This window comes from Dipodomys merriami, unplaced genomic scaffold (assembly GCF_024711535.1).
Source record: "Dipodomys merriami isolate MVZ:Mamm:240054 unplaced genomic scaffold, mDipMer1.0.p SCAF_665, whole genome shotgun sequence".
Taxonomy (NCBI): Eukaryota; Metazoa; Chordata; class Mammalia; order Rodentia; family Heteromyidae; genus Dipodomys; species Dipodomys merriami.
In genome coordinates this window covers 5,626-141,372 of record NW_027206252.1, presented here as the reverse complement: position 1 = coordinate 141,372, position 135,747 = coordinate 5,626, and the positions used below count along the sequence as shown (strand labels likewise).

At 56.8% G+C, this 135,747-nt stretch overlaps 6 protein-coding genes across 15 annotated transcripts; 4 read left to right on the top strand and 2 right to left on the bottom strand.

The window, feature by feature from the left end:
• Nucleotides 1-10,195: 10,195 nt before the first annotated feature.
• Nucleotides 10,196-23,152, top strand: LOC138815751 (protein LSM14 homolog B). Of its 4 annotated transcripts, XM_070005124.1 has the most exons (10): nt 10,198-10,496; nt 12,027-12,190; nt 13,275-13,410; nt 14,172-14,288; nt 17,108-17,275; nt 17,495-17,572; nt 17,785-17,946; nt 18,814-18,964; nt 21,317-21,501; nt 21,995-23,152. In XM_070005124.1, exons 1-9 carry the CDS (start codon nt 10,370-10,372, stop codon nt 21,486-21,488), a joined length of 1,275 nt encoding a protein of 424 aa, XP_069861225.1. In that variant the 5' UTR covers nt 10,198-10,369; the 3' UTR covers nt 21,489-21,501; nt 21,995-23,152. The 4 variants fall into 4 exon arrangements, with proteins under 4 accessions (XP_069861226.1, XP_069861228.1, XP_069861225.1 ...); XM_070005125.1 differs by lacking the exon at nt 17,495-17,572 and having other exon boundaries at nt 10,196-10,496; XM_070005126.1 differs by lacking the exon at nt 14,172-14,288.
• Nucleotides 23,153-24,917: 1,765 nt separating this feature from the next.
• LOC138815750 (proteasome subunit alpha type-7) lies at nt 24,918-30,461 on the bottom strand. Its single transcript, XM_070005123.1, has 7 exons — nt 30,296-30,461; nt 28,353-28,479; nt 27,612-27,736; nt 26,790-26,912; nt 26,305-26,424; nt 25,688-25,750; nt 24,918-25,132 (listed from the first exon to the last, which is right to left on the bottom strand). The coding sequence occupies exons 1-7, from the start codon at nt 30,389-30,391 to the stop codon at nt 25,040-25,042; spliced, it is 747 nt and encodes a 248-aa protein (XP_069861224.1). The 5' UTR covers nt 30,392-30,461; the 3' UTR covers nt 24,918-25,039.
• Nucleotides 30,462-30,927: 466 nt separating this feature from the next.
• LOC138815749 (calcium-responsive transactivator) lies at nt 30,928-58,171 on the top strand. Of its 3 annotated transcripts, none has more exons than XM_070005120.1 (11): nt 30,928-31,193; nt 36,221-36,297; nt 36,776-36,860; nt 38,844-38,988; nt 39,443-39,643; nt 41,040-41,204; nt 41,412-41,513; nt 42,220-42,312; nt 48,321-48,440; nt 52,714-52,841; nt 55,242-58,171. In XM_070005120.1, exons 1-11 carry the CDS (start codon nt 31,125-31,127, stop codon nt 55,266-55,268), a joined length of 1,212 nt encoding a protein of 403 aa, XP_069861221.1. In that variant the 5' UTR covers nt 30,928-31,124; the 3' UTR covers nt 55,269-58,171. The 3 variants fall into 3 exon arrangements, with proteins under 3 accessions (XP_069861221.1, XP_069861222.1, XP_069861223.1); XM_070005121.1 differs by having other exon boundaries at nt 30,929-31,193; nt 39,446-39,643; XM_070005122.1 differs by lacking the exon at nt 30,928-31,193 and adding an exon at nt 35,936-36,012.
• A 112-nt stretch (nt 58,172-58,283) lies between these two features.
• On the top strand, nt 58,284-70,494 carry LOC138815748 (mitochondrial ribosome-associated GTPase 2-like). The gene is made up of 7 exons (XM_070005119.1): nt 58,284-58,319; nt 62,276-62,484; nt 66,209-66,356; nt 68,230-68,345; nt 68,772-68,990; nt 69,138-69,276; nt 69,999-70,494. The coding sequence occupies exons 2-7, from the start codon at nt 62,281-62,283 to the stop codon at nt 70,391-70,393; spliced, it is 1,221 nt and encodes a 406-aa protein (XP_069861220.1). The 5' UTR covers nt 58,284-58,319; nt 62,276-62,280; the 3' UTR covers nt 70,394-70,494.
• Nucleotides 70,495-82,930: 12,436 nt separating this feature from the next.
• Nucleotides 82,931-87,251, bottom strand: LOC138815745 (histamine H3 receptor). 3 transcript variants are annotated; one of them, XM_070005113.1, is made up of 3 exons: nt 86,988-87,251; nt 85,939-86,105; nt 82,931-84,654 (listed from the first exon to the last, which is right to left on the bottom strand). In XM_070005113.1, exons 1-3 carry the CDS (start codon nt 87,235-87,237, stop codon nt 83,734-83,736), a joined length of 1,338 nt encoding a protein of 445 aa, XP_069861214.1. In that variant the 5' UTR covers nt 87,238-87,251; the 3' UTR covers nt 82,931-83,733. The 3 variants fall into 3 exon arrangements, with proteins under 3 accessions (XP_069861214.1, XP_069861215.1, XP_069861216.1); XM_070005114.1 differs by having other exon boundaries at nt 86,992-87,251; XM_070005115.1 differs by lacking the exon at nt 86,988-87,251 and adding an exon at nt 86,212-86,229.
• A 13,877-nt stretch (nt 87,252-101,128) lies between these two features.
• On the top strand, nt 101,129-134,644 carry LOC138815746 (oxysterol-binding protein-related protein 2). 3 transcript variants are annotated; one of them, XM_070005116.1, is made up of 14 exons: nt 101,129-101,216; nt 113,798-113,956; nt 116,195-116,312; nt 117,593-117,668; nt 118,817-118,951; nt 119,523-119,620; nt 122,859-123,041; nt 125,342-125,449; nt 126,497-126,586; nt 127,421-127,544; nt 128,761-128,901; nt 131,809-131,932; nt 132,808-132,898; nt 134,442-134,644. In XM_070005116.1, exons 2-14 carry the CDS (start codon nt 113,920-113,922, stop codon nt 134,542-134,544), a joined length of 1,428 nt encoding a protein of 475 aa, XP_069861217.1. In that variant the 5' UTR covers nt 101,129-101,216; nt 113,798-113,919; the 3' UTR covers nt 134,545-134,644. The 3 variants fall into 3 exon arrangements, with proteins under 3 accessions (XP_069861217.1, XP_069861218.1, XP_069861219.1); XM_070005117.1 differs by lacking the exon at nt 101,129-101,216 and adding an exon at nt 102,413-102,431; XM_070005118.1 differs by lacking the exon at nt 101,129-101,216 and adding an exon at nt 108,139-108,158.
• Nucleotides 134,645-135,747: the final 1,103 nt, after the last annotated feature.

The window sequence follows — 135,747 nt, the reverse complement described above, 5'->3', positions numbered from 1 at the left end:
TGCAGCCTGTGCACAAAGAGTGTAGTCACACATGGGGTCTCAGAGGCCTACAGCTGTCCAGCGCCGTCCACACGTCCACGAGGATGGCTATCATGAAAAAGAGACATTACCAAAAAAAAGCATTAGTGAGGATGCTGAAAAACTGGACCGTCATTCTTCCAGTAAGAGTATAACGGAGTGGGAACTAGGTGGGTAGTTCTTCCATATGACTGAAAGCCCACTCTTAAGTATATACTCAAGAGAAATGAAAACATAGGTCCACACAGAAAACTTGTATACCAAGTTCATAGCAGCATTGTCTCAAAAGGAAAACATCCCAAATGTCCAGCAACCAATGAATGGATAAATAAAATGTGGTAGAATATTAGCCCACAATAAAACAGAATGGTTTCTGATACATGTTCCATTGTGGAATAACTGGGAAAACATCGTGCCTCATGAAAGGTGCCAAATACTAAGATCACAGCTTACATGATTCTCTTTTTGTTGGTTGTGGGGCTTGAACTCTGGGCCTGGGTGCTGTCCCTCAGCTCTTCAGCTCAAGGCTAGCACTCTACCACTTGAGCCAAGCACCACTTATGGCTTTTACTGTTTATGTGGTGCTGAGAATCAAACCCAGGGCCTCTTGCATGCGAGGCAGGCACTCGACCACTGAGCCACCTTCCCAGCCCTTACATGATTCTTTTCTTATGAATATCCAGAGGGAGCAAATCATAGAAACAGGAAATAGGTTAGTGGAGCTAACGGAAGGGGAAACTTGAGTGGGTGCTGGGTATTTTGGATGGGAAAAGGATGTGGCAGACATGTTCTAAACTTGATTGCAGGCATGGTTTACAATTCTGAACATGGCCTAAAAAACACTGGACTGTATTTTTTTTAAATAGGCGAATGATAAGAGCATTCAAGTTAATTACTAACAAAGCTGTCATTTTTTTTCTTTTCTTTTTTTCCTGCCAGTCCTGGGGCTTGAACTCAGGGCCTGGGCACTGTCTTTCAGCTTCTTTTGCTCAAGGCTAGCACTCTACCATTGGAGTCAGAGCACCACTTCTGGCATTTTCTGTTTCTGTGATACTGAGGAATTGAACCCAGAGCCTCATGCATGTGAGGCAAGCACTCTACCACTGAGCCACCTTCCCAACCCCTAAAGCTGTTGATTTTAAGGCACAAAAGTAGACACACTACTTACCTCTGGGCAGAGGTGGTGGCATCAAGCCCCTCTCCTCAGGTTCCATAGAGGCAGAGGCTGTGTCTGACTTGCCACCTCCCAGGCCAGCCAACCAGGCCTGCTCCCATCCAAAGGAGCTGGGGATGCTGTGACAGAACGTGCTGTTCTGGCAGCGCTGAGGCTGGGGCAACCGAGTGCCACAGAGGGCTGAAAGCCAAGGGGAGGGTCTCCAGGCAGCTTGGGGCTGCTCCAGTCTGCCTGCCCTCAGGGCTGGGCAGGGTCCTTGGGTAATACCTGTCTCAGAGTTGGTAGGGGCTACAGGAGACTCCAGAGAGGGGTGGGGAGGGAGGGAGAGAAGGAAGGAGAGGGGGAGGAGAGAGAGAGAGAGAGAGAGAGAGAGAGAGAGAGAGAGAGAGAGAGAGAGAGAGAGAGAGAGAATTAGTTTTTACGGGGGGGGGAGGTTGAACTCAAGACCTCATGCTTACCTAGAACTCAACCTATAGAGTTATCCCTTGAGCCTTTTTGGTTCTTCAGTACATTCTTCTGATAGGGTTTTCACTAACTTTGCTTGGGCTGGTAGTCACTCTCTAAGCCAGGGCAGCCTGTCTGAAGAAACAAAGCTGGCTCAGGCCCCAACAGGCAAAGAACTAGTGGGGGCCATGTCAGAGCCACCTGACCTACAGGTTACTGAGCTGAGGAGTCCCCAAAAGTGGAAAGAGAGGGGGCTGGGATGGTGGTTCAGTGGTAGAGTGCTTGCCTTGCATGCCTGAGGCCCTGGATTCGATTCCCCAGCACCACATAAACAAAAAGAAAAAAGCTGGAAGTGGCGCAGTGGCTCAAGTGGTGGAGCGCTAGCCTTGAGCTGAAGAGCTGAGGGACAGCGCCCAGGCCCAGAGTTCAGGCCCCATGACCGGACCCAAAAAGAAAAGTGGAAAGAGAGCTGGGCACCAGGGCTCACACCTGTAATCCTAGCTACTCAAGAGGCTGAGGTCTGAGTATTGTGGCTCAAAGCCAGCCAGGGGAGGAAAGTTCAAAAGAGTTTCATCTCCAGTAAACTACTCAGAAAAAGCCAGAAGTGGCTCTGTGGCTCAAATGATAGAGTGTTAGCCTTGAACACCTACAAGCATCGCCCAGACCCAAAGTCCAAGCTCCAGGACTGGCAAAAAAAAAAAAGTAGAGCTAAGCAACATGATAAGCTCTGTCTCCTAAGAGGCAGGGGCGACAGGTGTGGTGGCCAAACCAGCCATCTTTTTTGGGGTCAATTGTGGGGCTTGAACTCAGGGCCTGGGCACTGTCCCTGAGTCTTTTGCTCAAGACCAGTGCTCTACCACTCTGAGCTACAGCGCCACTTCCAGTTTTCTGGTGGTTACTTTGCTGCCCTGGCTGGCTTCAAACTGTGATCCTCAGATCTCATCCTCCCGAGTGTCTTGGATTGCAGGTGTGAGCCCCCGGTGCCAGGCTAACCCCACCTTCTTAAGCTCTTCATTACCAAGGCAGCCACATGGCCTCTGATAGGCCACCTGTGCCTGTTTGGTGGCTGTATCCAGGTAGGCATAGCTCCCACCAACAGTGCTGCCTTCACCTGTGCCGGCCCCTGAGGAGGAGACAAACTGTATTCAAACAGGAAAGCAATTGTCTTGTCTTGGGCCCTTCTCTCATTAGCTATCCAGGATCACATGGCCACACCTGAGCAAATGGCTTGACTTGGTATCAGGTGGATTCCAGTCCTACTTCTTTCCTCTCTCCCTCCATCTCCAGCAGAACTGCAGTCCAGTCTCTGGGTCTAGGTTAACAGGAGACAGGAAACCTGAAGAAAACCTGATATTTCCTGTGGGGATGCTTTAGGTCTGGAGAGTTGTCCCTGACACAGACAAACAGACAGCCCCTCAAGCTGACTCCAGAAGAAGACTGTCATAAAGAACCAGACCACCGTTTGAAGGCTGAAGCAGACCAAGAGCTGCCCACTAACTGGCAGATGGCCCCACATTTTTTTTTTTTGGTTGGTTGTGGGGCTTGAACTCTGGGCCTGGGCGCTGTCCCTCAGCTCTTCAGCTCAAGGCTAGCTCTCTACCACTTGAGCTACAGCACCACTTCCGGTTTTCTGGTGGTTTATTGGAGATAAGAGTTTCATGGACTTTCCTACTCGAGCTGGCTTTGAACTGTGATCCTCAGATCTCAGCCTCCTGAGTAGCTAGGATTACAGGCGTGAGCCACCGGTGCCCAGCAGCCCCACCTTTTTTTTTTTTTTTTTTTGGTGCCAGTCCAGGTGCTTGAACTCAGGGGCTAGGCACTGTTCCTGCGCGACTTTTGCTCAAGGCTAGTACTCTACCATTTGAGCCATAAGTCCACTTCCAGCTTTTTGGTAGTTTATTGGAGATAAGAGTCTCTCAGACTGCTGCCTGGGCTGGCTTCAAACTACCATCCTCAGGTCTCAGTCTCCTGCGTTGCTAGGATTACAGGCGTGAGCCACTGGCGCCCAGCTTTCCCTCCACTTTTGAGGACTCCTCACCAGATTTCTCCCTATTTGAGCCGCTGAGCCAGTCTCATTTCTCCACACTGACTCCCAGCAGGGCACCATCCTGCCCAACCAAGGGCCGCCAAGGAGAAGGCAGCCAGATTCCTCAGGGCACTCTGCCCCATCTCCCAGGGGGGACTCACTGGGGTTCCCCCTGGTGGAGGTAGTGTTCTCCACCAGAAGCAGAAAGGGGTTGCTGATTCCTTCAAGAAGGGGCTGCTGCCCAGCTGGGAGAAGTGGTGCGGGCTGGCAGCCCGGCGGTCAGCATCAGGTCAGGTGACTTCAGCTGCTGCTGAGCAAGACTTCATGGGCAGCTCTTTCAGCCCGGTATGGAGCTCCACCCTGGACTCTGTCCTCAGAGCTCCCCATTAGCCTGGCAGGGGTTTTGCACCCCAGTGGCTCAGATATCTTCGGGTCCACATCATGGTCCAGGGCTCCCCTTGCCTGGTCCTGTTCCCTGCTTACTCCTCTCAAAAGTCTGAATTCCCAAAGGTCTTTGGCCACCCCTGCCTCTGCTTCCTGGAATCCCCAACACCCTGAGGCCAGAGACAGAGTGGGCCAAGAAAGTTGGCCTGACCCGACCACTCACATCATCCCCACCCCTGGTTCCAGGAGGTGCCCAGACAGCCTTACTTTGGCCTGTGGTTGAGTTTTCCCCAGGAATGATCTAGAGTGAACGAGCTGGTGCAGAGGGGCCGGTGGAGGGGACCATACCAGCTAGAGGCCAGTTGTGTCAAACTGTCTCAGATACTTCAATCCATGATGGCATTGGAGAGCTGTTAACTGAGTCGCATTTAGAGATGGATAATAATGAGCTACAGGCAATTAACAATTGAAAACAGAGTATGAGGGTCAGCTTGAAAGCCCTCATTTCAGGTAGAAAGCACAGGAAAAGCTCAAGCCCAGATTTGATAGCCAGAGTGGCTGGATTTCAAAGATGAATTAACATCCAACTCAATCAGACCACAGGCCCCTCCATAGTGGGGTAAGGGGTGGGGGGGCGGGGGGAGGCTGAGTCTGGAGTTGGACCCCTCACCTGCCTCTAAATCACGAGCCACAGAAAAAGCCCACCTCTCTCCCAAAGGGAACAATTGCCTGCCTGCATCCTGTCGCAGGAGAGAGACTTGTCCAAGTGTGACCCAGCCTCGGGTGGCAAGGCTGACACAGAGGATAGAGGTTGTTAACCCAGCCACGGGCATGTGAGGCCCACCATGGCGGGTGGAGGCTGTTTCCCTGGGGCTCCAGCAGTATACATGGCCAACACTGGGAAGGTACCTGTGGCACTGGAGGCTGAGGGGGCTTGGGCACCACGCTATGCTCTCGCCTGGTTGTCTCTGTGAGTGGATGGGTTTGACTGTTCCAGGACAGGCTCAGGAACAGCTCTGACCTCTGAGGTCTGCCACCAACAGAGGTGACAGTGGGGTAGAGTGGAGCAGGCAGGGAGAATGTATACATGGTCAGGCCTGAGGCCATGGGGTCTCTGAGTCTCCTCTCAGGTAAGGGATTGGGGATCCATGGGTGAGTGGCCCAGCACACATACACCGGGATAAGGCCCTGGGGCATGAGGGCTACTGACAGATCTTCCTTCAAAAAGAGACTCATGAGCTAGGTGCTAGTGGCTCATGCCAGTAAACCTAGTTACTCAGGAGGCTGAGATCTGAGGATTGCAATTCGAAGCCAGACCAGACCAGGCAGGAAAGTTGGTGAGACTTTTTTTTTGGGGGGGGGGGGGGTTCGGTCATGGGGCCTGAACTCTGGGCCTGGGCGCTGTCCCTCAGCTCTTCAGCTCAAGGCTAGCACTCTACCACTTGAGCCACAGCGCCACTTCTGGCTTTTTTCTTTTTGCTTATGTGGTACTGAGGAATGGAACCCAGGGCCTCATACATGCAAGGCAAGCGCTCTACCACTGAGCCACCTTCCCAGCCCCTCGGCGAGACTCATCTCCAGTTAACCACCAGAAAACTCTTCAGCCTTGAGCTGAAGAGCTCAGGGTCAGTACCAAACCCCAGAGTGCAAGCCCCATGAACGTTCCCCCCGCCCCCACCAATGTGAAACATGCTCCCGAGGGTTGCTTGGAAGGTTGTACATGGCTTAGCCTAATGTCCAGTACACACACAATAATAAATTCCACCTCTGACTCTCTCTGTCTAACCCAGCAGCAGGACTCTCAGGTAAATGGAATTTCACATTTTGGTACATATGTGTGTGTGTGTCTTTAAAAACATGAGCCACTGGGAATGGGTTGAGATGTCAGGTTCCCCATCTAGTGCCTCACATCTGCCCGCCTGCCTCTGCTGGGGCAGCACAGCCACGGTCTGCTTTTGTGGCTCCTGGTGCACAGCAGTTCTTGTCAGGGGGGCTGTAATGCAGCTTCTGCTTTCCGAGTAGCTCAGGCAGACACAGAAGGAAAGAATTATGGTGTTAACAAGTCAGACTTGCACAAGAGTAGAAACAGCCGTGCCCCTAGTAGCACCCTTCCTAGCTTTAGTCTACCACTTGGGCCAGGGGGTGGGTCTCAGAACAGGGTGAGAGTCCTTGGTCAGCTAATGGAGCAGTGTGGCTGAGGGCAGGTTTGAGGAAGCTTGGACTTGCTTTCTGTTAAACATGACCTCATTCGGAGAAGAGGGGGCCCTGCCCTGCAGGCACTCTGCAAAAAGAAGTGCCCAGGTAGGCTTCCCGGTTACTATAGCAACCCCCTAGGCATCCCAGGAGTCAAAAGAGGATGAAATGCCAGTGAAGATAGCCTTGGAGATTCTGAGCTGTCTGGAGCTTCCCAAGAGTCCCACATCGTTTCCATCCTGTGGCTCACTGGCTGGTGATCCCGAGTGGGCCTGTCAGATTTGCACACTGACGTTGTGTTTTGAAAGGATAAAAAAAATGACACCAGTGGACTCAAATTTTAGTTGAGCACATCTGCTTCTCTTCTGAGGCATTTCTCAAGCACACTCCATTCCTGCTCTGGGCATGACACCAGAAATGAACAGCAGGGCCTGCATTCCTGGACCTGGGCACTGTGTGTATTTTTAGCTTCTGCCCTTTGTGGGCACCTTGCATTGTGACTAATGTCCTCAGCTGCTGATTAGGAGCCTGGTGGACACTTGGAAATCTCTGCAAACAGCACCCTCTCCCCTCTCCTGATCTTAAGTCCTCAATCTGAGCTGGGGCTCAGGATCCAGTGTTTCTCTCTCTCTCTCTCTCTCTCTCTCTCTCTCTCTCTCACACACACACACACACACACACACACACACACACACACACACACACACATCCTGGGGCTTGAAGTCAGGGTGCCTAGGCACTGTCCTTGAGCTTTTTTGCTCAAAGCTAGTGCTTTACCACTTGAGCCAGTTTCCATTTCTGGCTTTTTGGTGGTTAATTGGAGGTAAGGGTCTCATAAACTTTTCTTCCAGGACTGGCTTCAAATCAGGATCCTCAGATCTCTGCCTCCTAAGCAACTAGGATTATAGGGGCAAGCCATGGGTGCCCAGCCCAGCTCTCTCATGTAAGAATGGATCAGGTATCTGTGAGTGGAGAATTCATCTCCTGTCCCAACATATGGAGGCTCAAGGTTCAGCAACGGGAGCCACGCCTTGGATTCCAATCAATTAAAAGCTAAGTAACCCGAACTACTCAGGAGGCTGCGATTGAGGCTCACTGTCCAAAGCCAGCTGGGGCAGGAAAACCCGTGAGACTCATCTCCAATTATCACCAAAGAAGCTGGAATTGGAGCTGTGGCTCAAGAGATAAAGTGCCAACCTTGAGCAAAAAATCAAAACAAAACAAACACTAAGGGACGGTGGCTAGGCTCTGACTTCAGGTCCTAGCACTGGCACCGTGTGCGCATGAACACATACCACAATTAATTGTGGGGATTGAATCAGGGCCTGTGTATGCCAGGTAAGCGCTCTATGACTGAGCGGCATCCCCAGCCACGATCTTGGGTTCCTAAACTGGACAGGAAAGGGGAGGAGAAAGAACATGCCAGAAGGTCACTGAGGCGCTCACACAAATTCCCAGCAGGTGTTGTTCCAGGAGTTTGGAGTGTTTCTCTTTCCCCATCCGGCAAGGTTAAGTATGTGCTTTGCAGTCTAAGTATGACAGCAATCTTTCAGGAGACAAGAAGCAATTCTGGAAAGTTAGCGGTGTTTCCTAACAGAAGGACCTGTGACGACTTTTCTGCCTTCCCTTCTGCTCGGGCCCTCCCCTTACCCTTCCCGGTGGGCTGGGCCGGGGCCGGGCTCGTTGGGTGGAGTGAGTGGTGGTGCTCAGGACACCCCCCACCCCCCACCAGCTCACTGGCCGGAACCCCCCCTACCCCCTGACCCACTCGTCAGCAGGGAATCCCCCCACGAAGCCCACTCCGCCAGCCAGGACCCCTCCACCAGGCCCACTCACCGGCAGGAACCCCCCCCCCAGGCCTGCTGGCCGGCCCGGACACCTCCCCCAGGCCCGCTGGCCAGCCAGGACCCCTCCCTCCCCAGCCCACTCGCCGGCCGGGACCCCCCCCAGGCCCACTCGCCGGCCGGCAGGAACCCCCCCCCCCAGGCCCACTGGCCGGCCGGGACACCCCTCCCCGGAGGCCCACTCGCCGGCTGGGACCCCCCCACCCCAGGCCCGCTGGCTGGCAGGCAGGAACCCCCTCCCCCCAGGCCACTCGCCGGCCGGGACCCCCCAGGCCCGCTGGCCGGCCGGGACCCCCCCACCCCAGGCCCGCTGGCCGGCCAGGACACCCCCCACCCCAGGCCCGCTGGCCGGCCGGGACACCCCCCCCCCAGGCCCGCTGGCTGGCCGGGACCCTCCCCCCCGCAGGCCCACTGGCCGGCCAGGACACACCCCCCCAGGCCCGCTGGCTCGCCGGCCGGGACACCCCCCCCCAGGCCCACTGGCCGGCCGGGACACCCCCCCAGGCCCGCTGGCCAGCCGGGACACCCCCCAGGCCCGCTGGCTCGCCGGCCGGGACACCCCCCCCAGGCCCACTGGCCGGCCGGGACACCCCCCCAGGCCCGCTGGCCAGCCGGGACACCCCCCAGGCCCACTGGCCAGCCGGGACACCTCCCCAGGCCCGCTGGCCAGCCGGGACACCCCCCAGGCCCACTGGCCAGCCGGGACACCTCCCCAGGCCCGCTGGCTCGCCGGCCGGGACCCCCCCCCCCCAGGCCCGCTGGCTCGCCGGCCGGGACACCCCCCCCAGGCCCGCTGGCCGGCCGGGACACCCCCACACCCCCCCGCCGCCTGCTCGCCGGCCGGGACCCTACCCCCCCAGGCCCGCTGGCCGGCCGGGACACCCCCCCCCCCAGGCCCGCTGGCCGGCCGGGACACCCCCCCCAGGCCCGCTGGCCGGCCGGGACACCCCCGCACCCCCCCGCCGCCTGCTCGCCGGCCGGGACCCTACCCCCCCAGGCCCGCTGGCCGGCCGGGACACCCCCCCCCCAGGCCCGCTGGCCGGCCGGGACACCCCCGCACCCCCCGCCGCCTGCTCGCCGGCCGGGACACCCCCTCCAGGCCCGCTGGCCGGCCGGGACACCCCCGCACCCCCCGCCGCCTGCTCGCCGGCCGGGACCCTACCCCCCCAGGCCCGCTGGCCGGCCGGTGCGCGGTGGAGCCGCACCAAGCCAAGTCCCCAGGGCGGCGGTGAGGGAAGCGCCGCGCCCTCGGGGGCGCCCAGGGTTAAGCGCGGTGCTGGCGGCTCCCCACCTCACCCTCGCAAAGCGCCGCTCGCTACCCGCACGTCTTTCCGCAGCTCGGGTGCGGGTCCTGCGCCGGGGACCGCGGTTCGAAGGCGGCCCGGGCAGCAGAGCCCGTGAGCCTCCGCACGCTAACTCGCGCGCAGGTAACGGCGAGTCCGGCGGGCCCCGCGCGGCCGAGCGGCGGCCTGCGGCCCCGGGCCGCCAGGGTCTGCTCTAGGGGCACGGCCGCCGCGGGGTGGGGGGGACCCCGGGCAGCGCTCGGGAACGCGGGCGCGGCGCGTCCAGACCCGGCTGCGCGGTCCTCCTCGGCCCCTGCCCTCGGGAGCGGGCGTGGGTGAGGGTCGGGGGTGACCCCCTGTACCCCACTACTGCAGGAAAGCAAACCCGGACCTGGACCCGAGGCCCTGAAGTTCGGCGGGGGCGGGGCGAGGGCGGGGCCGACACGCGCGGAGGCGGAGCCTCGCTCCCTAGTTTGCAAACAGCGACTACCCGCTCTTCCTGCGCACGCGCGCTCTGCCGCCCGTCTCTTGCCCCCCCGCCACGCGCGGGGCCCGCCGGGAGCCAACCGTGGAGGTGGGGGGCGGGGAGCAGAGAGCCTGAGAAGCCAATCCTCCCGGCCGGCGGCGCCCTGCTGCGCAAGCGCGATCCCACCTCCAGCCCGGCGGCACGGCCATATTTAAAGGGCGGTGGGCGAAGCGAACCAATCAGCGGGGAGCGTGTGGGGGCGGTGCGTAGCGACGCGAGGCCCCGGATGTGGCTGTGGCGCCGCTCCTCCCCCTCGCTCGCCACAGAGCCCCGCGTCGCGCTCCGCTCGGCTCGCTCTCTCGCTCGCTCGCGGACCGCAGGCCCCTCGGGCGCAGCGGGAGGCGCCCGGGCGGCGGCGGCGGCGGCGGCGGCGGCGCCGCGGAGTAGCCGGGAGCGGGCGGCCAGCCGACCGCGCGGTGGCGGAGCGGGCCGAGTCCGGCGCTCGTACCCCGAGCCCGGCGCGCCCCGGCCGCCGCCATGAGCGGCTCCTCGGGCACCCCGTATCTGGGCAGCAAGATCAGCCTCATCTCCAAGGCGCAGATCCGCTACGAGGGCATCCTCTACACCATCGACACCGACAATTCCACCGTGGCGCTCGCCAAAGGTAGCGGCCGCCGCGCGCCCAACCGCCGCCCCAACAGCCCGGCCGCCCCCGCCGCGGGGCGGTCCCCGCTCCGGGCGCCGGGACCCCCGTCCTGCGCCCCCGCGGGCACAATGGGCTTCCCCGCGGCGGCGGCGGCGGCGGCGGCGGGGCGCGGGGCGCGCGGGCCCCAGCCGGGCTCGGGAGGGGCGGGCTGCCCGGCGCGGCCGCCTTCCGCCGCGCGGACCACCGGACAGGTGCCGGAGGCGGGGCGCTCCCGGACGCGGCCGCGGCGCCCGGAGGCCCGGGGTGCCCCGAGGGGCTAATCCCTTGGGATGGGGGTGACCCTGGGGGCCCGGCCCGCGGCCTCCGGGGGCGGGCGGAGCCCGGGCCCCGCGCGCGCTCGCGGAACCCACCGGCAGCTGGGGCCCGCCGCGTCCGGACGGAGCCCCGGCGGTTGGAGGTCGGGCGCCCAGCCCCGACCTCCGAAGCGGGCTGCCCTTGGGTGACAGACGCCCGTGGGCGCCGCCGACGTCGAGGGGTTCGTGCGTGCCTGGAGAAGGCTTGAGTCAGTGAGGTGGTGCAGGCAGCGCGAGGCCTCGACGCCTCTTTGTCTTCGTTCTCCGGAGAAGATGGGGAGCCCGCTCCGCGGCAGCCGGGGCGCTGTGCGGAGCCCCCAGGGCCCTCAGGCGTCGGGGCGCGTGTGGAGCCCGCCGCCCCGGGGCCGGGCGAGCCCTCCGAAACCGGAGCTTGGTGCTCAGACTTGGGTAGACTCGAAGGCTTTGTGTCCACTTGAACTCTCCGGGCTGTACTACTTTTGATGTGAAGCCCCATTTGGAGAAATAGAGGCACAGAGCAGGCCTCCATCCGCTCATTGTGTGCCTGCTAGGTACAACCTGCGGCCAGACCTAGATGAACCCAGGATCCTTAGGGCAGAGCAGTGAGGTAGGACGCCTGGACCCCGGACAGTAGGATTCATACTCCAAGAGGGTCAGTTGGGTTCCCATTTCCGCATAGACAAGGGAGGCTGGTGTGTTGGGGGGGGGTCCCATTTCTAGGACCCCCCTTCTTTGTTCCTGTGACCTACTCAAAGCTAATGGTGTGTAGAAGAGTGAGGTTCTTGTCTAACTACGGCCTTACTAGCCTGGGCTTGTGCGATGGTTGAGGCCCAGAACCACGGGTGGTGCCCCTGCAAAGTCAGCTGTGAGTAGGTAGGTTTGGCAAAGCAAACCTTGTTTTCTCTGAGCTCTGCACACTGCTGTGTTTGCCCTGGAGAATATGGAGCTTCGTGAAAATTTTCATGAAATGTTCTTTGTTATCCTCTTTACCTACAGTCTCCCAAGCATCACTGACTGAACCTTGTAGGTTTTGTCCTCCAGAAATTGGGACTGTATAGTTGTTGAATTGTGACCAGTGTTTTGTGCCCATCAAGGCAGAGTCCTCCCCCCACACCCCCAGACTTCCAGAAATCTGGGCAACTGTAGTGTCAGAGGACTGGTGGAATGGCCTTGGCCTAGGATGACAACTTAACCCTTCTTTTTCTCAACCCCTAAGTGAGGTCCTTTGGTACTGAAGATCGTCCCACAGATAGGCCTGCTCCCCCAAGAGAGGAAATTTATGAGTACATCATTTTCCGGGGCAGTGATATCAAAGATATTACTGTGTGTGAACCTCCAAAAGCTCAGCACACACTCCCTCAGGATCCTGCTATCGTTCAGGTAAGCGTGTTGCTGCTGTTCCGTGTGTTCACTGTTTCCACATAGAACTTAGTGTCATCTGTTTGGCCAGCATGTTCAGAGTGCTTGAGGAATAGCCCCTTAATGGAAAGTGGCCTATTATTCATTTAGGTGGTTGGTATGGAAGGTGTTAGTTGATACAACATAGAGGAGATAGCATTTTCTACATGCTATGGCCCCTCAGGAAAAAGGGCTACAGGTTAGTGTAGGTGGTGTGCTGGAGTCTCTGCTTCGTGTCTGGCTTGGAGCTGGGATACCTGGGATGTCTTAAGTGGAGAAGTCAAGTCTGGAATGGCATGAGACGCCTGCAGAAGTGACAGGATTTGCTATCTAATCGTGTTCTGTTTTTACAGTGCAATGCTGGGGGGCATGAAAGTTGCAGGTCTTAAGCCACGTGCCCAGGAAAACTGGGGCCAGATTAATACTGTCTTCATTTGTATATTTAAACATTCCTTGGCTTCTTTGGGGTTCATGTTGCACTGGGTTGTGAGATGGGAATGACAACTGAAGGTAGGCACAGGAGGATGGACTCTGTTTGGAGCAGCCCAGGCCAACTTCTGCAGGCTTTTGAGGGCGGGCACCCAGTGCTCCAGAAGAGACTAGGGACAGGAACCACTCCAGGCCTGCGGGGAGGGCCGCATGGTAAAGTCCCTATATGGGAGCAATGCTCCTGGAGGCTTGGCAGTAAGACAGCAGGTGGACATTTGGGGGAGTGTAAGTAGTTTCTGGCCACACAGCTACACTTCTGCTGTGGTGGGAGTCGGTCACGTCTCCAGTACAGCATAGTGTCTCTTCCTTTTGAGGAGTCCAGAAATCTCATGGCAGAAGGGAGCTGTTAAAGGTTTCAGTAGAGGTAGAAGTTCATGTTGGAACACAGACAGGTACAACTAGGAATGAAATGTTGGGAAAGGGCCACTTTGGCCATACTGAGAACTCCCCAGGAGTCCCCAGCACGTCAGTCTTACAGAACTGGCACTTTCTTCCCATCCGAGCAATGCTGTATATGCAGACTCTTGGGGTGACAGGATGGCCATGCACTGCTCTTACCCTGTGTCTTGTTGTTTAGTCTTCCCTGGGCTCTGCTTCTGCCTCGCCCTTCCAGCCACATGTGCCTTACAGCCCCTTCAGAGGGATGCCGTCCTACGGCCAGCTGGCAGCCAGCTCCCTGCTCAGCCAGCAGTATGCTGCCACTTTAGGTCTAGGTGAGTGACTGACTGTTCTGTCTGCTCAGCTACCCCTGCCTGCATCCAGCAGGAAGTGGGAACAACAGATCCTGAGGGTGGGGACATGTCTGTGTCTCATGTTCAGCTCCTACACTGTTTGTCATGTCATACCATAGGCTTAATAAATTACCCAGTGCAGCTTCAACTTATTAGCGTGTTTAGTAACTGTCAGCTGAGAGTAAGAGGCAGCAGTTTTATGTTTTGCACCAGATGACCCAAATCCAAATCAAAATTATCCGAAATGTCAGACTGGGTCTGAGTGGAAGTGTTGCTGCATCTGCCTCACAAAAGAAATGCTGACGCATGTACTTACAGATGAGTTCTAGCTGTAGGCATGACTATAAGCCTATACTGCCCCATCATCCTTTTACATCCTGTATCACTAAATCCTTTGCTCAAAATGGCTTCAATCAAGTTGACCAGTCTCAGTGTAAGAGTGAGATCAACCCTGTGCTTGATCTGGACTCAGCCCTTTAGCCATGTTTAGAGTATAGTGGTTCATGCAACCTTGCTGAGGCTTCAGCATGAGGCAGCCAAGACAAAGGGCATCAATTGGGTCCTGAACCAGTTCTTTTGTCTTGATTGCCATTCCTAGTGTGACAGGTGGCCTGTCAGCCTGGCTCACTGTCTCTAAAATAAGTTTGAATGACCAGAGTGGCCTATAAGAGGTTGCTTGGCTCTTTCCAAGCTTATTAAACATAAGACAAGTATGTCCTGACTGTGTGCTTTCTCTTCTTTAGAGAAGTTGGTAAGCCCTCCAGCCTCAGCCGCTGCCTCCAGCCCTAGTTCTTCTCCATCTCCACAGCCCGTTTCAGAGCTTGACATGTCCTCAGAGCCACCTCAGCTTGCTTCCAAGGGTAACAGCAGTTTGGAGAATGCATGCTGTCTTGCAGATCAGTCTGAGAGCAGAGGGTAAACTGAGAACCAGAATGACAGGAGCCGTAGCAGATTGTTCGCTAGGCCCAGGGATCAGTGACACGGCTTCATTTGGTTCAGCACATAGCCTGAGTTGATAAATGTTCACAGTTTTAAAGAAGGGTTAGAAAGAGTCATTGGAGCGTTTGTTCACTCTGCCTGAATCTAGGGTCTGTTTTGACCTATTCATGCCCACTATGCAGGGGAAATCACTTTGAACAGAGATGATTCTCTGGGGTTTGTTGGGTGTTAAACATCTTTTGTATTGGTGCAGAGAAACTAAACAATGTGTAGTTCACTGGGTCAGGACTAAACACCCATAGTTCACTGTGTGGGGACATTCAAAATTGGGAACTTGAATGAAAATTCCCTGCTCCTTGGGGTGAACAGCATGAAGGCCAGCTGGTCAGTGCCATTGTCTTACTACCTATCTGCTGAGAGAGCAGCCCCTGTAGGATTTCTTTCCTTTTTTTTTTGGTTGGTCATGGGACTTGAACTCAGTCTGGGCATTGTCCCTCAGCTCTTCAGCTCAAGGCGAGCATCTACCACTTGGGCCACAATGCCATTTCTGGTTTTCTGGTGGTTAATTGGAGATAAGAGTGTCACGGCCTTTCCTGCCCTGGCTGGCTTTGAACCGAGATCCTCAGATCTCAACCTCCAGAGTCGTTAGGATGACAGTAGTGAGCCACCGTCGCCCAGCCCCTGTGGGATTTCTTGACCTTCACATTCTCATTTACTTTCAAGTTCTGGTACTTACACTGCCAACTGTGCACATCTGTTCTACATATGGCACTATGGTTGTTGACACAACTCAAGCCTTTATCATTACTAGACTTCGTCTAGGCAGTTGCCTGGGACTCTTGGCACATTAGCACTGTTGGACTGTGCACATGTTGCATCCTAAGTCCTACTGGACTCCACTGTTTGAGTTAGAGCAGTTGTAACCACATAATCCTAATTACTGAGGCAGAGATTGAGAGGATTGTGCTTGAGGCCAACTGAGGTAAAAAGCCCCCAACAAGCTGGGTGTGCCCAGCTGTAATGGGAATTTGGTGTGAGGATTGTAGTCTGAAGCTGTCCTTAGGCAAAAACATAAGGCCCTATTTGAAAAAGAGCTAAAGCAAAAAAGGCTGAGGGTGGCTCAAGTGGTAGTGGCAGGTGTGAGCCCTTAAGTTCGGTTTCTCGGTCGTGGGGCCTGAACACTGGGCCTGGGCGCTGTCCCTCAGCTCTTCAGCTCAAGGCTAGCGCTCTACCACTTGAGCCACAGCGCCACTTCCAGCTTTTTTCTTTTTGCTTATGTGGTGCTGAGGAATCAAACCCAGGGCCTCATGCATGCAAGACAAGCGCTCTACCACTGAGCCATCTTCCCAGCCCCAAGTTCAGTTTCTAGTACCACCAAAAAAAAAAAAAAAAAGAAAAAGGAATATAATAATAAATTCATTGTTCTTAGGACTATTTACATAAATGTGCCATAGGGCAAGATTGTTTTAACTGGTTTGGATTCATAAAAAGCACATGAACCAGCCAGGTGCCAGTGGCTCATGGCTGTAATCCTAACTACTCAGGAGGCTGAATCTGAGGATCACATTTCAAAGCCAGCCCAGGCAGGAAAGTTCCTGAGACTTTAGCTCTAACCACCAAAAAGTTGGAAATAGAACTGTGGTTCAAGTTGTAGAATCTCAGCATTGAGCAGAAAAGCTCAGGGACAGCTCCCAGGCCCTGAGTTTAAGTCCCAGTACTGACACACACCTGTATGCATGCACACAACACACCCGAGATTCTTGATCTGTACATTCCTTTGAAGTCATGTCTGTCTGAGAAGGTGGTCCAGGTTAGTTCCCATCAGAACTCTTCAAGGATAACTATACTGGCAGTGCTTGTCTTGTTTTCATCCTAAGGAGTTTCTCTAATTTCTGTCTAGTGTACAAGATAACACTACAAGTGTATCATTTATTTGCATTGGGCTGGTATGAGTTGCCTCATGGTTACGACTCACTTTGTCTCCTGTCTCTAGCTACTTCCACCCATTTCCTAAGTAAATTCCCTCAACACTTCCCATGGATCTTGGGAACTGGGAGACAGGGAGGCAGTGGAAGGCCTGGTGGCCTGTGTACTCTCGCAGGTGCAGAGGTCCATCCCTGTGTTGGCCAAACATTGGGGTTGTATCTCACAGTACTGTAGGTTTAACCCCTTATCAAGGTCACCTGGGAGCTCTACTTGCTTTATGAGGAGCCTTTATTTACTCGAGAGGCTGAGGGTTATTTACTGCAGTCAATTCTTACCACTTGGTCCTATTTTTCATAAAACTGTTCTAGAATTTAACTTCAAAGTCTAGCCACTCAGCTTCCTAGAAGCTCTCAGATTACGCTGGTTCTTTTCCAGCATGGACCAGAATGATAGAGTCTCTGATTCTGAATTGATCTCCAAACTCTTAAGCCTCTTCGGAGGAAAGTCGTTTGTAAACCTCTGGGGAGGAGGTGCCTGTTGGTAGGCATTGTGTTTCTTCCCTTTCTTGGCATTCCCCTAGCTTGGAGCTCAGGGTTGGGATTCCCAAGATAAACTGGCCTTGGTGCACCCTGATACCTGGCCGTCTGCTGCCTGGGCTGGCTCGGAGGGAAAGGGCTGGTCTAGGGAAGCATGCCCTGGATTTAGGGTGTGCTTAGAGGGCATGAGGCAGGTGCTCTCTGCCTGAAGAGAAGTGGTTAGATATGGAAGCCTTTCTTCTATTGTCTGTTTTTAAACCTTCTTCCCCTCAATTCAGGAGCTGGTTTTCCATCCACCCCAGTCGGCAAGAGTCCTATGGTGGAGCAGGCTGTCCAGACTGGTTCTGTTGATAACCTGAATGCCAAAAAGCTGTTACCCAGCAAGAACACCTCAGGGACACAGCTCAGCGGGCGCCAGGTGCAGCCAAGCAGCAAGACCTCCAGTGGTATTTGAATACTTACTCTTAATCCTGCAGTTTTCTCTGGCACACCGATCACTGGGTTACTTTTTTTTAAGTATTAACACTCCCCTCCACTCCCCAGGGCAGGCCCATGTGGCAGCCTCCCTCCAGTGGTGCCCTGTGTGATGTTGGTGCCCTGCTTTGGTGGCTGAGTTCTGGCTTCTGCAGGAGCTTTCCTTACTTCCTCTTCCCTTTGCACCTTAGATATAGTCCAGCCAGCAGCTGTGCACACTCCAGGTCAGGTGAATGACGAGAATCGAAGGCCTCAAAGGCGGCGGTCAGGTAACACCTGTTACCACTTGATTTCTGGGCGCCACGAGTAGCAGACAGTGCTTTGCTTTCTTCCCTTTCTAGGATGCTGGGTGAAGGTGCTGCTTCAATGTGCTGTCCCCCCTCTTTGTTGTCTGTTGTAAACAGCCTATAAGGTGCTTTCAAAGTTAGGCTTAAAGCATCAGGTTGGTAGCTTATCTCAGCCATGGTTGTCTTCCTCGTAGGGCATCGGCGGACAAGGAATCGCTCCAGAGGACAAAACCGTCCAGCGAATGTCAAGGAAAACACAATCAAGTTTGAAGGAGACTTTGATTTTGAGAGTGCAAATGCCCAGTTCAACAGAGAGGAGCTTGATAAAGAATTTAAGAAGAAGCTTAATTTTAAAGGTTTGATTCATATGAAAGTTATCCCCCAAGAGTTACCTTTCACAATGTGTTAAAATGACTGAGGGTGCTCATACCTGTAATCCCAATTACTAGGGAGGTAGAGATCAGAATTTTAGTTCAAGGCCAGCCAAGGCAAAAAGCTAGACTCCCCATCTCAAATAATAGGCTGGTTGTGGTGGTATACAGATATCATCCCAAGTAGACCAGAGGTATAAATAAGATTGTGGTCCAGGCTTGGCAGGGCAAAAGTGGGAGCCCCTATTTTTTTAAAAGGAGCTAGGCTGGCACTGGTGGCTCACGCCTGTACTCCTAGCTCCTCAGAAGGCTGAGATCTGAGGATCACCGTTCAAAGTCAGCCTAGGCAGAAAGTCCACGAGACTTATCCATTTAACCACCAAAAAAACTGGACGTGGTGCTATAACTCAAGAAGTAGAGTACTAGCCCTGAGCTGGAGCTCAGGGACAGTGCCCAGGCCCAGAGTTCAAGCCTCTTGACCAACAAAAAGAAAAAAAAAATAAGCAAAAAGAGTTAAGGGTATGGCTCAAGTGATAGAACACCTATCTAGAAAGTGTGAGATCCTGAGTTCAATCCCCAGTGCTGTCAAAAGAAAAAGATAACTGGAGCAGCCTTTCCTGGGAAGCCAGTTGAAGTGCTGACCCATCCGGAAACTGGAATAATCAACTGAGCAACTAATGAGATGAGGTATTTGGGGTGTGTGCAACTCTTGCAGCCTCCAGTGAGGATAAAGATCTCTGTGTGAGGCACTTGGGTACCAAGCACAACTGCTGAATAGATCCCTGGAAGGAAGCCACCTGGGGGATGGGTTATGATGTTTGCTTCTGCTCCTTGTGCTCTGTTTCCATGTAGATAACAAAGCTGAGAAGGGGGAAGAGAAGGATCCGACTGTGGTGACCCAGAGTGATGAAACTCCTGCAGAAGAGGACCTTCTCGGACCCAACTGCTACTATGACAAGTCCAAGTCGTTCTTTGACAACATCTCTTCAGAACTCAAGACCAGGTGAGAGTTTCAGTGGTCTGACAGGAAAGGTAGTTATTCTGTGAGCCTAAAGTGCTCTTGCTTGAAGACCAGCCTTGGAACCTCTTATTCTCATGTTTGAGGGTGTTTGTGTGTGTGTGTATCAGTATGGGGACTTGGACTTCATTCTGCTTTCTTGCTCATTGCTGGTGTTTTACTACTTGAACCACACCTCCACCTCTGCATTTTGTTGGCGATTTGGACATGGGAGTCTCACTGACTTTTCTGCCTGGGCTGGCTTTGAAACAGGATCCTCCAGGTTTCAGTCTCATGAGTAGACAGAATTACAGGCCTGAGCCATTGGTGCCTGGCTGTGTTTTAGGATCCTACCTTTTTGTGTAATAGATAGAAGAGTTCTGCCTTGTAAGATGCATGTAGCATGGGAAGCCTCTGGCAGTCACCAACAAAGACTTGCTGTCCCTGCACTCCCTGCCCGGCCTCCCATGCGGTGTTCTTGCCCAGCTTTCCTGCCAATCCTGCTGGCTTGTGTGGCCTGAGAACCTTGCCACTTGAGGTACCTGATCATATTCCTTCTGTTTCTCTTCAATATTTTGTGTAAGCACCCTGGATTCCACATACAGTCTGTAGAGCAGATGTGGTGTGCAAGCCCAGACCCCCATGTCCTGCAGGGTACCACCAGGCATGCTGACCCTATACAAGCCCAGCAGCCCAACACGTGCTTTGCTCTGCAGGGGAGCATGCCTAGGGAAGAACATAAGCAGAGAAGGGCTGCTGAGGCAGACCCAGCAGTAGGGTGGCTGTGTGGGCTTGCCTGCAAGTGGGGCTGAGTAGAGGTGGGGAGGCTGGAGTAGGACTTTTTAAGTCATGGTGATAGTGGTGGTTCCCTGTGTTCTGATCGAGTGGACAGCCATTGAGAAGTTAACACGTTGTATGGTATCTTGGTGGAAGTAGAGTAGGGCTGGAGGGCAGGTGGAGGCTGGATCACTAGGCAAGAGGGGTCTTAAGAGTAGGGTGAGCCGGGCGCCCAGTGGCTCACACTTGTAATCCTAGCTACTCAGGAGGCTGAGATCTGAGCATTGCGGTTTGAAGCCAGCCTGGGCAAGAAAGTCCATGACACTATCTCCAAGGGACTACCAGAAAATCGAAGTGGTGCTGTGGCTCAAGTGGTAGAGTGCTCGCCTTGAGCTGAAGAGCTCAGGGACAGCACCCAGGCTCAGAGTTCAAGCCCCAAAACTGCCAAAAAAAAAAGTTGAACATGTGGTAGAGGGAACTGCGAAATACTTCTGCCTTAGCCTCCCGAGTTGCTGGGGTTAAAGGTACCCATCACCTATCTTTTTTTTTGGTCAGTCGTGAGGCTTGAACTCTGGGCCTGGGCGCTGTCCCTGCGCTCTTCAACTCAAGGTGGGCACTCTACTGTTTGAGCCACAGTGCCACTTCCGGTTTTCTAGTGGTTTATTGGAGATAAGAGTCTCACGGAGGGCTGGGGAGGTGGCTCAGTGGTAGAGTGCTTGCCTTGCATGCGTGAGGCCCTGGGTTCGATTCCTCAGCACCACATAAGCAAAAAAAAAAAAGAAAAGAAAAAAGCCGGAAGTGGTGCTGTGGCTCAAGTGGTAGAGCGCTAGCCTTGAGCTGAAGAGCTGAGGGACAGTGCCCAAGCCCAGAGTTCAGGCCCCATGACCGGACCAAAAAAAAAAAAAAAAGAGTCTCACGGACTTTCCTGTCAGGGATGGCTTTGAACTGCGATCCTCAGATCTCAGCCTCCTGCATAGCTAGGATGACAGGCGGAGCCACTGGCGCTCTTATATCAGCCTGGGCAGTTGAAGGACGGAAGTCAACGAAGCCCGAGTACAGAAAGCTCTGCACCAGGGCAGGGGCTGCCTGTGAGCATCCTGTGGAGTTGCTGGGCACACAGCTGAACACAGGATCATGTCTGCAGCATGTGTGGATAGCTACAGTGCAGGGGCTGTGGTGCCATCTTCCCCCAAAGCAGATGCATATTCTTGTGGGCCTTGCTCCATCTGGCTGTGGCCCTCCATCTAGAACTTGAGTCTGGAAGGGTTCTGTGTCCTGCTCCAGTTTCAGGCCTGCTTGGGATCTGGGCTTCCCAGCACCCATCTTCCCTGCCACCTAGTAAAGCTTCCTTTGTCCCCCATTAGTCCTGTCCTTGCCACTGGTGGTATGGATGCATCTTAAGTAGCCCACACAGGGAAAAACAGGCCTATCTGAAAAGTGGCTTGCACCCCTGCATGTAGTCTGGAGCTTCAGACCCCTTAGCAACTGCTCATTTTTTCCCAGAGCGGAGGATGAATCCCGTTTGAGAAACTTGAGTTAGTGCCCACTGCATTCAAAACCTCATACACCTCTTTGATTTAGTTCCAGGCGGACAACGTGGGCTGAAGAGAGGAAGCTCAACACAGAGACCTTTGGAGTGTCAGGGAGGTTCCTTCGTGGCCGCAGTTCCCGAGGTGGATTCCGAGGAGGCAGGGGCAGTGGGACAACCCGGCGCACCCCAGCTTCTCACAGAGCTGGGACTGGCAGGGTGTGAGGGTACAGCCTAAGTGAGTGGTGACTGACTGGACCCTTTGGCGGGAAGTGTTGGGCCTGGCGTACCTAGAGCGTAGTTGCTGGAGAGGTGCCAAGACCGGAAGAGTCTTGCTCTTCAGAATCACCCCAGGGGCTTCTAGGAACATCCAGCCAGACTCTGACCTGGGTCTCTTGGGTTGGGGTGAGCACCTGTGCTTGCTGTTTAGTACCATTCTTGAAGAGTGTTCAGCTCACTCTGGCTCTGAGTCACCCAGGTATTAGAAAGGTTCCAGGTGACTTGTATACAGCCTGGGTCTGGGCATTGTCCCTTTGCAGCGCAGGGAAGACCTGGAGGGGCCAGGGCCTCCTGCCAGTAGCTGCCTTCCAGTCCCTAGTGTGAGCGAAATGGGTGGCACAGCTTGATGGAGGGTGGAGCTCCCCACTACCTCCTGGCAGCAGTGCTGGTGATCCTGGGCTATTGCTTTAACAAAAGGTACGGCAGATATGCTTCCTTTCCTCTCTTTGCAGGCTGCTGCTGAAGAGGCACAGGAGTGGCACTGTGTATTTAAGGACATAAGGAAATGATGCACTTAACGGAGAAGTGGGTCCCGTTGTTTACTCAGTTGGAAAATCCCACACTGCTACTTATGTTTTGGACTTCACTTAGACATGGTCTGATTGGAGCCATTTGTTTTTGGGAAGTATTCATGGGTAACCTCTCTGAGGTGTCTTGACCTAATTTCCTTTTTGGTTGTGTATAGCCTCATTTTATGGTTTTGGTATTTGCAAAAGGTTTCTATAGTGAAGGCGTGATCCTCACTTTGTGACTGTTTCTTTTTTTTTTTTTTTAAGCAACAGCTTTGACTTTTAAAACAGAACCAAATCTCACTTGGCACTTGTGGCCAAGTGCATCTCTATAACCCATCTGGCCCCTGGTGCTGCTGGCCTGGCATCCCCATTGCCAAAAGTGGGGTCTCAGGAGACAGGCAGGGCTAGCACAGGGTGAGCTGGGCATGTGGGGCGGGTGGGCAGGGAAAGGGGGTGTCCCATGGATCATGTTGTGTAATGAACCAGTAACGTCAGGGTTGGGGCTGGCAGAAAGGGGTGGACTTGGTTATGAGAAGACCCCTGAATGTTAGCTACGTAGTGTTGTGTGGAACCTGGTTTGCCCAGGCATGGAGGCGTAGGGTTGAAGCCCAGGACAAGCCATGTGGGTGAGCACCCTGTGGCCCTCCTGTCCTATCCCTGCCAGGCTCTGGCCCAGTCAGCCAGCGTTAGGCTCTGGCTGAACACTTGAGTGTTCTTGTCCTCTTGGAAATGAGCCAGTCTTTTTTGCAAGGTCAGCTGACCTTATTTTCTCTTGATTGTAAATAGTTCTTGTGTGTTTGTTTTAAAGGTGGGTGGAGGGAGGGTGGGAGTATAAATTTGTTGCATGAGTAAATGGGTCAGATCTTCAGCATAAGCATGCGTCCTTTTGACTGACAGGGCATTTTGTTGAAAATAAGCACCTTGGTAACTCCTTCAAAATAGCTATAAAGGCTTTAGTTCTGTGTTAAGTTACTGTAAAAACTTGGGTTTATTTTTGTAGGACTTCATGGCTAAGAATTAGAAAACAGCATTGGGGCTGCTCTGTTGGAGTAATGTAAATTATAACTATAAATAAACAAGCAAAGCTTTCAAACTTTCTCTTCTGCTGTCCAAAACTACCAAATCATATCCAAGGCCTACCCAGAGGCAGGTACAATGTGTGTGTGCAAGACCGTGGTGATGGTGGGGGGATTGGGGGCTCTGGATGGTGCTCAGGCAAGGTGTGACCCAGTGGGGCACTGGTGGCCGGTGCCTATAATCCTAGCTTCTTAGGAGGCTGAGATCAGAGGATTGAGGTCCAACGCCAGCCTGGGCAGGAAAGAGTCCATTAATGAACCACCAGAAAGTTGGAAGTAGAAGTGGTAGAGTGCTAGCCTTGAGGAAAAAAGCTCAGGGATAGCGCCCAGGTCCCAAGTTCAAGCCCCATGACCTACCAAAAAAAAAAAAAATCACCCAACTGGCATGGGTGAAGACAGACAAGTCCTAGTTTTTGCCTTGATTTCCCCTAGTACCAGCCTGTGGCTATCCAGCTCCAGAACAGAGCCCTTAGTGGGGGAGGAGGGGAGTGTGTGTGCGTTCGTTCGTGTTCAGGTGGGAGCATACTAAGGAGGGTTCCTTAGTGTTGCAGCTGCCTATATTTACTTTACATACTATTTGTATACTCTGGAAACTACTGGTGACTAACCTACTGTTGGCTCAAGCTAACAATCATTTTGATGATTACACATTTTGGGGACTGGGAAGGTGGCTCAGTGGTAGAGCGCTTGCCTTGCATGCTCGAGGCCCTGGGTTCGATTCCTCAGCACCACATAAGCAAAAAAAAAAAAAAAAAAAAAAGAAAAAAGCCAGAAGTGGCGCTGTGGCTCAAGTGGTAGAGCGCTAGCCTTGAGCTGAAGAGCTGAGGGACAGCGCCCAGGCCCAGAGTTCAGACCCCATGACCGGACCCAAAAAAAAAAAGATAATTACACATTTTGGAAGCCCAAGACTGGGGAAACTAAGCTGAGGCTTAGTGTAGCAGGGTAGATGCAAAGAGCAACCCAAGAATCCAAAAGGCTGAGAGACTAAAACAAATACCGCAGAACTAAGCCTAAGAGGGACTTTTTCTGGCCAGAGAGAACAAAGTATAGCCAGGCCCATAGGATTTAGAGTAAAAAATAGAACTGTCAAAATGGCCGGGCGCTGGGGGCTCACGTCCGCAATCCTACTCAGGAGGCTGAGATCTGAGGATCGAGGTTCAAAGCCAGCCCGGGCAGGAAAGTCTGGGAGACTAATCTTGCAATTCACCACCAGAAAATCAGAAGTGGAGCTGTGACTCAAGGGGTAGAACACTCACCTTGAGCTGAAGAGCTCAGGGATGGCACCCAGGCCCAGAGTTCAAGCCCCATGACAAACAAAAAAGAATTATCAAGATGCCCAAAAAAGAAAACTAGTTTTCTTTGACTTAAAATTTTGTGTGGCCTAGGCAGGCCTCAAGCTCAGTCCTATTGCCCCAGCCTCCAGAGTGCAGAGGTTACAGGCTTGTGACACCACGTCTGGGTCAAAACTAGTTTTGAGCATAGTAGTGACTCTGCAGCAGCATTCTGAGTCAAGTCTTACACCAAGTGCTGTTTGTGCTTCTGCCCTCGCATTTTGCAGTCACTAGGGGACTTGAATGAAAGGTAGTTACTATATTGATAAGCCCCAAAGAACCTCCAGTCCACTGGATGCCAGGAGTCTCTGGCATCAGTCACTTAAGAGTCTAGTACAGAGACAAAAAGGAACACAAGCATTCAGATTTGAGAAGTGAGAGGAGGCGGGGAGGGGATTATCATTCCCAAAAAGCTACCATAATTATACTTACAAGATACATGTTCTCTTCACATGAAAAAGTTAAAAAATATGGACGTTTATTGGGTACTCAGTAAGGGCAGTTGGATGGACATGCCCACTTGTCACTGAGACTCATCCATGATTGAATTTAAAGGCTGCCCAAGTGAGGATGTCTTATCATGATGCTTTCTTCTGTTTCTTCTTTTCATTTTCTTCTTTTTCTTTTTCAATTTCAGCAACATATTTTTCAATTTCCTCAGGATTTAGAATCTGTCCACCAAAAAAAATCCAAAACACATTCATGGTTAACACTATACTCCCCCAAAGGGCAGGCACTGTGCACTTGGGCAGGGCGGCCAGGTAATGAGTTTTCAACCATAGTTGCTAATTCAGCACCTTGGAGAGACTTCAAGGAAAGGAGGCAATGTTACCAAGCCAGGCTGCAGCTGGTAGCCTTGGGACACCAAGTGAACACTGCAAGCTCCATAGCGGTCCACAGAAAGGAAAGTGGGAATTTTTGCAGGTATTTGCAGGGAGCTAAAATCACAGGATAGCCTTACAAGGAAGGAGCTTACCCCTTCAGAAGACCATGTCACAGGGCCATTCTATGGTTTTGGCACCAGGGAAGGGTCTTTGCCAAGGCCCCCTGTGGATTATGGACTGAGAGCTGAGAAAATTCCTTAAGTAAAGCGAAAGCCAGACTTGGTGGTCCATGCCCATGATCCTTACATTTAGGGTGCAAATTCAGGACAGTATGAGTTTAGACCTCTGTGGAATGTCTCCTCCCAATGCTGCCCACCCCCTTAAAAAAAGCTTAACAATTACCTTGAGGGGCTGATCTCGCCTCATGACAGCAAGTTCAATATTTTTCCCACCTGACTGGACCACCTTTAAAGGGAAAACAGCTTTAGATAAACGCACTCCACTCTCAAGATCCAAGTTCCTTCTTTTGGTTGTTGGTATTAGAGGTTGAACCTCAGTGTCTACACCCAAAGCTGTTCTTGAAATGACCTGTACAGACTTGCCTGAACTCTGGGCCTGGGCACTGTTCCTCAACTCTTCAGCTCAAAGCTAGCACTCTACCATTTGAGCCACAGTGCCACTTCCGGCTTTTTTTCCCTGCTTATGTGGTGCTGAGGAATCGAACCCAGGGCCTCATGCATGCAAGGCAAGCGCTCTACCACTGAACCACCTTCCTAGCCCCTGTACAGACTTTTTAATCCAGGACCCAAAGTCTCCATCCCAGACATGTCTGTGTGAGTGAGGCCTATGGCTTCAGTGGCCTGTAACCCCAGGTTTTCTAGTTCCTTGATTTATTAGTACAAGCTGCTGGAAGGCCGGGTGACTAGGGCAGCAGATTTCACAGCTTGATGGAAGAGTTCATGTTCTACCTGTTTAATCCCCAGAACATGCCCACCTTGTAGGGTTTCACTCGCACTTACTTCTAGGAGTGCCTTGATCACCAGCTTGATGGTCAGGTCATCTGTCTCAATGGCTTCATCAGTGTAGTTCTTCTCCAGGAACTCACGCACTGACTTGGCACCCCGGCCTATGGCATTGGCCTAAAAATGACCCAGGTATGTTCACTGGGCAAGACAACCCAGAGCCAGTGTCTGCGGGCTAGCCAGACACTGCCCTCCTTGAGTCTGCTGTTCCTTCTCTAGCAGATGAAAAGATGTCCCAGACCCCACTGCCCACTGCAGAGAGCTCTTTTGGACTTGGTGCTTCAACAAGAGACACTTTGGGAGATGTAAACATATCTGTATCCTCTATTTCTTTATGCCTTTAATATTCCAAACAGCAATGTTGAACCAATTTTTTGCTCTTACATCAGTTAATGTGATGGAACACACAAACTGTCATTTCCCAAGTCACCTCCACAAGCAGCCCAAACACCTGAATCTCCTGGTCTTGGCCATACACTCACCTTCCAGGCGTGGTATGTGCCTGAGGGGTCAGTCTGATAGAGTCTAGGGGTGCCGTCAAAATCAAAACCCACAATGAGTGCAGAGATGCCAAATGGCCTGCGCCCGTTGCTCTGTGTGTAACGCTGGAAGGAAAAATAAAGACAGTGCTGTCAACCATAAGAAATTATGTGACATTTCAACCACTAAGGCCACCAGCAAGTAAACCACAATTCAAGTGAATGAAATTTATAAATAGCTTTCAACACCCCTCCTCTCTGCACTTTCACTTTCAGGATCCACTTGGGGCTGGAATAGCACCAAGGAGCTTAGCTATGGCTAGTGGAAATAATTTTGACAAGCACACACATTTCTTTTTTTGGGGGTCCAGTTGTGGGGCCTGAACTCTGGGCCTGGGCGCTGTCCCTCAGCTCTTCAGCTTAAGGCTAGCGCTCTACCACTTGAGCCACAGCGCCACTTCCAGCTTTTTTCTTTTTGCTTACGTGGTGCTGAGGAATCGAACCCAGGGCCTCATACATGGAAGGCAAGCGCTCTACCACTGAGCCACCTTCCCAGCCCCAAGCACACACATTTTAAAGATGAACATATCATCAGAGTGTAGTTCTTAGCCTCCTGCTTGGCAAAAGGTCATTCAGGATGACAAAATGAACACTATTTCCCTCCAGAATAAAAGAACTAGGATTGCTCCAGACAAAGGAATGACATTAGAACAGTGCCACTGAACTGGAGAAACTAGATTACAAGTTAGTTTACCCATCTGCCCATAAGCCATATGACAGTGCATACTCCACATCAGGTGAGACGGCAGGAGGTCGTATGCCCACCTGCTTCAGACTGGCGATGTAGCGGGTGATGTACTCCACAGTGACGGGGTCCTCCACAGTCAGCCGGTGGCTCTGGCATTCCACCCGAGCCCTGTTGATGACGATCCTTGCGTCAGCGGTGAGGCCTGCAGTGAGTAGAGGCTTCTGCCGGAGCTGCTCATAGCTCCAACCAAGGACAGGAATTACACAAGTAATTCTTTGGCCTCTGGCTGATCCTCAGGCCCATCTTCCAACAGGACAGAGGCCACTGAGTGAGGTGCAGTGGAACTAAATGGCCTCCAGAAACTACTCTGAGAATACCATGTGTAAAACTTTCAGAACCTCAACACATGAACCCAGTCTTTTAGATAATTTCATGAGTAAGTCCAGCCTCTCCCTACTTTCGTCTAAGTGAACTAAGTCCTGGATTGGATCTACCAAGGGCAAAAGGGAGTGAGTGTGGTAATGTGTTGGCTGCTGTCCTGTACCTGGTGCCCCCAACAGCTGGGGAAGGCAAGGAACTGCCTGTGGTCTCCATGCCCCAGGCACAGGCTTGGGTGTAGCACACCACTGAGGAGGTTACTGTTCTACAGCAGCCCAGCCAGAAGGAGCCTGGATTTGTTCACCCAGGCAGGTGGAGAAGCCATCAGCCCCCCCCCCTCCATCCAAACACATTTCTTTGAAACAATTTATCTAATTTATACTGTCTCATAACTGGCCATCTAGTCTCAAGTTCAGCTCACCAAGACTGCAGACCCATACCTGCAAAAGCCATGCAGACGTTGTCATCCAAAGCACAGATCTTCCGCACCGTTCGTTCATCTTGTAGTTTAGCCACAGATTTCTTTTCCACACCAAGTACAACAATGTCCCGTCCTCGAACACCAACCTTCAATAAGTCCACAAGCCATGTAAGTGTGGTACGGTGCCACCAGGCACAGAGGACGCCAGCCCTGTGCGAAGGTGTGCACACCCACACCTGGCTTTCCACTTGTCTCCCCTGGTTATACCATACACCCTCAAAAACAAGGCTATGGAGCTGAGGGCCAGTGTCTCATGTCTGTAATCCTACTCAGGAGGCTGAGATCTAAGGATTGAGGTTCAAAGCCAGCCCAGGCAGGAAGTGAGATCCTCATCTCCACTTGAGCTGTGGCTCAAGTGGTAGAACTCTTGATAGTCCTGAACAAAAAGAAGGTTAGGGAGAGAGCCTAGACCCCGAGTTCAAGCCAACACGTGCAACCAACACACGTGCACACAAACACACAAAGGTATGGATCCATTTCTGGTGGAGCTAGTGCAGGGTATGTCACAGGTACTCAATCTTTACTCGGGGTTGGGTACAGGTGGCTCGTGTCTGTAATCTAGTGATCTACTAGTAGTGATCTACTAGTAATCTACTCAGGAGGCTGAGAGATAAGAAAAGTCCACGAGATTCTTCTTCAATTAACCACTAAAAAACCAAAAGTGGAACTGTAGCTCAAGTGGTAGAGGCTAGCCTTCACCAAAAAAAAAAAAAAAAAAAAGCTCAAGGACAACACCAAGACTTTTGAGTTCAAGCCCTAGTACTGGCAAAAAGAGAAAGAAGGAAGAGAACATCACAAGAGAGACCTACAGAGCTGCACTAACAGGTAAGCATTAACAATGCGGTGTCGAACTGTCCCATGTCCCATGAAAGACTGGGAAGTCTGAGCGCTGTGCATTCCACCCCGTGCTGTCAGCCCCACTCTGCACTGTCTGGAGAAGGCCTGAGCGTTCTCCAGGTGGACTTGTTTAAAGTCGCCCTCTACGGCTGACACCACAAAGGGGAGGAAAAGCAACGGACAGCCCCTGAGTTTAACCTGTAATCCTAGCTACTCAGGAACGGGGATCTGAGGATCGCACTCAAGTCCGTGAGATGACCTCCCATCACCCACTAGAAAACCGGAAGTGGCCCTGTGGCTGAGGGCGAGATCGCCAGCCTTGTGTGGAAAAGCTCAGGGTCAGCGCCCAGGCCCTGAGTTCAAGCCTCCCGACCGAGGGCGAGACACACCGGGAACGACCGTCCAGACAGGCCGGCGTGGCGGGCCCCGCACCTCGGCACCCTCGGGACGCGCGGACGGCCCCGCAGCGCTCCCAGAGCCGCCCGGCGCGCCCGGGGCCGAGACAGCGGGGCCGCGGGCCGCACGAGCACCGGAGGGGAGAGCGGGCGGACGCGTGGGCCCTCGCTGACCCGCGTGCGCGGAGGCGACGTCCACCGGGAGCCCGCGCCGGGGCCGGCCGTCGGGAAGACGTCACTGCGCCTTCCCCACAGCGCCGCCCAGGCCCGGAACCGGGGCCGGCCGGGCGACGGGCGGACCGGGGCCCGCGTCGGCGGCTCAGCCTCACCCGGAGGCAGCCGGCCGCCGGCGCCCTTTGTTCTGAACGCCCACCCGGGCCGGCGGGGCCCGGCGTCCGCGCCCAGCTAGCCGCCGCCGCCGCCGGGGCCAAGATGGCCCCGGCCGCCGGGATCCGCTCAGCGGCGGGGCAGCGGGCTCGGCCCAGCCGCCCGGTGGAAGCGCCTCCCCGAGCCCTCCGACTCGGCCCCGGAATCCCGCGGAGCGCCGCGCCGCCCGCCGCCGCCCTGGCCCTGGCCCCGGGCCGCGCGCCCCGCGCACGAGGCGGCGCTCCCGCCGCAGACGCCCGGCCGCACAGGCCCCGCGCTCCCGCGCAGGCCCCGCCCGGCTCACCGCAGTCGAGCCCTTCTTGACGGCCTCCTGCGCGTACTCCACTTGGAAGAGGTGGCCGTCCGGGGAGAAGACGGTGATGGCGCGGTCGTAGCTCATGCCGGCGGCGGGGAGCTCTGGCCACAGCGGCTCAAAAGCGCACACTCACCGGCGGCGCCGCGCCCGACGCCCCGCCCCGCCCCGCCCCGCCCCGCTCCGCTCCCGCGGGCCACGCTGCCGCCGTTGGCGGCGTCCGGCGTCAGGGGGACGTGCGGCGCGCCGGGCGGGGCGGGGCGGGGCGGGGCGGGGCGCCGGGCGGTGCACAGGACGCGGCGGTGCACAGGACGAGGCGGGGTGAGGCGCGGGGTGGGGCGGTGCACAGGACGAGGCGGGGCGCAGGGCGGGATGGGGCGGGGACGAGGCGGGCGGTGCGCGGGACGGGGCGGTGCGAGGGGTGGGGGAACGAGGGGAGCGGTGCGCGGGACGGGGCGGGGCGATGGGCGGGACGCGGGACGAGGCGGGGCGCGGGGCGGGGCGGGCCGGCGCGCTAGGCGGCGCGGACAGAACCACCGGCGCCCAGCGCGGGGGGCGGCACAGCGGCGGCGGGCCGGGCCCGGAGCGCGGGCCGGACGCCAGGGGGCCGCACGCGGGGCCTGGCCTGCGGCGGCGGCGGCGCACGGGGCGGACGCCCGGCGGGGCTGGGCTCAGAGCTCCGGCTCGGGAGCGGGCGAGCCCACGACGCGGCGCCCCCCGCGCCCCCGCCCCCGCTCTGCGGAGAATGGGCGCCGCGGGCCGCGGGGCGCCGCCGGAGCACGGACCCCGATGATTACGGGCTGAGCCCCGCGCCGCCACCATGTCCGTGGCCTTCGCGTCCGCGCGGCCGAGGGGCAAAGGGGAAGTCACGCAGCAGACCATCCAGAAGGTGGGCCGGGCCCGGGGCGCGGGGGCGCGGGCGTGCGCGGGGCCGGGCGCCGGGTGCGAACAAAGCCGCGGCGCGGCGTGGCGGCCCGAGCCTCGGCGGAGCCCCGCGCCGGGCCCCGGGCGCCCGGCCGGGAGCTGCGCCAGCTTCGCCGGGCGCGACGCGACCCCGAGCGCGCACCGCCGGGCGGTGCGAGGCGCACCGGACCCGCCGCCGCTCGGGGCCGGACGGGGGGGCGTCGCGCGCCGCTGACAGCGCCGGGGGCGGAGGCGGCGGCCGCGGGTCGCCGCCGGCGATGGAAGGGGGGCGCGGGCCGCCGCTCCGCAGGCACAAAGGCCCGCCCCGGAGTGCGGGGGCCCGGGCCGCCCGAGCGCGGGTCCGGGCGGAGCCGCAGGCGGCGCGTCCCCGCCCCCTCGGGTCGCGGGGCTTCGTCCCGGGCCGGAGCGGGCCTAACGGCGCCCGGCCTGGCTGTGAGGCTCACCGGCGGCTGCACGGGCTTGGGGACATCGGTAGCCAAACCCTCGTTGTGGTGTCCAGGCCGCACTTTCTGCCCGTTTTCTCGCTGCCCGCGCGGCTTCTCGGCGGCCGTGCGCTTGGGTGTGCGCCCCGGAGCGCCCGCGGCCTTGGTGACCTTGGGGACCCCCCCCCACCCCTGCCGCGGTGGCGCGGCTTGGAGCCCGAGCGGTGCTTGGTTGTAGCTGGCTTGGCATTGCCCGGGGAGGTGGAGAGGCGCCCGCCGGCCCCCAGACCTCGCTGAACTCCGGGCATCTCCCCGACTTCCTGCCGCGGGGAGCTGAAGCACCGGCCGGCTAAGCGGGAGAGCCCGGCCCGGGGTCGGGCGTCGGGCGTGGGCTCCGGGGGTGCGGTCGCCTCGGCCCGGAGAGGCTCTGTCAGCCAGGCTGACAGGCGCGGGAGCCAAAGCCTACTTTGGCTCCAACATGTATGGAGAAAGGCGGGCTTTGCACCACTTTCCGTGAACACTTCCCAGGTTCTCCGGCAAGAGCAAGTGCCAGAGGGCCTTCCTGAGCAGATCGGAGAGGGGGACCTGCTCAGCGCCAGCCCCGGGCTCAGATGTGGGTCCTCAGCCCCTCACCCGCGGGCCGCCTGCCAGCAGGCAGCAGTGACTCTGTGTACCCAGGCAGCCTGGCTGGGGGGGGGGGTCTGCCCTACACGTAAAATACGTTCTCCAACTGGCTCTGGAGGCATACACCTTCGATCCCAGCAGGTGGGAGACCGAGGAGGAGTGGTTATGAATTTCAGGCCAACATGGCCTGCATAGCAAGTTCAAGATCAGCCTGAGCTATGTAGCAGGACCTGTCTCAAAGAATAAAATAAGAGCTAGAGATGTAGCTCAGTAGTAGAACTCTTGTAGAGTACTTACAAGGCCCTGGATTTGATTTCCAGAACTATAAAAACAAGAGTGTACTCTTCCCATAATGTGTGCTAACAGGTCCGTGCTAAGAGCAGTAGAGAAAGCAGCGGACCCCTCAGAAGCCTGTTTGGACATGAAGGCCAAGGAAATACTCAGCTTATCTTCTGATTGTATCTGGGTAGCATTCAGACATGCCAACTCCTACTCAACCATCAAAACCCCCCTCAAGTGTCCCCTCCCTCCTACTCCTTGGCAATCATGTGAACAGTGCAGTACTTTAAGGTATGGCTTGGGCTCCTGAGTCAGCGCGTGGCTACTTCATTCCTTACTGATCCCTGTCCTGGCCTGGGTCCCAGACGCAGCAAATGCTCCAAGCATACCGTGGCATCTCTGACCCTGTTTGTGGAGGCATTCTGGAACAGACAGCCATGTCAGTGTCATTACCACAGCTCAGATGGCATCAAGCGGCACACTCGGCCCACAAGGTGTCCAGGTCAGCTCCTCCCTGGGGTTCCAAGGAGGAGCGTGCAGCCTGCCTTCCTGCAGCAGCTGTCCACATTCTTCCTGTTCACATGTGTTTTCGTGTCCATCCTTCCCTCTTCCAAGGCACCGGCTAGGTGCAGAACACGCCCTAATCCAGATGATCCTCCTCCTGGATCTGTTTGCAATGGGTCTCATTTCAGCAGCAGTGGCGTCTAATGAGAGTATTCCAGAAAGGACAGCCAGCAAGCGAGGGCCCGAGGTTCGGGAGCTGCAGTCACAAGTGGGCTTGTGGATGGCCTGCATGGGGCTGTATGGGGCAGGGCACCCTGCACAGAAGTGGGGAGTACCAGCCTGGTCTGGAGCCCGTTTCTTATAGTGACAAAGCATGGCACATGGGGACACAGTCAAAATCAGGCTTTGGCCCCAACACAAGAGTGTGACTGTGCCTGGGAGCCTGAGCTGGAGCCCAGAGGTGTCCCCCAGACCTGCCCTGCTCCCTGGTGGCTGGGGATGGCAGGGTGCCCGCCCCACATCCCAGCAGGAGCCACCAGACTCCATGTTACTTTTATGTAGAATCTTGTTATTTCAAGTGTAGAGTAACTTTTCTTGATTGGTCTCTTGGTTATCGGTAACTGTTTCCTTCACTTCTTTTCTTCATAATCCTTTTTTCCTATGTCTGGTGTTGCTCTGTGTGTGTGTGTGTGTGTGTGTGTGTGTGTGTGTGTGTGTGTGTGTGTGTGGTGCTGGGTGTGTGTGTGTGTGTGTTGCTGGGGATTGAACGAGAGCTCTGCCCTTGCTGGGCAGGTGCTCAACCGTTGAGTAGCATCCCAGCCCTTCAGCGTTGGCTTCTGACTCTCGAAGGCAGGTTTTATCCACAGACCAGTGCTGTCAGCGTGGGTTAGTGCTGTCGAGTCGAATCAGGCAGTGGTGTTCATGGAGTGCTCTCTCCTTCAAGATCTAGTGTCTTTCCTCCCAGACCTGCCACTTTCCAAAGAGACATACCAGCAACCTGTTCCCCTTCTCCTACCTGGGGAGAGGTCCTGGCTGTGAGCCAGCTTGGGGTTCACAGCATGGCTCCATGGTCTTCTGGCTTCAGGCCCAGCCCTGGCATCAGCTCTGCAGTTCACACCCGTCCTTTTGCTTTTCATACGAAGGAAGACCTTGCGGCTGCTTGGGCCCTGTGCTTCTGGTCCTTAGGAGGTTCTGCCTTGCTTGTTCCTCACTCAGCAGCCAGGTGAGGGTTTGTTTACAGCTTGCATCCCCTCCTCTGGCCTATGGCTTTAATCGAAGTGAGATAGCATCCTAGGTGCGGCTTGTATAAAAATACAGTTATAGTAAACATTTCCTTAATACTTGTCAAAGCTCCAAAGCGTCTTAATTACTGGGACCCTTTCTCTTGGTATGCCATAGTGTGTGGTGGGCTCATGGTATCCTCTTCCTTGGCAATCTACTGTCCTGTATGCAGAGCACATGGGGCCTGCCTTGTGTCTTGGAAAGAACACATTCATGGGGCAAGCAGGGGCAGGAGCCGGGACATCTTGAAGGATAGCACTGGCTCTTGAGGGAGTAAAGAAGCCCTTGAGGTGTTTCTCTCCAGCCAGCCTGGAAGGGGAGCTGGGTGCCCTGTTTTACCCCCAGCCTGCTCTAAGCCCCCAGGCAGCTCCTGGCTGCTCACGCCCCCTGGTGGTTGGCCGTGTCAGACGGCTCCTCTGCGGAGCTGGGCACCTCTGGCAGGAGTCTTGTCACAGTAAAGAGAAAGACCATAATGAGTATAGGAGAAGCCTTGCAACTTTCAAAAGAACACAGCAAGAGGAGCTCCCTGGAGCTCGTGTCTGCTGAGGGGTCGCGGGCAGCAGGAAGATGAGGTAGGGCAGGCCTTGGAGCCCTGGGGCTGCGTGCCCTGTGGGGCTGGGCCCGGGACCCCGTGGGAGCTGGAGTCCTGGGGCGGATGGCAGTACAAGGTCTGTGTAGCAGGAGGGGATGGGCAGGCAGGTGCCCTTCCCCTGTCACTCCCACCTGCTCCAAGGTGACTGCCTGCGGCCACTCCTACGGGCGCCTCCCGGGCAGAGATCAGGTGTGTGCTTTGAAGGAGATGGCAGGCCTTGTCCTTTGTGAGCGCGTGAACGGGTGAGCAGAGGCCGTGGTGGAAACGGAGAGCTTGTTCCCCTGGGGACTCATTGTGCCTGCCACACTTCCTCTCCGTCCCCTCCCTCCTTCCCCGGGGTCTCCCAGACACCCCAGTGCCGCCCCCAGTGGCCATTCTGGAGGAAGAACTTCCAGTGTGTGTCTTTACCCGCACACTGCCGACCTTCTCCACCAGCTCGCAGCCAACACTTGCCAGAGTATGTGCGGGCAGCAGCCCCAGGGGGGGGGGGGGGCACCAAGGGGGCTGCAGAAAAGGGCCTCATATGTCGCAAGAAGTCCCAGGCCCCTGACAGAACCGGGTGGCTTTTGAGCCCAGCCTAGGGCTTTCTGAGAGAAACTCTGGGTTCGTCCACCACCTGGGCAGGGACAGACCCGGAAGCACCGTTTCTGGCAAGAGTCCAGCAGTACTGATTCCGCTGGAGTGGTGAAGGCACGTGTGCCTGCCTCCAGACCCGTGCCTCTGCATCGTGGGAAGGTCTGGGAGCCGGTGGCAGCCCTCAGAGCAGCGTCCACAGGCTCACCTGTGCTTCTCAGCAAGACCAGTGTCTGGTCGGGGTTCAAGGCCATGACTTGGTACTTAAGCAGTAAAGGTTCACAACAGGTACTGACCTCTGCAGAGTACAGCGTGATCCTGTCCCGCCTCAGTTCCTGTCCAACTCAAGGCTGGGGGCAGACTTACAGGTGAAACAGTGGGTGTGCGGCCGCAGGCCCCGGGCTGAGATGGTTTCCAGTCTCACCAGAGCAGTCTGCTATTCTTTGCTGGCCTCACAGGCCCAGGCTGAGCACAGCCCCATGGGAAGCCTTCCCCGTGCTAGCACGATGGTGAGCAGCTCGCATCCACCAGTGTCTTTGTGATTTGAGAGTCTGTCCCCCAGTCCAGGGAGGATGTGGAGCCTGGCTTGGTGTCCTTAGCACTCCTCAGCGTCTTGTCCTTTGCTACAGACTTGGACGGATCTTTCCGGCCACGCACTCTGGCCGTGCAGAGGAAGCTGCCGTGATGGCTGACGTGTCCTCTTCACCTCTCCCGCAGATGCTGGACGAAAACCACCACCTGATCCAGTGTATCCTGGACCACCAGAGCAAGGGCAAAACAGCCGAGTGTGCCCAGTAAGTTGCTTGCTACCCGGGTTGGGCCTCCCACCTCTCTGTCGAAGTGCAGACTCTTCCTTCTCCAAACACTGGGGAGGCCTTGTGCACTCCGAGGAAAGCGTCTCAGTCCGAGGGCTGAGGTTAGACCTGGCCCTGGGGGCAGCTGGAGAGAAAGGGGTCAGGGAGGAGCGCTAGGGAGGCCGGGCTGGCTGTGGTGACCGCTGGGGCTGGGCACAGAGCAGCTGGCCACAGGCTTACCTGGAGGCGTGGGAAGGGCCTCAGGAAACCCGGGTAGGCATGTGAGCCCCCATGATGTTATGTGGGAGTCCCGGGCCCCATCTGCTGTGGCGTGTGTGAACTACTGTCTCGGAATGAGCTGGATCTGTTCTCCGCCCTCTGGAAGTCCAGATCTCTTGGTTAAATGGCTTCTGCCTCTGTCCGTCTGGGGGCACCATGTGGTGACCCCTGCCACTCATGCCGTGTCCCTCTCCTGCAGGTACCAGCAGCTCCTGCATCGAAACCTGGTGTACCTGGCCACCATCGCGGACTCCAGCCAGAACATGCAGTCTCTGCTTCCCGCGGTGCGTACCCAGGCGCCGGGCGTGGCGCCTCACCTAGCGCGGGGGTCCAGCCAGGCCCGCTACCCCGGGAAGGGATGTGTTCCTTGCTTCCGGTCTTGCAGGGGTGAGGAGATGTGACAGAGGTGGGATTGGGTTCGGCCTATTTAGCAGTAGCCATGGACTCAGCGCAGACCCTGAGGGGCAGGGAGGGGATTCTCGCTCCAGTTGTGAGCTGACTTGTTAAAATGATGTAATTTTGGGCTGGGAAGGTGGCTCAGTGGTAGAGCACTTGCCTTGCATGCACAAGGTCCTGGGTTTGATTCCTCAGCACCACAGAAGCGGAAAAAGCCATAAGTGGCACTGCGGCTGAAGTGGTAGAGCACTAGCCTTGAGCTGAAGAGCTGAGGGACAGCGCCCAGGCCCAGAGTTCAAGCCCCACTACCAAAAAAAAAAAAAAAAGTAATTATTTTGTGATACTGGGTCTTGAGTCAAGGTCCTCATGCTGCGAGCCCTTCTGGAACTGTGAGCAGTTCTAGCCCATGCCCTTTAATATGAGGATTCCTGTCAGGTATGCTGGTGGCTCACACCTGTCTCAGGAGGCTGAGATCTGAGGATCACAGTCCAAGGCTACTCTAGGCAGGAAAGTCCATGAGATTCTTATCTCCAATTAACCACCAAAAAGCCAAGAGTGGAGTTGCGTCTCAAGTGGTAGAACACTACCCAGGTACTACATTTAAGGCCCAGGAACAGCGAGCACATGCACATGTGCATGCATGCACACAAGTTCCCAAGCCATCCTTATAATCCTGGGAAGTAGGATCAGGAGGATTGTAATCAAGGCAGCCTGGGTAGAAAGTGTAAGACTCCATTTCCAGTTAACCACCAAAAATCTGGGTTGAAGGCAAGGCTTAAGTAGTAGAGTGCCAGTCCTGAGCAAGTAAACTGAGTGAGGATGGGACCTTAAGTTCAAGCCCCAGTACTGGCAAAATAAATGAACAAACCCAGAGCTAAAAGGGGTGGAGGTGTGGCTTAAGTGGTAGAGCCCTCAAACCCTTAATTCAAATTCCAAGTACAGCCTAAAGGGAAAAAATTTCCAGCACAGTAAATATTGCAGATGTTAGCATACATATTTTATTGTCTTCTGTTTGATTTGCTATAAATACAATCTCCTCCAGGTAAGTTTTTGCTGCGAAGCGGGATCCTTTGCCGGTAGCCTTGGAGCCACGGGGGAGTGCGCCCAGAGAGTGCCGGGTGCAGCTGCCTCCAGGTGTCAGGCTCACACGGCACCAGTAGTGCCCGCCCCACTCTTCCGGCCCCTGGAAGTGGCAACATAGATGCCTGGATCAGTTCCCCAAGTACAAAGTGGCAATCAGCTCTGATGGGCTACCCAACCCATCATCTCCCTGGAGAGACTCGGGGTCCTCCGGGGGCTCCGTCTGAGCACAATAGGAGCCACTGATGGAGGACCTGGGGGGTGGGGTCCTGGGGGAATGTGGACTGGGGATATGGACCTGGGGTAGGGTCCTGGGGGGGGGCTTCTGGGAGGATGTAGAACCCGGGGGGTGGGGTTCTGGGGGGCAGGGCTGTGGGCATGGAACGCTGTGGAGGTGAAGTGAATGCACGGCCCAGGCCGTGGCAGGAACGTGGACCCTGAGATACTTGGCCCACTGAGCTGAAGAGGAATGGGGTGGTATTGGGTGGTATTGGAGTCTGAGGGCCAGCAGAGGGAGAAGGGATGCTTCTAACCTGTGGTGGGCTTCTCACCTCCAGGTGTGGGAAGATAAACAGTTCCCATGACGCTGTCTTTGTGTCGGCTCATCTTGGCCTGAGCCATTCGGGCCTCAGGAGCCCCATCTTGCTAGTCCACGGGTGCTGTAGGCTGTAAGCATTCAGTGGCTGGTGGTGAATGGGGTGCAGATATGGAGAGGGGGAACTGCATCTCCATGGGGGGGCGCGTGCGATCCCCAAGTGTCAGCGCCCCCCCAACCTTCCTGTGCCCCACAGCCTCCGACCCAGAACATGAACCTGGGCCCCGGCGCCCTGAGTCAGAGCGGATCCAGCCAGAGCCTGCACTCGCAGGGCAGCCTCAGTGATGCCATCAGCACGGGCCTGCCCCCAGCCTCGCTCATGCAGGGCCAGATGGGCAACGGTGAGCAGGTTTGCAGCCATGGGTGGCTGGTGGGGGGGGGCAATCCTGACTTCATCGGGCTGGGCACTGTGACCCCCATCCTCCTGCATCCTGGTCACAGAGCCACTGTGAACACTTGGGCCCCGTGTGCACGCAGTGGGGTGAGCCGCGGAGGCTGCAGCTCTGGCCCCGGGCCCCCTGCTCCTCTTGCTCGGTCGCGCTGGGCTGCTTCGGTTCGCTGGGGACTTTCTGCTGAGGGTGAGGCTGCCACATTTGCCTGAGAACACTGTGTAACGAGTACACGGCTCAACTTGTTCTTCCTTAGTGTCTATGTTTCTCTTCTAGCCATTCATGGTGTTGACCCTGCTAGCCGCCCTCCTCAAGGCCAGCTGAGGGAGGGAGGGAGGGAGCTCAGCACTTCCTTCAGAGATGCGTCCTAGCCCCAGCAGCTGACCTGCCTCCTCCACCCTCCCAGCAGGCCCGAACCACGTGTCCATGCAGCAGACCGCGCAGAGCACGCTGCCTACCACTTCTGTGAGCATGTCAGGCAGCAGCCACGGAACCGGGCCCGGCTACAGCCACTCGGGCCCCGCCTCGCAGAGCGTCCCCATGCAGGGCCAGGGTGCCATTGGCAACTACGTGTCTCGGACCAACATCAACATGCAGTCCAACCCAGGTACTCGCCGCTTCACGCTCAGGTTGGGTGGTCCCTGAGAGGGGCTGCCCATCTGCGATCCCCGAGGGCAGGGCCGGGCAGGCTGGAACCTCTGAGGCTTCTGGAGAGGTCCTGAGGTGCGGCGGTGCTGGCTGCGTGTCTGGATGGACACCTATACGCTGGGGTGTAGGGCGTAAGTCACTCCTGGTGCGGGGAACGCCCTGCCAGCTGCCCAAAGCAGAAGGGAAGGAGAGCCACAGGTGTCCAGCCAGAGACTGGGCTTCGTCCAGCGCAGGGGCAGCCCCTGGGCCCGGGCCCCCACGGCAGAGGCCACAGGCCTGGGGATTGTGAGCGCTGGGGAGTAGCAGGGCCCAGTTTGGAAGTTCCCTGAGTGATAGGCGATTCAGAGCTTATTACATAAATGCGTTTTTATAGTAATTACAAGCTAAAACTTATTTTGGAAATACTGACTGATCAATGTATCATTAAAATTGACTTCCGCTGATTTCTTTTGCTCTGGCAATGTGGTTACTGGAAACCTGATCACAGGTGGCCCCTGTTCTCTTTCTGTGGCCGGTGCTGCTCCCGGGGTTCTGAGCAGACTGTGTGGTCAGGCCAGGCCAGCAGGCCCAGCCCCTCCCAGGCTAAGGGAACACAGGACGTGAGTTTCTGTGGGAGCTGCAGGACCACTTTCATATATATATGTGTGTGTGTGTATACGTATATGTGTGTGTGTGTATATATATATATATATATATATATATGTTATTGTAAAGATGCCGTACAGAGGGGTTACAGTTACATGAAGAAGGTAATGAGTACATTTCTTATTGAGCATTGTTACCCCCTCCTTTGTTTTCCCCTACCATCCCTTCCCTCCCCACCTCCCTAACCCCCCTCCCCCACCAAGTTGTAAAGTTCCTTTTCCACACAGTGTCTTGTATGTCTCATTGTTGCAGTGGGTCAGCCTATGTCTTTGTCGCAGTATTGCAGGGCCGCTTTCTGTGCCGTGTTTGCAGGGCCCCTCTCTATGTTGGCTGACTTGTTGGCACATTTTAAATAGCGGCACCAGCTGGGTGGATGCCTGTGAGCCCCCCGTTGAGGCTGAAGCGGGGCATCATGAACTTGAGGCTAGCCAGGGCTACTCAGCAGGGTCTTGCTTCAGAATTATCATCACCACCATCATCATAATCATAATAAAACAGTTGATACCAAGGCTGGAGTTTTGACCACATGGCAGGCATATGTGCAGCTGTTATTGGGGAGTTACAGGTAATGGTCTCGTGGGGAACCCCAGGAAATCATAAAGGGCCAGCCCAAGGAGGGAGTCAGTTGGCACATGAGGGTCGGGGGGGGGGAGGGGGCTGCTGTCCTGAGCTTCCTGTGGCTGATTTGGAATCTCTGTGCTGTCGTACAGTGCCCATGATGCACCAGCAGGCTGCCACGTCCCACTACAACTCGGCGCAGGGCAGTAGCCAGCACTACCAGGGCCAGTCCTCCATCGCCATGATGGGTCAGGGTGGCCAGGGGAGCAGCATGATGGGGCAGCGGCCCATGGCGCCCTACCGGCCTTCCCAGCAAGGTGAGGTCGTGGGCATTCCCAGCCGGGGTGGGCGCTGCAGACCCAGGCTTGTGGCGAAGGCCCAGAGCTCGCAGACGTGCGCAGGCGGAGGACCAAGGGGGTCTGAGAGGATGGGGAGGGGCTTGGTCTGTCCCTGTTCTCACAGCAGCGGGGCTGCTCTGCCAGGAGAGTGTGCCCCGGTCCTGAGCGCTGTGTTGATGCTTGCAGGCTCTTCCCAGCAGTACCTGGGCCAGGAAGAGTACTACAGCGAGCAGTACAGCCACGGCCAGGGCGCCGCTGAGCCCATGACCCAGCAGTACTACCCTGATGGTGAGCCCTGCGCCCCGGCGCTGCCCCAGCTCCTCCCAGACCCGTGCCCCTCTGACCCTCACCAGCCATGCTCTTCTGCTGCTCGCATCCCTCCTAGATCATCGTTAAGTCATCCTGGGTTTGTGGAGAAGGCATTTAAAGCGTGAGGTGGGGGTGCACAGCCCAGCAGGGAAATGGGTGGCGTGTGGTATCAAAACAGCCAGCCGGGGCTGGGAAGATGGCTCAGTGGTAGAGCGCTTGCCTTGCATGCCTGAGGCCCTGGGTTCGATTCCTCAGCACCACATAAGCAAAAAGAAAAAAGCTGGAAGTGGCTCAAGTGGTAGAGCGCTAGCCTTGAGCTGAAGAGCTGAGGGACAGCGCCCAGGTGCAGAGTTCAGGCCCCACGACCGGACCCCCCCCCCCCAAAAAAAAAAGAACAGCCAGCTGCGGGCCAAGCCCTGGTGCCGGGGACAAGGTGGTGGTGTGCAGCCCCTCTGCTGTCCTGATGCCCTGGGCCTGGACACGCCAAGGAGCTGGCTGGGACATGCAGGGAGGCACGGGCAGATTTGACCATCACCACAGACTGGCTGCAGCCAGTGAAGTGGGATCGATGTCAGCATGTTACAGCGAGAGCCGCGGCTTGGCCCTGGGTCTCCTGGGCCTTACCCTGCCACCTTGCCCCAGGGCCTGGGCAGGGAGAGGCCCCAGCCCTTGCCTTGTCTTACAGGCCACGGCGACTACGCCTACCAGCAATCATCTTACACGGAGCAGAGCTACGACCGCGCCTTCGAGGAGTCCACGCAGCACTACTACGAGGGCGGTAAGAAGACGAGGCCTCGCAACGATGCTGAGGCCTCCACTCCGGCTAGGACACCGGGCGTGTAGAAACATGAGGCCTGGAGATGGCACTAAGGCCTCCCACACCAGCTAGTGCCTGCCCGCACTGAGAGTCCCTAAGCCCCCAGCAGGTCACGTCCAGAGCAGTTGGTGTCGCCCGGTAAAATCAGGTTTACCTCAGAAGTCAGGTTGGATTTTGTGAGTTTGGAAAACAGGTGTGGCTGGGTATGGAGGGGGTTGTTGGGCACAGTCTGCCGTCGGGTCCAGCCGAGCGGCCTGGGGCCTGAGCCTCTATCAGCCTCCTCGTCAGAGCCTCACAGACGTGGTTGTTCAGCGGGAACGGAGGCACTCAGAGTCCTGAGCCGGGGGGCATGTTCGTGTGTGACGTGGCCCCAATAGGCCTGACTACCTGCAGGTCAGATCAGCGTGGCCCTTGGTCGGGGCTCGCAGGCCACGTGTCTGCCCCTGCGTGCCCCTGCACGGAGGCAGTGGCTGCTGGCGAGCTTGCTTCCACGTACCACTGCTATGGTGAAAGTGTGCCCCCTCCCCGCCCCCGGCTGCCTCAGAGCCAGCTCACAGGACGGGGAGCAGGGGCAGGGCACACGGTCGGGTCCCGGGCTAGTGGCAGCCGGGGCAGGACACGTCAGGTCCTGAGTGGGTGGGCTTCCTGGGGAGAGGGGGCAACGAGGGCAGTCCCCACACAGAAGACCAATTCACAAGACGTGCAATCTCAGCGCCTCAAATCCGGGCCTCCTGGTCTAGATGTCAGTGGAGGGGAGGTGTGGGGGGAAAGATACTAAACATTAAAGGCAACATTTTTGATAGCTTTTTAAAAATGTTACTACTTGTGGTTATAAGGCCTCTATTATGAAAGTGTAACCAGCCTAACCTTTGTTTTTTTCTTTTGTGGTTGGTACTGGAGTTTGAACTCATGGTCTCATGCTTGCTCAGCAGTGCTCTGCCACTTGAGCCACTTCCAGCTTTGCTTTTTGCTGGTTAATTGGAGATGGAGTTTTGTGGACTTTTTTCCCTGGGCTGGCTTTGAACTGTGATCCTCCAGCTCTCTCCAGTCTTCTGAATATCTAGGATTCAGGAGTGAGCCAGCATGCCTGGGTCTGGTCTCATCTTCCCCATTGTCAGTGGACAGTCTGATGGTAGGGAGTAGTTCCACATTGTCTGTACCCATTGCCCTGGCTATCTTCAGAACTCTGCCTTACAGAACTGAACTGCTCCCATTGTACCCCAGCTCCCAGCCCCCACCATCCCGGCACCCAGCTCCCAGCCCCCACCATCCCGGCTCCCAGCCCCCACCATCCTGGCACCCAGCTCCCAGCCCCCACCATCCCGGCACCCAGCTCCCAGGCCCCCACCACCCCGGCACCCAGCTCCCAGCCCCCCACCACCCCGGCCCCCAGCTCCCAGCCCCCACCACCCCGGCCCCCAGCTCCCAGCCCCCCACCACCCCGGCCCCCAGCTCCCAGCCCCCACCACCCCGGCACCCAGCCCCAGCCCCCCACCACCCCGGCACCCAGCTCCCAGCCCCCCACCACCCCGGCACCCAGCCCCCACCACCCCGGCACCCAGCCCCCAGCCCCCCACCACCCCGGCACCCAGCTCCCAGCCCCCACCACCCCGGCACCCAGCTCCCAGCCCCCCACCACCCCGGCCCCCAGCCCCCCACCACCCCGGCACCCAGCCCCCACCATCCTGGCACCCAGCCCCCACCATCCTGGCACCCAGCCCCTACCACCCCGGCACCCAGCCCCCACCATCCCGGCACCCAGCCCCCACCATCCTGGCACCCAGCCCCCAGCCCCCACCACCCCGGCACCCAGCCCCCGCCATCCTGGCACCCAGCTCCCAGCCCCCACCACCCCGGCACCCAGCTCCCAGCCCCCACCACCCCGGCACCCAGCTCCCAGCCCCCACCATCCTGGCACCCAGCTCCCAGCCCCCACCATCCCGGCACCCAGCTCCCAGCCCCCCACCACCCCGGCACCCAGCTCCCAGGCCCCACCACCCCAGCACCCAGCTCCCAGCCCCCCACCATCCCGGCACCCAGCCCCCAGCCCCCACCATCCCGGCACCCAGCCCCCAGCCCCCCACCACCCCGGCACCCAGCCCCCAGCCCCCCACCACCCCGGCACCCAGCCCCCAGCCCCCACCACCCCGGCACCCAGCCCCAGCCCCCCACCACCCCGGCACCCAGCTCCCAGCCCCCCACCACCCCGGCACCCAGCCCCCAGCCCCCCACCACCCCGGCACCCAGCCCCCCAGCCCCCACCACCCCGGCACCCAGCTCCCAGCCCCCACCACCCCGGGCCCCACTCTCGTGCTCCCCATCACTGATTTTGTGTGCTCTGAGGACCCTGGGAGCGGGGTTAGCATTTACCCTTCTGTACCTGGCTTGCTCCACGTGGTGCAGTGGAGCCTCATCCAAGGTGTGGTGTGTGGCGGACCCTCCTTGGGAAGGCTGGCTGACAAGCGTCCGCTGGGTATAGTACAGTCTGCTTTTCCTTTTGTCTGTCTGTGGGTAGCTAGATACCCGGCCTGTGGTTGTTTCTGCACTGTGGCTGTAGTAGACACCAAGGTGTGGCCCATAGGTTCAATTGGCAGTTCTGCTTAATGGTTTTTTTTGTTTTTGTTTTTCTTTTTGGGTCCGGTCATGGGGCCTGAACTCTGGGCCTGGGCGCTGTCCCTTAGCTCTTCAGTTCAAGGCTAACGCTCTACCACTTGAACAGCGCCACTTCCGGCTTTTTTCTTTTTGCTTATGTGGTGCTGAGGAATAGAACCTAGGGCCTCATGCATGCAAGGCAAGTGCTCTACCACTGAGCCACCTTCCCAGCCCCTGCTTAATGTTTTTTGTATGTGAATACCAGGGCTTGAAATCAGGGTTCTCACATTTCTTTTCTTTTCTTTTCTTTTTTTTTTTGGTTGGTCATGTGGCTTGAACTCTGGGCCTGGGCGCTGTCCCTCAGCTCTTTAGCTCAAGGCGAGCACTCTACCACTTGAGCCAAAGCGCCACTTCCGGTTTTCTCACTAGAAATAAGAGTCTCACTAGAAATAAGAGATAATAGTCTCACTGGACTTTCCTGCCCGTGCTGGCTTTGAGCTGTGATCCTCAGATCTCAGCCTCCTGAGTATCTAGGATAACAGGCGTGAGCCACCAGTGCCCAGCTAAGGACCTCACATTTCTTAGCTTACTTGCTCAGCCGTTGTTCTACCACTTCACTCATGCCTCCAGCCCTGCTTTTTGCTGCTAGTTTGGAGATGGAGATTAGGACTTTCCTACCTGGGCTACTTTGTAATCTTCTGATCTCCGCCTCCTGAGTAGCTACGAATACAGGTGTGAATGACTGGTGCCCAGCTTTATTTGAACTTTTTTTTTTTTTTTTTTGTCGGTCATGGGGCTTGAACTCTGGGCCTGGGCACTGTCCCTCAGCTCTTCAGCTCAAGGCGAGCGCTCTACCACTTGAGCTACAGCACCATTTCTGGTTTTCTGGTGGTTTATTGGAGATAGGAGTCTCACGGTCTCTCCTGCCCGGGCTGGCTTTGAACCGCGATCCTCAGATCTCAGGCTCCTGAGTAGCTAGGATTACAGGCGTGAGCCACCAGCGCCCGGCTTTATTTGAACTTTCTGAGGAACTGTCACATTGTCCTCCACATAGCAATCTTGGTTTCCAGTAGCAGAAGTCAGAAGTAGATGGAGAACCACCCAGGAAGCTAAGCCACCCATGAGCTGTGGTAACTCCTAGCTGTTTCTCCTGTTCTACACACACACACACACACACACACACACACACACACACACACACACACACACACACACACACACACACACACAGCTGTCTCCTCCTGTTCTCTAAACACACACACACACACATAGCTGTCTCCTCCTGTTCTCTAAACACACACACACACACACACACACACACACAGCTGTCTCCTGTTCTCTAAACACACACACACACACACACACACACACACAGCTGTCTCCTCCTGTTCTCTAAACACACACACATACACACACACAGCTGTCTCCTCCTGTTCTCTAAACACACACACATACACACACACAGCTGTCTCCTCCTGTTCTCTAAACACACACACACACACACACACACAGCTGTCTTCTGTTCTCTAACCACACACACAGCTGTCTCCTCCTGTTCTCGCCTCACACACACTCACAGCTGTCTCCTGTTCTCTCCTCTCACACACACACACACACACACACACACACACACAGCTGTCTCCTCTGACCACACACACACACACACACACACTCACAGCTGTCTCCTCACACACACACACACACACACACACACACAGCTGTCTCCTCACACACACACACAGCTGTCTCCTGTTCTCTCCTCACACACACACACAGCTGTCTCCTGTTCTCACACACACTCACAGCTGTCTCCTCACACACACACACACACACACACACACAGCTGTCTCCTGTTCTCCTCACACACACTCACAGCTGTCTCCTCACACACACACACATACACACACAGCTGTCTCCTCACACACACACACAGCTGTCTCCTGTTCTCTGACCACACACACACACACACACACACACACACTCACAGCTGTCTCCTGTTCTCTCCTCACACACACACACACACACACACACAAGCTGTCTCCTCACACACACACACACACACACAGCTGTCTCCTGTTCTCTGACCACACACACACACACACACACACACACACACACACACACACACACACACACACACACACACAGAGCTGTCTCCTGTTCTCTCCCTACCTTATGCTCAGCTGTCTTCCTGTCCTGTCAGTTGGGGTCTGGTTCTTCCTGCTCCCTGCCTGGTGCAGGCGCCTACCCCGCCTTCTGGGTAGGCTGGGTAGCCTTGTGAAGCAGGTCCTTCAGGGTTACCCTGTCCCTGCCCCCAAAGCAGGTGTAGTGGCCGGGCTGTTACCCCTGGCTGGGTCAAGGACTTAAGAATGAACATAGCATAAGAGAACCAGGCCAGGCCAGGCGTTGGTAGCACAGTGGCGTGTGGGCTCCGTGGTCCCTGCCGCTTGCCAGCACACTCCTCAGTGCTGGCTCACCTTCGTGAGCAGGTGGTGTTCTCATCACTTCACCAGAGGCAAGTCTGCACCTCTGCCCCGTGCCGTCTACAACCCGATGGACCAGCTGCGCTCCTGCCACTGAGCAGGCAGACACCTGGGCCCACAACATGGCCACCACAGCTCACTCTGCGCTGGTCCTGTTGGCTTCCAGTGGAAGCAGATGCCCGGCAGCGTTCCAGGCCTGGTGTCTGTGGGGAGCATGAGGAGACTCAAGGACAAGAGGCCGGATGTGGCTGTATCGGGCAGTCACCTTTGCACACCATCCCTTGGTAGTAGTTGTCCATACAGAGGCCCCCGGGGGGCCCCTGAAGAGCAGTGGCCTCCAGAGAGGGGGCTCAGGGTTGGCTGGGATGCCCGATGCCACCGTGTTTCCTAGCCCACTTGCTTTATGCCAGCTCGGGGCCGCGGTGACAGGGCTGGCCGTGGGGTGGCTCGCGTCACGCAGGTTCATTGCCTTGAAGTTGTAGAGGCCGTGGCGGCGGCGGCGGTGGGTGCACCCCCCCCCCCCCAGCGGGATTGTGCCGGCGCCTCTGGTTTCTGGTGACCGCCAGCCATCCTCCGGGCGGATGCGTGCTTGGAGCAGCGTGCTCCGGGCTCTGCCCACTGTGGTCACATGGCTTCTGTATTGTCACATTCCCTCCCCTTGCAGGGACACAGCTATCCTGCTGTGGTCACGGTCCGTTTCAGACTCAGGTTGTCTTTTGGGGGGACACAGATCCACCGTGCTCGTCTTACCCTTTCTTAGGACTATCAGCCGTTTCGCCGTCCCTGGCTTTCTGTTCCACCGCAGTGCTTGGTGGGGGCGCCCCGGCCGCCCGCTCCCGAGGGTGCTGGGGGCGGCGGCGCAGGCTGACGTGAGCGGTGTCTTTCTCTCTGCAGGGAACTCGCAGTACAGCCAGCAGCAGGCCGGCTACCAGCAGGGCTCGGCGCAGCCGCAGACATACCCCCAGCAGCAGTACGCCAACCAGCAGAGCTACCCCGGGCAGCAGCAAGGCTATGGTGAGAAGAGGGGAACAGGTCACAGCACACTGCTCTCCCAGGGCCACCACGCGGTACTGCCGTCCGCTTCCCGCCTCAGAGGTTGTGAGGTCTGTGCAAGGGCGTCACACAGTCATGGGGCACAGAACTCCACTGGCTTTCCCCGTCCTTGGAGTGTCCTTGAGCCCCAGCTAGGACCCCTCATGACTTCTTCTTGGGGTGGCTCTTGACTGGAAGCTTCTCGCCTTGCCCGTCATTTATGGCCTGGACAGCTTTGGAGTGGGCTGGCCGCCCCTGAGGAGCCCTCCGGGGGGTTTGCTGGCAGCTTTCCCGCAGGGGAGACCAGGTCACCTGGGAGAAAGCACCAGGGCGGGGCCCTTCCAGGCACTGTGACCCGCAGGGCTCACCTGTGGTGTGGCCCTCTTCACCTGGCCTGCGCTGTGTCTGCCGGGTGCGTCCCTGTCGCGTTCCTGTCTCCTGGTTATCTGCCCTTCAGAAGTGAGTCCCCAGTCCCATCCAGACAGTCATTAGGTGGGGTTGCCCTCCTGTCCCGATGCTCCCCTTCCTCCCCTCCCCCGCCCCTGGTTGCTCAGTGACTTGTCCATCTCGGTATGAGTGCATGGATGTTAACTCCACCTGTTGGTTCAGCTAGAACACCTCTGCTCTGCGCAGCTTTCATCTTCTGCCAGCTGCTCCTGCGTCTCTGGCATGCCTTGTCCTTGTGGTTTGTGTCCTTGTGTTTTCAGTGTCTTCCCTGCACCTCCTGGTGCTTCTTTGGGGAGCCCGGCTCCCCCTGGTGGAGAGGAGCAGGAAGGCTGGGTGGGTGCAGGTGGGTGTTTAGCATGATTGCCTCTCCCTCACCTGGCTCAGCTGGGGTGTGCAGTCGGGCTCCATGTCTGAAGTGCCCTCCTTCCAGAGTGTCTTCCCCTCTGAGCGTGCTGATGCCACACCCGGCCAGCAAGTTTGCCACAGACACTGCTGTCAGGAACCCAGGGAGGCAGGTGAGTGGGCAGGGGGAGAGCATCAGGCAGAGGAAGCCCTCTGGCATCTGTAGGCAGGAAGCAGAAATCCACTTACCAAAAGAGCCACAGGCATGGAAGCTCGTCCCTGGGGAGGCCTCCTCCCTGGGGAGGCTGGGCCTCAGGGTCTGCCCCAGCTCTGCCTCAGCTCTGGTGTGCCCTGCCCACCAGTCCCGCTGGACTCCTCCAGGGTGTCGGCCCCTTCTCTGCAGGTCTTGGCTGTCTGCTGGCACTCTCCAGAAGCCCCAGCATTCTGGGACACGCCCAGAGCCCAGGGTGCACTGCATGCAGTCTGGGAGGGCACTTCGGTGAGGGCAGTGCAGTCAGGTCCAGAGCAAACAGGAGTCAGGAGTTGTCACAAAGCGCCACACCGACTGGCCAGAACACACGGATTGGTTGATTCATTGTGCTGGAGGTTAAACCTTAGAGATCTTTCCCAGAGCCTCACCTATGCAAAGAACCCAGCCAGAACAGCTTTTAAAAATAAGGAGCTGGGGGCTGGGAAGGTGGCTCAGTGGTAGAACACTTGCCTTGCATGCAAAAAGAAAAAAGCCAGAAGTGGCGCTGTGGCTCAAGTGGTAGAGCGCTAGCCTTGAGCTGAAGAGCTGAAGGACAGCGCCCAGGCCCAGAGTTCAGGCCCTACAACCAGACCCCCCCCCAAAAAAAAAAAAAATAAGGAGCTGGTGCCAGGGGCCAGGGCTCATGCCTGTAATCCTAGCTACTCAGGAGGCTGAAATCTGCGGATCATGGTTCAAAGCCAGCCCAGGCAGGAAACTCCATGAGACTTTTTTGTTGTTGTTGTTGGTCATGGGGCTTGAACTCTGGGCCTGGGCGCTGTCCCTCAGCTCTTCAGCTCAAGGCGAGCACTCTACCACTTGAGCTACAGCGCCACTTCCAGTTTTCTAGTGGTTTATTGGAGATAGGAGTCTCACGGTCTTTCCTGCCCGGGCTGGCTTTGAACCGAGATTCTCAGATCTCAGCCTCCTGAGTAGCTGACAAGCATGAGACACCGGTGCCCGGCTATAGATTTTTTTTTTTGCTCTATCTTTCTTTTTTTTTTTTTTTTTAGGGGGAGGGTCCAGTCATGGGGCCTGAACTCTGGGCCTGGGCGCTGTCCCTCAGCTCTTCAGCTCAAGGCTAGCACACTACCACTTGAGCCACAGCGCCACTTCCGGCTTTTTTCTTTTTTGCTTATGTGGTGCTGAGGAATCGAACCCAGGGCCTCAGGCATGCAAGGCAAGCGCTCTACCACTGAGCCACCTTCCCAGCCCCTCTCCATGAGACTCTTATCTCCAATAAAACACTAGAAAACCAAAAGTGGTGCTGTGGCTCAAGTGGTAGAGCACTCACCTTGAGCTGAAGAGCTGAGAGACAGCGCCCAAGCCCAGAGTTCAAGCCCCACAACTAAAAATAAATAAATAAGGAGCTGGGTATCAGCTTATGCCTGTAATCCTAGCTATTCAGGAAGCTGAGATCTAAGGATCATGATTGGAAGCCAACATGGGTAGGGAAATCTATGAGACTTTACCTGCAGTAAAACTGCTCAGAAGTGGCACAGTGGCTCAAGTAGTAGAACACTAGCCTTGAGCACAGAGGCTCAGGACAGCACGCAGGCCCCGAGTTAAAGCCCCAGGACTGGCAAAAATAAATTTTTTTAATAAAAAAATATATTTTGACCTTTATGACCTTGACCAATTAACACTTTATAAGCTGTTGGTATTAAATTATAAGAGTAGAGCAGATGAAGGGACCCTCCTTAAGATACTAAGAAACTGCAGACTTTACCAGTGGACAGGAACAGAAAGCTGGGCCCCAAACCACTGAATTACTGCCACCCTGTTTTAGGCGGCTTTGGTCACATCTCCATGTTTAGGAATAGCCATCTTAGCCATTAAAAAAAACTAAAAACACTAAGGGTCTGGGATGTGGCTCAGTGCCTTGCTTGCACATGGCCCTGGGTTCCATCCCCATCACCACAAAAATTAATTAACTAAAAACTTAAGGGCTGGGAAGGTGGCTCAGTGGTAGAGCGCTTGCCTTGCATGCATGAAGCCCTGGGTTCGATTCCTCAGCACCACATAAGCAAAAAAAGCCGGAAGTGGTGCTGTGACTCAAGTGGTAGAGCGCTAGCCTTGAGCTGAAGAGCTGAGGGACAGCGCCCAGGCCCAGAGTTCAGGCCCCACGACCAACAAAACAAAAACTTAAGAAGAGCTGGGAGCCGGGCGCTGGTGGCTCACGCCTGTAATCCTAGCTACTCAGGAGCCTGAGATCTGAGGATCTCGGTTCAAAGCCAGCCCGGGCAGGAGAGACCGTGAGACTCCTATCTCCAATAAACCACCAGAAAACCGGAAGTGGCGCTGTAGCTCAAGTGGTAGAGCGCTCGCCTTGAGCTGAAGAGCTGAGGGACAGCGCCCAGGCCCAGAGTTCAAGCCCCAGGACCGACAAAAAAAAAAAAAAAAAAGAAGAGCTGGGAAGGTGGCTTAGTTATAGAGTGCTTGCCTAGCATGCATGAAGCCCTGGGTTCGATTCCTTAGTACCATATAAACAGAAAAGCCAGAAGTAGTGTCTGTAGCTCAAGTGGTAGAGTGCTAGCATTGAGCAAAAGATGCTCAGGGACAGTGCCCAGGCCCTGAGTTCAAGCTCCGGGACTGGCAAAAAAACTAAAAAAAAAAAATTTAGCCGGGTGCCATTGGCTCATACCTGTAATCCTAGCTACTTAGGAGGCTGAGATCTGAGGATCATGGTTCAAAGCCATCCTGGGCAGGAAAGTCCCTGAGACTCTTATCTCTAATAAACCACCAGAAAACTGGAAGTGGTACTGTCGCTCAAGTGGTAGAGCACTTGCCTTGAGCTGAAGAGCTGAGGGCTAGCGCCCAGGGCCAGAGTTCAAGTCCCATGACAACAACAACAAAAAGCTTGAGACTTCTGCCCTGTATCAGTTTAGCTTAGTTTTCATCAGAGCGCTGGTGTGTTTCTTTGTGTGCAGCTCTCTCCAGCTCCTGTCCTAGTTCAGATGTGAGTTCACAGCATCCACTCCCTTCAGAGTAACCCGACCGAAGCAGCAGGCAGGCTGGGCTGAGGGCCTGTCTGGTAGGGCACAGTTTTGGGCTTTGCGGGCCTGGCCAGCCAGTTGCGTGGCTCCCTTGCCATACAGCTGCTCATTACAACCGGTGTGGGTGTTAGGAGCCCTCCAGGAATGTGGGGTGGTGTTCCTGCTGGGGAGTGCTGGCTGGCCTCAGCCCCCTCCCCTTCTCCCCCCCTCCCCGTCCCCGCAGGGCCTGCTCAGGGCGCCCCCTCGCAGTACTCCAGCTACCAGCAAGGACAAGGCCAGCAGTATGGGAGCTACAGAGCCTCACAGACGGGACCCTCTGCCCAGCAGCAGCGGCCTTACGGCTATGAACAGGCAAGCTTTCTGGATGTTTCCAGGCATCCCGGACCACTGTGTCTGTGGAGGCAGAGGAACGTTGCTCTGTGGTCACGAGGAATAATGGGATGGAACTAATTGGCTTCCAGGGCCCTTCCAGCATCGGTTCTCCAGTCCTGTGAGGTCTTTAAGTCAGCTCTTACTTGCTTATCCCACGCAGCCAGCTTCTCCCTGCTAGACCTGCATGCACAGTTCTTCATCCATTCAGCTGCATATGTTTATTGTGCACCTGGCAGGAGTCGGTCACTGCTGGATACCGGGACAGGGCTGGGGCAGGGCTCTGCCTGTTAGCCATCAAAGTGGCCACTCCTCTACAGGAGCCACACTGCTCCGGAGCCGAGGGTCAGTAGGGGCCCAGCAGAGGAAGCTTGGGCAAGAGGCTTACGGGTTAGGGGTTGTCTGCAAGTGATGTCCTTCAGTGCTGATAGTTACAAGAAGACGCCAGAGAGGGCTTGAGCCATCCAACTCCAGCCTACCATTCCCTTAACAGCATTCCTCTCCCTCCCCCCTCCTCCCTCCCCTCCTCTACCCCCCTCCTCTCTCCCTTCTCTCTCTGTCTCACACACACACACACACACACACAAACTCCTTGCTTTGCCACTTAAAAAATAAGACGCAGCTGGACAGAGCTAGTGGGAAGGACTGGGCTGACTAGGCAGCTGGAGGCTGCTGTGTGTGTAGGAGGCGGGGAGTGGCCCGGGTGTGCAGGAGGGTGGGGGGAGGTGGTGGGGACGGGCAGGGGATGAGAACCTGCTCCTTGCTCTGAGCAGGGCAGGGCCCTGGAGGAGGCAGGTCTGCAGGCCGGGACTGCGGGTGGCTTAGGAAGGGGATATGCCAAGGTCCTGGGGTTAGATCACCTGCTCCGCTCAAGACATGGAGAGGAAGGATTGGTGGGGGGGCAGGAGGCAGAGGGTGGTCTTGGGCGTTGTCTGCAGCCTCCTTTGAGGAATTCTTGGTGTCCGTGACATTTATACAGCCAACCAACGTCCAAAGCACTGTGTGCCTTCTGATGGTTTTCTATGAAAGCCAAGTCGATGTTGCTCCTCACCCTGCTGTGTGGCACATGCCAAGAATCAATGAGGATGATGAGGCAGGAGGATCACAAGTTCGAGACCAGCCTGGGCTAAAGAGAACAGAGGGTGTGAACAGATCGGAAGCCTGGCAGCAGCACAGTATGAATCCAGGCCGCTCTAGAGCAAACCATCCGCAGTGCCCTGTGAGCGGCCATGCTGCACAGGCTGGCACGGAGACCCATTGGGTCCACCTGGTGTTCTGCCCTGGGGCAGCACGGGGCATCCAGGAGCTCAAGGGAGATTCTGGTGAGCCGGCCTCCAGCCAGGCCCGGAAAGGATGCCTTTGGGACTTAGGGAAAGATGGGCTGACGTTTGCCAAATTACAGACAGGATGGAGGGTGTGCAGATTGGCAGCAGCACAGGGAGGGAGGTGCCCGCCTGGAGCGCCTGCCCCTGCCCGAGAAGCAGGGTTAGCCGTGGGGGGGGGGATCTTCCTGGGCAGCTGGTCAGGTGAGTCCGGCAGGTCCACCAGGCACTGTGCGCGGACAGTGCACGGCACTCCGCCCTCACGCTGAGCCCCTTCCACCATCTTGAGCAGGACAGAGGCGCCTGGCCTCGGGGCCCTCTCGCAGCCCCGCCGTCCCGGGCACACCTCACCCCTGCCCTGCCAGACCCGGCCAGACCTCATCCACTGAGAGCTTCTGCACAGAACGCAGCACCCTGGGCTGCAGAGCTCCGGCTGGAGGCGCTGCTCCCCTCCAGAGCCATGGCTGGTGCTGCGGCCTGTTCCCCGAGCAGTGCCAGCTCTGAGCGTGAGGACACAGGTCACAGATCTTACCAGCAGCACACCAGATGCTCACCTCCCAGCGGACCCCCAAGCCTTCTCCTCCCGGCCTCCTCGCAAAGCGAGCGGCAGTGTCCTTATGCCAGCATCTTCAGTGCACCTTTCCCTTGGCCAGTGGCTCACGTGGCCTCTGTCTGCGGCCCTGCCAGATGCAGGTGCGGCTGCACGTCCGCCCTCCTCAGATGTCATGCTGACTGACCGTATCCTACGTGGGCGCGCTGAGTGGTGGCGCGCTGGCCTTGCTGCCTGTCACGTGCAAGAGCTCAGCGCCTAAGAACTTGACTCCTAGGCAGGCCCCACGCTCAGGGAGCCAGCAAGACTGAGGGAAGGAGCCCCATGACCCTCTCTGATTTAAATGAGTGACATGGGGGTGGCCCCTCCCTGGTGGGTTGGAGCGAAGGCTGCCTGCCTCCTTCCTACCTCAGCCCTCTTATCCTGTGACTTGGGAGGAGTCTGCCTTCGCAGCGGATAGCGCGTTTACTGGGACCGGGAAGGTGTAACCTGTGTCTCCATCTCTTTTAGGGCCAGTATGGAAACTACCAGCAATAAGGGACAAGTGTTCTTGTTGGAGCCTTTGTGCGATGCATTCTTCGGGAGATGGACAGGCCGGTGGCAGTTTTCAGAACTGTGGCATGCCGGCCACCCCTCACCCAGTGCCACCTCTGCATGTGAAGCGTGCTCAATTCACGCTGGGTGTGGTGCGTGCGTGCGTGCGTGCTGCCGGCTGAGCTGGCTGTGACGGCACAGTGCCCGGCGCTGTGTGTGGTATTGTCTGTCGATGCGGTGGAGAAGTTCCTTTCTTGTCCCCACCCGTCCTCTATGTTTCTAGCTAGCTTTGGGGATCATTTTGTCATCAATGTTCTGTGCCTGGTAATGGGACGTTATCTAAGAGACTTTCTAGTGTGCACATTCACACCAGCACCTGGCCTGGCCCCTTCTCCTCTTATGATTGTTGCCACATGGGTTGGTTTTTTTTTTTTTTTTTTTTGTCTTTTTTGCCTGGAGCTCCAACTCCAGGCTTGGGCGCTATCCCTGAGCTCCTTTTGCTCAAGGCTAACACCCTACCACTTGAGCCACAGTGCCACTTCCAGCTTTTTCTGTGATTAATTGAAGCCTGGGCTGGCTTCAATTAATTAATCTGAAGATCAAACCATGATCTTCAGATCTCAGCCACTGAGGAGGATTACAGATGTGACCCACCAGCACCTAGTTTTTTTCCTTTTCTTTTTTGCCAGTGCTGGGGCTTGAACTCTGGGCCTGTGCGCTGTCCCTGAGATTTTTCACTCAAGGTTAGTGCTCAGCCACTTTGAGCCACAGTGCCACTTCCAGTTTTCTGGTGGCTAGTTGGAGATTCTCACAGAATTAACTGCCCAGGCTGGCGTTGAACTGCAGTCCTCAGATCTCAGCCTCCTGAGTAGCTAGGATGACAGAGGCGAGCCACTGGGGCCTAGCTGGGGAGTTTCTTTGGCTGTGTGTAGCTGGACACGGCCCTGAGGGCCTCCTCTTCCCGAGCCTCCGTGCAGGCTGGGAAAACCTGTGTCTCACACCAGGTTTTGTTCTGCGGTGACAAGGATAACATGCTTCACCTGGAGACGCTGTGATCCATCCTTTCTAGAGCGTGCCTGTGTCTCTTGCCAGTTCCTGTTACCCCAAAAAGTCTGTCTTTGTATGAGAGAGCAATGAGGCATTGGTGAGTTCTGAGTCAGCGTGTTCGTGAGGGTGGAGCACGTGAGGTGCCACCCAGTGTGTCCGGGCCGTGCGCACGGGACCGGCCACCCCAGTGGGGCCTTGGAAGGCAAGGGGCATCTCCCACTAGGCTGTCAAGAGCTGTACTTGTGTGCTGTCATTTCTAGGATTTGAGTCTTTAATATGCCCAAACCTAGTCTATACATAGTTTAAATTACTCATACCAATTTCCAAACAGTGGCAAGGTGTTTGTTTTTTATGTTATTTCTCCTAGGACCTGTTTGTTCAGATTTCCAAGCAATTGTTCCTTTACTTTCAGTAGCTATTTGAATTCCACATCCCAGTTTTAAAACAATCCCAATAATTTTACTGTGTTCTTAGAAACAAGAAGGTTTTATATAGTGAAATCTGAGTAACTTTTACATCCTAGAACATTTAATTTCAATTCTGTACAAACTTGGAAAATTATGGTCAAAGGAAAAATCCTCCATTTTTACTAATATAGCAGCATAGGGGTATGTGGTCAACTCTTAGGTAATAACCACCTTACTATGAGTCCTTTTTTAAAATCTTAGGACAAATGATGCTTTCCAAACTTGACATATGAGGCCTGTGGAAGCTGGTGTTTTTCTTAAATTCATGTTTTATGTTGAACAGATTAGTTATCTATCCAGACTTGAATGCTTTACGATTTAAAAGACCTTCTCTGGTTTTCTTGTTTGGATGAATCCAGACGGCTTCTGCTGCGCATTGGAGCAGCACTGTTTCCCTTGCAGATGAAGAATTGAGGTCAGGTGCAGACTTGGTGGCTGATGGCTAGTCTGCACTTTCTGTGAGAATGTTCTAAAACATTCTCCCCCCTGCTGTTGAACGTATCAGCACACATGGGCACATAAGCATTTATTTTGTAGGCAGAGGGTTTAAAAACCCTTAACACTGATAAGGGCTTGAAAATGTGTATGTCCATATTTACTAAGTTACAGAAATGAGAGTTCTTAATTGCTAAATGACAGAAACACTAGCAGTTTCATTTAGGAAGTGATCTATCCCTTCCAACTTGCGTCTTTTTTTTTTTTTTTTCTGGAAGTGTCTACACAGCTAATTTGCAAACTCAGTCAGAGACTGAAATTGCCCACCGAAGATGTTAAGTATTATAGAGAACTGTGAAAATGGTTTTTCTTCTTCCTTGCCAGTCTGGGAATATGCTGTGGGGTGTGTGCGTGTGCGTGTGTGTGTTAATTTTAAGCACTGTATGAATACTTTTTGCAAGAAAAGGTCACTTAAAAAAGAATCACCCAAACTTCAATCTGAATTGTCTTACATTAAGAATGTCTTGAATGTTGTGTATATATTTTAAAGAGCACTTTGTGAAATAGTTTGTACATGTTTCTTAATTTATACCTGATTTCGGCGTTGCTGTATTTAATGATGACTGACAGATGTCCTTTCATGTTTCCTCCGTTTTATGTACCCTGTGGGAAGGTGACGTTGCTGGACGGTCCTGGACGGCCGGCGAGCGGCGGGGACGGACGGGAGTCGCGGCCCCCCCGGAGAGCGGCGATGGACGCGGCCGGCGGCCCGCGGCGGGCACCTCCGGGCCTCGGCCTCCGACCCTCCCCGGGCCTCGGCCTCCGACCCTCCGGGCCTCCTCCCCCCCGTCAGGCGGCCCCTGGCTGGAAGGCCAGGCGGTCCTCGACGCTGTCCGTCTCATTAAACCGTTCTTAGCCGTTGCTTCTGTTTCCTGAGCCGGTCGCGTCCTCCCGGTGAGCGCCGCGGGGAGAGCGGTGCAGTCCCCGCGCGGGCGGCAGGGGGCGCTCCCGCCGCGCGGCCCCCGGGCTCTGCGCAGGCGCGGTCAGGTCCGCCCCGGAAGCAGTCGGCCGCGGCGGGCGTCCCGGAAGTCGTGGCTCGGAGCTGGTGGGTGCGGGCGCGCGGGGCGCGGGCGGTGGGGCGCGGACGGCGGGCAGGGCCCGGCGGGTTAGGGCGGGGATGCGGCGCCCGGCAGGGTCGCTGTCGATCGTGGTCTCAGCCCCGAGGACGCCCCGGGAGTTGCGTTCCCTGCGCCTGCCGTGCAGGGACGGCCGCGCACGGAGGAGCCCGGGGCCCAGCTCTGCCCGCGGTGGGGCGGGACGGAGGAGCCCGGGCCCAGACCAGCCCGCGGTAGGGCGGAACGGCCGAGCCCGGGGCCCAGCCCAGCCCGCGGTGGGGCGGGACGGCCGAGCCCGGGGCCCAGCCCAGCCCGCGGTGGGGCGGGACGGCCGAGCCCGGGGCCCAGCCCAGCCCAGCCCGCGGTGGGGCGGGACGGAGGAGCCCGGGGCCCAGCCCAGCCCAGCCCGCGGTGGGGCGGGACGGAGGAGCCCGGGCCCAGACCAGCCCAGCCCGCGGTGGGGCGGGCTTCGGGCCGGTGCCAGTGCCGGGGCCTGAGCTCGACCCAGTGTCCCGATTGCTTTTCCTGTTCCCAGCCCTGGGTTCTTGGATGCCGAGTCTCACTGCAAGGCGCGCTTGCGTGTCCTTCCGCCTGCTCCAAGGAACCGACAGCCCCGGCTGGCCTCGGCTCCAGACCCGCAAGGGCCCCGCTTAGCCTGTGCACCTCCACGACCCCTCCGAGGAAGGCATCCTCAGCTACAGGAGCCATGCAGATGAGGTTCCTGGCATTATCCTGTGGGCCAGCACACAGGAACTTAACGTTTTCTAGAACCGCAGTGGCAGGGTCTGGTGTGGAGCCCTTACCACGCACGAGTGCTGTTCCTGACTGGACTTTGCAAAAGCTCTGTCAAAAGTTCAAGAGACTCTCATCTTAACCAATGAGGGCTGGGCATGGGGGCATGTGTCCGTCATCCCGGCTCCATAAGAAAGTGTAAATAGGAGGATCATAGTCCGGGCTAGTCTCTGCATAAACAATAGATCCTTTTTTTTTTTTTTTTTTGTCGGTCGTGGGGCTTGAACTCTGGGCCTGGGAGCTGTCCCTCAGCTCTTCAGCTCAAGGCGAGCGCTCTACCACTTGAGCTACAGCGCCACTTCCGGTTTTCTGGTGGTTTATTGGAGATAGGAGTCTCACGGTCTCTCCTGCCCAGGCTGGCTTTGAACCGCGATCCTCAGATCTCAGCCTCCTGAGTAGCTAGGATTACAGGCGTGAGCCACCAGCACCCGGCAATAGATCCTATTTTTAAAAAGAAAAATTAGCTAGGCTAGGCCCTGTGGCTCACACCTGTCATTCCTAGCTGCGCAGGAGGCTGAGATCTGAGGATCACAGTTCGAAGCCAGCCTGGGCAGGAAAGTCCATGAGTCTCTTATCTCCAGTTAACCACCAGAAAACTGGAAGTGACACTGTGACTCAAGTGGTAGACCACTAGCCTTGAGCTGAAGAGCTCAGGGACGGCACCCAGGCTAAGATCAAGACCCACGACTGACTAAAAATAAGAAAGTCTGTGAGGCTCTTTAGTTAACCACCAGAAAGCCAGAAGTGCCGCTGTGGCTCAAAGTGGTAGAGCATTAGCCTTGAGTGAAAGAGCTCAGGGACAGCACCCAGGCCCTGAGTTCAAATCCCATGACTACCACCACCCCAAAAAAAGAAAATTAGGAGAGAGGAAGGGAGTGACATTGTCTCAAAAGAAATGTACTCTTGAGGCTGGGAAGATGGCTCAGTGGTAGAACGCTTGCCTTGCATGCATGAGGCCCTGGGTTCAATTCCTCAGCACCACATAAGCAAAAAAAAAGCCAGAAGTGGTGCTGTGGCTCAAGTGGTAGCATGCTAGCCTTGAGCTGAAGAGCTGAGGGACAGCGCCCAGGCCCAGAGTTCAGGCCCCATGACCGGACCCAAAATAAAAGAAAGAAAGAAATGTACTCTTGGCTGGGAATGTGGCTTAGTGGTAGACTGCTTGCCTAGATGCATGAATGCCTGGGTGTGATTTCTCAGTACCACATAAACAGAAAAGGTCAGAAGTGGCAGTGTGGTTCAAGCAGTACAGTTCTAACCTTGAGCACAGAGAGGCTCAGGGACAGTGCCCAGTCCCTGAGTTCAAGCTCCAGGACTGGCAAAAAAAAAAAAAGAAGGGCTGGGAAGGTGGCTTAGTGGTAGAGCGCTTGCCTTGCATGCCCAAGGCCCTGGGTTCAATTCCTCAGCACCACATAAGCAAAAAGAAAAAAGCTGGAAGTGGCGCTGTGGCTTAAGTGGTAGAGTGCTAGCCTTGAGCTGAAGAGCTGAGGGACAGCGCCCAGACCCAGAATTCAGGCCCCACGACTGGACCAAAAAAAAAAAGAAAGAAATGTACTTTTTACCTGACATGTAACTGTCACCCCTCTGTACATCACCTTTAAAATAACAATTAAAAATTGCAAAAATAGCTAGAGCAAAAGGGGCAAAGGTTGTGACTCACTTGGTAAAATGCCTGCTTTGTAAGCACCAGGTCCTACATTCAACCCCCCAGTACTTCCTAAAAGAAAAGAACGATAATAGTTCATCGACTACACCAAGAAGCCATGAGCACATGAATGAACAAACTGGTGGTTCATGCAGAACGAGGTCCCACATGACTTGAGAAGGTTCCCTGGAGACAGGCTGACAGCTGGAGATGCCTGTCTGCTACAGGCTAGTGCTCAGAGGGCACACGGGCCACCCAAGAGGAGCCACCTGCAGGGGTGGCTTGATGGAGCCCTGTCACAGGTCTGGCAGGAAGGAGGAGGTTCCTTTGGAGTGCACTGTAACCTGCCAAGCGTCAGGGTCAAAGGATCAAGGAAAGGGACATTCAGTGGAGGAAGGAAGTGTGCGTGCGTGGTTGGCATGTGGACTTTCCTGCTGGGAAAGACCCTCTTGGTGGCTCCCCGTTTGTTGGACAGGCACCGGCAGGGCTGGACGGGCGAGCAGGCTTGGGGCCCCATCAGGAGCTCAGGCCTGCAGGACCTTCAGTGTGTCCCATCTTCGCTCACCAGCCTGAGAGCTTTCCAGGCTCTGTGGTAAAGGATTCCGTGCCAGCTTTACCACATGGGCATGACTGGGTACTGTGGCCTCTAGCATCCTCTGCTGGAGGCTGTCACCAGGGGGAAGGCCTGGCCTCTGTAGACCCATCCTCACCCAATGCCAGCGGGAAGTCTCTTTCGGGAAATTCCAAGGGACTGGAAGTTAGCAGACCCTGCACTAAACATCGCAGTGCAGCGCCCCAGGTGTCAGCCTCAGCCAGCGTGTCCACTTCCCGGTGAGTCGGGAGGCGGCATGTGCAGCTGCTCCGGGTCCAAAGTCTGGGTGCTCAGGCGCCCTTGCTTAGTACTCCCATACTCCAGGGTGGCAGCCTTGGACTGCACAAACAAAACAGAACTTGGTAATACTAAGCAAATGGTGTTTTCATCTCGTGTTAAAGAGATGGTACTTGGGGCTGGGAAAGTGGCTCAGTGGTAGAGCACTTGCCTTGCATGCATGAGGCCCTGGGTTCGATTCCTCAGCAACACATAAGCAGAAAGAAAAAAAAAGCCGGAAGTGGTGCTGTGGCTCAAGTGGTAGAGCGCTAGCCTTGAGCTGAAGAGCTGAGGGACAGCGCCCAGGCCCATGACCGGACCCAAAAAGAAAAAAAAAAAAGAGATGGTACTTGAGGTTCAGATTCCTTCTGAAGATTTTCCTGGGAAGTTACTTGACATTTCCCAGGGCAATCCATCCAATGTTATGAAAGACTTAATAACGTAAATCTACTATAAGAGACATTACCCCAACTCAAAAATAGTTTAATAGGCTCCAGGGGGCGCTTCGTTCTCAGGTCAGCAGGGTTGATCCATGCACTCCTTTGTTTCTGACTCACACCCAGCCTCTGCTGTGGACTGGGCACTTGGCTCTGGTTTTGGTCTCTGTGAGTTGGTGTCTCACCATGCCATGTGACTTTTCCTAGGAGCCATGATACCTGCCAGGCTCTCCTCAGCCAGCCTTTGCCCCCTGCTGGAGGGCGTGGCCCAGTGGGCTTCATGCCCCTGGGCTGGTCTTAAGCCTGGCCAACTCCTTCCAAAGCAGGCCTTGTCCAGGCCACTCTCGGTGGGCTCTGTGGACCACGCCAAGCAGCCGGAGCCTCCTGGGAAGAAGCCACTCTCTGAGAAGAAACTGGTGAGTGGAAGCCTAGGGCCACCACTGGCTCTCCTGTTGTGGGTTCTAGCTCTCCATCCTGTGTCCTCACTGCTGCCAAGAGCTGCCTGGAGCTTCTTGAGCCAGGGCCTGTGTTCAGAGTCATGCTGGTGCAAGGAGCAGCAGGCCAAGGCCTCCGAAGCCCGGCATTGCGCGACCCTTAGGCGGCAGTCATTTGTCACTAGCTGAGCACCTGGCATACCAGTATTTCTCTTTTGTCAGCCCTGTGGCTTGAACTCAGGTCCTGGATACTGTCCCCAAGCTTTTGTTCAAGACTAGCCCTCTACCACTTGAGACACAGCTGAACTGCTGGCCTTTTTTGGTAATTTATTCAAGTCTTAGGGACTTTCCTGCCCGGGGTCAGCTTTGAACCGCAATCCTCATATCTCAGCCTCCTGAGTAGCTGGGATTACAAGCATGAGCCACTGGAGCCTGGCTAGGTATTTCTTTAGTATGTATGAATAGTTCCAGTTTCAGACCTCTGGAAAGGAGGCCTTTGGTTGTACAGATTTTACAGCCTTTACAGTAAGTTTCTCTTCTGTTGATGAGAACCTATTGAAAACATGGTGCTCTTTGACCAATTCCAGAAGCTCCATGTGAAGGCTCCCCTTGTTTTTTGTTCAGATGAGCATTGTCAGGGCTGAGAGCTAGCTGAGGCTTCCATAGGCTCCTCATCCCCCGGCTAGCCTCGAACCTAAGTTCTGTCTCCCTGCAGTCACTCCGCTTGTCTCCTGTTACACATTGAGCTTTGAGCCAGCAGTTCAAGGTTTGTGCAAGTGTAGAAGACTCTTAAAACACAGGTTATTTTGCTCGTGTGTGTGTGTGTGTGTGTGTGTGTGTGTGTGTGTGTGTGTGTGTGTTTTAATGGTACTGGGGATTAAATCCAGGGCCTTGTATGTGTTGGATAAATGCTGTACCACTGAATATGCTCCTAGACTGTATCTTCTTAAGAAAAGAATAAATCAGAGTCCTTTTCCCCTGTTGGATGGAAATACAGATGCCAAGAGTTTCAGCGAGGGATACGGTGGCCACCAGGGCCTAGATGCTTGTCTCCTGTACCAATCTATAAGAAGCAGGTGCTGGGGCTGGGAAGGTGGCTCAGTGGTAGAGCGCTTGCCTTGCATGCCTGAGGCCCTGGGTTCGATTCCTCAGCACCACATAAGAAAAAATTTTAAAAAAGCCAGAAGTGGTGCTATGGCTCAAGTGGTAGAGCACTAGCCTTGAGCTGAAGAGCTGAGGGACAGCGCCCAAGCCCAGAGTTCAGGCCCCACAACTGGACCAAAAAAAAAAGAAGCAGGTGCTTTTCTGGGTGCCCCAGTGGCTTATGCCTATAATCCTAGCTTCTTGGAAGGCTGAGACAGGAGGATCACAGTCATAGTTCAAGGCCAGAAAGAAAAAAAATCACAAGAAAAACCCCGTCTCGGGGTTGGGAAGGTGGCTCAGTGGTAGAGCGCTTGCCTTGCATGCATGAGGCCCTGGCTTCAATTCCTCAGCACCACATAAGCAGAAAAAGCGCAAATGGTGCTGTGGCTCAAGTGGTAGAGTGCTAGCCTTGGGCTGAAGAGCTGAGGGACAGCACCCAGGCCCTGAGTTCAGGTCCCATGACTGACAAGAAGGAAAAAAAAGTAAAAACTGTTTCAACCCACTGCTGGATGCAGTGGCACATAGCTGTCATCCTGAGCTACATGGGAAGTTGAGGTTGACAGGTTCACACTTCCTGGGCAGAGAATCTGCAGGATGCCATCCCAATATAAGGAAGCTGAAGTGGTGTATGCCTGTCATCCCAGACATGATCAGAAGCCTAATGCAGGAGGCTTTCAGTCCAGTCAGGTGCCCTGTATAAAGCAAGACCCCATCTCAAAAGTAGCCAGCAAAAAAATGGGTCAGAGGGATGGCTCAGCAGTAGAGCACCTTTCTAACATGGTAGACCCTGAGTTCAAACCCTCCTGCAAAAAGAAAAACTAGCAAGTGTACTGCTCCAGTGTGAACACTGTGCCTACAGCTGAACTCACAAGATGCACTGATATTTATTATTAGCCTGGCCTATTTGGTTTTTGTTTGTTTGTTTTGGTCGGTTGTGGGGCTTGAGCTCTGGGCTTTGGCATTATCCCTGCGCTCTTTAGCTCAAGGTGAGTGCTCTACCACTTGAGCCACAGCACCACTTCCGGTTTATTGGAAATAAGAGTCTCGCTAGGAAGGTGGCTTAGTGGTAGGGTGCTTGCCTAGCATACATGAGGACCTGGGTTCAATTTCTCAGCACCACATAAACAGAAAAAAGCCAGAAGTGGCACTGTGGCTCCAGTGGTAGAGTGCTAGCCTTGAGCTGAAGAGCTAAGAGACAGGGCCCAGACCCAGAATTCAAGCCCCATGACTAAAAAAAAAAATCATGGAGATAAGAGTTTCACGGATTTTCCTGCCCCGGCTGGCTTTGAACCTTGATCCTCAGCTCTCAGCCTCCTGAGTAGCTAGGATTACAGGTGTGAGCCACCGGCACCTGGCTTATTTTTTTTAATTAAAAAAAATTTTTTTATTTATTTAGTCGATCGTGGGGCTTGAACTCAGGGTCTGGGTGCTGTCCCTGAGCTCTTCAACTCAAGGCAAGCACTCTACCACTTGAGCCACAGCACCACTTCCGGTTTTCTGGTGGTTTATTGGAGATGAGAGTCTCACGGACTTTCCTGCCCTGGCTGGCTTTGAACCGCGATCCTCAGATCTCAGCCTCCTGACTAGCTAGGATGACAGGCGTGAGCCACCAGCACCTGGCAATACTTATTTAGTAATGAGTTCTGATTCTTTAGCTGGCTTGTGCCTGCTTTCAGAGCCTGAGAAGAAATCTCTAAGCAGGACTCTCAGCTAGAAAAGAAGCATGGTGCAAATGGGAGAGGCCTGCCTAGCAAACACAGGCCCTGAGTTCAAGCCCCAGGACCACCAAAATAAACCCGAGCTTAGAAAGACTCTGTCTGCTGTGCTGTGCTTAACAGCGGAGCGCTAGTGTGTCAGGCCACAGAAAAGGTTCTTTGTCCATCGTGGAAAGCGTGGGGATTGCCTCAAGCCCTGCCACGCTCCGTTACACCCTGCCGTTAGTAAAGACAGGCCTGTATTTTTAGCAGTGTGTTTTAGTTGAAAGCAGGTAGACGCTCGCCCTGTTCAAAGAGGGCTTGCCAAACAGGCCATGTTCCTTCCAGTTAGAAATGCCACGCCCTTCTTGAGGTTTTTGTTTTGTTTTGTTTTTTGCCAGTCCTGGGGCTTGAACTTAGGGACTGGGCACTGTCCCTGAGCTTCTTTTGCCCAAGGCTAGCACTCTACCACTTGAGCCACTGCACAACTTCCAGCGTTTTCTGTGTATTTTGTACTGAGGAATCGAACCCAGGGCTTCATGCATGCTAGGTAAACACTCTACCACTGAGCCACCTTCCCAGCCCCTTGAAGTATGTTTTCTCTACCAGCCCCACTTTGTGTCTGCACTCATGCCATTCAGCCTGCAATTTTAGTGACCTGTGGGCAGTGCTTTTCTGTTTGTAGAGATTGTCTGGCTATGCAGCCCATGCTAGCTTCCAACTCACTATGTAACGCCCACTGTTTTTATCTTTGGGTTTTAGTCAAGATCAGTAATTAGCATGAGCTTCTGAGTTTAATAGAAGAAGGCATATTTCAAATGACTGTGTGTTCTGTTGGGGGTTCACATGGTACCCTGTGCTCTCTGTAGAAAAGACACTTCGTGGACCAGCGCAGAGTGTTTGTCCGTGGAGGAAATGGAGGCTCTGGTGCCAGCTGCTTCCACAGTGAGCCCCGCAAGGAGTTCGGAGGCCCCGATGGTGGGGATGGCGGCAATGGTGGCCACGTCATCCTGAGAGGCACGTACCCTGGGGACAGCTGGGGAGGAGCCTGCACACATCCCAGCTGTACCTTCTTGTCCTGATGTACTTCTGCATTAAAAACCGCACGCGTCTGTAATCCTAGCTACTCAGGAGGCTGAAATCTGAGGATCAGGGCTTGAAGCCAGCCTAGGCAGGAAAGTCTGTTACTTCCAATTAACCATCAAAAAAGCCAGAAGTAGAGCTTTAGCTTTTTCACTAGCTTTGACCGGAAACACTCAGAGACACACCCAAACCCTGAGCTCAAGCCCCAGTACGACATGCACACCATAGTTTGATGTGTAGATTCCATTTTTGTAACTGGATGTTCGTAAACAGCACGAAAGTAAGTAACTACAACTTTGAATGCTTTCAAGAGTTGTTTGGGTTTTTGTTAAAAAAAAAAAACATTATTATAAAGGTGATATACAAAGCAGTTACAATTCCATACATCAGTAACAAGTACGTTCCTTTTTGGACAGTGTCACCCCTTCCCTTGTTCTCTCCCAGTTTTTCCCTCTCGTCCCTACCCACAAATTGTATCGTTCATTTTCAACACAGTGTCTAGTGAGTACTGCATTTGTTCATCCTTTATCCCTCCATTTCTGTGCCCCCTTCCCCTCCCAAAGACAGATAAACAAATCAGACCAAAAAAAAAAAAGAAAACAAAAAAATCACCAAAAAGAAAACCTTGTTTCTATTTCCTGGAGTTCATCTTGATAACTGTTATTTCATGTGATCGGAGCACAGAGGCCTTGCGCCTGCATGCTCCCCACCTCGTATCCTCCTTTGGTCTCACTGTGCATGAATGTCTGGAGACCTGTAGCATTGATCGTGTTTCCGTGTTTATTAGATCTAGCTTCTGCATATGACAGAAAACATGCGTCCTTGTGTCTCAGTCTCAGGAAAACAACCTAACATGGTGTGAGACGTCAGAGGGCGAGACTTTCAGTTACCATCCCAGCGAACGCTGCGCTCAGCACACGATCAGCCTCACATGCTAAGTGAGGTGGGAGCAGACGTGTGCACAGTACAGTGCAGCAAAAACATACTGCATTTTGTTTTACTTGGTTCTGACTTTGTGGGGTTTGAACTCTGGGCCTGGGTGCTGTCCCTGAGCTCTTCATCTCAAGAAAAGTGCTCTGCCACATGAGCCACAGCACCACTTCTGGTTTTCTGGTGGTTATTGGAGATGAGTCTCATGGACTTTCTTGCCCAGACTGACTTTGAACTGTGATCCTCAGATCTCAGCCTCCTGAGTAGCTGGGATTACAGGTGTGAGCCACTGGCACCTGGCGTGGTTCCATTTTTGAGACAGGGTCTGGCTGTGAAGCCAACACTGGCCCTGAACCTCAAAATCCTCTTGCCTCAGCCTCCTCAGGGCTGGGTTACAGGTATGCACCACCAAACTCAGCACTGCTATTTTTTAATTGATGGCATTGTGAGTGACTTCAAACTCTTCAGAAATGACAGTGTTTTCTGAAGGAAATCACATTGCTAGTTGGAAATCTCTGCTACAGCTCAATTCCCCATCTCCACACACAGTTGAGGATTCTTAAGATTCTGGTTCTGCTTTGAGCATTTGTGTGTGCACACGCATGTATGACATGCACACGTGTACACGTTTGCATGTGGGCTGATTCTGGGACTTGGACTCAGGGCCTGGGTATTGTTCCTGATCCTTTGTGCTCCAAGCTAGCCTCTCCAACTTGAGCCACAGCTCCATTTTGGGATTTGAGGTGCTTAGTTGGAGATGGGTCTCACAGACTTCCCTGCCTAGGCCGGCTTCAAACTCGTATCTCAGCCTCCTGAGTAGTGGGTGATAGGCTCTGTGGTAACACAAAGGCACTGAAAGCTCCTGCTCTCGCTCTAGTTGACCAGCAGGTCAAGTCCCTGTCCTCAGTGCTGTCCCAGTACAGGGGTTTTGCTGGAGAAGATGGTGGCAGCAACAACTGCTCTGGCCGGGGTGGTGCCGTGCTGTACGTTCAGGTAAGCCAGGTGGAGGAGGCATGGACGTTTCTGTCCTGGGGTGCGCCTGACCCTGTGAGGTCTTGGGGTGCTGCACCGGTGCCCATGCGCTCCTGCCCTGTGAGGGCTCTTTTCCCCGATGCTTCTGTTGAGCTCCAAGTTTTAGAAACACTGAAAAAGCCACCTGGGCAGGTCAGTCTGTGTTTTCAGGTAGCCATACTATGTAGCCCAGCTGAACTTCAACTTGGGGTCTTCCTGCTTCTACCTCCCAATCGCTGGGGTTATAGGTCAGTGTCGTGACACCTGGCCAACTTCGCATCTGGGGAACGATACATGGAGTGTGTTGTACAGGGCGAGCACCCCTAAGATCTGCTGTGCTTGAGAGGAAAGGGGCTGTAGTACCCCACCCTGCCCTCCCTGGCCCCCCGATGACTTGCCGCTCTCCAGGTCCCCGTGGGCACGCTGGTGAAGGAGGGGAGAGAAGTCGTGGCCGACCTGTCAAGCCCGGGAGAGGAGTACATCGCTGCCCTGGGCGGGGCAGGGGGGAAAGGCAACCGCTTCTTCCTGGCCAATGACAACCGCGCTCCTGTAACGTGCACCCCAGGACAGCCGGGCCAGGAGCGCGTTCTCTCCCTGGAGCTCAAGACCGTGGCCCACGCTGGCATGGTGGGTCCAGCCCCTGCAGCTGTGTGCTCACCCCTCCAGTCGCCATCGTGGGTGCTGTGGCTGGCACAGGGGCTTGTGTGCCCTGTTGCTCAGCCCCGCCCCCAGCCGTCTGGCTCACGCAGGCGCCCCCTTTGCTTTGCCTTGCAGGTTGGGTTCCCCAATGCGGGCAAGTCCTCACTGCTCCGAGCCATCTCGAACGCGAAGCCTGCCGTGGCTTCCTACCCGTTCACCACCTTGAAGCCCCACGTGGGGATCGTCCACTACGAAGACCACCAGCAGTTAGCAGGTAGAGCTCCCAGAATCCCAGAGGGAAGCAGGGGAGTCGTTATGTAACTCCTGACTTCAGCTTCCTGCTTAAAATGTGGTGTGTTTTCCTTATTGAAAGTATTTTAGTCGATCTGTATCAAAGTTCGGAGCCCCCACCCCCACACAGGAACCCTTAGCTTCGTCTCAGAAACAGGAGCTCCGATGCGGAGCCCTGGGAGGGGCTGCTCCTCCCGCAGGTTCTGCTCGTCTTGGGGTTGAGCAGCCTCGGCCACGCAGACTGCATGCGATTTAAAAAGCTTTCCCTGCACCATTTTGAGAGAAGAAAACTTTTTTCCAGAAGATAATGTACCCATTAAAAATAGTAAGCCTGCTGGTAAGGTTATTTGTATAGCACTTTATATTTGCAAAGTACTCTATAATGATTTTTATCGGTAATCAAATTATTCATAGAGTGCAGGAAGCCATTTCCCCTTTTTTGAATCCTGTTGGAAGCCAGAAGACAGGCTGGTGTTCAGTATTCCTCATTAGCCTGATCCGAGTACCCCAGAGCCTTTGTGCACCGCAGGCTGAGGTGCTAAGTCACCCAGGGTGGAGGAGTTGCTGGAGATGAGGGTGTTCCTGAGAGGGTCTGGAGAACGCAGGGATCGGCGTGGAGGGGGCTGGGCCTCTCCCCTCCGCCCCCGGCTTAGGGTCATCCAGGAGCCAGCCCTGGCCATGATTGTGCACTCTGGTGTCCCACAGTGGCCGACATCCCAGGCATCATCCGAGGCGCCCACCGAAACAAGGGCCTGGGGCTCAGCTTCCTGCGGCACATCGAGCGCTGCCTCTTCCTCCTGTTCGTGGTGGATCTTTCTCTGCCAGAGCCGTGGACTCAGGTTGAGGATTTGAAGTATGAACTCGAGAAGTACCAAGAAGGCCTGTCCACGAGACCTCACCAGATCATTGCAAATAAGATTGACCTCCCGCAGGCCCGAGCCCATCTGGCTCAGCTCCAAGCCCGCCTGGGGCAGGGGGTCATCGCCCTGTCGGCCCTGACCGGGGAGAACCTGGAGCAGCTGCTGCTGCGGCTGAAGGAGCTGCACAGCGCCCACTTGGAGGCAGGGCTGGGGCAGGGCCGCCGGCCTCTCCGGTGGTAGAGCCCGGGGCCAGAGGCTGACGCAGGGCTGGCCAGCTTGTGCAGAAGGCACGGCAGACCTAAGACGTGGGCGGCCTCGAATGCATGAGAAGTGCTTGTAAACATTTGAGACTGTTGGTGTTTCTGACTTCCCACCGACTTGGGGCTCCCCTGGCAAAGTGTCCTGTCCCACCCCCACCCCCCCACCTGCCGTGGCCAAGGGTTCCTTCAGATGGCAAAACATTCCCAGTGCCTGACACCCGGTCTGTTCCCAAGTGCTCTGCATACCTGTCGGCCTCGCTGACTAATTTGCTGAGGTTGACTCATTTGTGCTAATTAACACCTCTAATTAGGAGGAGGGCCAGGCTGCTGGCTGAGGTTAGCAAGTGCTGCTGCTGCTGCCGCCGCCGCTGCCGCCGCCGCTGCCACTATACAGCGCAGGCCCGGACGAGCGCAGCGGAAGAGGCCAGACCCGGGCTCACCAGCACATTAGTGCTTTTGGCAATTCAGCCTTTGATCCCCACGCAGGCACAGCCCAGCAGAGCAGCAGCCAAGTACCAGCTTCTTGGTGTCGGTCGGTGCCATGGGCACCTTGGCACGATTTCCCCGCGCACCAGTGGGAGGAACGGTGAGGACTAACTCCTTCCAAGAACGCCGACTGAGCTGAGCTCGGAGCTGAAGGCCAAAGCAGCCTCAGGGCTTCACGACTCAGTGCACCCAATATCCGATCCAGGCAGGCGCAGCTCCTGGCTCCGCTTAGGCCTGCGGGAGCGGGTTGTTAACTGAAGCTGACATGAGCCGTGAATCCGGGCAGGGTGAGGGTGCGGGAGACGAGCCCCTGGTGGAGGCTGCTCTTTTCCTTCTACCTGCTTCTCAGACCCCACCCCACCCCCCAGCCCCCAGGGAGGATGCTAGCCTTCCTCCCCAGGGGAGCTGCAGCCTGGAGCCAGCGTGCTTCACCCAACACTGGGCTCCCTGGAAGGGACTCTGTCCCTGGCAGGGCTCAGGGATTTGTACCCAGTGCCTGGGTGGCCACAGGTAGCGTTGGACAAGGATACCTGCACCCTCTTACCCCCCCCCCTGCCCCCCAGCCTGGTCCTCTGTGGTCCCTGAGGGCCTTCAGAAATGAGGTGGAGGGTGCAAGTGCAAACGGAGACCCTCCACCTTTGGGGAGACGCGGACCACAGGGAAAGCTGGCCACCGGGGTCTTGGGCAGGCCGCCACCAGGCGTGCCCCAGGAGGCTGGTCCTTGTGTGTACTGAGCTTGGGCTACCTCAAATAATAAGCCGGCGCCTCAGCTCTCAGGAGCAATCCAGTTTTGATCTAACATCAAATCTGCAACTAGAACACCAGGTCCTTTTACCCCGAGCTTTATTTTAATGTCTTCTGATTTCAAAGGTCCTGGTGTTCCAGAGGCCGGGGTGGGTCTGGCGTCTATTGCTTTCTCTTTCAGGCCGCCACAAAGGGTTTGTCGTCAAGCCAGGCCTGAGAGCATTAATTATCCCCCGCTTTCATCTTTGTGCGCCCCGTGCTCTGGGGAGGGGGCACTCAGCCCGCCCGCCTGACCCCGGCCCGCCCTGCCCACCCCCAGCCGCCGCGGCCGCCCTGCCTCCTGACACGCAGGTCGCAGTGTTGTCCTGGACTCACCAGCCCCTGCCCGCAATCTCCTCACCACACACGCCACCGAGGTCGCCGAGGGACGGACAGGACACCGCCAGTGACAGGAGCGCCGCGCCCATCAGTGAGCTGAGCGCGGTCGGGCTCTACAGCTGCAAGCACCAACAAGGAAAGCTGTGTCTCCGGCTGCCTCAGCTTAGGGAGTTGCCAAGCGTGGGTTCCAGGCTGAGTGCCTCCCACGTGATGAAGTCTCCCTTCTAAAACGGACCAATGGGGGGTACAACTCGGGAGGTACAGCACCCCCTGCCCACCTAGCAAGTTTCCAAGAGGGAAACCCCACCTGCCCATCCCCTGCTCCCCAGGGTCCACTTGATGCCCCGCGGGCGTGCCTCCTGCCTTCCCAACTCAGGGACGGCCATAGGCAGCGGGGACTGGGACCCGCAGTATGGCTTTGCTTCCGGGCTGTCCCCCGTGGCCTCAGAGAACCTGACCCCAAGAAATGCAACAGTTCTTTGTGGAACGAACGAGGCACCGTAACAGATTCTGGGTACGTTCGCGTCTCTTCCTCGGAGGCTGTAAAGTCAGGTGGTGCTCGCAGCCCTGAGCCCTGAGCGGCGACGCTGCCCGCCTCCTGTGAGCAGCGGTGCTGCCCGTTCTCCAGGCCATTTCCACGGAGATGTCTTTCTAGTGCCCATCTGGGACATGGCTGACCTGTCCCGTGGTGGGCCAGCACCCCCGCTCGGCACAGTGGCCTGAGGTCTGTGCTGCCTGCAGTCTGCGTCGGCAGTTTTTCTGGGCCTGCAACATCTGTCCCCATAGGCCCTCAGCAGGCCGGCCTCTCTTGGTGGCTTTTCTCTCGGGATGCAGGCCAGTACCCGGCAGGTAGCACGCAGCTGCCGTCCAGCAACAAGCCCTGGCCTGTGGGGTCGTGCCGCCCCAGCCGGGGGCCGCTGGGTCTCCAGGCTGAGTGCATCTGCCCTGTGGGTAGTCACCATCCAGTGGTTCTGTGGACCATCTGCTGGGAGAGGTCATCCGACCTGGGTTTTCTGGATGCAGGGTTGAAGCAAGGGGCCTGGGCCCAGAATAAGGATGTCTCTAAGTCTGCCAGCATTCTGCCCTCTGCTTTCCCTCAGGCTGGAGTCTTCACTGCAGATCCCACCACCTGCTCTAGGAGCCGAGCGTCAGGTCTAACCAGGTGCCAGGACACAGGGTGTCTTTGCTCTCAGCACTTCACAGCTACTACCAGCTCGGCTCCTAGCTTGCTGGGGTTCTTTTTAAAATTGTTATTATAAAGGCGATGTTACATGAGTCAGGTAATGAGTACATTTCTTTTTGGACAATGTCATCCCTTCCCTGGCTCTCTCCCAGTTTTTCCCTCCTGTCCCCACCTACAAGTTGTATAGTTCATTTTCTACATAGTGTCTAGTACCGCTGCTATATTTGTTCACCCTTTGTCCCTCCATTTCTGTGCCTTCCTTCTTCTCTCCAACACAGATAAACAAAACAAAAAGAAAACAAAACAAAAGCAATGCTGGACACTGGTGGCTCACGCCTGTAATCCTATCTACTCAAGAGGCTGAGATCTGAGGATCACAGTTCAAAGTCAGTTGGGGCATGAAAGTCTATGAGACTTTTTTTTTTTTTTCTGTTGGTCATGGGGCTTGAACTCTGGGTCTGAGCACTGTACCTCGGCTCTTCAGCGCAAGGTGAGCGCTCTACCGCTTGAACCACAGCACTACTTCTGGTTTTTTGGTGGTTCATTGGAGATGAGTCTCATGGACTTTCCTGCTCGGGCTGGCTTTGAACTAAGATCCTCAAATCCCAGCCTCCTGAGTAGCTAGGATTATAAGCGTGAGCCACTGGCACACAACTATCTGTGAGACTTTTATCTCCAATGAACCACCAGAAAACCAGAAATGGAGTTGTGGCTCAAAGTGGTAGAGCATTAGCCTTGAGCAAAAAAGCTCAGGGAAAGGGCTCATACTCTGAGTTCAAGCCTCACAACCAACAAAGCAAAGAAAAAACCTCTTATTTCCATTTCCTGGAGTTCATTTCAATATATATATATATATATTTTTTTTTTTTTTTTTTTTTTTTTTGGTCAGTTGTGGGGCCTGAACTCTGGGCCTGGGCGCTGTCCCCCAGCTCTTCAGCTGTAGACCAGTGCTCTACCACCTGAGCCTCAGCCCCACTTCTGGCTTTTACTGCTTATGTGGTGCTGAGGAATTGAACCGAGGGCCTCATGCATGCAAGGCAAGCGCTCTACCACTGAGCCACCTTCCCAGCCCTCAATAAATATTATTTTCTACGGTTAGAGGCACAGAGGCCTTGCTCCTTTGTGATGCTCTCCTAAGAGCATCTTCCTTGGTCTCACTGGGTGTGAATTCCTAGAGTCCTGTGCAGTTGATCATGTCCCAGTGTATTTTAGATCTAGCTTCCACATAGGAGAGAAACACCCACTGTCCGTGTCTCTGAGCTCGCCTTACCTCACTAACATGACTTGTTCTAGGTTTGGGCTCTTGTCCACTTTCCCTTGTCTTGGTGCCTAGAGGTTCACACCTACTCTATTGCTTTCCTGTGGATGGACACAGAGGAAAACACACTTGCTGTGTTTCCAGGGACTTATATGAAAGGCCTGAGAAAGCAAGGGCCCTACAGGGCTCCAGAGAAATGAGATCCTGGCCCACACCAGGGGAGTCCCCTGACCTCCGCAGATGGGAGCGGGAGCGGGACCACAGTTCCTGGTTTGATACATGTGCTGCTGCGTGAGCCGGGGCTTGTGATCCAGCTGCCCGGCAGCCGCAGCGCCATGGCTGCTCCTGGGGAGTGGGCCCTGCCTCCCATCCTGGGTGTCCGGGTGCCCTCAGCGGGCCCTGCCCTGGGGGGCGGCGCCCCCAAGGCCTGGGAGGACCTTGCGGCTCTCCGTCTGCTCTCCAGACCCAAGGCCGTGCCTAGCTGGCTCCCCGGTGGAGGTGGAGAGGGCCGTCCAAGCATGAAACAGCAGAAGCTGTCTCTCCCCCGGAGCCCCAGCGACGCATTCCTGTCCCCAGCTTTCAGGGTTCTTTCTGTCTTGCCCAGTGTCTGGCAGCCCGGACCCCTTGGCTTGTGGCTGACTCACTTTCTGTACGATCTCCCTCCATGCCCATCTGTTGTCCCCCCCTTCTTTTGAGAGCAGGTCTTGCTTTATCCCAGGTGTGCCTCTAACTGGCCATACCCCTGTGGTGGCTCAGCCTCTTCCTAAGTGTGCCAGCCGTTAGAGCCACTCTCCGTCCAGGTCCTTATCCGGCCACTTGGACCAATGGGGCTTACTCCTGAAGTTTTGGAAGGATGAGGATTTGGGGGTGTTACTCAGCTCTGCCCTGCCTCCTCGTTCTCACGTGGTGTGTATACTGTGACCTGCACCGGGTGACAGCCACGAGTCTTCTACTTCTCTCTGCCCCAGAGCCACCCAGAGCCCAGCCATCTAGCCAGTGCCCGCGCACCGTCCGTGCTGAACCCCACATGGCCGCTGCCCAGCCTGCACGTGGTGAATTCCCCCCCCCCACTTTCATACGCTCACAGCTCTGCCTCCCGGCCCTTGCTGCCTTGCCCACGGGTCCCCGGGTACACTGAGGGCACGCCCATGCCACAGCTTCCTGATGCTGAGCTTGTGACCAAATGCCCTTCCCAGACACCCCATGGGCGCTCCTAGCTGCGAAGCCGAAGCCAGCCCGCCACGTGGCCCCTCGCAGCACAGGCACCGCTGCGGCTGCGTGCCCCTGAGCCTGGCCTGTGAGACCACTGTGGCCCGGGTTCACCATGCAGGTCCGTGCCCACGCTGAGGACAGTGGCCCCTGCTCTCACACACACGTGCTGAGCATGTGCTAAGATGTCCAATGGTTGGGACACAGCTGGAGGCAAGAGGGAGGCGCCGCTAGACAGCGGCGGGAATGAGCTCAGCGAGCTGCGTTCTGCGGGCGGCTGGGAGCTGGGCGAGCAGCACGGCAGCGTCTGCAGGTGCCCTGCTGTGCTTGTTTATGTGGCATTCATGAAGTGCCGTACTGGAGCTGGAGAGAGGCTGGGTTCCTCCGCCACAGGCAGAGGGCCCGCGAGGGCAGGAGGATGGCCGTGTCTTCAGAGGTGAGCTGCGGCTGCGCGCGGAGAGCCCGCTAGGACCCGGTGCACAATGGGCCGCAGGTGCCTGTTGGAAGATGAGAATTGTCCCAAAAGGACGTGGTGGCGGCTACGCCACACCGTGGACTTGACTGGAGCAGATAGAGCCGAAAAGTGTGCATATTCCACCGTGAACTTGACTGCAGCAGATAGAGCAGGCGCCTAAAAGTGTGCATATTCCACCATAGTAGAAGACCAGGCTTGCACTGAATACGAGTATGCACACAGCATGCACCTTGAGGGGTGACATGGATCTTGAACACGTGGTTCAGCGGACCTTGGCAGCTCCTCATCGGGGCCCAAGGTCCCGCCGGAGACCAGGTGAGGGGATGCAGCACCGCAACTGTGACGCGGTGACCTCTGAACCGGAGCGCTGGGACTGCCGCGCCACGCAGCGATGCGGTCCCGGCCGCCTGCTCCAGTGCCACCTGTGAGGACAGATCTGGGCAGCAGAGCCAGTGACCTGAGCTCCCGACCGGATCCTACGATGGACAGTCAGGTCACTTGGCCACCTCTGACCACACAGGCTGAGGAAGCGCCTGGAAGCTGGGATGCATCATGCAGCCCTCTCTCACCTTTGCTTCCAATTCTTTGTCTGTTTAAACCTCCAGCTCATGCCGGTGTCCTGAAGACAGCCGATGTGTTACTTGACTGATTCATTACATGGCTGCTCATGCCAGGAAGAAATCTTTCTCCGCCCTTCATTGTGTGGCCCCCAACATAGCAGTGAGTGGCCAACCTAATGTGTGACCCTGAAGTTTTGAGCCTAAGACTGGTTTTAGGACGCCAGGTGTCCTGGTCTTGCTTGGGCCCCATCCTTCCCTCCTAACTCATTTCTCCCTTTTAGAATGGGCCACTGTGTACTGGAAGTATGTTGTTTTATATCTAACAGGATCTACAGCTAAGTGTTTGCCTTGAGTCTCAAAGCAGACTATGAATTTGGACTTTTTAAATTTTTATTTATTTTTTGCCAGTCCTGGGGCTTGAACTCAGGGCCTGGACATTTTCCCTGAGCCTCTTTATGCTCAAGGCTAGCATTCTATCATGTGAGCCATGACACCACTTCTAGCTTTTTCTAAGTAGTTTATTGGAGATAAGAGTCTCACAGACTTTCCTACCTGATCTGGCTTTGAACTGTGACCCTCAGATCTCAGCTAGGATTACAGGCATGAACCACTAATGCCTGGCTGGACTTGATTTTTTAATGATACTGCACTTTTTTTTTTTTTTCTTTTTGGTCAGCCACAGGGCTGTTCATGAGTTCATCAGGGCCTGGCCGCTGTCCCTGAGCTCTTTTTGCTAAAATGGAGCCACAGCTCCACTTCTGGTTTTTGAGTGGTTAGAGATAAGAGTCTTACAGAGACTTTACAGGGACATTTCTGTCTGGGCTGACTTTGCAATCCTAAGATCTCAGCCTCCTGAGTAGCTAGGATTACAGGTGTGAGTTACTGGCCACCTGGATGATACTAGGCTTTAAACTTAGGAGCTTTTGCTAGGTAGGTGCTCTACTATTTGAGCCAGGCCTTCAGCCCTGAATTTAGACTTTAAAAATTTTTTTATTGTGGGGCTGGGAAGGTGGCTCAGTGGTAGAGCGCTTGCCTTGCATGCATGAGGCCCTGGGTTCGATTCCCCAGCACCACATAAGCAGAAAAAAAAAGCTGGAAGTGGCACTGTGGCTCAAGTGGTAGAGCACTAGCCTTGAACTGAAGAGCTGAGGGACAGCGCCCAGGCCCAGAGTTCAAGCCCCATGACCGGACCCCCCCAAAAAAATTATTATTGTTATTATAAAGGTGATGTACATAAGTCAGGTAAAGAGTACATTTCTTTTTTTCTTTTTTTTTCTTTTTTTTTTGTCGGTCATGGGGCTTGAACTCTGGGCCTGGGCACTGTCCCTCAGCTCCTCAGCTCAAGGCTAGTGTTCTACACTTGAGCCACAGCACCACTTCTGGTTTTTGAGTGGTTTATTGGAGATGAGAGTCTCATGGACTTTACTGCCCAGGCTGGCTTTGAACTGTGATCCTCAGATCTCAGCCTCCTGAGTAGCTAGGATTACAGGCATGAGCCACCAGCGCCCAGCAAGAGTACATTGCTTTTGGACAATGTCACACTGAATTTAAACTTTTGAGCAATGTGAGGGCTTTGTTACCAGCTGCAAGACTTTTGGGACGTGACTAACCTAAAAATAAGAGTCATTCTCACCTAATGAGTGGCTCATCCCTCACTGGATAGCAGTATTGGACGGGTAAAAGATGGGAAGTTGGGTCTAGCTGGAGGAAGAAAGCTGGGCGCTGGTAGCTCACACCCGTCATCCTAGCTACTCAGGAGGCTGAGATCTGAGGATCACGATTCAAAACCAACCCGGGCAGGAAAGTCCATGAGACTCTGATCTCCAATAAACCACCAGAAAACCAGTAGTGATGCTGTGGCTCAAGTGGTAGAGCGCTAGCCTTGCACTGAAGAGCTGAGGGACAGTGCCCAGGCCCAGAGTTCAAATCCCACGACAGACAGACAGACCCCCCCCCACACACACACAGTAATAATCGATGGAGGAAGGTGGCCCCTGGAACCGTGTCCTGGAGGACGGCATCTCTCCAGGCTCCTCCTGCACCTCCTCTCTTGGCTGGCAGGTGAAGGTAATGTGAGCCCTCCGCTCCACCACGCCCTCCCTGCCACGGCGGCCTCTCCTCTCTGAAACTGTGTGCCAAATAAGTTGTCTCCATGAGGTTGGGGGTCACGGTGACTATTGGTAACGGGGAATCTTCCTATGTGACGTTGGTCAGGAGCATCATCTGCAAAACGGAAATCCCAGAGCCTCTCTACTGGAGGACTATTTGCGTTTGGAGACAGGGATCCGAATGGGGTCTGAGATGTGGTGTCACCTTGCTGTTGTGGTCCATGCACATTCCTCCTGACCAGCACGTGGCAATCCTTCCCAGGCAGGCGCAGAACCCTGCTCAGCTTCCCCCCGCCACATGTCCCCAGTGCAGCCCCATGCCTGCACCGGGCGGGGGGGGGGGAACAGGAGGCCCCAGGCACCGAGGGACCCTAGGCCACACAGCCACGTGTGGCCTGGAACTTGCGTCCAGCCTCCCCCAGCTCTGTGTCTGCCCTGCACCGGTGAGGCAGGCGGGGGAGGAGCCGGTGGGGAGAACGTGACCCCCTGGAGGCCCGGGGCAGTGGGAACTGCCCAGCTGCCCCCAGCCTTCTGTGGTCCTCCCGCCTGCAGGAGGTGGGACCCAGGCACTTAATGACAGGTTAGCGCAGCGCTGTCTGCTGTCTGCTGTCAGCAGGTGCACAGCCGCACAGCCAACAATGGAGCAATTTGGGTAATGGCAGGGAGGCCTGCACCGGCTGAGGAGCCACTTCCTGCCCAGGGAGGAGGGGGGCGGGAGGGAGGGGGGGCTGCAGAGTTGCAGCCCGCTAGGGGCCCACACTGGGCCTGGCCGCCCACAGGCCTGAGCCCATGCTTTGGAGGAAAAAGCTGAGGTGCGGGGCGCCTTCCTGGTCTCTCCTGCCTGCCGGAATAGGAAGGTGGAGGGCTGGGGAACCCCTGGGAAACCTGTGTTTTACTCCCAGCCTTGAGCAGAGCTGGGGTGAGGCTGGGGCACACCCCACACCGCAGGTCCTCCCGGCCCTTCCAAGAGTACTTTCTATGACCTTGGCCCATGACGCCTTGGCATGCCTCCCTTCTCTGTCCCCACGCTGGGACTCCACAGGGGTGCATAGAAAGCGGGCTGCTTTCCTGCCTCCTTTCTTCAACCAAACAATGGAGCGCACACAGTAGGTGCTCAGTAAGTGCTTCATGCTGAGATGAGCAGAGCTGGGGCTTGGTTCCAGGACTCCCAGAGTCCTCACAGATGCCCACTTTGTTCCCTATTTTGGGGATCCTCCTGCCTGGCACCGCCCCGGGGGCCCTGGTCCCCGGCACAGTCCTGGCCACCCTGCGGTGCCCAGCACACAGTAGGTGCAGGAAGAATGAGATGAGCAGAGAGAAGCTGGGTTAGGTGAAGCCTGGCATTGGCGTTGGCTTCCTGCAGGTGCCAGGAGGGACAGCAGAGGGGACAGGAGAGGGGCCAGCATCCCTGCTGCCCTCCGTCTGCAGAGCAGTGGGCAGGCGCCCCTCGGGGCTGAGGCCTCAGCCGCTGCCCAGTGGAAGGCTCTTTGTGCCTCGGAGCCCAGCCACAGCGGCGGGGGGAACAGGAGCACCGGGAGGGCCGGGAGGCTCCGGCCTGGCAAGGGCCACGCGGCCGTCCGTCCCTCTGGTAGTCCTCACTCCCCGTGATCTGGCCTTCCGCAGAAGGACGGGTTGGGCTCACCCGTGTGCAGAACAGAACCGGGCGCTCTGGAGCTCCCGCTCAGACTGGGAAGACAGCCCTCCCCCCTGCAGCCAGCCTGTGCCCAGAACCTTCCCTAGCGGACACCCCAGAGCGAGCGCGGGGCAGGCAAGGAGAGCAACACAAGCAGCCAACGCCTGCCCAGTCAGCGGGGCCCAGGCAGGCTCTGGCCCTGAGGCCCTCCACGAGGCCTGCCCAGCTGGCTGCAGGGCGGTGTTCCCCACTCCAAGGGCGACAGAGAGCCGGGCCAGCGGCCGCACAGGAGCAGCTTCCCCACAGGACCCAGCAGCGCCAGTGCGGGTGTGGCTCCGGCTGCAGGGCAGGCCCCCTGCTGCCTGCGTGGTACACAGTAGGCGCTCAGTAAACAGCAGCTGTGCGGCGGGGCCCCAGCTGCATCTTTGTTTCCTCCAGGGCTGGGACTGCAGGAGAGGCTGGGATGGCAGACAGCCCCTCGGCTGTTTGTTTGCTGCAGACGCGTGGGGCCCAATAGGCTCCGTGTCTTTCTTCTCTCCTCCTCTGTCCCCACGCAGCGGCTCTGGGAGCGGCAGTTTCCAGAGATTGAAGGCAAAATTGCTTGAAAGCCTGCGCTTTTATCCTCCAATTTGTAGCCATTTAGTGGGGCTGGGCAGCGGGGCAGCCAGGGCTCTGGCTGTGCTGTCGCCAGAAAGGGCCCTTTGCTGGGGCGAGCAATTCTTTGTCCTTCCCCAGACACTGGGCTGTGGGACAGACACCTGCCTGCCCCCAGGGAGGCCCGGCTGGGTGGTGCGGGGCCAGCGAAGCCCAGGACCGTGGCTTCCCCACAGGCCTCCGGGTCAGAGCAGCGTCTGCCTGTAGAAGGCGGCCTCTGCCTTCCACGCTCAGTGCCCAGAACTCAGGCTTCTCGCCCTGAGGACAGGCCCAGCCCCGGGGCTGGGGTGGGAATTACGGAGTGAGGCCCACATCTCCAGGCTTCCCCTCCCCTCCGGTCAGGAAGGAGTGGCCTGTGTCGTGCCCCAAGAAGAGGGGCCTGTCCGAGCCAGAGGGAGACAGAATCCAAACCCAAAGTGGGTCTGGCACTGGTGACGCACGCTTGTAATCCTAGCCAGTCAGGAGGCTGAGAATTGAGGCTCACAGTCCAAAGCCAGCCTGGGCAGACAAATTGAGAGACTCTTATCTCCCATTAACTAGCCAAAGCTAGAAGTGGAGATGTAGCCCAGTGGGAAGTGCCAGGCTTGCGCAATAAAGCTAAGCAAGAGCTTGAGTCCTTGAGTTCAAACCCCAGGACTGGCACGCACACACACGCACACACATGCACACACAATCAGGAGTGGGAAGGAGAGCTGGAGGGGCGGGCTGAGCTTGGGTTAAGGGAAGCGTTGGGGTGTAGGGACACAGGTGCGCCCCGCTGTGGGGCGTGGAGCACTTGGAGCAGGAGGGGTTTTGTGGGCTGGATTCCTTGAAGAGTTGGGAATCTGAGACATCGTGAAACTCTGTCGTGCACAGGACATTGCTCTGTCCTGAGGAGGAGCCAGGGGGCCTGGCCCGTGGAGTGGCCATGGACCGACAGGACGCCCCCACCCCAGGGAGGAGAGGCGGGGCCCCTCAGGGGAGGCGGCAGGTCAGGCCAGGTCTGGCGAGTCCAGCAGCAGGGCCAGCACGCTGTCCTGTTTGCAAGGGGGAGGGGCACTGTCTGCTTGTTGCCACTGTCCCAGCCTGCAGCAGCATCCTGCCCCGAGGCATAGCGCGGGCGGTGCTCTGCGCATCCGCCCTCTCCACACCCCCCTCTCCACACCCCCCTCTCCACACCCCCCTCTCCACACCCCCCTCTCCACACCCCCCTCTCCACACGCCGCCCAGCGGCAGCCCTGGCCGAGCAGCCCTCCCGGGACCCCTTGGTCTCCCACCATTGCTTTCCTGAGTTCCTCTGAGTGCATGCACAGGGCACGGCTTGTGTCCGCCCCGCACCCTGAGGTGTGCAAGGCCCAGAGCTGCCTTCCAGGTGAAGGCTGAGGTGTGCCACCAACTGCTGCCACACTTCTGGGAGTGGGTCCACATGCCAAGGCTGGGGGAGCCCCTCTCGGCGCCACCTCCCCCCCGCCCCCCGCCCCCCGCCCCCTGGCCCTGAGGGGTGCGGGGCCCTGTGCGGGCATTGCAGGCACCATGCTCCCGGGAGAAGCCCTGGGCGGCAGGCCCCCCTCCTCCCCCTCTGGTCCTCCGTGATGGGGAGCGCCACCACTGCCTGCACCTCACCTCTTCACCCCAGCGCCTCCCGAGCCCTGCATTCCACCCGCCCCACAGACTCCTCAAGAATCAGCACCAATAAAAAAATACACTTTATTGTGACTTCAGGGTGGCAGGGGCAGCGTAGCGGGCACGCGGGCAGCACGGCATGCAAGTGCCTGAGACGGGCGCACGGGACACAGCGAAGCAGCCCTCCCTCCCCCGCCCCCCCGCCCCCCCCCCCGCCGGGACCCAACCACCCCCAAGACATTCTCCCGGAGCAGGAGGGGCGGAGCAGGCTCTGGGCAGTGGAGCAGCCTTGTGGCCGGGGCCCTGGCCCTGGGCCGGCGGGGCGGGCAGGCGCAGCTGGTGCAGCTCAGGCGGAAGCCGCTGCACAGGGAGGAGGGCGTGGGAGCCACACCTGCCAATCCAGCCCTGAGCTCCTCGGCAATTTTGTCTCTCTTGATTAAACATCCAAGGAACATCAAGTTCACAGACGTGTTTTCTTCTTCTTCATCTTCCTGAAAACACCCAGAATGGAAAAGCAGAGAACGGCTTCGAGGTTCCCGGGGCACTTGTGACTTCACGGGACAGAGTCAGAGGAAAGAGGGACGCAGGAGCCAGGGCCTGGGCTGAAGCGCGAGCAGAGGCAGCAGAGGCAGCGTCCCCAGCCGGCACGGTGCGGGGGGGGGGGGCGGGATGCGGGTGCGTGGGCACGTGCGTGGGCAGGGATTGAAGCACACACACAGCATCCACTCTGGGGAAAGCTCCACTGCGATGTGCGAAAGGTGGACGCCACTGGCCACGGCACTTCCGTGCTCCTGCATCGTCCCTCTGGGGGGAAAGCAGGATGGAGGAGGTCGGGGCCCACCCCCCCACACCAGTTCAGCGAGGCCCCAAGCCAGCCCACCAATGTCCCCACTGCGTGACAGATGACTAAGAGAGGCCACTGTGTTCAGGGTGGGCCGCAGACAGGGTGTGTGGAGGGCTGGGCTGGGAGAAAGGGTCGCCCAGGAGATCGGGTGCAAGGGGCACGAATGGGGGGGCCTGGGCCGCCGGCTCACTTCCAGCACTGCTCCAGGGAGCCGTGGGGTTGGACCTTGAGCTTCTGGGGGCAGAGCAGCTTGGTGAAGGCCCGGCGGAAGCTGTGGTGGCACAGCGGGTAGAGGACGGGGTTGACCGCCGAGTTGGCCCACAGGAGCCAGAAGGACGTCTCGTACCAGTAGTCGGGGATGCAGCGGCCGTGGCAGGCCGCCCGGATGATCATCAGCAGCGTGTACGGGGCCCAGCAGAGCCCGAAGATGCTCACGATGATGGCCAGCGACTTGGCCACCTTCTTGTCCCGTGAAAGGCGGAAGCGCTGCGTGATACTCTGGGACACCATCTTCATGCGCTTCTCCAGGGACGCCGAGGATGCCGACGGCTTGGAGCCCCTTTTGAGCGAGCGCGGCCTCTCGGTGCCCCGGGAGGAGCTGCCAGAGCTGGAGGTGGGCGAGGCCGTGGCGCCCCCGCCGCTGGCGCCCCCGAGTGCAGCATCCCCGGGCTCGGGCCCAGGCCCGGCCTCGCCCGCCCCGTACCGGTGCAGAGGCACGGCTTCGCCCTGCCCCTTGGGCCAGCAGCCCCAGCAGCCCGGGGCCGGCGGAGGCGTGGAGGGCTGGGCCTCGGGCGGGGGCTCGGGCCCCGCGTCGCGGGCGCCGTCCAGCCGGAGGCGGGTGCGTCTCTGGATGTTCAGGTAGATGCTGAGGTTGAAGAAGGTGACGCTGAGGAAGGGTGTGAAGAACTCCAGCGTGGAGGCGGTGATGAGGAAGTACCAGTTGTAGAAGAACTCGGCGTAGCAGTGGCCCTCAGGGATGGAGCTGCCCCCGGACAGGTACTCCCAGCTCAGGATGGCCGGCCCATATAACAGGAAGGCCAACACCCAGACCAGCGCCATCTTCTGAACTGCCCTCCGGGTGTCACCCTGCTGGGCCCGGTAGGAGACCTGCGCGGGACGCGGGGCGGTGAGCAGGGCTAGGGGCTCGGGAGGCCTCTTCTTTGCAGCAGTGCTCCCCTCCCCCTCCCCTGCCTGTGCCCCTGGCCAGCCCCTGCCCTGCACACCCTCCTCGAGCCTCAGACCCTCCTGGTCAATCCACGTGTCCCCACCCCCGGGCCAGGCGTGTGGCTGCGGCATCGTGTAAGCCCGAGCCGTCTGCAGAGCCCTGCTGTGCCTACAGGGAGGACCTGTCTCTGCCTCCACTTGGTGCTCCCCAACCAGGGGGGTTGGAGGTGCGAGAACGACAATATCCATTCTGAAGACCCCCAGCCCCACCCCCACCCCCGTCCGTGTCAACGGCTCTGGAAGAAGAGTGGGTAGCCAAGGTCGAGTCAGTAAGTACTTGCGAAGGAGCAACATCTCCACCCTCCAAGGGCACAGAGCAACCTGGCAGCACGGCAGAGCGGCGGGAGGGGCCGCGGGCTCTGCCTCAGGTAGACCGCCTGGGGAGGAGGGGACAGGGCCCGAGAGCGGCCTGAGGCTGCCCACTGGGCACCCTGCAGGTGACCGGTTACTGCTGACCACAGGTCAGCGAGGGGCCTCAATGCGCCAGCTCCGTGCCGGGCGCCCTTTGGGTGTGACCTCATTTCATCTCACTTCAGCCCCACGACTGTCCTGCTTTCCTGGTGGCTGGAGGAGGTGTAAGAAGAGCACCACTGAACAGCTCAGGAGGACTCCAGGCTGGTGCTCACGGCTCAGCCTTCCCAGGCTCAAAGGAAACCTGCTCCCCTGGCACAGGGTGGCCGGAGCGCCCTCGGGTTGCCACCCGCCAGGAGGCGGGGAGGGAGCTGCTGCAAACTCACGCCACAGCGCCCGCCACGCTCCCATGCCGTGAGTCCTGCAGGTCCAGAGCTAACTCACGGCAGCTCCTCAGTCTTACCAAGAGGAGCCTGGGCAACCAGAACCTTCAGCCTGCTTCCCTGGGGCCAGGTGTTCACCACCACATGCACACACGTGAGAGACACACAGATACTCAACGCCAGGGACGCAGCGTGCTCCGGCGCCGAGGCTGGACTGTGGGCCCTTCCCTGCAGGAACATCTGATTCCAAGTGCCACCAAGTGGCACCAGATGGAAAACCTGCACATGTCAGCTTGGAGGCCAGTGAGGACCAACCCCTGAGCACCTGCCCACAACTCAGAAGTGGCTAGTGGCCGCCACCTCCCAATCCCTCCCACGGCCACCTCACACCACCCTCCGCAGGCATGAACCCCGGTTCCGACACGGGACTCACGGCGCGGGTGACGGATAGGAAGCGGTCGTAGCTGATGAGCACGATGTTGAAGACGGAGGACGTGCACAGCAGGTAATCCACCACCAGCCACAGCTTGCACAGGCCCCGGCCGAAGGTCCAGCGGCCCGTCAGCACGTAGGGCACGTACAGCGGGATGCAGAAGGCACCTGAGGGGAGAGGAGGACTGTGTGGGACCACGGCCGGAAGGGGAGTGGGGTGAGCCCTGTGTGGGAGCAGACACAGGCACCCAAGGACCAGCGACCCTTATCGTACCCTCTCCAGGACACAACTTTTGGGGTCCCAGCCTTCAGCCTCAGCACGGCCCCCAGTCGTCGTCGTCCCCCCCCCCCAGTCTCTTTGACTTGGGGGGAGGGGGCAGGAGGGAGGATTCAGGCAGGGGATCTCTGAGCATCTTAAGACCAGAGCTCCGGCTTCTGCTCAGCCCTCTCAGCCTGCAAAGGGAGGAGGAAAGAATCTTTTCCTCCTTCCCAGCCCCTATCCTGGCGGTTGGACAGCCTTGTTCCTCTGCTGAGAAGCCAAAACAGCCTTTCTCCTGGCTTAAAGGGCGATTGGCTGCCGCCCCAGCCGCTCCCACCGCCAAAACCGGCTCCCAGCGTCTGGAAGACGCAGCTCGCAGCCCCAACAGGTGTCTGGCGCTCGGCCCCCTCCCTGCGCCCCGCCCCCCGTCGGCAGCAGGACGCGGACACGTGAGCGCGCGCCTCGGCGTCTCCCGGGCCGCCCTCCCCGCCGCCCCTTCCCCGGCCCCGCGCTCCAGGTCCCCCTCCCCGCCGCGCCCAGGGCGCCCCTCGCCTCGCCATCCCCCCCACCCCACGCGTCCCGAGTCCGCCGCAGCCTTTGTCTGGCCGGGGCGCCGCGGCCCCGGCCCCGCCCGGAGGGCGCCCCTCCTCCGCTCCGTCCCGCGGCCCGGGAGGCCGGGAACTTCCCGGCGCCCCCCGCCCCGCGGGGCCTGACGCCCGCTCCCCCGGCAGAGCCCCCGGCCGGACTCGGCGCCCCAGGGCTCGGCGGCGCGCCGGGTCGGGGGGCTTTACCCACGAGGAAGTCGGAGATGGCCAGGTTGAGCAGAAAGAAGTTGTTCTGGGTGCGGAGGCTCGAGTCCGCCACGAAGGCGAGCATGACCAGCGCGTTGCCGAGCACCGTGGCCACGATCAGCAGCGCCATGAGCGCGGCCAGCACCGCGGTCCAGGCGGCCGAGAAGCCGCGCGCCGCGCCCGCCGCCGCCGCCTCTCCCGCCAGCGCCACCGACGCGTTCGGGAACCCGTCGGGCGGCGCGCGCTCCATGGCCCCGCAGCTCACTGGGCGCCGAGACTCGGGGCCGGGCGCGGGCCGAGGGCTGGGCGACCGCGCGGGGCCCCCGCCCGGGAGCCTGGTCTCGGCCGGCTCTCCGCCCGGTCCGGTTTCCCGGGGGGCGCCGGGCGCATGGTCCGCGGGGCTGGGGCCGGGGCCGGGCCGCGAGGCGCGGGGCGCGGGGCGCGGGGGAGGGGGCTGGGGCCGGAATCGGAGCCGCCGCAGCCGCGGGCAGCGGGAGCGCAGCCGGAGCCCCAGCCGCCGCCGGCGCGTCCGTGCGCCCCGAGCGCCGCGCGCGGCGGAGTGCGCCCCGCGCCCGGCCCGCCGCCCCCCGCGCCCCGCGCAGGGCCCCCGCCATTGGCTGGCGCCTTCGCCCCGCCTCCGGCCCGCCCCCGCCCCGCCCTGCGCGGGCAGCACCACGGACAGCGCCGCGTGCCCGCTCGACCGGCTAGAGCCCCGGCCCCGGGACGCACGGCGCCTGGCGCGGAGCCCGGCCCCGCCGCGGCCGGACCGTGTGCCCGGGGCTCACCCGAGACCGCGCCCGGGGCCCGGCCTCGGGGCCGTCCCGCTGCCCTCGTGCCCTGGGCCCCGCTGACCCCCGGCCGGCCCTCGTCTGTGGCCCGGGCGCCTGTGGGGGTGGGGAGGGGGCGGCGTGAGCCCCGGCCGCGGAGCGCGCCCCGCCAGGCCCCTCCTCGCGCCCTGCGTGGACGAACGGGTCGTGGCGGGGAAGGCAGCTCCGGAGGCCACGCGCTGGGGAGGGGTCTCCGAGCGCGGCCCCGTCCCGGGCTCGCGCCCCCCCCCGTGCACGGGACCCTGGGTCTCGGGCGACTCCTGGCCGGGGTCCAGAGCAAGTGCAGGGTGACCGGCGAGGCGCGCACAGATGTGGAGTTACATAAGGGAGACGAGCCGGAGCGGCCCGGCCGGGAGCGAAGCGCGCCCAGCGGGCCCCAGGCGGCCCCGGTGGACGGGAGCGGCCGGCGGCGGGGGCCCGGGCCGCGGACCCGCGGTCAGCGCGGCGGGGTGGTCCCGGTGCCGCGGGCCGCCGAGGTCACCGCGCTCCGGGCGCGGCCGGGGCGGCGGCGGCGGCGGCGGCGGCGTTAGCGCCGGCGGGAGGGGCGGGGGAGGAGAGCCGCGGAGCCTCCCTCCCCCTCCCGCGTGCTCAGGTGCCCAGGGTCAAGGACGGAGGCACGCGGAGAGCTTACCGCAGACAGACAGACAGACAGACATGCCCACGCTCCGACACACAGACACCCACAGTCAGGGAAACAGCCACCCAGCGTCAGGCTGGGACCGAGGAACAGACAGCAGACAGCAGACAGGGAACAGCGCCCGAGGGAGAGGGGAAGCGGCGCCGCTCCTCGGTGGCCAGCGGCGGGGGCCTGGGGGGGGGGAGCAGAGGGTGGGGGAGGCGCCGGTATCCCCTTACGGACAGCAGCTTCTGGTCACGTGAGGACTGCCCCTCCCCCAGCGCCCGGTGGGAACTTTGGGAAGGGGTCAGAGACTGGGGTTTCTTCCTGCAGGCGTGTTACAGAGGAGCCTAGATCAGCAGCCCAGCCGGTGGGCACTGCTTAGTCTGCTGGAGAGAAGGGGGACCCACCCCAGTTCACCCCCCACCTTTCTGGCAGACTCCCCCAGACCCGACTCACCCCAGCCCAGTTCACCCACTGGGCAGGAAGGACCTGTCCCACTCAGGCAGCCAACGGGTGGCCCCAATGCCAGGCTCCTGGCACTGGCTGGAAGGACCCCTCACCCCTCAGACCTTGTTTCCCAGCCTTCCTGTGCCTGGGGCGCTGGGCAGAGCTGTTCACAGACCCAGCCCGCAGCTGCCTCTGGGTCCTGTCCCTCCCTCACTCCCAAGGCCGCCCCAGCTTGTCCTGTGACCCCCCACACCACCCAACCTCAGGAGACAGAGTTGGGTGGAGGTCCACAGGAAGGCCTGGCTCCTATGACCTGGAGCCCCAGGGACCCCACTGTGGCACAGGGAATACTAATTGCTACTCATCCAGGCTTGAGGAACAGTCAGCAAAAGTCTGTAAAGTCCTTGCAAAGTTACCACTGTCCTGGTGGTGGTCAGTAATCTGGAAACTTGCAAAATGCATGTTTCAAGTCCAAGCAAATTACGGGGACCCCAAGCAGAACCAAGGGCTGGGGTGTGGTGGAGGTCTGCTTGCCTCCCCTCCCCCACCTTTCTCCCCAAAGACTTCCCTGCCTGTTGTCCACCCCCCAGAGAGCCAGTGGGGCAGAGAGCCAGCTGGGCAGGGAAACTCGGTGGTCTTTCCTTCCAACGCAGCCCCCACCCCCACAGTTATTGGGAGGGATTGTCGCCCCGAGGGCAGTGTTGAAAGAATGTCTGTGGGTCATCCCTGCTGCAGCCGGTAGGTACTCGGAGTACAAGGTCCACCTTGAGGACCACACTCTGTCCTAGGGGTCATTTTCCACCCTGGCCCTGTGGGACCCCATGGTATGACCTTAGGATGAGTTACCAAATTTCTCTGCCTGGAGGTCTTCCATAAACGGAGGCGAACCGGAGTCCTGGGAGTGCTCAGCCCAGAGGTTTGACAAGAGAACAGTGGTTGTGTGGGCGCCCCTGTGGATCTGGCTAGCCCTTACTCCTGTGACCTCATTAGCTCCAGGAGCCTTGACAGCGGGAAGGAAGGACCAGCAGAGCCTGCAGGTCGCCTGCCTAGGATTACACGAGGCCTGGGGCCTACACACACAACCCAGCATGCTGGCCTGGTCCGGAGGAGGGCCCCTGAGGCCTGTCAATGTACCAGTGTGGCCCGCATGCCCGCACAAGGCCCCAGCACGGCCCTATTCCCGCAGACAGCGGAACAAGGCAGGCTTCATGGGGCTCAGGTCCTGGAGGACTCTGTCTTGGAGTGACTCTCCAGTTCCATGCTGTGGGTAGAAAAGGGAGTGTAGTCAGTGGGAAGTTCCATGCGTCCAAGGACAGCGGTCGGTGTCCTAGTTAAGGGAGCCAGAGGCCTGGAGGGAAAAGCCTGAAGATGGAGACACAGAGCCCTGGGCCAGAGCCAAATCGATGACAGGAGACTGGGCACCCATGAGTTTTTGTACCTCCTGCAAACATCTGTCCCAACACATCTGCCTCAAAGAGGCCCTGTCAATAAAACCACCCAGACCAGCGAGGCAGCCTGGAGGCAGCGGCCACGGCGGGTGGTGACGGGCCCAGGAGCGTAGCTCTCACCTGCTGAAGCCCGCTCCTTCAGTGTCTGACCACCAGCCCTAAAATGGCACCTAGTACCCAAAGGGCCTAGCAGCGGAGGAGAGCAGCCTGTGGCCAACTGCCCACGTGGGTGTTAACCTGCGCCCCCCCCCCCGGGCACAGTGCCTGCTCTGGGAGCAGCGCCCCCCCCCCGGGCACAGTGCCTGCTCTTGGAGTAGCTTCCTCCTCCTGCTCACAGAGTTGGTGCCATGAGGCAGGGCTCACATCTGGAGTCCATACCCAAGGGCAGGCACTTCCCCTGAGCATGGTGTCCTGCCAGGGGCTGTGTCCCAGTGACAGAAGGGCCCGAGTGGCCCAAGGTCACGGGCCAGGCAGTGTGGTCCACATGCCATCCCACAGCAGCTGCCTCCCAGAATGAAGGGCCACCCCTGTGGGCACAGCTTGGGATGGGATGTGAACAGGCAGGAGCAGAGAGAAAGGCATGGGGAAGGAGGGAGGTCTGGGGCAAGTAGGGTGACAGCCCACGGTGTGGACAGGATGCTGGCGCGTCCTCAGGGTGAGGCGGAGCTCGGGGGAATTTGGGGACGGGCAGGTGGCTGTCGGCGGTGGGGGGGGGTTGTCCGGCAGGATGAGGACGGAAGGCGGGGTTCGTTGGATGCTGTTGTGCAGCCCAGATGGGAGACTGACTGGAGATCTCGATGGCTGTGAGAAGCAGGGACTCTGGTCCGATCTGACTCAGGTTTGGCGTCCACACAGAGGCGTGGAGCAGCTTGGGGGGCGGGGGTGACGGGAGCTGCATTTTGAGTGCCCTGAGCCTGAATTGCCAGGCACTCATTAGGACGCATGCCACGGGTGACCGGAGCCTTGGGTGGAGGCGCCCCGGGCTGGAGTGTCCCAGCCCTCAGACTAGCCAGTGCCGGCCTGGGTGGCCGTTTGCCTCTGGCTTCTGTTGCTCTGCTAGAAAAGACCATTCTCCCTTGATGGAGGGCGAGCCCGATGCCGCTGCCCGCGGCGCTCAGCCTCTGCTGCGAGGACAGGGCTCACTAATGAGAAGTAATGAGGGAGCAGGGGCCATGGAAGGCCAGCTGCAGTCCCAGTGACCGCTGGGGGCCCAGCCAGGGCGTGGGGCCAGCGTGCACCTCCCCTTAGAGGACCTGATATTCTCTCTCACTCTGCAGAGCTCATTTGAATATGGGAATGCAGATCTTTCTTTTTTTGTTCCTTGTCTCTCTCCCCCCCCCCCAATCCCGTGACATTCTGAGCCAGCTCCGGGTGCATCCTGATGAGCTCAGGGCCAGGGCAGGATAAAAATGGTGTCTGAGGCCACCAATTTGGAATAAAAAGCTAGGTCTGACTCTGTCTTTGAGGCCAGGCAGATCAAGGTTCAAGAGTTAAGAAGGAGATGGAACGGGAGGTCCAAAGACAGGGTTGCTATCCTTTGGCTGGAAGTGAAAAAACAAAACACAACACAACAGAAACCCCTGGAAGACCTGAGGAAAAAGGCCCATCTGTGGTTGCCCAGGTCTGAGACGTTCAGCGGAGGTGTTCAGGCATGGCTGCATCCAGGCACGCAAAGGGCCGCTGCCTCCTGCCCGCTCTTTCCCTGAGCTGGCTTTCTTCCCAGGCAGGGAGCGTGTCCTGAGGTCTCTCATGCCTCTCTAACCTGCCCTCCCGCCTCCCCCCACACTCCCCAAAAGGGAGAGGGGCTGCCACACACTGGAACCTCTCTGCATGGGGCCGGCCCGTCCACCATGGTGCCCAGCTGAGAGTTGTTCGGAGTCTGTATGGTGGTGCGTGGGCCTGGTCTCTCAGCGGATGCCCTCGGAATCCCTGCTCCCCGGGAGCCTGTGCCGGCTGCGTCTCTGACGTGGCCCGGGCGCAGGGCACTGGCCACCCTCAGCCAGCTGGTGGCCTTTTATCTGAGCTCCTGTCTCTGCTGCCTGTCCTGAGCCCAGGACAGAATGAGACAGAATAAGGACAAGCAAACACAATAGAGAGGGAGAGAAAGGACCCGCTGGTCGCCGTCAAGAGGGCCAGGCAGGCCAGCTCTGGACAGCCGTGTCCATCCCGGGAGGGAAGTCTGTGCCTACTCCCTGTCCACCATCGCCAGCCCAGTGCACCGGAACTCAACCTTCCCCGCACATGCCTGAGCTCCACCTTCCCGTCGCCCGGCTCCCTCCATTTCTGGCAGAGAATGCCCTGCAGGTCCGGCTGAAGCAGACGGACAGCACCTGTGCCCGGTGAGCCTGGCCTGCACACCTCAGGCTGGGTGGTTGGGCGGCTGGGCCCAGGCAGGGCAGCCGGCCAGGCCGACCCCTCGTCAGGCCCCGCCCTGTGTGGGGGGGGGTGGGGGCAGGTGGTCTGCAGATGAGGACTGTGATGGCAGAAAGCCTCCACCACCTGGTGCCTGGTGCAGCCGCCTTGGTGCCAGGGCTGAGGGTGGGGCCTGGAGGCTGACCCCACCCCTTCCAGACAGTCCCCTGTCTCAGCTGCCAGACACCCCATAGGCCCCTCTGGGTTCCCCCTTACCTGAGCTGCTCTGAAGCCTCAGTGCTGGTGGTTGTGCTCTCTCTGTGTGTGTGTGTGTGTGTGTGTGTGTGTGTGTGTGTGTGTGTGTGTGTGTGTACACATATGTCAGAGGATGGTGAGCCCCAGGGGAAGCTCTGATCCAGCCCTGCCCTGGGGAGGGGCTGCCTCAGTTTACCCTGTGCAGCTCTGTTTAACTCCCGCAGTCCCTTGGGATTCAGGGCAGTGAATCTGGGTGGTTCCTTGGGGAACCAGCCCTGCCAGGAAAATAATGAATGAGGGATTCCCACTGCTTTTAGCTCCGGGACTTCCAGATCCCATTAATGAAGAGAGTCTTGGTCCTGGGGGGAGGAAGGAAGGACTGTGAGGCCTGAGCTCCAGGGCTGGGGGCCTGCCTGCCTGTGTGGCTGTGTGGTGTGTCTGGCTGTGTCTGTGTGCTCTCTGGGCATGTCTACATGTGGGGACGGAGTGGGGGGGGTGTCTAGAAGAGGCCATCACCTCCATCCCATAGGGCAGGTTGGTGTCACAGAGTCCTGGGAGGGCAGGGGTCTGGTGTCCCTGGGTCAGCAGGGAGCCCAGGACTTGCAGGACACACACACACACTCACACACACACACACACACACACACACTGACATTCACACAAACCTTCACACACACACACACAAGACCTGAGAACATGAGAAATCCTGGGAGCACATTGTCCCTGGGCCCCTGAAGCATGTTGGGGTGCTGAGGGGGTGGGGGTAGTGCCACAGAACTGGCACTTCCTGGGCAAGGAAGGTGGCTCGGTGGTAGAGTGCCTGCCTAGCATGCATGAAGCCCTGGATTTCTCAGCACCACATAAGCAGAAAAAGCCAGAAATAGTGCTGTGGCTCAAGTGGTAGGATGCTAGCCTTGAGCAAAAGCAGCTCAGGGACGGTGCCCAGGCCCTGAGTTCAAGGCCCAGGACTGGCAAAAAAAAAAACTGTCACCTCCAGGGGCTCCTGTGGTTGGCACCGGTGAGGGCGCGGGGGGCTGGCATCTCACGCCTGTAATCCAAGCTACCCAGGAAGCTAATATCTGAGGATTGTGGTTCAAAGCCACCCAAGCAGGAAAGTCCATGAGATTCTTTTTCTATCTCTTTGCCAGGGCTGGTTTCCAATTCCAGCCTCCTGAGCTAGCTAGGATACATAGGCATGAGCCACCAGCCTCCTCTCCCCCGCTCCCATCTTATACATTTCTTTTTTTTATTTCTTTTTTTCTTTTTTTTGTCAGTTGTGGAGCCTGAACTTTGGGCCTGGGCGCTGTCCCTCAGCTCTTCAGCTCAAGGCTAGCGCTCTACCACACAAGCCACAGTGCCACTTCCGGCCTTTTCTGCTTATGTGGTGCTGAGGAATCGAACCCAGGGCCTCATGTATACAAGGCAAGCACTTTACCACTGAGCCACCTTCCCAGCCCTGTCCATGAGCTTCTTTATCTCCAATTAAGCAGCAAAAAGCCAGAAGTGGGGGCTGGGAAGGTGGCTCAGTGGTAGAGCGCTTGCCTTGCATGCCTGAAGCCCTGGGTTTGATTCTTCAGCACCACATAAGCAAAACGAAAAAAGCCAGAAGTGGCGCTGTGGCTTAAGTGGTAGAGCGCTAGCCTTGAGCTGAAGACCTGAGGGACAGTGCCCAGGCCCAGAGTTCAGGCCCCACGACCGGACCCCCCCCAAACAAACAAACAAACAAACAAAAAAGAGTGGAGCTGTGGTTCAACTTAGTAGAGCACCAACCTTGAGGGAAAACTCCAAGCAGAGTGTGGTCTTGAGTCCAAGCCCTAGTACACACACACACACACACACACACACACACACACACACACACACACACACACACACACACACGCACTTTTCCAGCAAAGAGGCATTTGTGCCTTCCATTTCCAGCAGGGCAACAGCAGCCAGCAGCAGAAAGTGGCAGCGCAAGGTCTGTCGGAGGAGAGGCCCAGGCCCTGGCCCCAGGGCCCGCCTTTTGCAGGCTTGGAGGGGGCCACGGGGGGCTGTGCCCGTTCCTTGGATCTCCAGCCCCTGCCCTCTGCCTCACACTCCCGCCCAACCTGGCCCAGCGTGGCCTCTCCCTGGCATCACATAACCTCCTCTTTCCCTAGATGTGTGATCAGTGAGGTGCCATGTCCCAGACACACAGGGGTGCAGCCCAGCGCCCACTGGCGGGCCCCGCCTAGCGTGACTTACCTGCATGTCACCCTGGAGCGCCCTCCCACCCCGGATGTCCTGGTGGAGAGGAGGTCATTCAGAGACCTCACCCCACAGACGCCATCCCGGCCCCGTGTGGAAAAGTGAGCTTTTGCGAGGACTCGTCATCCACCAGGATGAAGACCTGGGTGTGCCCCATGGTCCACCGATGGGAGATGGGCCCTCAGCTGCGGCTGGATGGGGAGCTGGCAGCCGGCAGCCGGCATCGAATCTGTCTCCTCCGCTCCAGGCTCAGCCCTGCTCTGCTCCTCTGAGTTGGCCACCTTGATCAGCCTACCCACTGCCCCAGGCCCCAAGAGCCTGGGCATCCAGACGTCCAGGAGCCAATGAAAAGACCTAGACTCCTGGGGACCAGGGCTCTGTCTCCACCGCAAGCCATCTGCCTGGGCGGCCCCCACCCACCCCGGCAGACCACAGGTGTCTGCTCAGCGCCTGCCCGTGAGCACGGACCCCCGACTCCTTCAGGCGGTGGGGGGGTGCTGGGTGCTAGCATGGCTAGCAGGGAGGTGGTAGGGGTGGTGGCACCAGCGGGGCCCTCACACCTCTTTCCAGAACCACCCCAGCCGCCTGCCTGGCCCTCACCAGGCTGGGAGGGCGCTGGGCGCAGGCGGTGCATGCCAGTCCACAGAGGGGGCTTCGGCCGGCCCTTCCACAGGGCGGCCGGGCTCCGCCGAGCCCCCAAGCACCACAGACCCGGCCCCAAGATCGCTACGGATTCCGACGGCATTGGCAGAGAAGGGAGCTGAGCCCAGATAGCGAGAGCTGGGCTCCCAGCCACCTGCAGCGAGGCCAGGGGTCGCCGCCGGGTCTCCCCGCCTGCCCTCCGCTCCTCCCTCCTGACCTCGTCCCAGAAGGGGATGGAGGGGCAGGGGAATCCCGGACGCCCCGAACGCCTGGCTGTCTTAACATCACTCCAGCTCTATGGGATGGTGCAGGTGGGGAGCGGGGCCAGGAGGCGGGGCCAGCACCCCCTCGTGGGCCCCAGTGACTCCAGGAAGGGGCCGCACCCCTGCCCCCTGCTCTGGGCTCTGTCCCGCCCCCATCCGGCAGCCCTCAAGGGTTTAAGATGCCCCTTTCACCCCCACACAGCGGTGTCCTGGCACCGAGGCCCAGCCAGAGGCTCCAGCCGACGCACTTGGCTCCCGGCAAGCTAAATCTAACCCTGCGCAGCTGCCGCTCCTCCGCCCGGCCCCACGCATGGATGTGCGCATGCCCTTCCCACCCAAGTGAGCCCTCGGAAGGGTTGGGAGAGGGGGAAGAGCGGGGCTGCCCCTGTCCAGGGCTGCTCGGGGAGCCGGTGTGTGGCAGCTGCTCACTTAGGGCAGAGGGGAGACCTGGGCGCAGCCTTCCCTCCCGCCACACACAGTCAGGAGAGGGCTGCGCAGCGCCAGGCCGGGCGCAGAGCAGGCCGCGCCCTGCGCGGGGAGAGCGCTGGGAACCGGGGCGGCCGTGCCAGCCGCAGCCACCCGGCACTGCCCCGTCTGCACAGCAGCGTCATGATCTTGCGCCTGCCAGCGTGGGCGCTCAGGGCCGCTTCTAGAGGGCTCCGTGTCTGGGCTTCTGGGAATCTTCCTGAGGCGGGTGGGCCTAGCACTGGGCTCTAGTGGTCTCCAGGGTAGGGCCAGTGGGAAGGCCCTTCTAAAAAGTGGCCATCAGAATCTCTCCTCCCAGCCGTTGTTCATTTAGGTCAGCACAGCGCCCGGCCAAAAGGCTGCTGCCTTGCCCCAAGTGGTATGGAAGGAAGTCTGGCCAGCGAGCCATGAACAGAAGTGCCTGGTGTGTCTTCGGGGACAGATCCCCAAAGAGAGCGGACTCATCTGGTGAGGGCAGTGTTGCTGCCCTTCCTCTGCCTTCCACTTCCTTCCCAGCCAGAGACATCGGTGAGGGCTGGAGCAGCAGCAGCTGCTTTAGGCTCTGAGGTCCGGATGAGGCCCGTGCCCTGTGCCAGCCTGGGCTGGGCACAGGAACGAGAACATTTCTGTTTTGTGGGGCTCTGTGGCTTCTGGGCTTTCTCAGAAACGGAGCTCTAGCTAGCCCTGAAGAAAGACAGCCAAGTGACTCGCATGTTCCCTCTTGTGAGGTTCCCAGGCTGACAAGCCCGGGGTCTCCCCTGGGCCTCTGCTCCCAGGGCCTCCGGCGACACACACAGCAGGAAGAGGGGGTGGGGAAGGCAGGCTGCGGAGCAGGACAGACCTGCTGGCTTGTCCTTGTCTTCCCAAACCCACATCTCCACGGAAGCCTTTCCCCCAGACGCTCAAGTGGTGTTGGCATGGCCTCGGGGTCCCCAGCACCCGGGGCCCTCCATCCCCGTCAGATTACCACACATCGGTGATAAGTCTGAGGCTCAAGGTACACTCAGGAGCTGGGTGCAGCGGCCTGTAATCTAGGAACTTGGGAGGTGCAGATTGGAGGATCGCAGTTCGAGGCTTGCTGGGCATGCAGGTTGGTGAGACGTCATCGCAGCCAACAGCCTGGTGTCCCCACCAATGCACAGAGGCACAAACAGCCCAGGCTGGCCCAGGTACAGACAAGACCCTGCCTGGAAGATAAGATGGCAGAAGCGGGGGAGGAGGGATGGCTCCATGGTGAAGCACTTGGGAGCCCAGGATGTGAGCTGGTCACAGCACTACCGCAAGAGGAGGAAGAGGAAAGGCGGGGGTGGGGCTGGGGTGGGGGAATGAAAAAAACCAAAAACCAAAAACCCACGTGTTCAGAGGCTCTCAGCACACAGTAAGCTCTCAATAAATGCTAGAGCTGCTATTAAGGCACTTAGCCCAACGCTCACACAGTAAACAATAAACACAGGCACACAGTAAACGCTCAATAAACACAGGCACACAGTCAATGCTCAACAAACGCTGGGGCCGCTGCTCCTATGGAGCCCCTGAGGGGGTCTTGTCCACGGTGGGGGAGGGACGTCAGATGCCCCCCAATTCCTCTTCCCAACTGAGCCCCGTCCTGTTGCCAGCAGGCTGAGGTGGGCTAGGGCTGCGGCTGCGTGGAGCCAGCCTGGAACTGTCCTTGCACTCCGCGCGGTGGGGAGGAAGCCGGGTGAGAAGTTGAGTAGTGCAGCGCGCTCTTCCTGTGTTCTCTTGGCAGAATGGAATGGGTGCAGGCAGCTCAGGTCCCAAAGACATGGGGAGAAAAGAAGAGAAGGCCTTTCACTGCTGCTATTGATAACTTGTCTCCTCACGAGGCGGGTTCAAACCTAAAAATACCCGAGCGCTGTCACGTTGCAGAGGAGCCTTGACGGCTGGATGGGAGGGCCGAGGGAGGCCGCCGAGCGCGGGAGCCGCCCGGCTCTGTGGCCCCGGCTGCCCAGCCTGTGTCCACACATTAGAGTCGAGCGGGCCCCAGAAGGGAGCATGGAAGCGCCCCCTCAGAAACGGGACCGCGGGGTGCAGGTGGCGGCCAGGCAGGGCCTCCACAGGAGGTGAGGCGTTCTTGGGCACCACACCTTGTGCTGGGCTGGGCCGGGCTGGGCCGGGCCCCTGTACATAGGCCCAGATGAGGCGATAAAGCCACGCTCCCAGCCCAGGGGAGGAGGTAAGAGTGGAGTAGGCCGAAGGGCAGTGAGCTGTGGCCCACTGGCACATTGCCTTGCTCTGACAAGCTTCCTCTGCCCCTCGTGCCTCAGTTTCCCCCTGCACCATGTGCTCAGGACAGGGGTTCCCTTGTGCGTGTGGCTGACCCCAGGGTCTGCTGGGGCCTGTGGTGGGTGCGCGGCTGATGTCCTGCTTTAGGGAGGAGCAGCCCCGTTCCTTGGCAGAGGACAGAGGAGGACGCGGGGAATGATGTCCGTGAGCACTCAGGCTGGGCTTGGTCCCTAAATCCTCTCAAGATTCCCCTCAAATTCAGAAGATGGGGCTGGGGGATGACATCCTCCCCCTCCCCCTTCCTCCCCCGGCGGGGCACAGCCTGTGCTGTGTGCTCTGCTCTGGAGTTTGCTTGGTCTCAGCGCAGGTCTGCAGGGAGTGACCCCCAAATGGCCATCAGACTGGCACTTCCCGTGTTAGCCATGGCTGCTTGAAGCCCAGGGCGGGGGCCGGCGGTGTGCATGCGGCAGGAGAGCCGGGCGCCGCTGGCTCGGGCAGGGCTGGTCTGGGGTCTGGGGAGGCCTCTGCTTTCCCACAGCCCTGTGGCCGGGCCAGGCCTGGCTGTGGGCCCATAAGGCTGGCTGTGCCTGGAGCCGGACCTCTTCCGCGTGGCAGGCCCACGAGTCACTTAACCGGTTTCAGGCTGGACCTCCCCATCTGTGAAGTGTGAACGATGACGCGCACCCCGGCCCTGCTGCTGCACGGGGAAGTGGAATGTGCGTGGACACCGGGTGGCTGGGGCGGCCTCCCTCCTGCCCACCGCCCTCCGCGCCATGCCCCCAAGCCACCTCTGCCCTTCCCCACCCCTCCCATTACATTCCTGGAGAAGTCCACTCCGGTCTGGTCAGCGGGGCTGCAGAGTCCCACCCCACCGCTGACAAAAGGGTGCCCACGCGTAGCTGCTCTGGGCCAGGCCACAGGGGGGCCTCTGCATCGGTCACCACACCTCTCGGTGGGGGTCCGGTCCTGTCCCAGCCCCAAGGCCCCTGTGAGGCCCAGCCTCACTCAGCGAGCCCAGGCTGGAGACTCACGGCCATGTCCCTTCCACAGGGGTCAGAGTCTCATCGGGATGGGGGGCATGCGTGCGCAGGGTTGGGGGGGCCCTGAGCTGTCTGGGCCAGGCCCCAAGGAAAGCTGAGAAGCTTGGCCAGCCTGGCCATCTCCGTGGCAACAGCCCGCCGTCCCTGTCCTGGCTGGGGGCCGGCTCACCGCGCCCTTCCTTCTGCAGGCTCGAGTCGCTCTCCTCCGCCGTAACCATGGCAACGCCTTTGTTTCCGAGGTTGGTCCGCCTCCCTCCCGTCTCTTCGGGCACCGCACAGGGGCTCCTTCCAGACCCCGCGGGCTCCCCAGGGCCGCTACAGCGCGCAGAGAGAGGCGCAGCCCCTGGGCGGGAGCCAAAGCCAGGGCAGGGCCCCAGGCCCACGGTCACCGCAAGCATCTGCACAGGGGGCTCAGAGGCCCACGCCTGACCCCGCCAGGCGCCCAGCCGAGAGACCCTTCGTGCGGAGGGAGTGCGGGCCCGGAGCGGGCTCCGACCGAGGGCGGGGGGCGGGCGGGGCGGGTGATCTGTCAGGGCTCTGTGGGTGCGGGGGACTCGGGGGACGAGAACGCAGTCACTGAGGAGTTCGGGCGGGCTTTGCGAGCTCCAGGTGCGCCCGGGCCGGGCTCCCCCCACGCGCCCCTTTCCTCGAGGCGATCCGCCCGGTGGGGGCGGCCTAGGCGGCGCAGCCTCTGCGGTCGTCTGCAGGGCCCGGCTGACCCTCCCGTCCAGGCTCCGGCCCTGGGGCTGGTGAGCTCGCCCGAGGCTTCGGAGCCGACGCCAGGGCCCGCAGGGCCCGAGGCCGCGGGGTCGGCCGCAGCCTGCGGTGTGGGCTGCCAGCCGGCGGGAGAGGGGTCATTCTGGGCCAGGGCTTTGGGTGACGGTGATAGGTAGTTCGCAAAGACAGGGAGCTGGTATGCATCGGTGGGGGCCTCCACCGGGTCGGGCGGGCGAGGGGCGGGAGGGCGGGCAGGGGCGGGCGGGCAGCCCCCCCCCCACACACCTGATTCACTATTTGTAAACTCGCGTCTCGCGCGGCCACGCCCTTTCCTCCTTCCTCCCACCTCACGGGCCATTATTTGCATAACCCCGCCTCTTCGTCGTGGTGACTGGTTATCACTGCAATCACTCCTTCAAGAGGGTGGCACCCCGAGGAGGGGCCGCCCCGACGACGTGATCAGCAAAGTCCCGCCCCTGGCGCGGCCTTCGGGCCGGGCGCTGATTGGGCGAGCGGCGGCCGACCCCGCGGCGAGGGGCGCGGCGAGTGGCGGGGCGGGTTGTCGGTCGGCGAGGCGGCGGGCCGCACTTCCGCCTCGGTGTCAGTGGGTCCCGGGCCGCGGGCGGGGGCGGGGCGGGGCGTCGGAGGGGTCGGCGGCGCGGAGGGGACCCATTCCAGGTGAGCGGGCCGCCGCCCGCCCGGCGCGGCGGCGGGGCGGCGGGGACGGGCCGCGCGAGGTCCCCGCGGACGGGCCTAGGCCGCAGCCCGCCCCGGGGCCGGGGGAAAGTTGGGGCCGCGCGCGCGCCAGGTGCGGGGCCTCGGTCTCCGCGCGTCGCCTGCGCCGGGGGCCGCGGAGGCCGCCGCCCACCTCGGCGAGCGGGAACGGGACGCCGCGCGGGGCGTGGGCAGGCCCGGGCCCCGGGCGCGCGGGGAGGGCAGCGGGCCGGGGCGCGCGGACCCCTCCGGCCCTCCGGCCCGCCCCCCGCGCCTGCCCTGGGCCCGCGCCCGGCGCCGCGCCGACCACAACTTTGCCTGGCGCGGGCTCCGGCGCCCGGGCTTCCGAGCGCCCTTCTTCCCGGCTTAGGCGGGGCCCTGGGAAGCGCCGCCGTCGCCCGGGTGCGGCTCCGCGCAGGCCGGGACCGCGGGGGCCCCGAGCAGCGCGGCCCGCTCCTCAGGGCACGCAGGTGGGTGGTGGTCCCCTCCTCAGTGCGCCCCCGGGCCACCGCCAGCCTCGGCCGCCCTGGCATGCCTGGGCCGGGGGCCTCGTCCCCGGGCCGGCGCTTCCCCAGCGCCTTCCGCGGCCCGCACGTGCCGTCGCACCTGCCGGCCCTCGGAGGTGTGGCGGGATGCCGGGCTTGGGGTCCCCTGTGGCCAGGTACCCAGACCTGGGGCAAGTAAGGGTGTTCTCTGCCCCTGGCTGCATGGCCTAACTGCGTCCTAACTCCCCTCAGTTCCTGGCGTGTGTCACCCGCTTTGCCAGTAAGAGAAGCACATGGAACCTTCTTCCTCTGCCGCTGGCTTTGACAGGCAGCAGTGTTCCAGAAGGGCGCAGGAACCTGGAGTGCGGCGCTTCCTCCGTCGCTCCATTGCCCTGGGGGCGCGGGGCGGCGGGGGGGTGTTACTTGAAGCCTGCCGGGGAGGAAGTAGTGGCTGCTTCTCCTCTGCAGAACTTGCTTCCTTGTTTGCCTTGCATATCCTGTTCTTGCCAACTCCTGTTTGAGGACGTGATAATGCTAAGTAATTATTTGTTCCAGATTGTGAGGAGCACTTTTTAGTCACCCTGGTCTTTTGAGTCTCACTGCAGTCGGACAGACAGGCATGGATGTCTTCAGTTCATTCCCGAGGAAGCTGAGGGACAGGGAGGTTAAGTGATTTACTACAGGTTGCACAACAGTAAGTTATGGAGCAGGGATCTGATCCCAGGCACTGGGGCTCTGGAGTTAGCTTTGCTTTTTGTCTTGCTGAGGATGAGAATCGGAGGGACAGGAGTGGGTGTGAAGTACATGGTTTCATTTCAGGCTTAGTGCTGTGAGCTTTCTGTAGTCAGTTTTAATGCACTTGGGACGTTTTTTTTCCTTCCTCTCTGGTGTGTCTGGAGGGGTCAGACTGCTATGTCCCCCCTCCCCTTTTTTATGTAGGTACTGGGATTTGAACTCACAGCCTGGGCATTGTCCTTGAGCTTTTTTATTCAAGACTAGTGCTCTACCACTTGAGCCACAGCTCCACTTCTGGCTTTTTGGTGGTTAATTGGAGGTAAAAGTCACACAGACCTTCCTACCTGGAGTGGCTTTGAACTGTGATCCTCAGATCTTAGCTTCCTGGGTAGCTAGGATTACAGTGTGAGCCACCTGTGCCTGGTATGGTTTCCCCTTTAATGAGTAGTGTTCTCTCAATATTTAAAATTGCCCCTCACTTCTTCAGGCCTTTGAAATGCTCTGATATGAGTATTGGATATTCTTTAAAACTTGCTCAACTAAAAAAACCAACAAGACTTGCTCAACTTGGAAAGTCTTATTATTTTTAGCTAATTGAAAATGTGGCATTTCTCCTTTTGCTGATAACATCTTCTGTATGTTTTCTGTTCTCTTGTGCTGTCTGTAAACAGTACTGGATCTTGAAAATGGTTTCTCCTGTTGTAGCCTGGGCACTGAGATCTGAGGCTCTGTCCCTGCGTTGAGCTGTGTCAGGTGCAGGAAGGCCTAAGGGCTCTGGGCTGGTCCCTCAATGCAGGCTTTTCCCAGGGGGCTGGGACTTCTGGCTGGGAAGATGGTGGGAGAGGATCTGCTCCAGGCTGGAGTGGGAACTCTAGGGGATGTATGTGGGGGATGAGCGTCATCTTCTGCTCTAGCACACATGGTGGGGGCACACAGGATGTGTTGCTCTGTGTGCCAGGTGTGTTGTCCTGAGTAGAAGAGTGCTGGTCAAGGGCTGATGGTGGGAAAGGAGCAGCTGTGGCCAATTCCTAGTGCCGCCGTGCTTGGCCGGAGTGACTTACATTCCTCTCTTAAAACTGGGGTGGGTATGTAAAACATTGTCCAGGCCAGGACGCCCGGAGAGGGAAAATGAGCGCTATTAGTGGTGACGGATAGGAGTGAGGCATGGACCAGGTCTGTGACATACTTCGTGTGGCCCAGTGCTGGCTTTCCCCAGTGACAGGTAGCAAAGCCAGCACTCTAGAATCAATGGCTACCTGTGACCATGAGATTTGTTGGGCAGGTGGGGGTGAAAAGGGTGTTGAGAGAGGAGGGGTCCTGGGAACTTAGTGGCAGGTGCAGGTGGCAGCCAGGCCCTGGCTTCCAGGGCTTGGCTTGGGTCGTCTGGTCCTCTGTGAGGGGCAGGCCTTGTGCTTCCCCGCATGAGTAGCTTAGTCACCTTTCTGGGGCAATATGAACACACACAGAATTAGCCGTTTTTCTCTCTCTGTGTCCTATTCTCTCTTCCCTCCTCTCTGGAATGGCGGGGTAGGAATTTATGCATTTCCCTGACCGTCATTAGGACACCTCCTCCCAAAGTCCCCTGGGGTGCGTGCGGTCGGGGATCATGTGGGCAGGTGTGATGTTGGCATACGTGTCTCAGCATAGTCAAACCGGTTCGGAGCCTGCAGGGTGAAGTCGGGCAGGGTGGTGAATGAGGAAGGGCCTGGAGAGGAGGTCATGGGAGAGGAAGCTGGCCAGGGGTGAGGATGTGGGACTTGTCTGGAGCAGGCTGGGGTTCTGAGAATGTCCTTTTGCCCATGGGGGTGTGTCTGCTGGCTCTGAAGTGGTGCCTTCCCCCTCTCCCCTGTTGGGGCTGTGGGTGTCCATTGGCACAGGTGTACGCCAGGTGGCGAGGTGTGGGTGCGGGGCTGCTTGTCTGCTCGCATACGCGTGTGTGGCCTCGGTGGTGCACACGGCAGGAGGCCCACTCCCGTGCATCCATCCTCTCTCGGTCGCAGAGGAAAACAGCATTTTCCTGTGCTGCAGAATGATGACATTGATTAAAACAAACATTTCTGTACAAAAGAGCTGTATTCATCTTGTGTGTTTGGAAAGGCATTATAAGATAATGTTCTTGAAGCGTGGGATATATTTTGGGCACTTACTGCTCGATACTGAGCAGTTCCATCGGGTGAGGAGTAGCACGTGAAGGACTGTACGTGGCGGTGGGCTCACTTCCTTGCATGGCCTCGGGGGCCACCCGAGTGGAGAGCGGCCAGCAGCAGGCGGTGGATGCTGTTGCTGCCTTGGTTTGATGGCACAGGTGTTTGGATAGGTTTGGGCCTGGTCACTGTGTTAGAATGAAGAGCTGGTCTTTTCTTCATTAGACAGCTCAAGTGTGGGTAGAACTAGGCACTGACTTCATTAGTGCCATTGAGCCCTAGATTGAGAAAACCACTGACCTGCAGGAAAATGGGGAGCCCTGAAAGACTGTGGCACGGAGAAGGCACAGACACGTGTCTCACTTGTAACAGGAAACTGGAATGACCCTTCTTGTGTGTTCTTTGCACACCACCAAGACTCTGTGCTTAAGGCACCGGCTGCACCGCCCTGCGCCCTGACCCAGGTTGATGCAGATGGTGCCGCGGTGGTCAGCCTTGTACGCCTCCTCCCCCCACGAGGCTCTTGCGGACCGAGTGGGGTGAGGTGACTACATTTACACGAAACCTGTGCATATAACCGCTAAGCGCCATCTCGCCTGGGCGTCAGCAAGGAGCACGTTTGGTGATTGCCCGTGGAGAGCTGGTTTGTGGTTTGGCTTTGCGGCCTCCATCTTGCCCTGTTGGATGGGTGGATCTTCGGCAGAACAGAGCTGCCCTTCTGCCTTCAGCACAGAGCTGGCTGTGTGAGGGGTACTGAGTCTGACTCCAGCCGCTGCTGGCTTCGTTTTCTCCTGACCTCTGGGGGCCTCCGGGGACTTTGAGGGCTGATGGACAGTCACCGTGGCTCAGCCATCAGAGCCCGAAAGCCACACGGTCCCACCTGATGTTCTGAGCCCCCGGTACGACAGTTTCCTCCAGGCCTCACACCTGCACACACCGAGGACCCCTAGGCTCCTGTGCCGGTGGTGTGTGTGCTGGCTGGGGCAGGTGACACCCCCAGCACCGCGCTAACCGTGAGATGTCATGGCTTCATTTTTTAACCAAAGAAATGAGAGTGTGGTGTAGAGTACGTGGCGTGTCCTGGGGCCTCCCGCTGGCCATCCGTGGACAGAACGCAGCCTACCAAGGAGCCTCGTCCGCCATTGCTGTAGTGGAGGGATGAGGACTAGGAGGGGGCCTGGCCGCTGGCCACAGGACTCGTGTCCCCCTTGGGAGAGGTGGAGGGGAGCCCAGGTTCCCACCTTCCAGCCCTTTGGACCCCAGAGTACAGCTCGTGGGATTCTCTCGTTTATCTTTCTCATCCCTGTCAAGATCCGGGAGATCTGCCATTGATGTCTGTACGGTCCATTCTGCCCGCGTGCATGGACCCGCTAGTGCCCAGAAGGGGCGTTCTTTCCTGCCTCACGCTCTGGTCGCCCCTCAGTGTTATTGGAGCACCTTGGCCAGCCTGCGGGACTCTGCCAGGCTGTCCCTGTCTACTCGCTGGTCGCCTGTGGGGGAAGGAGTAGCCCCGTGGGGATATGGCCACCACCATGGCTGGCCCTGGTCAGCTGATCTTCCTGGGAATGGCCTGGCAGCCTTGACCTGAAGTGCTGTGGGCCGCTGGGGCCTTCAGACCAATGGTGCTGATGAGGAACAAGGCGCCACAGCTGCTGCGTTTGTAGTTTCTGGCTTGTTCTCTGGAAGCCATCCATGCACCCTGCTTGAGTGAGGTGGAATTGGTGCAGCCAGCCTTTTCCTGCCCAGTGGGGCCTCTGGGGGCCAGACCAGGTCTGTGGGAGATAGCAGTGGAGTACCCACCCAAGGAACCAAAAGTTTCCCATTGGGGGGACTGGGAGGGTGGCTCAGTGGTAGAACGCTTGCCTTGCATACATGAGGCCCTGGGTTCGATTCCTCAGCACCACATAAGCAGAAAAATCTGGAAGTGCTGCTGTGGCTCAAGTGGTAGAGCGCTAGCCTTGAGCTGAAGAGCTGAGGGACAGCGCCCAGGCCCAGAGTTCAAGTCCCAAGACAGACAAAAACAAACGAAAGTTTCCCATTAGAAACAAATTATGCTAATTCCTTTGAATTGTGGACGAAAAACTTTCCTTGAAGTTGGAGAGTGAGTGTTCATTTTCTCTAGAACTTCCCTGTCACAGTACAAGATAGGACCTAGGTCCTCATATGGCCGGTGACTGGTGTGGCTCTGTTCTGAGCACGTGGTTTCTTGTTAGGATTGCTTGCAAGTTACCAAGTGAAACTTTCGTTATGACATTTAAATTTAGAATCCAAGCCAGGCACTCGTGCCTCATGCCTGTAATCCTAGCCACTCAGGAAGCTGAGATCTGAGAATGGCGGTTTGAAGACAGCCCAGGCAGGAGAGTCTATGAGACTCTTTTTTTTTTTTTTTTTTTTTGGGGTCTGGTCATGGGGCCTGAACTCTGGGCCTGGGCGCTGCCCCTCAGCTCTTCAGCTCAAGGCTAGCGCTCTACCACTTGAGTCACAGTGCCACTTCCGGCTTTTTTCTTTTTGCTTATGTGGTGCTGAGGAATCGAACCCAGGGCCTCTGGCATGCAAGGCATGCGCTCTACCACTGAGCCACCTTCCCAGCCTCTATGAGACTCTTACCTCCAGTTAGGCACCAAAAAAAGCCAGAAGTGGAGCTCAAGAAGTAGACCACTAGTCTTAATCAGAAAAGCTCAGAGACAGTGTCTAGGCCCTGAGTTCAAGCCTTAGGGCCAGTGTCCTCCTCTTCCCCCTCCCCACACGACCCCACGCTCTCTCTTGAAATGCCATCCTGTGGATGGATTCTGAATCTGCATGTTGGACTTGCCTAGGAAGTTCTGCCCTTACCCACTGCTTGCTTGTGGACACACAGCTGAGGAGCCTTGACTCTGGAGGTGCCCACACATAGCCCTGCTAGCCCTCTGGGGCTTTCTGCTGGCCTGGAGGCCCTCGGATGAGACATGATGCAGAGCCCGTGGGCTTCTGGGCGGCTGAGGCCAGAGTGTTAGCTGGTTTGCGGAAGCAAGCCCTGGAGCAGACAGGTGTTCGTGCCGGGAACTGACTGTGGTGGCAGGCTTGGCTCCAGGGACTGTCTGCAGTGCCTGCTGGGACATGCCACCCCACCCCGGACTCCTGATCACTCCTTAGGGGCTACCCAGGAAGGGTTTCCCGGGAGCACTGTCTCAGGCAGCTCTGTCGAAGACCCAGCTCCCATGAGAAATGGCAAGGGTTTGCATTGGCAGTCGGTGACAGTTGAGTGGTTTGTGGGGTGCCTCAGTGCCTGGTGACAGCTGAGTGGTTCGCAGGGTGTTTGCCTTGGTACTCAGTGGCAGTTGAGTGGTTTGCAGTGTGTTTGCCTCGGTGGTCGGTGCCTGCTGCGTAGTTTTCAGGTCCTGTGGGCCGTGGTGAGGGCAAGGAGACATGGATTGTGTCCCCTCTGCAGGCCTGAGCCATTGGGAGGATCTTTGGGGAACTGGCACCTTGACTCTGGAGTCTCACTGGAAAGGCCTCCCCGAGGTCTTGCTCAGGGTTGGAATCCTAACAGGAGCACAGCTGAGGTAAGGCGGGGTTCAGTCGTCAGTGAGCTTGTCTCCAGTGTGTCTACAAACTTACCCCTCCAGGCTGGCTTCAAACCATGGTCCTCTGGATCTCAGCCTTCTTAGTAGCTAGGATTACATTCATTAGCCAGCAGCACCAGCTGGACTGGACTTCAGCATGATTTGCTTGGTGAGATGGCTTTGGCAGGAGGAATAGGATTTCCCCAGGAGCACAGATCAACTTTCTTTTTTTTTTTTTTTTTTTTTGTCGGTCGTGGGGCTTGAACTCTGGGCCTGGGCGCTGTCCCTCAGCTCTTCAGCTCAAGGCGAGCGCTCTACCACTTGAGCTACAGCGCCACTTCCGCTTTTCTGGTGGTTTATTGGAGATAGGAGTCTCACGGTCTTTCCTGCCCGGGCTGGCTTTGAACCGCGATCCTCAGATCTCAGCCTCCTGAGTAGCTAGGATTATAGGCGTGAGCCACCAGCACCCGGCTCAACTTTCAATTTAACACTTGATCTTCTCCAAAAGGCGAAGCAGTTCCACTTTGTGTGTGTGTGTGTCTGTGTGCGCGTGCGCGCATGCGTGCACTTACACTCAGGATCTTGAACTCTTGCTATACTGCTTTGCTCAAGTCTGATACCCTACCACTTGAACCACAGCTCCACTTCTGGCTTTTTGGTGGTAAATTTGAGATAAGAGTCTCATAGATGGGGCTGGGAAGGTGGCTCAGTGGCAGAGCATGCCTTGCATGCCTGAGGCCCTGGGTTCGATTCTTCAGCACCACATAAGCAAAAAGAAAAAAGCCGGAAGTAGCGCTGTGGTTCAAGTGGTAGAGTGCCAGCCTTGAGCTGAAGAGCTGAGGGACAGCGCCCAGGCCCAGAGTTCAGGCCCCACGACTGGACCCCCCACGCCCCCCCCAAAAAAAAGAATAAAAAAAAAGAGTCTCATAGACTTTTCTATCTGGAGTAACTCAAACCATGCTCCTCAGATCTCAGACTTCAGCCTTCTGAGTACCTAGGATTACAAGGAGGCATGAACCACAAGCATATGGCTTTTTTTTGGGGGGGGGGGGGTCCGGTCGTGGGGCCTGAACTCTGGGCCTGGGCGCTGTACCTCAGCTCTTCAGCTCAAGGCTAGTGCTCTACCATTTGAGCCACAGCACCACTTCCGGCTTTTTTCTTATGTGGTGCTGAGGAATCAAACCCAGGGCCTCAGGCATGCAAAGCAAGCGCTCTACCACTGAGCCACCTTCCCAGCCCCGGCTTGTTTTATTTATTTATTCACTTATTTTCTTTTGAGACAGGGTCTTTTTTTTTTTTTTTTTTTTTTTTTTTTAGTCATGGGACTTGAACTCTGGGCCTGGGCACTGTCCCTCAGCTCTTTAGCTCAAGGCAAGCTCTCTACCACTTGAGTCACAGCACCACTTCCAATTTTCTAGTGGTTCATTGGAGATAAGAGTCTCATGGACTTTCCTACCCAGGTTGGCTTTGAACCATGATCCTCAGATCTCAGCCTCCTGGGTAGCTAGGATTATAGGCGTGAGCCACTGACACCTGGCTTTAGACAGGGTCTTTCTATATAATCCAAATTAGCATCACAGTTTCAGATCTTAGCCTGGTAGTGGTAACATGTGTACATACACAACTACACAATCAGACTCTTTCCTGGGGCCTTGAGGTGCTAGGATCGTAGGCATGTGCTGTGGTGAGGGCACCCACTACTGTCCCCGGGCCTGTACCTTAATGTACCAGTATTGAATATAACCACACTTGGGCATGTGTTCCCTTTCCAAAAAGTGGAATCCTCATCTGTATTTGGGAACACATTAGACAGACAGGGTAGGAAAGCCAGGACAAGGGCTTGATGTCTCCTCGCCTTTTAGTTTCCAGGCTTGCAGGTGTCCCCAGTGGTGACCGGTCACCTTCCAGGAACTTGGTACTGGCCAACGTCAGTTTCTTGAACATTGCTAATGTCCGTGGTTTCATCTTTACAGGGGAGCTGTTGACTTGGTCTGTTTTATTGTTTGATTTATTTTTTATTTTTTGCTGGTCATGGGGCTTGACCTCTGGGTCTGGGCACTGTCCCTCAGCTCTTCAGTTCAAGGCTAGCACTCTACCACTTGAGCCACAGCATCACTTCTGTCTTTTTTCTGCTTATGTGTGGTGCTGAGGAATTGAATCCAGGGCCTCATGCATGCAAGACAAGCACTCTACCACTGAGCCACCTTCTCAGCCCATTTTATTGTTTTATTAAGGTTTTGTTCCCATTTCATAAGTCAGGTAATGAGTACATTTCTCTCTCTCTCTCTTTTTTTGACAATCTAATGTCTTCCTTTGCTTTCCCCCAGTTTCCCCTCCCACTCCTGCCCACGACTTGCACAGATAACTTTCCACATAGTATACATATACTGAATAGTGCGATTGCATTTGTTCCCCCTCCCTCCGTCCCTTTCTATGCCCCTTTAACCTCCCAAAAGAAAAAAAAAAGCAAAAACAAACACTACCACCATCAGTAACAAAAAAAGTTTCCATTTCTTAGAGTTTGTTTCAATAAATGGTATTTTAAATGTTCAGAGAAGTTGCACCTTTATGTTCCTCCCCTAAGAGTATCCTCCTTTAGCCCTTTAGTGTATGAATGCCTAGAGTCCTTTATAGATGATCATGTCTAGTTATATTTTAGCTCTAATTCCACAAATGAGAAAAACCTGTACCATTTGTCTCTGGCCTTGACTTATCTCACTCAGCACAATTTGTTCTAGGTCCATCCATTTCCTTGCAAACAGCATAAGCTTATTCTTCCTAATGGCTGAATAAAATTCCATTGTGTATAGGTGCTACATTTTATTGACTGATCTGTTATAGGGTATCTGGGCTGTTTCCATAACTTGGCTCTTGGGAATAGGATAGCCATGAACATGGATACATAAGTGTCTTTATGGCATCCTGACTCCCAATGTTCTGGGTAGGTGCCCTGTAGTGGTATGGCTGGGTTGTAGGGAAGATCTATATTTAGTTATTTCTAATTCTTTTAGTTATTTCTAAGTTTTTAATTGTTAATATAAAGGTAGTATACAGAGTATGTTTCTTTTAAAACAATGTCACCCTTTTTCTCCCCCCTCCCAGTTTTTCTCTCCCTTCCCACCCACAACTTGTATAGTTCATTTTCAACATAGTGTCTAGTGAGTACCACTGATGCATTTGTTCACTCTTCATCCCTCTATTTCTGTGTCCCTCTTGGCCTCCCCCAAACAGATAAATGAACAAATGAGAAAAAGAAAAAAAACAGAAACAGCAATAAAGAAAGAAACCTCTTATTCCCATATCCTGAAGTTCATTTCAATAAATATTATTTTATATGATCAGGTACACATAGGTATTGCAACTTTGTGTTCCTCTCCTAAGAATATCCTCCTTTGGTCTCATATATATATATATTTTTTAGGAACCTCCATAGAGGTTGTACTAGTTTGCATTCCCACCAGCAATGTAGTAGGTTCCCTTTTCCCCACATCTAACCCAACATTTGTTGTTTTTCAAGTTCACTATGTTGGTCTATTTAACTGGGGTGAGATGGAATCTCAGAGTTGTTTTGATTTGCGTTTCCTTTATGGCTGGAGATGATGAGCATTTCCTCATGTGTTTGTCATTCTATTCTTACTTCTGAGAAGTCTCTAGCTCCTGGCCCATTTACTGATTGGCTTATTAGTTTTGGGGGAGTGTTATTTTTTGAGCGTCTTGTATATCTTGGCTATTAAGCTTTTGTTGGATGTATTGCTGGTGGAGATTTTTTTTCCCAGTCTGTTACTGTCTTTCTAGTTTAGTAACTGTGTCCTTTGCTGTGCAGAAACTTATAATTTTGATGTAATCCTACTTGTCAAGTTTCTCTCTCTGTTTTTTTTAATCAGTCATAGGGCTTGAACTCTGGGCCTGGGCGCTGTCTCTGAGCTCTTCAGCTCAAGGTGAGTGCTCTACCATTTGAGCCACAGCACCACTTCCAGTTTTCTGGTGGTTCATTGGAGACAAGAGTTTCACAGACTTTCCTGCCTGGGCTGGCTTTGAACTTTGATCCCCAGATCTCAGCTTCCTGAGTAGCTAGGAGTACAGGCGTGAGCCACTGGCGCCCGGCAAGTCTTTTTTCTCTCTTCTGTGCCTGTGGGACTCTCTTCAAAAAGTTCCTACCTAGGCCTGTAAGTTATAATGTTAATGTTTCTCTTGTTCAACCTTGCAGTTGTATCAAACTTTCAGGTCTGATGTGGAGGTCTTTGAGCCACTTTAGGTTGATACTGATGCTTGGTGACCGGAGTCCAGTTTTCGTTTTCTATAGGTAGATGTTCAGTTTTCCCAGCACCAGTTACTGAAGAGGCCGTCTTTTCCCCACTGTGTGTCTTTGGGTCTTCTCATTGGTTCCATTTGTCTTCGGCCGCCCCTTGGCCTCTTCACACTGGTATAGCAGTTCCACAGGCTGCACAGTTTATAATGAACAGGAAGTACTGGCACGCAGTGCTGGAGGTTGGGTGCAACGGGAGCCCCAGTGTGTCGAGGCCTTACAGCTCCTCCTGGGTGGCAGGGGACACAGGAGGGGGGATGCACGTGAAGTTGGGAGTCTCCTTTCACGATTCATGAGGGCAGGGCCCTTGGGGCCTCATCTCCTGCCTGAGGTCCCATCTCCATCAGTGCGGTCTTGAGGGGCAGATACAGAATCAGCTCAGCCTGCTTTAGCTTGAGAGCATGTGCCTTGGGGCAGCTGCTGAAGGCACGGGTGGGATTCAGGCCGGCCAGGGGCACAGATGGGCCTGGCATTAGGAACCAGAAGCAAGCAATCACTTCCTTTTTTTTTTTTTGCCAGTCCTGGGGCCTGAACTCAGGGCCTGGGTGCTGTCTCTGAGCTGCTTTTGCTCAAGGCTAGTGCTCTACCACTTGAGCCACAGAACCACTTCCGACTTTTTCTGTGTATGTGGTACTGAGGAATGGAACCCAGGCTTCATGCACTCTACTACTAGGCCATTCCCAGCCCAAGCACTGACTTCCCGACTATACAGAAGACAGGTCGCATGGGTGAGCACTGACTTCCGAGAGTCCCGGTCTCTGTCTGGTCACTTGAGTGACACCCCCTGTCCTGTTTCCAGAAGCTCTCACAGCTGCTTCTTGGGTAGCAGGGTGGGTGGCAAAGAAAAGGGAAATACTGAAAGTCTGCTGGGGAAAAAAAGCAGGGAGGAGCTTGATGTTGATTGTTGCTGATTAAAACTTAATTACAAGTGCGCAGCTGCTGATTTACCTCCATAAAAAAAAACAAAAACCTTCACTAGCTTCTTACGAGCTGTAGGGGAGATTTCTCTCACCGTTACGTGATTTACCTTCACTTTTGGAAACAGTTTCATAGACGAATGGTGGTGGTGTGCCCGGTTTTCGGCAGGAAGTTAATATGTATGAGTTCTAAGCTAAAATGGCTTTGAGGAAATTGAAGCGTACTTCAGTTTACTGTAGTAACTTATATAGCATTCTTCATTAGGAATGCTTCCTCTCATTTATACTTCCTCAAAGTCGTGTATTTGTTAGGAGATAATTCATTTAGTTATATCTGAGACCAGTTTCGTTGGTGGGCATTTAGAAACTTTCAGGCCCTGTGTCTTAAGTACATGATGCAGTGTTTCTCCCCTCAGGTTTCCTGCAACTTTCACCCAGACGAGGTCTGCGGTGTGCAGTTGCCTCTGCTCTCCTGAGGACAGCAAGGATGATCCAGTAGGCAGCCGCACTAGGCAGCGACAGGGCTGACCCCTGAAGGATGAACGGGGAGGAGGAGTTCTTCGATGCCGTCACAGGTGAGTGGACAGGAGACTGCTTGGTGTTTGGAGACCGTGCGATCCAGAGCGTGCGCTCAAGCCAGGCGCTGGTGGCTCATGCTGTCATCCTAGCTACTCGGGAGGCTGAGATCTGAGGATCACCGTTCAAAGCCTGCCCGGGCAGGAAAGTCCATAAGACTCTAATCGCCAATAAACCACCAGAAAACCAGAAGTGGTGCTGTGGCTCAAGTGATAGAGCGCTTGCCTTGAGCTGAAGAGCTGAGGGACCGTGCTCAGGCCTAGAGTCCAAACCTTACAACCGAAAAAAAACAAAAACAGCGTGTGGGCTTGGTACTTCGGATGTCATCTGGCTCAGCAGAGCTAAGACAGGGGTCCTGACATTGGCTGTCCTGGCTCAGAAGAGGGGAACCTCGACTTTGGTGAGGTGGGGTGGCTTGAAGTGTGGGAGAGCGTCCCTGGGGGTAGGTTTATTTGGACCCCGAGTGAGAACGTCAGTACTCCTCTGATAGCCTTCCTTCCGCGAGGCAGCACCACCTTACAGCTGTAGCTTCTTGGTGCTGCCCTGAGTGCGCTGAGCAGCCGGCCTGCCTTCCCAGCGGCTCTTGCTCTCGAGTTCCGTCGTTCTTCCCTTTGGGGGACGATTCTAAGGCTTGGTGTGCAGCCCATGCCTGGTTGGCGAGGGCGCCCAGCTGCTGTCCTTGTTGAGAGGTGAGGCACCCCAGCCAGCGCCCACGCCCCCAGTGCCCGGGTCTTTTCTGTGAAGGATGGTCTCCTGGGAGCATACCGAGTGTATTTCCTTGTCCCTCACTACACAGATAGTGGCTCGGAAATGTCCCTGCAGGCTGGGCTCGTGATGACCTTTGAAACTCTGTAGTTGGTGTCCACGGGGTCTGTCCTAACAGGGGTAGCTGCTTCCGCCTAGGCAGATGCCTTGGTCAGAGCCTCCCTTACCCTCGGCCCGCCCTGGCGTGCGTGTGGTGAGCCGTGCTCTGCGCGTTGGCGGGGGGTGTCACTGTTGGCTTACTCTTCCACAGTCCCAGGGGGAGACACTGAGCTCTGTCACCCTCCAAGGCTAGCTGGAAGTCACTGCTCATGACTTGGTGGCCGAGGGTCTCAGATTCTGTTGTGTGTGCTTCTGGGCGTCCTCTCGTCGTAGGACTGGCACGAGTTGCCTCCCCTCGGAGGATGGCCAGCGGGCAGGCTTGTCCCCGGTCACCTGGGAGGTCGTGGTCCCAGGGGGGCGGCCATGGAGCCTGCCCCGGAGGATGTGCCAGTTCCCTCTCACCCGGGAACTTTTGTGAATCGTGATCCTCTGAAGTTGTGGAATAAGTCCATCTTGATTAAGCCAGAGATAGGCAGGTGAGTCCATCCTGACCTCAGGCCCCGGGGTGTGGCCATGTCCCCCCCCACCCCCCCAGCAGAGCTGCCTCACAAGTCCCCACGTCTGGCGGGCCAGGATCATTCCTGTTTGGGAAGGACAGCCGATTCCTCCAAACATGTCACTCAAAAACTATTTAAGGCAGACACCAGTGGCTCACACCCATAATCCTGGCTACTCAGGAGGCTAGATCTGAGGATCATGGTTCAAAGATGGCCTGGGCAGGAGTGTGTGAGATTCAGATCTCCAAATAACCACCACAGAAGCCAGAAGTAGAGGTATAGCCCAAATGGTAGAGTGCTAGTCTTGTGCACAAAAGCTCAGGACAGCATCTAGGCCCTAAATTCAAGGCTCAGGACCAGCACAAGAAATATAAAACAACTTGGGCTGGGAATGTGGCTTAGTGGTAGAGTGCTTGCCTAGCACACATGAAGCCCTGGGTTTCATTCCTAGTATCACACAAACAGGTAAAGCCGGAAGTGGTGCTGTAGTTCAAGTGGTAGAGTGTTAGCCTTAATCAAAAGCAGCTCAGGACAGTGCTTGAACCCAGAGTTCAAGCCCAGGACTGGCAGAGAGAGAGAGAGACAGACAGACAGACAGAGACACACAGAGGGGGGAGAGGGAGGGGAGAGAGAGAGAGAGAGAGAGAGAGAGAGAGAGAGAGAGAGAGAGAGAGAGAGAGAGAATAATATAAAACAACAACAAAATAAAAGACTGCCAGGCGCTGGTGGCTCACACCTGGCATCCTAGCTACTCAGGAGGTGAGGCTGAGTTTGAGGATCATGGTTCAAAGCCAGCCCCAGCAGGAAACTCTATGAGACTCCAATAAACTACTCAAGAAAGCCCCATGACGTGGCTGTTTTGCTTGTCTTGTTCAGGCTTTGATTCTGATCACTCTTCCGGGGGATTCTCGGAGACAAATCCCGTCCCTGGAATGATTGATGTGGACACCAGCAGGAGCGGGAAAAGTGGGGAGAATGGAATTCAAAAGCACAGGTGTGTTGTCTCTTGCATGCATTGTCTTAGAGTTCTCGGGGTGCACTCGCAGTTGTTCCTGACAGATATGGCCGGGGGAAGCCCCTTAGGTCTCCTGACTCCTGGGCTGCGGCAGCCTCTCTGTCCCAGGTCTGAGCCGGCCACTCATGTCCTGAGAGACTTGATGCTTCGGTGGGGTCTGGAGACTGGCAAATGTGGGTTGACTCCTTCCACGAATGCCGTTTCCTTCTCTGCCCTGAAATTGCTCAGGTTCTGGTGTACAGCACACATCTTTGCTGCTGATTTCCTACAGATCCACCTGTTCTTCCGTAGGCTGCAGATTAACCCTCCTGTCCCTTCCATATCCCGGGGTGATTACTGGCCACTGAGCCAGCAGGGCTCGCTTGCTGCACATGGCCACATGGCTGCCTCCCTGCAACTGTGCATTTCATGTAGATTCTGCAGGCATGGGCCTCCCATGGAGGCTTCGGCCTTAGTCAGGGGTAGCCAGAGGGCGGAGGCAGTGCTGAGGTGTGCTTGCCTGAGGGCCCTCCAGCCTCTCCCCTGACCTCTGAGCTTGGGCCCTCGTTGTGGCATGGGTCCCCTTCGTGCCCTTCTGTTTGCATGCTGAGCGGGGGCAGAGTGCCTCCTGTGTGCTGTGGGGCCAGGCCCCCGCAGCGCTGGGCTTGCTCTGTGCACAGTGCTCCCGAACCCCAGCTGCCAGCCCATCCCCTGCTCTGACACTCGGACCTCGTTAAATGTGTCCTGGACCTGGGCCTCTTTTCATTTCTTTTTGTCAGGTACAGTGGTACTTCTCAAAATCGGGGCTGATGGCGCCACCTCTGTTCTCTGTGTAGAGCTCAGGCGCAAGGCCGCGCACTGCCCTCCTCCCTGGGGTCACGAGCAGCTCTGACTAGCACCCCTGTGCTCACAGAGGTGTCCCAGTGACACTGAACCATAAGGTTGCCCTTTTCTTAGGATGAGGCCAACACTGCCCTACCTCTTGTCCTTGGCTGCAGGGTTCTGTGAGGGCCTCTGGTGCAGCCAGCCTGGCCATTCCCAGGGCCTTGTTCCCAAGAAGCCCTTGGCCTGGCCCCTGCAGGGTTAGAGACTGAGACTCCAAGGTCTCCGTAACCATCCCGAGGCCTTCACAGCAGTGGGGCAGTGCGCGTTCCGTGGTGTTTCAGCCGCACCTGGCTTCTCAGGCATGCCAGAATGCAGACAGCTCCCAGTTTGGGTGTCTAAGCTAAAAGGAGGAAGTCAGTCCTCTGTAACGGAAGCGCATTGCTCTCTTCTCCCAGGACGGCACTGCCTGCCCCCATGTTCACGAGAAGCGATTTCAGCGTGTGGAGTATACTGAAAAAGTGCATCGGCCTGGTGAGTTCAGACAGCACTTTTTTTTTCTTCTTTCTTTCTTTCTTTTTTTTTTAAAAACCAGTGTTGGGTCCTGAACTCAGGGCCTGAGTGCTGTCCCTTAGCTTTTTCACTCAAGACTGGCACTCTACCATTTGAGTCATAGCTCCACTTTGACTTTATTTGGAAATAAGAGCCTCATGGACTTTCCTGCCCAGACTGTCTTTGAACCTCAATCCTCAGACCTCAGCCTCTTAAGTAGCTAGCATTACAAGCCCGAGCCACTGGTTCCCAGCTTGGACAACGTTTTAGAAGCACAACACTTACGATGGGTGCTGGTAGTCCTAGCTATTCAGGAGGCTGAGATCTGAGTTTAGTGGTTCAAAGCCAGTCCAGGCAGGAAGGTCTGGGAGATTCTTTTTTTTTTTTTTTTTTGGGGTCTGGTTGTGGGGCCTGAACTCTGGGCCTGGGCGCTGTCCCTCAGCTCTTCAGCTCAAGGCTAGCGCTCTACCACTTGAGCCACAGTACCACTTCCGGCTTTTTTCTTTTTGCTTATGTGGTGCTGAGGAATCGAACCCAGGGCCTCAGGCATGCAAGGCAAGCGCTCTACCACTGAGCCACCTTCTCAGCCCCTCTGGGAGATTCTTATCTACAATTAACCACCAAAAAACTGAATGTGGAGCTGTGGCTTAAAGTGGTAGAATGCTAGCCTTGAGCAAAAGAGCTCAGGGACAGAGCCCAAGCCCTGAGTTCAAGTCCCACGACTGACAAAAAAAAAAAAAACAACACTTAACTAGGAATTCCCATGAGTTTATTGCCCTGCTGCTAATTTAAGAAAATGTGCTGTACATATTTAAAAAACAGCATGGAATTAAGGTAACAAAGCAGGAAAGGAACAAATAAACAAGAGTAGGAAAAGGAAACTCAATTATTTGTGGACTGCAGAATGCTGGTCCAGCAGGTGGCACAGGCATCACACAGCGCCTTTGTCCTGGTTCTCTGAGACATGTTCCCAGCGTTTCCCAGCGTCCTTGGCTTTGTATATGTAGCCTCTGCAAGCGTCTTCCTGCCCCTAGCTCTGGCCTGCTCTTACCCTCCCATCCTGGCTGTCCATGGGGCCTCTTGGGACCAGACATCAGGATGCTAACCAGACATCTTCCTGGGTCCTCTAGGAGCTGTCCAAGATCACAATGCCAATCGCCTTCAACGAGCCCCTGAGCTTCCTCCAGCGGATCACCGAGTACATGGAGCATGTGTACCTCATTCACAGAGCCTCGCGCCAGCCCCAGACCCTGGAGAGGATGCAGGTGGGCACTACCGTGGTCATGCCAGGCCAGTTTTAATGCATCTGGCTCTGTTTGGCTACTGGCCTTGTGGCTGTGGCAGGGCGTCTGTGAGGAGGACTGATGGCACTGGTCCAGAAACATGTCCTCTGCAGGTGTCTGGCAGCCTGAGTGCTGGCTGCTCTGCCTGCGTCCTCCATCCCCACTGCCTCACACGTGTGATGTCCACGCAGGAGTGTGGGTGTATATACGTGTGCCTGCCTCAACATGTGTGAGCAAGAACACGTGTGAATGTACACGTGTAAGTGCAGCATATTCCAGACCAAAAGACCAACGAACGCTGCTCTTATGTGTGGGGGCGTGGGGTGGGGACAACACATTGTTGCTTCTTTTTGCAACTTAGACGAAGCGATAGGTGACAGGTGGCATTTCCCTGGAAGTCCTGGAATTGTGCATGTGTCACTGTGAGGTGTCCACAGAGCCTGTGAGCACCGACGCTCCGTGGGCGCCCCATGGACACTCTGTGGACAGACCGTGGGCTCTCCTTCCCACGCCCTGGCCGCCACTGTTCTGACCCAACCTTGGTTGTTTGCAGTCTGTAGCTGCTTTCGCCGTCTCGGCAGTGGCTTCCCAGTGGGAGAGGACTGGCAAACCATTCAACCCGCTCTTGGGTGAGACATATGAGTTGATCAGGTAAGCGGAGCCATTCACACATGGCTTGCCGGCGGGCTGCGGGCGACTGGGAGCCTGACTGGTTCAGCTGCACTTGCTCCTTGGCTCTGGGGAACATGCCTGCTGGTGGTGGTGCACCACCAAGTGCTGCTGGTGCACTTCGGAGGCTGTAGGTGCTAATGGTGGGACCATCACTGGTGTGGAAAGCAAGGGTGAAGGTTCCTGCACTGAGCTCAGGAGCAAAGGCTGTGCTACACCGATGGGTGTGTAGCTTTCACCAGGAATGGAGCTGGCGGGAATAAGCAAGATTGGGCCTCTACCACAGCCCTGAGGGGAGGGACCAGAGAGGTAGCCACAGAGAACATCCGTGAGAAGAGGGGCCACAGAAGTGTGGTTGCTGCCCAGTACCATTCCCACTGCCCTATCCTGCAGAGTCTCAGGAATGGTTGGACAGGCCTGCCAGACAGAGTTGTCTGATCACATCTGTGTGTGTGTGTGTGTGTGTGTGTGTGTGTGTGTGTGTGTGTGTGTGTGCGCGCGCGCGCTGGACTGAGTGCTAGCTACTTAACTTTTTCACTCAAGGCTGACATTCTGCCACTTGAGCTCCATTTCTGGCTTTCTAATTGTTAATTGGAGTTGAGAATCTCATGGACTTTTCCTGCCTGGGCTGGCTTTGAACCACAATCCTTAGATCTCAGTCTCCTGAACAGCTAGGATGACAGGCGGGAGCCACCAATGCCCAGTATACCTGATCTTTAATCACTGACATTTCTTCGGCTCAGTTTCCTCTGGGCTCCCAGGGCAGGGTGGACAGGGCAGTGGCCACTTGTGCACATGCACACAATTCAGTGTGTACCCCTCCTTCCCTGAGCCTGGACCCCAGGCCTTGGAGTTCCAGCCCTGGGCTGGAGCAGGTAGGTCCAGGCTGCCTCACAGATGACTTGGCCTCTGGAGGACTGTTGGAAACCTCCTTTCCAACTGTGTTGTCTATAAGAATATTCTATATAAAACACGTAAGTCATTGCAAAAAGCCAGGTGATGACGTGGTTCCAGTGATAAGTGCTTGCAAGGTCTGAGCTCGCACTTTAGTACCATAAAAGAAAACCCAAAACAACACACCTAATACCCCATGAAACTCGCATGTCTCGCAGAGCACCTGCTGTTGACGGTTTGGTAGCTGGCCTCAAGTGTGTGACAGTGTTAATTTGTGGCATTTATCATTGTGCCATAGTTATGTTCCCTTGTGGTCACGGCCCTTTCTTTTTTTTTGGCCATGGGGCTTGAACTCTGGGCCTGGGCCTGTCCCTCAGCTCTTGAGCTCAAGGCTAGCACTCTACCACTTGAGCCACAGCACCACTTCAGGCTTTTTCTGTTTATATAGTACTGAGGAATTGAACCCAGGGCCTCATGCATGTAAGGCAAGTGCTCTACCACTGAGCCACCTTCCCAGCCCCTGCCACAGCCCTTTCTAAACTGCATTTTCCCATGTATCTGAACTCCCTTCAGCAGCATTTGTTGCAGCATTTCTGGGTCATAGTTTCACTTGCAGCATTTTTTCTGTGTCATAAGATGAAGGAATGGTACACTGAGCAATCGATAGCATCTCAGCAGTCACTCTGAAGCTTTTGTTCTGTCTGGGGTTGATGAGTGATGGTGGGATCTGGGTGTTGGTCTCTCCAAATGAGCCCTCTTCCAGTGTGGGGCTTGGCCTTGTGCACGGGGTGGGGGGTACTACCCCGACAGTCTGCCCATTGGCACCAGAAACAGACTGTGGGTGGGGCGTAGTCAGTGTGGGCTCCTCTGGGCGCCTGCAGAGAAATCATGACCTACTTGGGAGCGTAGATGAATGCCATCTTTGGTTTCTTCTCTGCTCCTGCCTCATCCTGAGGGTGCGGCCACCAGCCTGCACTGAAACCGTCTGCGCCCTAGTGTATTCCTCTGCTAGCTGGCACCACGTGGTCACCATCTGGTCTCTGAGTCTCTCTGTCTTTGAGAAAACCAGAGTGATGGAGAGTGTGTCCTGGGGACAGAGAGGCTCCCAGGCCACCCGGGCTGTGATGTGCCCAGCGGGAGGGACTCGGGGACAGCCCTGCTTCTGCCAGAGACAGGGAACCTGGGCCCAAACAAGGTATGTCTTGGGTGGACACTCCTGCGCCACAGTGCCCACCCTGAGCCATCTGCGAGCCCTCGGTGACGTGCCCAGTGCCAGGACTTGAGGCACCAGTCTTGACTAGCTGCTGGAAATTATTAAAATACCTTGGAAAACTTTATGGACCGTGGAAAAGAAGCTATAAGGATGAAAAGAATAAGAACTAATTGAGACACTGAGAGGCAGATGACAGGAGGAATCCTTAGCCTCCTGGGGGCCAAACTCAGGTGTAAGTACGGTTGGCACACCGAGAAGCAAACGCTGTACTCGCTCTCCCCGGCCCTGCTGGCCGGCGGCCCCTCCCTGGCCAGGCCACCCTGGCTTTACGCAGAGGCGCAGACCAAGCCCTGTACCGTCTTTCACATCCCTCTTGAGCAGCTAAAAATACAAGTTCTTTTCTTAGACAAGTATTCATTTTGTAGATTACATACCTTGGCAGGCAACCTTTTAAAACCTAATTTTTCAACTTTCCTTCCTCTGTAATGATTGGGAATTCTGATTCCAGCTAAGTTAGTAATTATGTGGTTTAGCATTTATAATTTTTAATGACTACCACTGTAGGTGTATTCGCAGTTCCGGGACAATTAAAAACTGACATTTTTATTGAATAGGAGAGTCTCTAAAAATCTTATTTCCTGGCCAGGAGTATTTTGGGGGTCTAAGACATTCCTTCATGGAAGTTCCAGCACCTCATACAAAGACTAGATGCCGGGCCCCTCTGAGGACTTTGAGCCACAACCTCTGGAGGAAGGTTTGGGCCCAGCCGGGCTCGGCCTGATCCGAGGCGAAGCTGGTCACCTGCGAGGCCAGGGCCCGTGGCCAGCAGCAGGGTGGGGTGAGGCCTCTCCCACGAGGGCTGCGCTGCTCTGCGAGGGCTGCTTTGAGCAGCTGTGTGGCGCCTGCTCTCAAGAGATAGGCCAAGCGTGCTGTCCAGTCACAGCCCAGGGCGCGTGGGGTCCGAGCCTCTGGTGGACCCCAGGGCGTGTCCCGTTGCCATGGGCTGTGAGGCCCTGCACCCTGAGGGGTGAATTGGCCTCCCTTCGTTCTTGCTTCATTAATGTGGTTTTTCCTTCTCCTTCCCACTTCCTTCTCTTCTCTTTTTGGACCCAGGGAAGATTTAGGGTTCAGATTTATCTCTGAGCAGGTCAGCCACCACCCTCCCGTTAGCGCCTTTTATTCAGAAGGCCTCAACCAGGACTTCATGTTCCATGGCTCCATCTACCCGAAGCTGAAGTTCTGGGGCAAGAGTGTGGAGGCAGAGCCCCGGGGGACCATCACGCTGGAGCTGCTCAGGTGAGCGTGCAGGCGACGAGCCCAGCACGGGGGAGCCAGCGCCGAAGCCAGCCGGGGTGCAGCTCTGGGAGGCCTTCGGCCCTCCGCGCTTCTCCCCCGGGGCCAGTGGGCCCACAGCCCTCCCTCACACCTGCTGCCTTGGTCACTGCCGTCTGTTCTCCCCGCCCCGTAACCCCTGCCACCAGCCATGCAGGGCAGCCGGCACAGCCCACGCCACCTCCCTGATCTGAGGGCAGCAACGCCTTCAGCCTCTGCCTGTCAAGGTGGTCCAGACCTACCCACGCTGTGTGGAGCACAGCCATAGACTCCCTTCGGGGGACCCCTGGGGTGGGAGTTAGGACCCAGAAGCCAGAGGAGAGACCCTGGTGGCCATGTAGCTGTGTGATGATGGCCGCACAGACCTGACTGTGAGGGTGTGCACGTGTGTGTGTGTGTGTGTGTGTGTGTGTGTTACACAAGGCTGGAATCCTGGTGGGGGACCAGTGGACCGAGGGCCCTGCAGAGGCTTTCTGCCTCTGTGTGGACACTGTTGTCCAGCACCCATCTAAGATGTCTGCAGCAAGGGCGTGCATTCCCCACCCACAGCCCTGTGCGCCCACAGGTCCTCTGCAGTGGGTCTGGCCCTGAGGAGGTGTGTGATACAGTTTGAGCTATTGGGACTCAGGGTCTCTTACATGTTTGGGTAAGTGCTCTACCACTGAGCCAACATCCCTAGAGATGACTTTTTTTTTTTTTTTCCAATTTCATTTGAGACAGTTTCCCTGAATTGCCCAGACTGGCCTTGGGCCTCCCACACACCTGCGATGGCAGCACACCTGCCTGGGCCTCCCACACACCTGCCTGGGCCTCCCACACACCTGCCTGGGCCTCCCACACACCTGCCTGGGCCTCCCACACACCTGCCTGGGCCTCCCACACCTGCCTGGGCCTCCCACACCTGCCTGGGCCTCCCACACACCTGCCTGGGCCTCCCACACCAGCCTGGGCCTCCCACACACCTGCCTGGGCCTCCCACACCTGCCTGGGCCTCCCACACACCTGCCTGGGCCTCCCACACACCTGCCTGGGCCTCCCACACACCTACCTGGGCCTCCCACACACCTGCCTGGGCCTCCCACACCTGCCTGGGCCTCCCACACACCTGCCTGGGCCTCCCACACACCTGCCTGGGCCTCCCACACACCTGCCTGGGCCTCCCACACACCTGCCTGGGCCTCCCACACACCTGCCTGGGCCTCCCACACCTGCCTGGGCCTCCCACACCTGCCTGGGCCTCCCACACACCTGCCTGGGCCTCCCACACCTGCCTGGGCCTCCCACACACCTGCCTGGGCCTCCCACACCTGCCTGGGCCTCCCACACACCTGCCTGGGCCTCCCACACACCTGCCTGGGCCTCCCACACACCTGCGACGGCAGGGTGGGCCACGCCACAGCTGGTTCCCACTGGCCAGTGTTGTGAGGATCTGGAAGGCCACTCCCCCTGCCCCCAGAGACACTGAGGCCACCAAACCTGAGGGAAGACCTGTCTCACAGGGATTTGGGGGCTGAGGTGTGCAGAACTGGAAAGCTCATTCATATGTTTGGGTCCTGCCTAGGGAGTTCTAGAAATTCCTAATGTGGCCATGTGGTTTCCTAGCTCTGGCGAGTCTCTACTCTTGGTGGAGACTCTTCCCTGTCGCCTCTGAGGCTCCGGCTGCTATCTGAGGCATCTTGGGCTCTGAGGGCTCGCCTTTGGCGCGGCTCATTTTGGAGGAAGAGGCATGAAAGAAGGTGTGGAATGTGGCCTCTCCTTGGGTCTCCATCTGTGTGTGTGTGTGTGTGTGTGCGTGTGTGTGTGTGTGCGTGTGTGCGTGCGTGTGTGTGTGTGCGTGTGTGTGTGTGTGTGCGTGTGTGTGTGTGTGCGTGTGTGTGTGTGTGTGTGTGGTGTGTAGGACACCACACACACACACACACACACAGAGGCATGACAGCCTTAGTACCCATCGCTGTGTCTGAGTGCCTTTTCTTTTGACAGCTTCATGGGAAAGCCATTTCTCTTTGACTCTGTCTTCCTTTATTGCTTATTAACTTGTCCTGACATTTAAGTAGAAAGCTTTGTTGATACTACAAAGGAAAGAAGAAATACATTTCAAACGCATGCTAACTAAATAGCCCGCACTGGAGGGACTTCAAAGTGGTGTCTGCTCTCAGCTGGTTCCGAGTCGCTGTCCGGTTTGATCTGTGGTGTTCTGGGTCATGCGGGGTCACACAGAGGCTGCGCTTCCTTGCCCTGACTGCTTGTTTCTGGTGCCTTCTCAGACATAACGAAGCCTACACCTGGACCAACCCCACCTGCTGTGTACACAATGTCATCCTTGGGCAGCTGTGGATCGAGCAGTATGGCACAGTGGAGATCCTGAACCACAGGTGATGCCAGGCCACGCTGTGTGGCTCCTGAGTTTGGGACAGGCCTGACTCACTCCAGCCTTCTGACCCATGTGCTGGCTCACTGGGCTGGGCTCCATTGTGGAGGTCATCAGGAATGCACAGGATGACTGGCTTTTAATGAGGAAGGAAATTTATATATAAACATTCAAGCCTCAGGTGGGCACCAGTGGCTCACGCCCATAATCCTAGCTACTCAGCAGGCTGAGCTCTGAGGATCCTGGTTCCAAGCCAGCCTAGGCAGGAAAGTCCATGAGACTCTTATCTCCAATTAAACACCAGAAAACCCGAAGTGACGCTGTGGTTTAAGTGGTAGAGTGCTCACCTTGAGCTGAAGAGCTCAGGGACAGTACCTAGGCCCAGAGTTCAAGCCCCACAACCAACCAAAAAAAAAAAAAAAATCAAACCTCAGTAGAGATGGCCTCATTACTTGGGGAGATGTATGAACCATCCCAAAGCATTACCTGCTGTCAGGACTGGAAACTCATGATTCATTATTGTGGGGTTTTGTTTGTTTGTTTTGTTTTTGTGCTGGTCCTGAGGCTTGAACTTAGAGCCTGGATGTTTGCCCTGAGCCTCCCTGTTTTCAAGGCTAGTTTGCTGCCACTTGAGCCACAGCGCCACTTCCCACTTTTTCTGAGTAGTTTATTAGAGATAAGAGTCTCACGGACTTTCTTGCCCAGCCTTGCTTTGAATTGTGATACTCAGATCTCAGCCTCTTGAGTAGCGAGGAGTACAGGCGTGAGCTACCAGCACCCAGCTCAGTCCTATATTTTTAAGAGTATTAGTGAGATATAATTTATAAACCACAAAGCTGACCCATTTTAAATGGGTCCTCACAGGACATTTGAGTAAAGTGCCTGCAGTTGTGTGAGTCATACCCCAAACTTCCATCATCCCAGGGAAGCCCCTTGGATGCTGGCTGACACCGTGTGCCCCTGCCCCCACTAGCCTGGTCCTTTCTTCCTCTATAAATGAACCGGGGGATGTTTCGTATCATAACAGATGCCTGTGTTTGCCTTTCCCCAGCACCGGAGACAAGTGTGTCCTCAACTTCAAACCCTGTGGGCTGTTTGGGAAGGAACTGCACCGAGTGGAAGGGCACATTCAAGACAAAAAGTAGGTCTGCACGCTATACAGCGGTGCTCCTCCCCTCCAGCTGACTACTTTATGTTTTGGGTCTCAAATTTCTCCATTTTTTTTCCAGTATGGGATTTGGACCATGAGCAAGGAAATTCCTTCTTGCTCCTGACAATACAGTCCTTAAAACACAGTCCCATTGCTCTGTCTTCTTTTTGGCATTAGGAATTGACCTGTTAAAGCAGCCTGCAAAATGCTGTTAGACAATATTATTGATCATCCCTAGTATGGGGTTCTAAGATGCAATTTTTGTTTTTTGTTGGATGGGGCTTCATCTCAGGGCTGGGCACTGGTTCCTGAGCTCTTTTTGCTCAAGGATAGCACTCTGCCACTTTGAGGCAGAGCTCCACTTCTGGTTTTCTGTCAGTTAGTTGTAGATAAGGAGTCTCATGGACTTTGCTGCCTGGGCTGGCTTTAATTCACTATTCTTAGCTCTCAACCTCTTGAGTAGCTAGGGTTCTAAGTGTAAGACACCAGCGCCTGGCTTCAAATGCAGTTTTGTTTTGTTTTGTTTTTGGACAGTCCTGGGGCTTGAACTCAGGGCCTGGGTACTGTCCCTGAGCTTCTTTTGTTCAAGGCTAGCACTTTACCACTTTAGCCACAGCACCATTTCTGGCCTTTTCTGTGTATGTGGTACTGAGGAATTGAACCCAGGGCTTCATGCATACTATGCAAGCACTCTACCACTAGGCCACATTCCCAGCCCTAAAATGTAGATTTTTATCTCTGCGCCAACACCCAGTTGAGGAGCTGAGTGTTCAGATGTGTGGTTGTAATAGCTCCTAAGCAGGTCTTGAACACTCTTGTCTACAGTAAGAAGAAGCTGTTTATGATCTATGGCAAGTGGACAGAATGCTTGTGGGGCATAGATCCTGCTTCCTACGAGTCCTTCAAGAAGCAGGAGAGGAGAGGTGACCACCCAAGGAAGGCCAGGCTGGTGAGTGCTGCCCAGGCAGACTTGGTGGGGCAGAGCCCTGGTGGGTGAGGGCTGGGCCTGCCACTTTCTGGGAGTGGTCGGCCTTGTCTTCTCACCCATGCCCTGACTCCAGCCAAGAGAGACACGGGTGGCCCCTGTGCGTCCGAGGAAACCCTTAGTCTGATGGTGCAGTCGTGGGTCTGTGCTGCCCTCCTATCCTGGCGCTTCCTCCTCTCGCTGGAGCTTGGGGACCTCATGGAAGCCCGTTTCTTGAAGAGTTAGAATGAGCTCTTCTTAATAAACTCCTCTTTTCCTGAGTTAAGCTAGACCTGTTTGAAAAGCCATGTGTTTGTGTCTTTTGCTGTGGCGCTGGATAATATATTCAACAGCCAGGAAATGTGGGGGCCCCCCTCCCCGCCCAAAGCTTTGGAATACAGGTGGTTTTCAGATGATTTGTGAGCTTAAAATGAAAAGTGATCGTTCAGAAGAGGTGTCACCCTCCCTAGATGATGGGGGCACACCAAGGCCTGACAGCTCAGGTGTGCTGAAGACATCTTTTCTAATAGTTCTTTAAAAAAAAAAAAAAAAAAGGAAGATTCCATTTGAACACTAGACAGACTTAGAACATTAAGCACACTGGGTCGCGCCTGTGCAGCTTTTGCCGGTGTTGCTGCTCATCTGGGTTGCATGCCAGTGAGTTTGGGTAGAATGGCCGTGATGCCCTTGGCATCTGTGTCAGTGGGGCCCTGTGGAGGCCGCGCGTCTGTCCTGGGCACTGTGTTCTGCCTCCATTGCTGGTCCCATAGCCACCATCTTCTTACAAACCCCCAACCCTAAAGACAAATGCAGCAGGTGTAGCTGAGACAGATAGTTGGGCTCGGTCTAGAGCTCCCCAGTCCCCCCATCCCCCCATGGCCATTGCTTCTGGGCCGAGGCCAGATGGCTCATCAGGCGGCTCTTGGTGTGGCAGGCCCAGCACCTGGCAGGCAGGCAGGCAGGCAGCTGCACTGTGCGTGCTGCGGGAGGAGATCAGCACGGTCCTGTGGAGAGAGCCTGGGAGCAGCACTGCTGTGTTCCCACACACTGGAGGATGACCCCCTCACTGATAGAACAAGCACTGGAGGTGTGGCTCCAGTGGCAGAGTTCTGTCGATCAAGGGCCTGAGCCTGAGGCCAAGCCTGTGCTTGGACTCTGAGAATCCGTCCTGGCTGGTGTCTGTAGCTGTGTCCTGTTTCAGAACCCTGGCTCTGAGAAAGCGGACAGCAGCGTGGACGGTGACATGGCAGACGACATGCCTGTGGCTCAGGAGACTGTGCAGGTCATTCCCGGCAGCAAGCTACTCTGGAGGATCAACAGCCGGCCCCCCCACTCTGCCCAGGTCTGTGTGGTCGCCCCCGGACGCCCACCCCAACCCTAGGCCTGTGTGTTTCCAGCCCAGACCCGCCTGCGCTCTCCACCCATGCCTTCGGCTCTCCTGCCTTCTTTTCAGCAGTCTGTGCAGTGTGCAAGTCCGGACTCGGGCCTTGTGGCTGTGTGTGTGCCACCAGCACTGCAGCCCCACAGGCACGTGGCCCCTGGCTGCTGAGCCTCTGAACCCCCTCCCAACCCATCCAGGCAGGCCTGCAGTCCTGGCCATAGGCAGCTTTTCCTCTTCCTTTTCTTCTTTCCTGACACTGGAACTTAAACTCAGGGGACTAGCGTTCACTCACTTGTTTACAGTGGTGCTCTACTACTGGAACCATACCTCCAGCCTGGCTTTCTGCTGGTTAATTGGATTCAGAGTCTCATAGACTTTTCTGCCTGGGCTGGCTTTGAATCTTAACTTTCCAGACCTCAGCCTCCTGAATAGCTAGGATTAGAGGCATAAGCCACCAGTGTCTAGCTCCCTTCCCCTTCCCCTTCCTTCCTTCTTTTCTTTTCTCTCCCCTCCCTCCCTCCCTCCTTCCTTCCCGCTTGCCCACCCTTCACGATAAACATTCTTAGATTTTAGTTCGCTTTTTGGTGGTACTGAATTTGGAACTCAGGGCTTTACTCTTGCTAGGCAGGCACTCTACCACTTATGCCATGCTTCCAGCACTTTAAGTTATTTTTCTGTTTATATGCTTTTAGTAGTTTTGGCCAAGACCTGCCTCAGAGCTTGATCCTATTACATGCGATCCTCGCATGCCTGGGATTACTCTGTGTATCATCACACCAGCTTGTTCTTTGAGACCGTCTTCCTTTTTGCCTGGGTTGGCCTTTGGCCTAGACTCTATCTCTGTTGCCTGTGTAGCTGGGATTACAGGTGTCCATCATCGCACCAGGCTAACCATTTTTATTACACAATAAATTACATTACATATGTTATATTACTTATATGTCAACATACGTAATATGTGACAAGCACAACAATGTATTATGGAACATACTATATCACTTCAATGTCCATTGTATATTGTTACTTGCATATAACATATGTACAACGTACAGATCTTCATTGTACTCTTTTTTTTTTAATTTAATTTTATTTTATTTGTGAACATACTGTACAGAGGAGTTACAATTACATGGGCAGGATAATGCGTACATTTCTTACCAAGCATTGCAGCCTCCTCCTTTGTTTACCCTTCACATCCCTTCCCAGCCTCCCCCCTCCCCTCCATGTACTCTTATATGTATCCACACAGCAGAGTGGTGTAAGACAGGACTGTGGTCACATGAGCGTGGCACGTGAGTGGCACCTGAGTATGGCACTGCATAAGCTACTGCTGTCATTTAGTGCTGACTACCAGTGCTGCTTTATTCTTTTTTTGGGGGGGGGTCAGTTGTGGGGCCTGAACTCTAGGCCTGGGCACTATCCCTGAGCTCTTCAGCTGAAGGCTAACACTCTACCACTTGAGCCACAGCGCCACTTCCGGCTTTTTTTGCTTATATGGTACTGAGGAATCGAACCCAGGGCCTCATGCATGCAAGGCAAGCGCTCTACCACTGAGCTACCTTCCCAGCCTACTGCTTTATTCTTGAGAGAAACTAAACTTAATATTTTTAAGAATGACAGCTGAGGGCTGGGAAGGTGGCTCAGTGGTAGAGCGCTTGCCTTGCATACATGAGGCCCTGGGTTCCATTCCTCAGCACCACATAAGCAGAAAAAGCCGGAAGTGGCGCTGTGGCTCAAGTGGTAGAGCGCTAGCCTTGAGCTGAAGAGCTGAGGGACAGCGCCCAGGCCCAGAGTTCAGGCCCCATGACCGGACCAAAAAAAGAAAAAAAAAGAATGACAACTGAGATAGGCATCAGTGGCTCACACCTATAATCCCAGCTACTCAAGTGGCTGAGATCTGAAGATTGCAGTTCGAAGCCAGTCTGGGCAGAAAAGTTTGTGAGACTCTTATCTCCAATTAACCACAAAAAGCTAGAGGTAGAGCTGTGGCTCTGGTGGTAGAGTGCTAGCCCTTAAGCACAAAAGCTCAGGGACAGTGCCCAGGCCCAGAGTTCAAGCCCTAGGACCATCAAAAACAATAACAATGACAACAACAACAACAAAAACCTGACAGCCATTTCTCTATCCTATGGCTTGGTGGCATGGCTCCCTCAAGCCTGATGGCCACTGGGTGGACCTGGGGCACTGGGAACAGACTTGAGACCAGCAGGCGAGGCCAAGGCCCAACGGTAATCAAGGCCCCAAGGACCCCAAGCACTGGGGAAGTACGGCCCAGGCAGGGGCGGCAGCCCCTGGGTGGGCCCTACAGGGGAGCAGGCGTGTGGGCGTGAGTGTGGGTGGCCAGGGGCAGTTGATGTGTGAGGACCCAGGCTCAGGGCAGGTAGTGGCCAGACTCTGAGGACCTCAGCTCTTGCTTTGAGTGACTGGGGCATGTCCAGAAAATCTAGAGCAGGTTTTCACTTCCTGCGGCCCTTGAGCCGGGTGCTGCTGACACACTGTGGCAGGCAAGCGAAGAGGCAGCCAGGTAGGAGCAGAGTCGGCCCTGAAGGATGCCGTATGGGAGACGGCGCATGTGTGCAGCGGGCCTATGACGTGCTGCACTTGAGGTTTGTCCCTGGGGACCAGAAGAGAGACGGCAGCGGACAGGTGTGGGGGTTCAGAGAAGGGCCGGGCTGGAAAGCAAGACCTGCACTGGCTGGGTAGAGAGCGCACTGCATGCCGAGCTGGGCAAGCAAGGCGGAGCCCCAGCGGCTGGGCCAGATGGGCACTGCAGGGCATGAGCCTTTCCAGAAGCTGCTGGCCTCTGGCTGATGGGGGGCAGTGCACATGGCACTCCCGTGACCAGCCATGCCTGTGCTGTGTTCGCAGATGTACAACTTCACCAGCTTCACCGTAAGCCTCAATGAGCTGGAGGCGGGTATGGAAAAGACCCTGCCACCCACAGACTGCCGCCTGCGCCCCGACATCCGTGGCATGGAGAATGGCAACATGGGTAGGCGCTGGGGCAGGGGCTCCAGAGGGACCGGGCGGGGTGGGTGCCCCCGCAGGTGCAGCCCCGGCTCGGGGCTGCCGGAGCCTCCGCGGTGAGCTTCCGGCTCCAGCCTGGCAGGCCAGCCTCCTGCCACTTACGTTGAAGCTACCAGCAGATAGACAGAACATGCACACCCTTCATTTTAAATCAACTTAAATAGGTGTAACTCAGGGGCAATGTACGGGTTCAGTCCCTCTGAAACTGCAAGCTCCCCGCCGGCGCGGCCACGTGCAGAGCCGCGCTCTCTGGACGTCTCTCCAGCCTGGCCCAGGCCCAGCTGTGGTTGTCATCTGTCGCACATGTGTCTGCTCAGGTTTAACTGTGACGTTTATCCTGCCTTTGGGGTTCCATCAGCGTGGTGGTGGACCCCCGAGTGGCCGCACGGCTGGCCCTCACTTTCCGGCCCGGCTGGGAGGGGAGCAGGAGCTCAGGGCAGGAACTGCATTTCCCATCCCTTCCTGGGACTGGCAAGTTCTGTTCTGTGCCCGGAACGCACAGGGTTCACCCTGGTGGGTCGAGGCTCAGTGGACCCTCAGCTGATCAGAGAGGATCCAGACTCTCACACTTGTCCTGACCATGTCTGCTGGACACTGGGTGGCGTTGGGTTCAGCATGGGTGTCCACGTGATGGCTTCGCTTTGTTTCTCCTGGCGTGGCACGGGTGCTTAGCCCCAGTGTTGGATCCCACGTGGCCTCCTGGGACCAGAATTTACTGCCCATGACTTTCCAGCCAAAGTGGGACCTGTCATCTAGCGGGGGTGGGGGGGCTGGCATCTCTAGCCTGACTGGAAGTTTGAGACAGCCAACCCTGACTCAGGTCTGTTTGCTTGGACCTAGATCTGGCCAGCCAGGAGAAGGAGCGGCTGGAGGAGAAGCAGAGAGAGGCCCGCAGGGAGCGTGCCAAAGAGGAGACTGAGTGGAGGACCAGGTGAAGTGGGGCGCTGGGGGGGCTCCACACACACACAGCTGGGGACAGGGAGTGGCCCTCCTCTGCACCAACTCAGCCCACATGAACTGCCGAGAGCTCTAGTCCTGCTTCTGACTTAGATGCGGTGCTTTGCTCTTTAGTAGTGAAAATCTGGAAAGAATACTTTTAATAAGGACTTGAGCAGTGCTGAGGTATCCACGTAAATAATTTTATTCTGTTGCAGAAGTATTGAGGTGTTTGACAGTTTGATCCTATCAAGCTGTTATTCACGTGACACAGGACTGTACAGTCCTGAGCCCCGAGGTTCAGTTGTCTGCTCCACCTCCAGGGTAGCTGAAGCTGCAGGCCTGGGTTGGGTCTCTGTGCCTAGCTAGGAGTCAGCCTTTTGTTTTTTTGGCCAGACCTAGGGCTTGAACCTAGGGCCTGGGCACCATCCCTGAGCTTCTTTTGCTCAAGGCTCACACTCTACCATTTGAGCCACGGCGCCACCTCCAGCCTTTTCTATGTATGTGGTACTAGGGAACAGCACCCGGGGCTTCATGCATGCTAGGCGAGCACTCTGCCGCTGAGCCCCTGCCCAGCCCCAGGACTCATTCTTTCTTTATTTTTGGAGCATATAGAAAGCAATTCTTTTTTCTCTTTTTGCTGTGTTCGGGATGGATCCAGGACCTTGAGCATGACGGGCAAATGCCCCACCTCTGTGCTGCACCTAAAATCCACGAGAGCCTCAGCGCCCATACACCCCATTTAGCACTGTGCGCCCAGTGCTTTGGCATTTTGAATTTACCTTCATCCCAGGGGATGGTGGTTAGAAAGCTCCATGATCAGCACATACATGCGTGTGCACGTGCACATGCACACACAGACACATGTAGGACTTTTGTGAACATAAGGCTTTGTCCTTCTACTTTGTTGTTTTTGTTTTTGTTGGTCATGGGGCTTGAACTCTGGGCTTGGGTGCTGCACTTCAGCTTAAGGTGAGCGCTCTACCACTTGAGCCACAGTGCCACTTCCAGTTTTCTCATGGTTAATTGGAAATAAGAGTCTTACAGACTTTCCTGCCCAGGCTGGCTTTGAACCATGATCCTCAGATCTCAGCCTCCTGAGCAGCTAGGATGACAGGCGTGAGCCACTGTACCCAGCTCCCTGAGCTCTTTTGCTCAAGGCTAGTACTGTACCACTAAGCACACAGCACCACTTCCATAACTTGTATTTTGTGAGCTCCTCCAAGGGCTCCTTGCAGCGAACTGCTGGTGTCTGAGTTGCTTCTGCATGGTGGGGCGGTGTTGTGCACTGCAGGGGTCTGGCTGTGTATGCCATGGGCAGAGGAGGCCTTTTACTAAACCAGTGCCCGAACCGGAAGCTGGAGGCGAAGCACCTTGCCACTCCCTGGGAGTGGCCCAGTGGAGTTTGGTGCTGGGTTTGAGCCTGCAGTTTCTTGGGAACACTGCCGCCCTGGTGAGCATCTGGTGAACTGAAGCTCTGCCCGGGCTGCTGCAGGAGTGTGTGCTGTGTCTCCTCACCCCTCCCTTGTGTTCTGCAGATGGTTTTACCCAGGCGACAACCCCTACACTGGGACTCGTGACTGGCTATATGCAGGGGATTACTTTGAGCGGAATTTCTCAGACTGTCCTGACATCTACTGAGGGCTTAGGGCCTGCCAGGGGGCCAGGCTGGATCCGGGAGCGGCCGCTCCTTCGCCACGGCGAGAACAGCTTCTTCCACCAAGGTCGTGGAGGTCAGGGCCTTGTCCCTCCCCAGGGCTTCGTTCCGGTGACCTCTGCCTGCCCGCTCCTCACTGTGTCACAGTCCCCCTGAGGCTCCTCCAGGGCCCTGGCGTCCGCCGAGGTCCACGCACGGACAGGTGTGTGGGGCTGAGCTTGCCGCACACGTGACTCAAGGAAGAAGCAGGAGGCCCCTGCACTCGCAGTTTCTAGAAGCTGGGTTGACGATGGTTGACTGAAAATGGAGTGGATCTGGAAAGATCTGGGGGCCGGGCCCCTGCAGGTCCAGCAGCGGGAGGCAGCGTCCGGGTCCCCGGGACAGGAAGCAAAAAGTGGTCAGAGTCTGTATTTTTTCCTATCCTGAGCAATGTAAAGATGGCTTCTAAAGTATTTAAGTTAAAATGACTGGAATGGTGTTTTGCTGGCGGGCAGGAAGCGCATTTCTCGTGTGTACTGTAAACGAGTGTGCCACACGCCCAGCGTGGCACACACTGCAGCGCGGATGAGACACTCCCGGGGTGGCTCCCAGCTCCGGAGGCCGGCTCTGCGAGCAGCGCCGCGTGCCCAAGGCTTCGCTGCCACCACAGCCCGCGCCCGCGCCCACACCCGCGCCCGTGTTGCGCCCACGGCCCACGCCCGCCCCCGTGTGGTCTCTTCACTCACCCTGCCTGTGCCCCGCACGCCTGTGTGTTGTTGCCCCGCATGTGTGTTCCTTGCAGGCAAGTCGAAGCAGCTGCGTGCTGCGGGAGGTCAGAGGTCAGGGCAGGCTCTACTTACCCGGTGTCATTAAAGTCACTAACCACAGCAGGTGTGTCCATCTCGGCGCCCTCTGTCCACAGTGGACCTGACGAAGAAATGTTAGCACGGAAGACCACAGGAGTGCTCTGCTTCAGAGACAGTCTGCATGTGTACGCGTCCAGGTGCGCACGCACAGTTGTGTTGAGTGTGGGCTGCACGGCAACACACCGTTGTTGAGCGCAGGTGACTAAATCAGGCGCCCTCAGAAGGTGTCCGCGCTGCCCAGGCCTCCGTCACCTCTGTGAGTAAAACTTCCGCAAGCCAACGCTGCTTTCATTTTGTAGCTCAGGAAGCCAGAATGCAGCTCAGCGTGGCCGGGCTGGGGCC

Excerpts from the sequence above, each read along its gene's own strand:
- LOC138815751 (XM_070005124.1), top strand. The coding sequence starts at position 10,370 with ATGAGCGGCTCCTCGGGCACCCCGTATCTGGGCAGCAAGATCAGCCTC. Across the intron at positions 17,573-17,784 it reads GCCTCAAAGGCGGCGGTCAG|GGCATCGGCGGACAAGGAAT; the intron begins GTAACACCTGTT and ends TCTTCCTCGTAG. Across the intron at positions 18,965-21,316 it reads TCTTCAGAACTCAAGACCAG|TTCCAGGCGGACAACGTGGG; the intron begins GTGAGAGTTTCA and ends TCTTTGATTTAG.
- LOC138815750 (XM_070005123.1), bottom strand. The coding sequence starts at position 30,391 with ATGAGCTACGACCGCGCCATCACCGTCTTCTCCCCGGACGGCCACCTC. Across the intron at positions 26,425-26,789 it reads GCACATACCACGCCTGGAAG|GCCAATGCCATAGGCCGGGG; the intron begins GTGAGTGTATGG and ends GGTCATTTTTAG. Across the intron at positions 25,751-26,304 it reads TGATCAAGGCACTCCTAGAA|GTGGTCCAGTCAGGTGGGAA; the intron begins GTAAGTGCGAGT and ends TTCCCTTTAAAG.
- LOC138815749 (XM_070005120.1), top strand. The coding sequence starts at position 31,125 with ATGTCCGTGGCCTTCGCGTCCGCGCGGCCGAGGGGCAAAGGGGAAGTC. Across the intron at positions 38,989-39,442 it reads GCAGGGCCAGATGGGCAACG|CAGGCCCGAACCACGTGTCC; the intron begins GTGAGCAGGTTT and ends CCACCCTCCCAG. Across the intron at positions 41,514-42,219 it reads CCAGCAGTACTACCCTGATG|GCCACGGCGACTACGCCTAC; the intron begins GTGAGCCCTGCG and ends CTTGTCTTACAG.
- LOC138815748 (XM_070005119.1), top strand. The coding sequence starts at position 62,281 with ATGATACCTGCCAGGCTCTCCTCAGCCAGCCTTTGCCCCCTGCTGGAG. Across the intron at positions 66,357-68,229 it reads TGGCCACGTCATCCTGAGAG|TTGACCAGCAGGTCAAGTCC; the intron begins GCACGTACCCTG and ends CTCTCGCTCTAG. Across the intron at positions 68,346-68,771 it reads GTGCCGTGCTGTACGTTCAG|GTCCCCGTGGGCACGCTGGT; the intron begins GTAAGCCAGGTG and ends GCCGCTCTCCAG.
- LOC138815745 (XM_070005113.1), bottom strand. The coding sequence starts at position 87,237 with ATGGAGCGCGCGCCGCCCGACGGGTTCCCGAACGCGTCGGTGGCGCTG. Across the intron at positions 86,106-86,987 it reads CATCTCCGACTTCCTCGTGG|GTGCCTTCTGCATCCCGCTG; the intron begins GTAAAGCCCCCC and ends CTCTCCCCTCAG. Across the intron at positions 84,655-85,938 it reads TCCTATCCGTCACCCGCGCC|GTCTCCTACCGGGCCCAGCA; the intron begins GTGAGTCCCGTG and ends CGTCCCGCGCAG.
- LOC138815746 (XM_070005116.1), top strand. The coding sequence starts at position 113,920 with ATGAACGGGGAGGAGGAGTTCTTCGATGCCGTCACAG. Across the intron at positions 119,621-122,858 it reads GAGACATATGAGTTGATCAG|GGAAGATTTAGGGTTCAGAT; the intron begins GTAAGCGGAGCC and ends TTTTGGACCCAG. Across the intron at positions 127,545-128,760 it reads ACCCAAGGAAGGCCAGGCTG|AACCCTGGCTCTGAGAAAGC; the intron begins GTGAGTGCTGCC and ends GTCCTGTTTCAG.